Source organism: Phyllobates terribilis, unplaced genomic scaffold, assembly GCF_046119375.1.
Source record: "Phyllobates terribilis strain yellow unplaced genomic scaffold, ASM4611937v1 Scaffold_200__1_contigs__length_3551848, whole genome shotgun sequence".
Taxonomy (NCBI): domain Eukaryota; kingdom Metazoa; phylum Chordata; class Amphibia; order Anura; family Dendrobatidae; genus Phyllobates; species Phyllobates terribilis.
In genome coordinates this window covers 160,692-275,185 of record NW_027362960.1, presented here as the reverse complement: position 1 = coordinate 275,185, position 114,494 = coordinate 160,692, and the positions used below count along the sequence as shown (strand labels likewise).

At 45.8% G+C, this 114,494-nt stretch overlaps 1 pseudogene; it reads left to right on the top strand.

The window, feature by feature from the left end:
- Positions 1-39,585: 39,585 nt before the first annotated feature.
- On the top strand, positions 39,586-93,717 carry LOC141213598 (uncharacterized; annotated as a pseudogene).
- Positions 93,718-114,494: the final 20,777 nt, after the last annotated feature.

Sequence of the window (114,494 nt, the reverse complement as noted above, 5' to 3'; positions counted from 1 at the left end):
TATGGAGTTGTGTGTGTACGCTGTATACCGCTGTATACTCCCATGTTCGGGCGGAGACACCACGGCTCTTTATTAGACGGGAGAAGAACTGACACTGGACATTCAAAAAAACTGCGCTTGTGTGGCACCCTGCTATTCACAGGTACCACAGGACCCAAAAGGGGCATGGATGGACCTCTCCACAAAAGGCCCTCATTACACACAGACACCTCCACCCTTCCACCTCATACCACCAGAGGGAGCCTGTTAGGGATATATACTGGAGGGTGGAGTTAGTTAGTTAGTTAGTTAGTGAGCAGAGATTGTGCTCAGTGAAGAAGCAGCTTCTGTCAGCTGCTGTGCTGAGGGCAAGTGAAGGCCCAAAGCACGTGCTGAAGCCTGGGGCCTCGAGTGTGGCCGGAGGCAAGGAGAGAGAAGTGATAAGGGGGCAGAGGAGCATCTGAGGCTCACCCCAGAATACAAGCCAGACACTGGGTCCGTGCCTACAGGGTCCTCTACGCCCAGTAGGAACAACCGGTATGCCAGGAGGGTTCCAGACCCCTGGTCAACCTGAAGCTACAAAAATCTAAAGAACTAGGAACCACGAAGGCCCCAGCGTCCAGGGATAGTGGAGGAAAGTTCTTACCACCAAGCAGACAGGTGAAAGAGTGAACAGTACAGAAGCTAGGCCCAGTTCCAGGCGGGTCAGAAGCTTCAGAGAGAGGAAGAAACGGATCAGGAGGCCTTATACCCACTCACTGGGGAGAGTCCAGAAGTGAACCCTTCCTACCAAGTACCCTGGACCATACCTGCTGTCTACACCAGTAAAGGTACTGAAGCAAACCCCTGTGTGCGTGTCGATCATTCTCCCCTGACCTGACTGGGCCACCTCTCACCTGCATCCCTTCCATTAACCCTGTCCCGGGGGACCCGCTACGCCTGTGGGGAGCAGAAACAACTCAGCTGCCATCCCATCACCCCCGGCGGTCTGAAGCAGTGCTGGTATCCGTTACCAGGAACCACAGGTGGCGTCCCGAACTCTAAATTCCAAAAACCACCAATTCCCCTATAAATAACTTCCCCCTTTTAAAGAGTGACCCCAGGGTACGGGCCCGGGAGCCGACTGCCGTGACATCCCACAGAAGGTAAAGGCCTGGGTACCGAGTTTCCCCCATATCTTCCCCTGGGCGAGACACTTGGACGTCTCTTGTTTCTCGCACAGATATTGATAACATATGATGGAGTCAGACGAACCCTCCTACAAAACCTGATAACAAAGTCATTACTACAGGACTGGATGAGAAAGGGATTTATTGTACAAGAAACGCTGGGGCCACAAATGAGACCCCCAGCGTGTTAGGAGCAGACGGGGTCTTTGTCCCTGGAGCTTCTCTGCTCGGTATAATGAGATTCTGATCTTGTTCTTATAAAGAGGGTTGGAGTAAAATAGAAGCTGCCTGAATATGAGTACTTTGTCTGGTCTCTATGTCCTTGTGTACAGAGCTCTGGAGATAGCGCTATTCTCTGTATAATAGATTTGATGTCGCTGGAGCCCTAATATTTCCGTACAGGGGTCTCTGTAGTACAGTGTCCATTTTAGGACATGATCAGATATCAAAATCAAACCTCAGAATGATGTCAGTTTGAGGCTAAATACCCTGTCTGACAAGTGATTCTGACAAGTGATTTTGACAAGTGACTTTGACAAGTGACTTTTACAACTGTAATAATAATAAAACTCATTGGGACTTATGCACAGACTGCAAGCAAGCCAAATTCAAATGATGTTTGATTTTGATGTGTGAGTCTGATGTGTGATTTTCTTCAAATCAGAATCACAATGACTTTTTGTCACTGTGAGTATTTTCATGGTGAATCTCATAAGACAAGTAAAGCTGCCAGTTACTATCACTTGACTGGATAGCTCAATGGTAAGGCATCAGCCTCTGAAACTGCAGTATTATGGTTCAAATCCCATTAGGAATATTATTATTATTTTAAATTATGCCTGTTTAGAACACAAACTACAGGAGTGTTTTACTTTTAATATCTGACATTTTGATTGTCATCCTGACGTGTTAAGAGTTTCAGACACACTCTCTATTTGCATGGTAAATTATATAGCCAAACTAAATTGGGAGGCACTAATTTACTATATATCTACAGTACAGACCAAAAGTTTGGACACACCTCATTTAAAGATTTTTCGTTATTTTCATGACTATGAAAATTGTACATTCACACTGAAGGCATCAAAACTATGAATTAACACATGTGGAATTATATACTTAACAAAAAAGTGTGAAACAACTGAAAATATGTCTTATATTCTAGGTTCTTCAAAGTAGCCACCTTTTGCTTTGATGACTGCTTTGCACACTCTTGGCATTCTCTTGATGAGCTTCAAGAGGTAGTCACAGGAAATGGTCTTCCAACAATCTTGAAGGAGTTCCCAGAGATGCTTAGCACTTGTTGGCCCTTTTGCCTTCACTCTGCGGTCCAGCCCACCCCAAACCATCTCGATTGGGTTCAGGTCTGGTGACTGTGGAGGCCAGGTCATCTGGCGTAGCACCCCATCACTCTCTTTCTTGGTCAAATAGCCCTTACACAGCCTGGAGGTGTGTTTGGGGTCATTGTCCTGTTGAAAAATAAATGATGGTCCAACTAAACGCAAACCGGATGGAATAGCATGCCGCTGCAAGATGCTGTGGTAGCCATGCTGGTTCAGTATGCCTTCAATTATGAATAAATCCCCAATAGTGTCACCAGCAAAGCACCCCTACACCATCATACCTCCTCCTCCATGCTTCACGGTGGGAACCAGGCATGTAGAGTCCATCCGTTCACCTTTTCTGCATCGCACAAAGACACGGTGGTTGAAACCAAAGATCTCAAATTTGGACTCATCAGACCAAAGTACAGATTTCCACTGGTCTAATGTCCATTCCTTGTGTTCTTTAACCCAAACAAGTCTCTTCTGCTTGTTGCCTGTCCTTAGCAGTGGTTTCCTAGCAGCTATTTTACCATGAAGGCCTGCTTCACAAAGTCTCCTCTTAACAGTTGTTGAAGAGATGTGTCTGCTGCTAGAACTCTGTGTGGCATTGACCTGGTCTCTAATCTGAGCTGCTGTTAACCTGCGATTTCTGAGGCTGGTGACTCGGATAAACTTATCCTCAGAAGCAGAGGTGACTCTTGGTCTTCCTTTCCTGGTGCGGTCCTCATGTGAGCCAGTTTCTTTGTAGCACTTGATGGTTTTTGCAACTGCACTTGGGAACACTTTCTAAGTTTTCCCAATTTTTCGGACTGACTGACCTTTATTTCTTAAAGTAATGATGGCCACTCGTTTTTCTTTACTTAGCTGCTTTTTTCTTGCCATAATACAAATTCTAACAGTCTATTCAGTAGGACTATCAGCTGTGTATCCACCAGACTTCTGCACAACACAACTGATGGTCCCAACCCCATTTATAAGGCAAGAAATCACACTTATTAAACCTGACAGGGCACACCTGTGAAGTGAAAACCATTTCCGGTGACTACCTCTTGAATCTCATCAAGAGAATGCCAAGAGTGTGCAAAGCAGTCATCAAAGCAAAAGATGGCTACTTTGAAAAACCTAGAGGTCCCGGTCTCAGCATGGTACAGGCCCCAGTCCAGGGCCCCGGCCTCAGACTCAGCCAGAGGACTCAGCCCCTTATAGAGGCCTCAGCCCCATATAGAGGCCTCAGCCCCAGCCAGAGGCCTCAGCCCCAGCCAGAGGCCTCAGCCCCATATAGAGGCCTCAGCCCCAGCCAGAGGCATCAGCCCTAGCCAGAGGCCTCAGCCCCAGCCAGAGGCCTCAGCCACAGGCCCCAGCACAGGAACCGGCCAGGCTAAGGGCCTCAGCCAGGCACAGGCCCTGGCCCGGCACCGGCTCCACAGCATCTGACCTCTTCTGCTGCAGCCGTTGACTTCCTGAGGGACCCTGCCTCCTGTGACCCTCTCTCCACTGCCCCCCAGGTAAGATACAATACCTATTCAGACTATAAGATGGACCCCCATCTTATAAAAAATATTTTTTTCTATATTCCACCCTAAAATATGGGGTGCTTCTTATGTTCTGGTGCGTCTTATAGTCCGAAAAATACGGTAGATAGATTTAATTGTCTAAAATAATAATCAAAGCAAAGTATAAATATTTACCATAACAATACGCGGAGTGTTACACACACTGGGATTATTCACAGCACATGATACACTACACATATCTAGATATAGGGCTCAGTGTAGTGTATCACATGATGGAATTAGATACACCAGTCCGGGGCGTATCGCACACGATGACGGAATTAGATACCCCGGTCCGGGGCATAGCGCACACGATGACGAGATTAAATACACCGGTCTGGGGAGTATCGCACATTTTGTTGGTGACCGCCAGCGATACTGACAAGTACAGTGTCACTGAGGACGGCCGGCAGAGCTGATCCTGATAGATGGTGCTGCTCGCTGTATCATAAACTGGGGTTAGATATGTGGACTGCATCACATGCGCGATTAGATACGCTTAGAGTAACACATGCTGCTATTAGATACAGGACTAAGTGTAGTATATCACATTATGGGATTAGATATTGAACTCAGCAGAGTGTATCATACAGGATGGGATTAGATACACAGTTTGTAATGTATGGAGCAGGGCCACACCTTACACCACTGCTCCTATAGAAGTGGACGGAGCGGGGTCACACATTACACCACTGCTCCCATAGAAGTGGACGGAGAGGGGTCACACATTACACCACTGCTCCCATAGAAGTGGACGGAGAGGGATCACACATTACACCACTGCTCCCATAGAAGTGGACGGAGCGGGGTCACACATGACACCACTACTCCCATAGAAGTGGAGGGAGCGGGGTCACACATGACATCACTGCTCAAATAGAAGTGGACGGAGCGGGGTCACACATGACACCACTGCTCCCATAGAAGTGGACTGAGCGGGGTTACACCTTACACCACTGCTCCCATAGAAGTGGACTGAGCGGGGTCACTTCTATGGGGGGAGGAGAGTTTTTGCTAAAAAAACCCACCAAAAACCTGTTGTCCAAGTATCAAGAATTCCACATATTCACAAAGATCAAATGGAATCTACAGGATGGTGAGGAGTGTGTTTCCAAAGCATACAACCACGTGGAGGTCTGCGGAACTCAGAAAAGCCACAAAGGACCATCCATTGACGGTTGAATCAATCCAGGAGGGGAAAAGCCATTCCTTAGGTGAGAAATGGATTTTATTCTTGACTATTCTAAGAAAAGTAACATATAGTTTAAGTTTGTTCATAGTCATACAGATGCACAATTATGGTCTATTTGTATAGCCAATGTGAAGCAGAGAATCTTAGTATTGATAAAAGGTTTCTCTCTGTAAAAAAGTTAGAGAAAACTTCAAAATGTGATGCTTATGGTCCGTGTGTACAATAATTTAGTCTTCGAAAAAACAGGTGGACACACAAGAGACCAGTCATACTGAGACACAAGACGCTGACGGGGATTACTTTGATTGTCCAAATTGTTTGATTTTAGCAGAACATATTGAACAATTGGAGGATCAAATTGATACTCGGACAGAGTTATTGTCCAAATTACACCAAGACATAAAAAAGGTTTCTGTTCATACAAGATCCAATAGTAAAAGTGAAGATAATACCTCCACATCATTTGTACCAGACACACAAAATCCAGATGTTTCAGGAGAAGCTTTACAGGGAAATGAATTACAAAGGAAAAAATTACATGACAGAGTAGCACGAATCAGGCTTAAAATACACGATCCATTAATGAAAATTGTAAGACATTCCAAAGTACAATGAGAAGATGGATGATTTTGATAATGCCGACATTTTTGAATCTAATAAAGATAAATTCAATCTTAATGATGAACAAAAAAGACAAGACATTCAGAGTATGGTTACCCTCACATATGGCAAAAAGATTACAGACCACACACAGATTAAATGAGGATAATGAACTGATACATACTACAAAAGAAGACAGACTTAGACAATTGCTATTATTTACCACAGGAGACTCGCCCTCTCTTGACATTTTGCATCATTTGAGTGCGAGTATCCATGATGACCCGTTTGCTTTTTTGGTCAAATTTGAACAGGCCTATAGAATGGTGATGCCTGTTGGGTCTAATGAGGAACCAACATTGATGATCAAATTGTATGTAACAAAATTCAAGTACCTAGATCCTGTTTCAGTGCATTTGGCTAGTGTTCAGACATCATTGCAGGAGGCAACAACTTTTATCGACAAAATTAGGAGATCCATGAAGCGGAACCAGGTCAAGGCAAAAATAGCTGTAGTTCATGAGGAAAAAGATAGATAACTGACATCAGAAAAAACTCAACCAAAACCTAAACCCACATTAACATCTAGGAACAGAGATTACACTGAACATAGAGGTAAAAATATCACACAGAGGAGCAATATTAATTGTTATTTTTGTGGTATACCTGGACACTTAAAGTGTCAATGCAGAAAATTTTTGAGAGCAGAATCAGAGGCAGGTACATCGGGAACAGGTAAGCTTGGAAGGGGAAACTGACTTATTCCAAAATCATCCAACAAACCTTCCGCCCCTCCATTCCATTCTCCCACATCCCCTCACACTGACAATACACAAACACAGTCACAGTATGCTCCATTAATCAGACAGATCAGAGAAATGACAGTGAAGGAGTCAAATTGCAGGGACAGTGCTTTTAAAAGACACACTGGTCTGCTCCCATCTCCATCTCTCTGACTAGCAAAGAATGCTCCCACACCCCATCCATTGGAATTTGTGACTAGTGTTACATTGGATGAATGTGGAAGACCATTTCTCAATGTGATTTTGGCAGAACAAAGTGCTGTGTTTTTTATTGATTCAGGGGCACAATTAAGTGTTACTATCCTTGAGTTGATGGTAAAACCAGAATCTCCAAGTTGTAATATTATCGGATTCAGCTGAAAAGGAAAAACAAAAGCAAAGCTCATTCCCAATGGTATGTTGGAAATACTTTGTTCTTTCAAAACAGGAATTGACATTTGGTATTGTCGTGATTCTGAAAATATACATGCCATAGATTTTATGCAGAAATTTGGATGGGTAATTGATCTAGGGAATCAAGTGATCTGGAAAGATTCTAATGGACGTAAACCTGTAGTCATTGGCCTTAGTGAATATAGCCATGTTGGAAGTATTTGCTTGAATGATGTTGTGTCATCAGATCATTTGTGGCCTGAAACTGGTGGTGATGAGGGACTGACTGAAATTGTACAATGTTTTCCTTCTCTTTGGGCTCAGTTCAGGAATGAGGTGGGTACAAAGAAGGATTTTGTTGTGAATGTAGAAGGACGTGATCCTCCTCCACAGCGTCAGTATAAATTGCCTCCAGATTCAATTGGTTCTATGTATAAGATCATACAGGAATTGCTAGCTCAAGGTGTCATACCTAAGGCTAACTCTGTAAGTAGCAATCCTTTATGGTGTGTATTGAAATCTGATGGTAGATATCGAATGATATTGGATTTGGGGATGTTTAATAAACATACTCCCAATGTTGCTCCCATTGTCGCTGATACTCATGACATGATGGCAAGGCTAAATGCAAAGACAAAATATTTCTCTGTACTAGACATCAGTAATGTTTTTTTCAGTATACCTCTTGAAAAGAGCTGTCAGTACAAGTTTGCATTCACTTTCTTGGATGAGCAATATCTGTTTTGCAGGTTACCTCTAGGAGCACATTTGTCACCTAGTGTTTTTCATCAGGCATTGGTGAAGGTATTATCCAGATTTTCTAGGCCTGATTGCATACAGCAATATGTGGTGATATTCTGTTGTCTACTGAGGATAAGGAGTCGCATGTTTCTCTTTTGACAGAATTGTTTGAACTGTTGTATGATGCAGGGTTGAAATTTAACACTAAAAAGGTCAAATTGATGCAGACCGAGGTCAGGTTTCTGGGAGTGTTGTTGAGTCCAGGAAAAAGACAGCCATTGCAGGAAAGAATAGAGGCAATCGCTTCTCTCCCAATCCCAACCACACACAAGGCATTGTGACATTTTTTGGGTCTTGTAAACTATTCTAGGGATTTCATTGAGGATTTTGCTGAAAAGGCCAGGTCTTTGTACGATCTTTTGAAAGGTGAAAATAATGATTATTTTGGTCCTTGGGATGTTGAACAACAAACCTCATTTGAACTAATGAAAATGAATTTACAGAATGCACCTGCTTTGTCCACAGTAGATCCTTCAGCTCCATTTGCTTTGCAAGTTCACCCATCAGAGACAGCGGTGTCGGCTGTTCTGTTACAATTGTAGGGAGAAGAGTGGAGAATTTTGGGCTATTTTTCTAAGCTTCTCTCATCTGTTGAAAGAGGTTTTGAAACTTGTGCCAGACACTTGGTAGGCATCTACTTTGCAGTCAGAGCAACTGAACACATTGTTGGTTTCAACGAAATCATTCTGCAAACTCCTCATTCTACACTAAAACTTCTCTTTGAAAAAAATATCCCAGGTGTGTCACATCAGAGATTTGCCCATTGGTTACTGTCATTGTCTCCCAATCAAATGGAGGTAGATTATAAGACCAAATATGTTCTTCCTCAGTTGATGCAATATGAAGGGCAAACTCATGATTGTCTCCAGTCTTTTCAGGATCCAAGTCCATCACTTTTCAGACAGAAGGCAGAGGTAACTGATGAAGCAGTTTTTGTAGATGGTTCCCGATTCTATTCAGATGGGCACTATTATACAGGATATGCCATTTTTTAACCCACAAGAAGACAGGTGGTAAAGCACAAGTTACCGAGTAATTTTTCAGCTCAGAGGGCAGAGCTAGAAGCAGTAAAAATGGTGCTACAGCTGAATGAGGCTGACGATCAGTGTCCCATTGTAATCTACAGTGACAGCTCCTATGTTGTGAGATCACTGACAGATTACCTGCCAGTTTGGGAAAAAAGAGGCTATGTAGATTCTTCTAACAAGACTCTTGTACATAGTGACACACTGAAAACAATTTTTGAAATAGCTTCAAAAACCCCTAATGGTTTTGCTATTGTCAAAGTTCCTGCCCATAAAAAGTCTGATGATGAATTATCTGTCGGAAATGTAACCGCAGATATGTTAGCCAAAGAGGCAGCCCTAACAGGAGAAGAAGTGTTTGAACCTGAACCTCTCGAGGTTTCAGCAGTTCAAAGAACAGACACGCATATCCCTTCTTTTGCGGAAGAACAAGAAAAAGATACAACTCTTGTTGCTTCCCGGGTTGATCCAAAACCTCCCTTTGTTTGTGAAAACGGGGTTTTGTGTCATGACTTAAATGGGGACTTGAGTCCTGTTGTACCAAAACATCTACAGGATGAGTTTACAAGATACAATCATGAAAGCTTGGGTCATTTGGGCCAACAGAAATTGTTAGGCATTCTCAGAGAGAAATTTTACTGGGAAAAGATGGAAGAGACTGTACAAAGTATTGTTCAATCATGTCTCATTTGTACCCAAATTAATCCAAGACCAAAAGGACAGAAACCGCCACTACTGCGAATCGCACCTGCCGATGGTCCATGGTCTACATTACAAATCGACTACATTGGTCCATTACCATCAGGTAAAAATGGTCTCAGGTATGCATTGGTTGTAGTAGATGTTTTTTTCTAAATGGGTTGAAGTTTTACCTGTCAAGAAAAATGATGCTTTGTCTATAGCTAGAGCATTAGTTAATCGTGTCTTTTGTACTTGGGGGATCCCAAGAATGATTACCTCTGATCGAGGAAGTCACTTCACAGGAAAAATCATGCGAGCAGTTGGTACTATTCTACAAACATGTGCCTTACCATCCACAGTCTGCTGGTATTGTGGAAAGGATGAATAGGACAATAAAATGCAGAATTGCCAAAATGTTATTGGACAAAGGTAATACTTGGGTGGATGCGGTACCTTTTGTACTGTTGAGTGTTAGAGGAAAAACTTCCTCCACAACTCAGTTTACTGCTTTTGAACTAATGACAGGAAGGAAAATGCCATTGATTTTCCCACATGAACCATTTTTGTCCACACCTCAAAAAGATGCTGTTGCAAGGTCCAAATGGTTGCAATTGTTGCAGGAAAACTTGGAAACTATTCTTCCACATGCTGCATCAAGAATGCAGAGGATGGAGCCACCATATGAATCCAAATTCAAAAAAGGGGCTCTAGTCATGATTAAAACTTTCAGGAAGAGTGGACCTTGGGAAAGTAACTGGGAAGGTCCCTTTGAAATAATCGACACCATGGGACAAGTTATGATCCCAGTGCAACCAGCATCCAATGTGGTTAAAAATACCCGCAGACAACAAAAATTGTGGGTACACGTCGATCAATGCAAATTGTATATTGCAAAATAATGATACTGCATTTCTTTTAGGAAGAAATGGATTCCAATAAGAGCTGGAATACGGAATACCATGTCCTTGATGGAAGGGATTCAACACCAATCCTTCAAGAAAAGAAGACGTTTCCCAGGAAAAGCTACTATCTGATGGGAACCACATTTCTGCTACTTTGTACTGTTTCAATTCTGATCTACGCAGAAGACATTTTATATCATGGAACAAATACTAGTGAAGTGGATGGACATATCAAAGGAACTTTACATTCACGGAAACCAAGAGGATCAAGTATACAAAATCTAATAGATAATAAAACAGCAAAACAAGGGTGAGCGAAAGATTAGATTCCTGAGAACGGTTATTATAAGAAAGTTCATACCCTGGTGGTATATAATATTGTCTAATCAGAAATCCAGACTAATGTAAACCAGAGAACAGTCGGAAAAATGAAGGAAGGAAAAAGGAGAGCAGTCCGACCATAAAGTCCCAAAACGTCATGTGCAGTGGAAATCAAAATAAGTTTATTTATTACAGGTGACAACAATGGATAACAAAACAATGGCAAAAAAATATAAAATAAATACACTAAAAACAGGGGCGCATGTCCGGGAAGTATATAGAAATCATGATGGGAACAGCCAATCTCACAAACAATAAATAGCAAGATATAAACGTCACATATGCAAAAAATAATAAAATACAGTATACATATGTATTGTATGCCAAAACCATGCAAGTGGAGCAAGAAAACTAAATAAATACTAAAATTGTGTAATAGATGATATATAATAAATGATAAATGCTGCTGCAATTGAATATATACAAATAAATAGCTATAAATCTAAATTACATATTATATAGATATGAGTCCATCAATGTATATCTATAGGCATATCAATATTAATAATACAGACACAATAGAGTCTCAAGCAGGGTAAATGCAATAGAGAAGTATGTAAAGTGCTAGTGCATATATACTTCCCAAGATATGCAAAAAATACAGAATGTGTAGAAAAGGCTTTGTAGAGGCGAAATGCAGCAGCAAATTTAGTCAAATAATCATTATGGTAAAGCAATCATTAGGAACTAGACCACATCATTGGCATGTAACATAGATAATGGTAAAGACTTACAATCTAAAGGCTCTCAATCCCGGGCTGCGTCCACCCCGACGCGCGTTTCGGCAAGCGCCTTTGTCAGGTGGTCTGTCCATAAGTCTTTACCATTATTGATGTTACATTACAAAGAATGAAAAGAACTTCAACACAGGTTAGAAGTAAGAGGGGATATTAGAAGATATTTTCGGGGGATTAGGAACAGTGGGAAGTTTAATACTATGGACATTCATACACTTAAATCAGATTTGGAAAATATTGGGTATGGAGGCAAAGGAGTAAAAATTCACAAAAGTTTGAATCAACTTCTTGAAAAGATTGTTTTCAACACTGCTGCTATGCTGGGATCTTCAGTGTCACATCTACAAGAAGCTACTTTAGCTCTAATAGAAAGTGAGCAGGAATCCCAAGTGGCCAGAGCATGTCTAGAAATTCAGATTGAATATTCCACCAATCTGAAAATGATTGCACAAATGCACAGGCATTACAAAGTGGAATTACACCTTTAGGAATAATGAGAAATTTGCCTACAGAATATAATTTTGCGCTAAATCATACAGATTTGTGGGTAAATAAGTGGTTAGGATTAGTGATGACTGAGCATGTTTGCTACTGCTTGGTGCTCGCCCGAGCATCTCACTGCTCGACATGCTCGGGGTTGCTCGGCGGGAGCTTGGGTCTCCTCCCTGCATGTTTTGCGCTCTTTAGAGAGCCAATGAACATGCAGGGATTGCTTGCCACTCACTGTAATGCCGTAGCCATGTTGGTTGTGGCATTACAGTGATTGGCTGGCCACACAGCGCCATCAGGCCGCCATGCTCGTCACAGTCAATCCGGAATCAGACAGTGTAGGGAGAGCTGCTGCTGAGCTAGGGAGAGATTCGCTTGTGTCTAGTTAGTGTAGGTGTACAGACTAAATTAGAGACACATATCCACCTCAACAAACAGTCCTTCTGAAGACTAATCCATCTGCAGAGATATCAGGCAGACAGTGTATATAGCAGACTGCAGTGCATATAGCACAAGAGGCTCCATTCCAGTTCTGCCTTCTGCTGCTGTTAGATATTTCTAGACAAAGGCCCAGGTCTCAGGGGCCAGGAATATTTTTTTTGGGATCTTAATCCTCATTATTTGCTTAAAAAGCAATACAGAAAACACCGTTTTTCTGCACCATTTGCTTGTAGGCACTGCAGAATACAGCCAGGTCCTTTTCATACTACAGCACTAAAAATCCAGCTATTTAAAACTGTGTTTTCTCCGTCACACGGATCACATACACGTTTTCAGAAAATACTGCCATTTAGGATCTTCATTAAAAATTTGTTTCAGTGTGTCAGTGAAGTAATTGACACCAGATTGATGTTCAAAATAGTTACCTACAAGCCAGGTATTTAAAACTGGTTTGTCCGTCACATGGATCACATATAAGTTCGCTCCAAATTCAGTCATTTGTTTTGAGCGTGGAAGATATTGTCCTCCATTTAAAATGGGCAAGGCACATGGCAAGGGACGAGGAACTGGACCTGATGGTGATGATGGTGCATGCCGAGGCTGTGGGCAAGCTGAAATTCTGCCAAAACAAACACCCACATCTTCTCACTCGACCTTCCTGTCCCAATTAATAGGGGACCGCAGAACAGCACTATTGAACACAGAGCAGTGTCAAAAGGTTGTTGGTTGGATAGCAGATAATGCTTCCAGTCACTTAGCCACTACCCCCACCTTGTCTTCCACACGGTCAAGTCGGGTGAAGCGGGGCAAGAGGAGATCGCATGTACCGATGCCCAAATATTTGAGCAGCCAAGGTCACACCAAGGCGACTGTGGGAAAGTGTCCCAAGAGGTGGACGATGATGAGACACAATTGCCAGAAAGTCAGGAGGAGGACCAGAGTGCAGAAGTGGAAGACGAGGTGGTGGATGATATAGTAACTGACCCAACCTGGCAGGAGGACATGCAGAGCGAGGACAGCAGCACACAGGGGGAAGGAGGCAGAGCACCCCAACAGGCAGGAAGCAGAGTGGTGGCCGCAGAAAGAAGGCATTCAACCGTTCCCTGTAACACCAACACGAAGGAAGTTGCCAGTACAACTGTTAGGTCTTCCCAAGTCTGGTTGTTTTTTAAAGACTCTGCCGATAACCCCAAAAAGGCCATTTGCACCACCTGCCAGGCCAGCATCAGCGGGGGTTGCAAAACGACCAGCCTGACCACCACCCACCAGCATGATCAGGCACATGGCAGCAAAGAACCTGACTTTGTGGGCCGAACCCCAGGGTCCAGGAACAGTGTCTGCGGCTGGCACCGTTGCTTCTTCCGCTGTTGTGCATGCAAGCCAATCCCCTGTCCATGGTGCATGCGAAGATGCCTCCTGCCCTGCACCTGTCATTGCATACTCTCAAGTAGTAGCTTGAGCATGTTCACATCCCTGTGTCCCAGTTCAGCGTTCAGTTGTCCATACCCCAGTCCTTGGAACGCAAGCGCAAATACGCAGCCAACGCCCCACAGGCCACAGTACTAAATTCCCACATTTCACGACTGCTTGCACTCGAAATGTTGCCTTTAAGGCTCTTGGAGATGGAAGCATTCCGCAACCTGATGGCGGCGGCTGTCCCTCGGTACTCGGTCCCCAGCCGCCACTATTTCTCCCAGTGTGCCGTCCCTGCATTACACAAGCACGTGTCCCAAAACATTAGCCATGCCCTCAACAACACAGTTACCGGGAAAGTCCACCTAACCACGGATACGTGGACAAGTGCTTGTGGGCAGGGATGGTACATCTCGTTGACGGCACACTGGGTTAACAGTGGAAGCCGGGACCCAGTCAGACCTTGGGATGGAACACATCCTCTCGACGCCGAGGATTGCGGGCCCTAGGTCAATCAGGGTTGCCCCCACAGTCTACAGCTCCTGCATATCATCCTCCTCAGCCTTCTCCTCCTCTTCAGCCTCCATCTCCGAAATGACCACATCAGTCACAAGCTGGAAGCACTGCAGCACTGCCTCGGCCAAGCGGCAACAGGCTGTGCTGAAGATAATATGCTTAGGTGACAAACCGCACAATGCTGAGTTGTGGACCGCTCTGAAAGAGCAGGCAGATCTGTGGCTCACACCGCTGAACCTACAGCCAGGCATGGTCATGTGTGACAATGGGCGAAACCTGGTGGCGGCTCTGAGGCGAGGCGAGCTCACACACGTCCCATGCCTGGCCCATGTGCTTAACCTCGTGGTTTAGCGGTTTCTCAAATCCAACCCGGAGCTGACGGATCTGCTTGTTAAAGTACGCCGCCTGTGTGCCCATTTTAGAAACTCACCTCCAGCTTCCGCCACCTTTGCTATGTTTCAGCAGCGTTTGCAGCTTCCGTGGATTGGGTGACAATGAGGAGGAGGAGGAGGAAGAACAGGAACTAGTTTCATGTGCTATAGACGGTACTACCTGCACAACTGTCATACCGTTTGTTCAGCGTGGATGGCCAGAGGACAGAGAGGAGGAGGAGAATGAGAGCATGGTCAGTCATCCTCTTGGTGAGGACACGGAAGTCTTGCCTGTTAGCAGTCTGGCACGCATGGCTGAGTTTATGTTACGCTGCCTTTCCCATGACCCTCGCGTTCTCAACATTATGGGTGACAGTGATTACTGGTTGGTGACACTTCTAGACCCACACTACAAGGAGAACTTTATATCTTTTATTCCTGAGGCGGACAGGTGTACAAAAATGGGCAGTACCAGAAGGCCCTTGTTGCGGAACTATTAAAAAATTCCCATCTGAAAACGCTGGCGGCAGAGGTCACAGTTCGTTGGACAACCAAGGAGTACAGGCGAGAGAGACACAAATGCAATCCAGCAGAGGCAGGGGAACACTGTCAAAGTTCTGGGACAGTTTTCTCAGACCCTCCCATCGCACAGGCCCTGAGGCGCTGGGTATTCTCACAAGGAGTGCAAAGTTTGGGAAGATGCTGAGAGAGTACCTTGCCGACCATACCAACGTCCTCCGTGATTCCTCTGTGCCTTTTAATTATTGGGTATCCAAGCTGGATACGTGGAATGAACTGACTCTCTACGCCTTGGAGGTCCTGGCTGCCCTGTCGCTAGCATTTTATCAGAGCGGGTTTTTAGTGCCGCTGGTGGAATTATAACTGATAAGTGCATCCGCCTGTCACCTTAAAATGCTGTCAGGCTGACTCTTATAATAATGAACAAGGGCTGGATTGGGCCAGACTTCTCAACACCACTGAATTCTAGCAGCGTAACATAAACTCAAATCCAGTGTCTTTTTTTGGGAGGTGTATTCCTATGCACCTCTTCACACCCACACATGGGTATACGCTTCCTGATTTTGGCTATTTGCTCTTGTCTTCCTCATCCTCATCCTCCACTACCATATTACCAGGGTGACCGTGGTCCGTGATGCAACACCCACATAATTTTTTTAAAGGGTGTTTATGATGCCCGTAAAAAAAAATAATTATACAGTATGTTCATGTATACCCCCCAGGTGTAAATATTTGTCAGCCCATACATTTAGTGCATGGGCATTCCAAGTATAGGAGACCCGCTCCTTTCTAATGGAAACATTTTTTTATGAGGCCCTCTAAGTCTCTTCCAAGGACATTGGAGTGCCTCACAATTTTTGGCAGCCCTTGCATTCACTGCATAGGCCAACACTATGGGAGACCCTCTCCTTTCTAATGACAATTTGTCGTTACTGTGGCCCTGCTCTATGTGACCTAAAATTGGTCAGCCGTTGGACTCACTGCAAACCCTATAACTGTATAGCAGGCTCTCTCCTTTCTAATGGGAATTTGTCGTTACTGTGGCCCTGCTCTATGTGTCTTTAAATTCTTAGTGGGGTTTTTCCTAAAATTGGCCAGCCGTTGGACTCACTGCATACCCTATAACAGTATAGCAGACTCTCTCCTTTCTAATGGGAACATGTCATACTTGTTACTGTGGCCCTGCTCTATGTGTCTTTAAATTCTTAGTGGGGTTTTTCCTAAAATTGGTCAGCTGTTGGACTCACTACATACCCTATAACTGTATAGCAAACCCTCTCCTTTCTAATGGGAACATGTCATACTTGTTACTGTGGCCCTGCTCTATGTATCTTTAAATTGTTAGTGGGGTTTTTACTAAAATTGGTCAGCCATTGGACTCACTGCATACCCTATAACTGTAACACACAAGGACAAAGTAAAACAAACATATAAAAATACTCTGTTGGTTATAAAAAACAGGGTATTTGGTTGACACGTTTTTTGTAAAAAAATGTATACTAAGCCGCTCTATCAACGTCAATGTAACCCACATCAGAGCAGTCTCTAACTGATGTATTTAAAAACTGATCATGTGTATAGTACCTATATAGTGGGGTTTTTCCTAAAATTGGTCAGCAGTTGGACTCACTGCATACCCTATAACTGTATAGCAGACCCTCTCCTTTCTAATGGGAACATGTCGTACTTGTTATTGTGGCCCTGCTCTATGTGCCTTTAAATTCTTAGTGGCGTTTTTCCTAAAATTGGTCAGCCGTTGGACACACTGCATACCCTATAACTGTATAGCAGACTCTCTCCTTTCTAACGGGAATTTGTCGTTACTGTGGCCCTGCTCTATGAGTCTTTAAATTCTTAGTGGGGTTTTTCCCAAATTTTGGCAGCCCTTGCAGTCACAGCATGGGCATTACCACTATAGGAGACCCGCTCCTTTATAATGGGAAATTTTTTTTTACTGAGACCCTTCTCTATGTCTCTTCAAAGGGGTATTGGGTTGCGTCCAAATTTTTGGCAGCCCTTGCAATCACTGGATACGCAATAACAGTATAGGAGACCCACTTTTAAATAATGGGAACAACAAAGCATAGCCGGCTGATGGCTCTCCAACAATAGCGAGGGCCGACTGCTGGCCTTTTAAGAATTGTAAGGGCCGTCTGATAGCCCTATAAAAATAGGCTTTAAGACTTTCAGAGTCCCTCCATCATAAATAAAACAGGATGTGTCTGATGATGTGTCACACAGCACATTCATAGAATCATAGAATCATAGAATGGTAGAGTTGGAAGGGACCTCCTGGGTCATCTGGTCCAACCCCCTGCTCAAAGCAGGATTCACTAAATCATCTCAGACAGATGTCTGTCCAGCCTCTGTTTGAAGACGTCCATTGAAGGGGAACTCACCACCTCTCGTGGCAGCCTGTTCCACTCATTAGTCACCCTAACTGTCAAAAAGTTTTTTCTAATATCTAATCTGTGTCTCCTCCCATTTAGTTTCATCCCATTGCTTCTAGTCTTTCCTTGTGCAAATGAGAATAAAGATGATCCTTCTACAATGTGACAGTCCTTGACATATTTGTAGACAGCTATTAAGTCTCCTCCTCTCTTACATTGCCAGGTAAGGTTGTAAAATGTTACAATTACATTTCCCGGTGAATGCATTTGTCTTAAAAAAAATAACTTAAAAAAACCAAAACAATAGGATCTTTTTTTAGTATAAAAAACAGCGTCACCAATTTAACCTCAATGTAATCACATTGTTCAGCTCCTGCACCTCCTCCTCCATCTCCGAAATGACCACATCAGTGACAAGCTGACAGGCTGTGGTGAAGATAACATGCTTAATGCTTAGGTGACAAACCGGCCAGCGCTGCAGAGTTGTTGAAAGCTGTAACACAGCAGCCTGATCTGTGGCTCTCACCGCTGAACATACAGCCAGGCATGGTCGTGTGTGACAATGGGTGGAACCTGGTGACGGAGAAATGATAGCCGGAGTAGATACAGTTTCCCTCTATGCCTGTCCTTTCACCGAGCTAAAGGATATGACTGTGGTGAAATACAACTCCCACTGAGAAGCTCTTTCAGATTGAAAAACATTGTGCCCAGCAGAGGATTTGATTCTGAGGGCTCACCTTTCTCCCCCGCTCAAGAGCCCCATAGTTAGCGCTATCATGAACTCTCCTGAGGTAGAAGCCAAGGCACACCAGAGGATTCTCTGGTGGGACCGTCCAACCCTGCCGAGAAGCAGTCCTGGCTAAGAAAAGTATGGGGGAAGGTTCCCGGACACTCTATGGCTGCTTTTTTTAATGCAGATCAGATGTGCTTATGCATGTTATCTCTCAAATCGCATTGCAGATCAGGCCAACTCTGTAGTCATGAAATTAAATGCACAAATAAAGATGTGTGTGTGTCAAAGCACCACCGACAAGTGCGAGTTGATGTTGGACGGGCTGCCATTGCTTCTGCAACAAGCTGCATTAGAGGACTTCCTGGGAGAAATGACACCCAGAGTAGATACGGTTTCCCTCTATGCTAGTCCTTTCACCGAGCTAAATACAAATCTCAGCAAAAAAAGCTGTGGACTGGCTCCGTACCGTCCCTGGCAACATTCACTTGTCCAGTTGTTTGTGGGTAGGCGGTCCTTCCCAGTAAGTGCACGGGGGAGGGCACGGGTAATGTTGTGGGACCCGTGCTTGTGGAAGGCAGAGACGATACCGGGAAAAATAGTGGCGGCTGGGGACTGAGTATGGATATCCGGTCGCTGCCGCCATAAGATTGTGGACAGCTTCCATCTCCATGAGCCTAAAAGGCCACATTTCAAGTGCAAGCAGCTGTCAAAATTTTGGCAGTATAGTATTGCAGCCTGTGGGTGGGTGGCTGACTGCATACTTGCGCTTGCATTCCAAGGAATGCGGTAAGGACAACTGAACGCTGTATTGGGACAAAGACGTGGACGGTGATTGTTGCAAGTCTGCAATGACAGGTGCATGGCGGGAGGCATGTTCGCATCCGCCAGGGATCACTTATGATGGGCACACTTTTAGGCAGTGACCTGGGAGTCAGAGATGCTTCCAGAGGTATTCCCCATGCTGTTCCCATGTCTTTTCAGCACTGTATGCATGTGTCTGATGATGTGTCACACACCACATGGCCAGGTAAGGTTGTAAAATGTTAAAATTAGATTACCTGGTGAATGCATTTGTCTTGGTTGAAAGCAATGCAAAAGTGCAAAAACGAATCAAAAACGCTTTGTGTGAACATAGCCCAAGTTGTGGAGGAGTATTTTTGTTTTTCCTTATTTATTTTGCCTTATATACAAGTCATTACCCTGGAAAGGATGTTTCTTAACATATTTCCCAGGAAAATCCATTTTGGTTTAGTTTTTGTATGTTTTATTGTGAGTCCATAAAAGTGGCGTAATACTCTGACCACATTGCTGACAGCAGTGACCTGGGAGTCAGAAACGCTTCCAGGGGTGTTCCCCATGCTGTTCCCATGTCATTTGAGCACTGTTCCCATCAATTTGGGCAATTTTTAGGCCCTCTGCAGACCGCTGGGGGGAACCACCTGAAAAATGCTCGAGTTTCCCATAGACTTACATTGGGCTCGTTGCTCGGGTCAACCACCCGAGTATTCCAATTTGCTCGACCCGAGCAACGAGTACCCGAGCATTTTAGTGCTCGCTCATCACTAGTTGGTCACAGTCTTCAGCAAAAATGGCAGCAGGAAATGTATTAACAAATCCAATCATAATCATATTTATTTTAAAAGAAATATAAAAAAAAAATATAACCTTTTGAGTGAATTTTTATTTTTAATTTAGAAGCTTTTGGGAACTCAGATGACATTCAATACAGGTGTTGATACAAGGTTTTCAGAATAAAGAATGAATGCGATACGAATGGTGAGAGAATGGAAGACTCCATACTAAATAAGGAAGGAGTCACTGACTGTGGTGGCCCCTCCCCAGGCCGTGGCGATTGGTGACCCCCCTTCGCTGCCCCTTACTGACCAGTGATCCTGATGCCCCCGGAAGGATCCAAAGAAGTGAAAGGGGACGCTACAAGCCGTCCCATGGATACATAAACACCGGGACATCCCACGTTACTTCCTTTCTTTGCTGATCCCAGAGTGGAACGTCATGGAGAATTCAGGATCAGGTCAGATTGCTGAGGCCCTCCGGGCTGGGTTTGCACAGGGGGGCGAGCGCTGGTTACAGGCCCTCATGTTGGGGCTCAGCGATCACCCCCCTGGCCCCAGCTCTAATTCTCCGGATAACCCTTCCCCTGGCCCTCAACCCCTTAAGGGTACATCACATCCCCCAATCCCCTCACCCCTTGGGCCCACTCACTCACCACTCAACGTGCTGCAGCCGAATCCTTTGGGACGAGGGGCTGCAGTTCTGCCACTGTCTGGCCCTGTCCTCCATTCTCGTCCGGCCGCCGCAGATGCACAGCTGCAGGCCACTCATCGTGGCTCACCCCCTGTCTCGGGGGTTCGGGTAGCTGTCGCACCTCGGCGGCCACGCGACGTCGAGGCAGAGCTATCATGTGGGGCGGTTTGGCAGGCGCCCCCCGGCATTGGACGGCGATCGGCTGCGGAGCCTCTTCGTGTTCTTGCAGGAGCGAGGGAGCGGGTGGCCGGAGCAGGGCGGTGTGTTCGCGCTGGCGTTGGGTTGCGGGGGGGTTCCTTTGGCGGTTGCGCGCTGGAGCAGGGAGGCGGGCGCGCGATGTAACTAGGCTGCAGAGGCATTCTGGACTGGGGGGCGTGGCCTGCGCCTCCCCCAGCATGGAACAGGAACGGCAGCTGGTGCAGCAGAGGATCCTGCGCCGCACTCACAGCTGCACTAGTCTACGATTGTGGGTTGTCTTCTGTGTCAGCTGCGGGCACAGCGGGGATTCAGGTCTCCTGCCTGCCGCCGGTGCTGGAGACAGCACCGAGCACATCTAACCCCAAACCCCTAAACACTCCCGTCCCGCATCCTGCCGAAGGGCGCCCTGGAGAGCGGAGGTCCAGCAGGCACTCCCGCCCTCCAGAGCGCTTTAGGCACAGCACCCCGCTGCCACAGAAAAGAAGTTGCGGGTCATACATTTATCCATCACCTCCCCCTCAACACACAGCAGGCGCTGTGGTGGAGCACAGCTCTGGACAGGAATCCTCTGCCGGGGACTGTGCTCTGCCAACCGCCCAAACACCCCCCGCAGAAAAACCCCTATTAAAAATAAAATAAAAAGTTCCCAAAACAGCACACGTGACCCTACACATCCAGGGGACATGGCTGCCCCTGTAATCACCACAGCCCATCCAGCGCCCAGTCAAATGATCAATACCATATACCCCTTTGATAGCGCAGCGACTCACGCGCCTGACACCGCTATAGCATCGCCCTCTAGCTGGACACAAATTGCACCGCCTCATCCCGACAGCACACATGTATACTGCGCAGAACCCCACATACACCGTCAGGGACACAGAGACTCCAGGCATACTCGCTCCAGGCGAACTCGCTGTAGTTCCTCCTCCGACAGATCTACATCATCACACACGAATCACCGGCGAAGGAAGAGGTCGCCGCAAGCAAAGCGGAGATCGGCATCCCACAGGAGGGGTCATAGGTCGCGGTCCTCAAGGTGGCGCTCACCATCTTCCGCATCAGAGATGTCGGGACCATCGTCAAGCCACAGCCGCTTGCACTGATCCCGTCCTTCGGGGGGCAGAGATGATACAGCCTGCACGATGAAGCGAGTTCACGTAGGTCTACAAGCAGAGGCACACCGCTCACCCCGAGCGAGACTGGTGTCTCCAAACATCGGAGTCCCTCCTCCAGCCGCAGAAATGGGTGAGTGCAATATAAGTATAACTGAAATGGGAAATAATAACAGCAACTTAATAACGGCCCTTAAGGCCATAGTCGAAAAACTATCCGCGCCACCAGGCGCAATACATAATCCTACCAAAACAACTCCACCATTAGCCAGCGTACACAAGGACGCATTCTTTTGCGGGATTAGCCCATTAGGCTCACACATAGGCGAGGAAACCAGAATAAAAATATGGAATAGTGACTATATCGACATTTGGTCACTAGTAACCGCTGACCAACATACTATAGACAAAGAGAGAAGTGTAGCCGACCGACCATTCGACAGAAACAGACAAAAGGTCGCAAAGACTGGTTACAGGCGTTTTCTGTGCTGGGTTGCATCATGGGCCAAAAACATCCGGAACGCTGCTCGGAACTATTCATATACCAGGATACAGTGTATAACTCGTACAAAGCCCACGGCGGTTCAGCATGGTGGCGCTACGATGAAGAGTTCCGGAGGCGGTTGGCCCTGCAACCACAGCTAGGCTGGGGGGGTAAAAGCTACAGAAGTATGGTTGAGACTAATGCTGTCACAGAAACACCATCCCTTTTCAACAACGGCTACTGGACAACCGGCAACAGCAGGCCAAAATTCAGTGGTCGTACATAGACCAGGGGCCTGCTGGCAGTACAATGAGGGACACTGTCGCTTCTACGCCTTATTCAGATACAAACATGAATGTTCAGCCTGTGGAGGAGCCCACCCTGCAGCGAGATGTTCTCGTCCCGCAAGCAAATTATCAATTAAACTCCTACAGTCAGAATCCAAGGACCCCGGTGAGCGTAAACGCGATGGGCCCCTGGCTAGACCAATATCCTAGGAAAGACGCAGCGGGGCAGTTACGTTTTGGTTTCACATCCGTTTTTTTCATCCCTTTCAAACTTAATAAATCGCCCACCTTTGCAAATAACCTTAAATCTGCAAAAGAACACCCTGAAATACTTAGGCAAAAAATACAAAAAGAAGTATCTCTAGGCAGAGTGGCGGGTCCTTTCCCAACACCACCATTCAGTAACCTAAGAGTTTCCCCTCTAGGAATAATACCAAAAAAAGAGCCGGGTTCATTCCGGCTTATCCATCATTTATCTTACCCAAAAGGAGAGTCTGTAAATGACGGTATTACATCTGAAGACGCCTCGGTCTCCTACGCGTCATTCGACAGAGCAGTAATGTTAGTACGCGATGCGGGGCCCGGGGCGATGCTCGCTAAATCCGACATAGAATCCGCCTTTCGCCTACTACCGGTGCACCCAGATTGCTACCACCTGCTGGGATGCCAAGTGGACAATGAATACTTCTACGACACTTGCCTCCCAATGGGTTGTTCAATTTCTTGTTATTACTTTGAACTATTCAGTTCTTTCCTAGAATGGGTGTTGAGGTATGAAACCGGCAGTAGGTCCGTCACACATTACCTAGATGACTTCCTATTCGTCGGACCAAAAGACTCAAATCAATGCCAATCATTACTTAACGAATTCACAAACATCGCTCGACGGTTCGGAGTCCCATTATGCCCTACAAAAACCATAGGCCCCACAACAAAGCTATCGTTTTTAGGCATCGAAATCGACACCACAGCAGGGTTCTTCCGTGTCCCAACGGAAAAATAAAAAAACATTACACCAGATCGAGGGATTTTGCGCGGTACGGAAAGTAACTTTACAGCAAATGCAAGTGTTACTTGGCCTCCTCGTGTTTGTGAGCCGGGTGATGCCAGCCGGAAGGGTTTTTTCTCGTCGTTTATCCCTTGCAACAAAACGTGCATTACAACCGAGTCATAGAATCAGAATCACCAGGCAGCTTCGGGCGGACTTAGAGGTGTGGAAAAACTTCTTACAATCATTCAATGGTCACACGTTATTTATGTCAGCAGAACAGTCCAACATTGAACTAAGTCTTTTCACCGGGGCAGCAGAAGCGGGCGGATATGCAGCGATACTAGACAACAAATGGTGCACAGGCTTATGGCCTCCATATTGGTCTGAACAAGGATTAACAAAAAAACAGACACTCCTGGAACTCTTCCCAATAGTGGTAGCCATAGAAATATGGAGCACGTACCTAGCTAACAAAAATATACGCTTCATAACAAATAACACCAGCCTAGTGCACTGCATTAATAAGATGGCATCATCGTCTCTCCCAGTGCTAGGCCTACTACGCCGGCTAGCATTCCTGTGCCTAAAACACAATATATGGGTTTGCGCGAGCTACAATATTGAAGAGTCTAATGCTGCTGCTAACGCTTTATCACAATTCAATTGGTAGGTTTTCAGAGAGCTCCTCCCCAACGCCCACCCGTCGGGCACCAGTTGCCCACCCTCCCTACTGATATAGTGGCGAACAGCTGATGCCATTAATCAGAGCATCAGTCGCCCCGTCAACGTGGAAGGCATACGGTAAGGCATGGGAAGACTGGACACGATTAGTAGCAGGCAGACGGGTCGACCTATGTGAACAAGCCAGACTAGATGTAACCATAGAATTTCTTCACCAACTAATGATGAGGGGCATATCAGGGGCGTCAGCGCAGCGGTGGCTAACCGGAGTGGCATTTTACTTTCAATTACTGAATTGGGAAGATGTGACAAAAAGATTCATCATCAGGCAAGCCTTAAAAGGGTGGAAAAGGGGTCAGCCAAGTCAGGAGTGCAGACGTCCCGTGTCACTAAATCTGCTCTCAAAAATCATATCCCTAACACCATTAACATACCACTCACAATTTGAAGCAACACTAGGGTCTACTGCATTTGCAATCGCCTTCTTCGGGGCGCTACGCATAAGCGAATTAGTCCCTCGATTCAAAATCACCACCAGTGGAGGCTTATTACACCAGGACGTAGTCATAGCCAATAATGCAATACGCCTACGCATACGCAAATCCAAAATGGACCCAGCGGGCAGGGGCACTTGGATGCTTTTACAACCCACTAACGGTATACTGTGTCCGGTAACAATAGTAAAAACATATACAGCCATCAGGCCGCAAAGTAATTTCTTCCTATCACACATTGACGGAACTCCATTATCAAGATACCAGTTCCAAGCTATATTTAATAAATGCCTAACATCAGCAGGGAACCACCCCAAAGATTACGGGACACACTCATTCCGCATAGGCGCAGCCACGGAAGCAGCTAAAGCAGGATTGTCAGAGACGGAAGTTCAGAGGATAGGGAGATAGCGATCCTCGTGTTTTGCAAGATACATAAGACCGGACTTGTTATCCTAACGTAGTTTGTTTCTTTTACAGGTGACGATAAGCCAACAGTGTGGGTGATAGGCCACTCGTATATATATTGGGCAGAAAAAAAGGCGAAAGTCTGCCCGGGCGGGAGGAATATAGGGTTTCATAACACATATTTCAACTGGAGAGGTATTAGAGGCCTGAGAGGCCACAGGTACTAATAATCGACATAGGAAGAGAATCAACAGGTCCGGTCATCTTAGTTATACACGCCGGGGGAAATGACCTCTGTCATTACAAGAGCGCATAACTAATGGAAATAATGAAGCTAGACACTGAGCGCTTCAGAGCATTTTTTAGTAAACTAACGATAGTATGGTCAGAGATTGTGCCGAGAGCGGTATGGCGAGGTGCGCGAGACATCACGGCCATCGAATGGACAAGGAGGCTAATAAATATTCGGATGGCAAAATTTGTAAATGAAAGAGGTGGTGTAGTGATAAGACACCGAGAGCTGGAAGGAGATAAAACAGGCCTGCTAAGGCCCGATGGTGTTCATTTAACGGATATTGGACTGGATATACAGTCATGGCCAAAAGTATTGAGAATGACACCAAAATTATATTTTCACATGATCTGCTGGCCTCTGGTTTTTATTAGTGTTTGTCTGATGTTTATATCACATACAGAAATATAATTCCAATCATATTATGAGTACCAATAGGTTATATTGACAGTTAGAATGAGTTAATGCAGCAAGTCAATATTTGCAGTGTTGCCCCTTCTTCTTCAAGACCTCTGTAATTCTCCCTGGCATGCTCTCAATCAACTTTTGGACCAAATCCTGACTGATAGCAGTCCATTCTTGCATAATCAATGCTTGCATTTTGCCAGAATTTGTTGGTTTTTGTTTGTCCACCCGTCTCTTGATGATTGACCACAAGTTCTCAATGGGATTAAGATCTGGAGAGTTTCCAGGCCATGGACCCAAAATGTATGTTTTGTTCCATGAGCCATTTAGTTATCACCTTTGCTTTATGGCAAGGTGCTCCATCATGCTGGAAAAGGCATTGTTGGGCGCCAAACTGCTCTTGGACGGTTGGGAGAAGTTGCTCTTGGAGGACATTCTGGTACCATTCTTTATTCATGGCTGTGTTTTTAGGCAAGACTGTGAGTGAGCCAATTCCCTTGGCTGAGAAGCAACCCCACACATGAATGGTTTCAGGATGCTTTACAGTTGGCATGAGACAAGACTGGTGGTAGCGCTCACCTCTTCTTCTCCGAATCAGCTGTTTTCCAGATGTCCCAAACAATGTAAAAGGGGATTCATCAGAGAAAATGACTTTGCCCCAGTCCTCAGCAGTCCACTCCCTGTACCTTTTGCAGAATATCAGTCGGTCCCTGATGTTTTTTCTGGAGAGAAGTGGCTTCTTTGCTGCCCTCCTTGAAACCAGCCCTTGCTCAAAGAGTCTCCGCCTCACAGTGCGTGCAGAAGCACTCACACCAGCCTGCTGCCATTCCTGAGCAAGCTCGGCACTGCTGGTAGTCCAATCCCGCAGCTGAAACAGTTTTAAGATAAGGTCCTGGCGATTGCTGGTCTTTCTTGGGCGCCCTGGAGCCTTTTTGACAACAATGGAGGCTCTCTCCTTGAAGTTCTTGATGATGCGATAGATTGTTGACTGAGGTGCAATCTTTGTAGCTGCGATACTCTTCCCTGTTAGGCCATTTTTGTGCAGTGCAATGATGGCTGCACGTGTTTCTTTAGAGATAACCATGGTTAACTGAAGAGAAACAATGATACCAAGAACCAGCCTCCTTTTAAAGTGTCCAGTGATGTCATTCTTACTTAATCATGACTGATTGATCGCCAGCCCTGTCCTCATCAACACCCACACCTGTGTTAATGGATCAATCACTAAAACGATGTTAGCTGCTCCTTTTAAGGCAGGACTGCAATGATGTTGAAATGTGTTTTGGGGGTTAAAGTTCATTTTCTGGGCAAATATTGACTTTGCAAGTACAGTAATTGCTGCTAAGCTGATCACTCTTTGACATTCAGGAGTATATGCAAATTGCCATTACAAAAAATGAAGCAGTAAACTTTGGAAAAATTACTATTTGTCTCATTCTCAATACTTTTGGCCATGACTGTATTCCTGTCAGGACTCCAGGACGGAGTGGAACAAGCGTTAATGATGATGATGGGTGGGGGTCGGAGTCCTGCCTACGAGTATGCAGGATCCTCCGTGGCCTGAAATAGAAAGGACATGTTGGAAAGTTATTCTTGTTGGTCAACTTGCCGGTGTGGAGACACAGGGCATGCTGCAACAAGCGGAATTATTTTTGGAAATAAAATGCCTTTCTAATGGAATGAGTTAAAGTGTTAATAAAGCTGTGACTGATCCTCACCCATCCAGTTGTAAGAGTTACATTATTGTAGTGTTAAGGAAGGGGTGGCGGTAGGGGGGCTGAGCGTCTGGGTTTGGTTGGGGGTCCCCACAGTCTGAGTTTAGGATTGATTATGATATTTCTTAAATCATAATCAGGGGGGGACTGTAAAATATTAATCTCTAATGATAAAAGTATATACATAAGCTTTAAAGTTCTGGTTCGAGCCTTGCTTAGTTTCAAATATTCTAGAGAAAGATTGCAGTTATTCTGGGAACCTTGGCAGAGACACCTGTTCTGTACGTCAAACCTATAGGACTCTGGTCTATATGGGTTATTTGGAGATAACTAATGATCCTTTAAAGGTCACTAGCCATATGTTTAAAATATACCAACACAAGGTAAATGTGCACGTAGTCAAAAGGCATATTCCATGAGTTACTAGTTTTGTTCTAACATGGTAGAAGTTACTAATATACCAGAAAGTCGCGATATTGAGTTATGAAACTGTAAAAATAATCTCCAATGTATGTCTATGAGGCGAGATGGTATATAAGCAGAGGCAGACATGAATGGGCAGACGTCTCATACCTTGAGAATCTCCACCATGGACCATCTCATGCTGTATACTTAAGAACTTATGAATGTTGCTTTCTCTCTTATAACCTAATACTTCTTTCTGTGCTATGAACTATTTTTTCCGTATTTTTGTAACCACTTTTGAATGAACTTTAAACAAGATTTTGTTTTATCCACACAATTCAATATTGCTTTCCTTCCTATCCTCACTGTACTCTTACTCCAATGTAAGTGTTATATTTGTAACAGTGATGGAAAAGTATCATAGTCTTTAGTAAGTGGGCAGCTCCTCACACCTCGTACACACGCGGCTCCGCTCCGTACACACGGCTCTGCTCCATACACCTCAAACACATGGCTCCGCACACCTCGTACATGCGTGCCTCCGCTCCTCACACCTCGTACACACGCGGATCCGCTCCATACACCTTGTACACACGCAGCTCCGCTCCGGACACCTCGCACACACGGAGCTCCGCTCCATACACCTCAAACACATGGCTCCGCACACCTCATACACATACGCCTCCGCTCCGTACACCTCGTACACACGCGGCTCCGCTCCGTACACATGGCTGTGCTCAATACACCTCAAACACATGGCTCCGCACACCTCGTACATGCGTGCCACCGCTCCTCACACCTCGTACACACGCGGCTCCGCTCCATACACCTTGTACACACGCAGCTCCGCTCCGGACACCTCGGACACACGCAGCTCCGCTCCATACACCTCAAACACATGGCTCCGCACACCTCATACACATACGCCTCCGCTCCGTACACCTCGTACACATGCGGCACCGCTCCGTACACAAGGCTCTGCTCAATAAACCTCAAACACATGGCTCCGCACACCTCGTACATGCGTGCCTCCGCTCCGTACACCTCGTACACACACGGCTCTGCTCCGTACACCTTGTACACACACGGCTCCGCTTCGTACACCTCAAACACATGGCTCCTCACACCTCGTACACACGGCTCCGCTCAGTACACAAGGCTCTGCTCCATACACCTCAAACACATGGCTCCGCACACCTCGTACATGCGCGCCTCCGCTCCGTACACCTCATACACACATGGATCCGCTCCGCTCCATACACACGGCTCCGCTCCATACACTTCAAACACATGGCTCCACACACCTCGTACACCTTATACACACGGCTCCGCTCCATACACCTCGTACACACGGCTCTGCTCCGTACACCTCGTACACACGCAGCTCCGCTCCGTACACCTCGTACACATGCGGCTCCGCTCCGTACACCTCGTACACACGTGGCTCCGTACACCTCGTACACACGCGGCTCCGCTCCATACACCTCGTACACACGCGGCTCCGCTCCGTACACCTCGTACACACGCGGCTCTGCTCCGTACACCTCGTACACACGTGGCTCCGCTCTGTACACCTCGAAAACACGCGGCTCCGCTCCGTACACCTCGTACACACATGGCTCCGCTCCGTACACCTCATACACACGCGGCTCCGCTCTGTACACACGGCTCCGCTCCATACACTTCAAACACATGGCTCCACACACCTCGTACACCTTATACACACGGCTCCGCTCCATATACCTCAAACACATGGTTCCGCACACCTCGTACACGCGCGGCTCCGCTCCGTACGCCTCGTACACACACGGCTCTGCTCCGTACACCTTGTACACACACGGCTCCGCTTCGTACACCTCAAACACATGGCTCCTCACACCTCGTACACACGGCTCCGCTCAGTACACAAGGCTCTGCTCCATACACCTCAAACACATGGCTCCGCACACCTCGTACATGCGCGCCTCCGCTCCGTACACCTCATACACACATGGCTCCGCTCCGCTCCGTACACACGGCTCCGCTCCATACACTTCAAACACATGGCTCCACACACCTCGTACACCTTATACACACGGCTCTGCTCCGTACACCTCGTACACACGCAGCTCCGCTCCGTACACCTCGTACACACGCGGCTCCGCTCCGTACACCTCGTACACACGCGGCTCCGCTCCGTACACCTCGTACACACGCGGCTCCGCTCCGTACACCTCGTACACACGCGGCTCCGCTCCGTACACCTCGTACACACGCGGCTCCGCTCCGTACACCTCGTACACACGCGGCTCCGCTCTGTACACCTCGTAAACACGCGGCTCCGCTCCGTACACCTCGTACACACATGGCTCCGATCCGTACACCTCATACACACGCGGCTCCGCTCCGTACACACGGCTCCGCTCCATACACTTCAAACACATGGCTCCACACACCTCGTACACCTTATACACACGGCTCCGCTCCATATTCCTCAAACACATGGTTCCGCACACCTCGTACACGCGCGGCTCCGCTCCGTACGCCTCGTACACGCGCGGCTCCACCCCCTACGCCTCGTACACGCGCGGCTCCGCCCCATACACGCGCGGCTCCGCCCCGTACGCCTCGAACACGCGCGGCTCTGCCCCGTACACGCACGGCTCTGCCCCGTACGCCCCGTACACGCGAGGCTCCGCCCCATACGCCCCGTACACGCGAGGCTCCGCCCCATACGCCCCGTACACGCGAGGCTCCGCCCCATACGCCCCGTACACGCGAGGCTCCGCCCCGTACACGCGAGGCTCCGCCCCGTACGCCTCGTACACGCGCGGCTCCGCCCCGTACGCCTCGTACACGCGCGGCTCCGCCCCGTACGCCTCGTACACGTGCGGCTCCGCCCCGTACGCCTCATACACGCGCGGCTCCGCTCCGTACGCCTCGTACACGTGCGGCTCCGCTCCGTACGCCTCGTACACACGCGACTCCATACACACGGCTCTGCTCCGTACGCCTCGTACACACGCGGCTCTGCTCCGTACGCCTCGTACACGCGCGGCTCTGCTCCGTACGCCTCGTACACGCGCGGCTCTGCTCCGTACGCCTCGTACACGCGCGGCTCTGCCCCGTACGCCTCGAACACGCGCGGCTCCGCTCCGTACGCCTCGTACACGTGCGGCTCCGCTCCGTACGCCTCGTACACACGCGACTCCATACACACGGCTCCACTCCGTACGCTTCGTACACACGCGGCTCTGCTCCGTACGCCTCGTACACGCGCGGCTCTGCTCCGTACGCCTCGTACACGCGCGGCTCTGCTCCGTACGCCTCGTACACGCGCGGCTCTGCTCCGTGCAGCTCGTACACGCGCGGCTCTGCCCCGTACGCCTCGAACACGCGCGGCTCTGCCCCGTACGCCTCGAACACGCGCGGCTCTGCCCCGTACGCCTCGAACACGCGCAGCTCCGCTCCGTACGCCTCGTAAACGCGGTGTTCCGCTCCATACGCCTCGTACACATGCGACTCCATACACACGGCTCCGCTCCATACACCTCGTACACACGCGGCTCCGCGCCGTACACCTCGTACACATGCGGCTCCGCTCCGTACACCTCGCACACATGCGGCTCTGCTCCGTACACCTCGTACACATGCGGCTCTGCTCCGTACACCTCGTACACGCGCGGCTCTGCCCCGTACGCCTCAAACACGCGCGGCTCCGCTCCGTACGCCTCGTAAACGCGGTGTTCCGCTCCATACGCCTCGTACACATGCGACTCCATACACACGGCTCCGCTCCGTACACCTCGTACACACGCGGCTCCGCTCCGTACACCTCGTACACATGCGGCTCCGCTCCGTACACCTCGTACACATGCGGCTCTGCTCCGTACACCTCGTACACATGCGGCTCTGCTCCGTACACCTCGTACACGCGCGGCTCTGCCCCGTACGCCTCGTACACGCGCGGCTCTGCCCCGTACGCCTCAAACACGCGCGGCTCCGCTCCGTACGCCTCGTACACGCTCGGCTCCGCTCCGTACGCCTCGTACACGCGCGGCTCCGCTCCGTACGCCTCGTAAACGCGGGGCTCCGCTCCGTACGCCTCGTACACGTGCGGCTCCGCTCCGTACGCCTCGTACACGTGCGACTCCATACACACGGCTCCGCTCCGTACACCTCGTACACACGCGGCTCCGCTCCGTACACCTCGTACACACGCGGCTCCGCTCCGTACACCTCGTACACACGCGGCTCCGCTCCGTACACCTCGTACACACGCGGCTCCGCTCCGTACACCTCGTACACGCGCGGCTCCGCTCCGTACACCTCGTACACACGCGGCTCCGCTCCGTACACCTCGTACACACGCGGCTCCGCTCCGTACACCTCGTACAGACGCGGCTCCGCTCCGTACACCTCGTACACAAGCGGCTCCGCTCCGTACACCTCGTACACACGCGGCTCCGCTCCGTACACCTCGTACACACGCGGCTCCGCTCCGTACACCTCGTACACGCGCGGCTCCGCTCCGTACACCTCGTACACGCGCGGCTCTGCTCCGTACACCTTATACACGCGCGGCTCTGCTCCGTACACCTTATACACGCGCGGCTCTGCTCCGTACACCTTATACACGCGCGGCTCTGCTCCGTACACCTTATACACGCGCGGCTCTGCTCCGTACACCTTATACACGTGCGGCTCTGCTCCGTACACCTTATACACGCGCGGCTCTGCTCCGTACACCTTATACACGCGCGGCTCTGCTCCGTACACCTCGTACACACGCGGCTCCGCTCCGTACACCTCGTACATGCGCGGCTCCGCTCCGTACACCTCGTACACACGCGGCTCCGCTCCGTACACCTCGTACACACGCGGCTCCGCTCCGTACACCTCGTACAGACGCGGCTCCGCTCCGTACACCTCGTACACAAGCGGCTCCGCTCCGTACACCTCGTACACACGCGGCTCCGCTCCGTACACCTCGTACACACGCGGCTCCGCTCCGTACACCTCGTACACGCGCGGCTCCGCTCCGTACACCTCGTACACGCGCGGCTCTGCTCCGTACACCTTATACACGCGCGGCTCTGCTCCGTACACCTTATACACGTGCGGCTCTGCTCCGTACACCTTATACACGCGCGGCTCTGCTCCGTACACCTTATACACGCGCGGCTCTGCTCCGTACACCTTATACACGTGCGGCTCTGCTCTGTACACCTTATACACGCGCGGCTCTGCTCCGTACAACTTATACACGCGCGGCTCTGCTCCGTACACCTCGTACACACGCGGCTCCGCTCCGTACACCTCGTACACACGCGGCTCCGCTCCGTACACCTCTTACACATGCGGCTCTGCTCCGTACACCTCGTACACACGGCTCCGCTCCGTACACCTCGTACACATGCGGCTCTGCTCCGTACACCTCGTACACACGGCTCCGCTCCGTACACCTCGTACACACGCGGCTCTGCTCCGTACACCTCGTACACACGCGGCTCCGCTCCGTACACCTCGTACACACGCGGCTCCGCTCCGTACACCTCTTACACGAGCGGCTCCGCTCCGTACACCTCTTACACGAGCGGCTCCGCTCCGTACACCTCGTACACACGCGGCTCCGCTCCGTACACCTCGTACACACGCGGCTCTGCTCCGTACACCTCGTTCACACGCGGCTCCGCTCCGTACACCTCGTACACACACGGCTCTGCTCCGTACACCTCGTACACACGCGTGGCTCTGCTCCGTACACCTCGTACACACGCGGCTCTGCTCCGTACACCTCGTACACACGCGGCTCTGCTCCGTACACCTCGTACACACGCGGCTCCGCTCCGTACACCTCGTACACACACGGCTCCGCTCCGTACACCTCGTACACACGCGTGGCTCTGCTCCGTACACCTCGTACACACGCGGCTCTGCTCCGTACACCTCGTACACACGCGGCTCTGCTCCGTACACCTCGTACACACGCGGCTCTGCTACATCCACACTGTAAACCCCTCCTGACCCCACACATAAACTTCAGCTCATCCAGCACCATGACAACCAGCACAGCAGAGTCCTGCATCCACTGAGGCCCCTGATCATGTGACCCCTGACTCCTCCCCTCCTGTGACCTCATCACAGCTCCTGTGCGCACAGAGCAGCAATATATGTGGTGGCGGCTTTGCAGGTGGACGTATGTGGAGACCCCATTACTGGGCGCAGGGGGCATTAACCCCTTCAGCACCGAGACGCTTTTGGGGTCTTGTGTTGCCCCTTTATAAGAATCATAAGGTTTTTGTTCTGTTTCCTGTAATAGATACATACGACCCAACTATGGAGACAGGAAGGGAGAAAACGTATTGTTCTCATAGTACAGGACCCTTTACTGCCCCACAGTGTAATGCCCCCATTATGCCCCTTATGCAGGATGTATGATGCCCCCCACACAGTGCAATGCCCCCATTATGCCCCTTATGCAGGATGTATGATGCCCCCACACAGTGTAATGCCCCCATTATGCCCCTTATACAGTATGTATGATGCCCTCACACAGTGTAATGCCCCTATTATGCCCCTTATGCAGGATGTATGATGCCCCACAGTGTAATGCCCCCATTATGCCCCTTATGTAGTATGTATGATGCCCCCACACAGTGTAATGCCCCCATTATGCCCCTTATGCAGGATGTATGATGCCCCCACACAGTGTAATGCCCCCATTATGCCCCTTATGCTGTATGTATGATGCCCCCACACAGTGTAATGCCCCCATTATGCCCCTTATGCAGGATGTATGATGCCCCCACACAGTGTAATGCCCCCATTATGCCCCTTATGCTGTATGTATGATGCCCCCACACAGTGTAATGCCCCCATTATGCCCCTTATGCAGGATGTATGATGCCCCCCACAGTGTAATGCCCCCATTATGCCCCTTATGCAGGATGTATGATGCCCCCACACAGTATAATGCCCCCATTATGCCCCTTATGCAGTATGTATGATGCCTCCACAAAGTGTAATGCCCCAATTATGCCCCTTATGTAGTATGTATGATGCCTCCACACAGTGTAATGCCCCTATTATACCCCTTATGCAGTATGTATGATGCCCCCACAGTGTAATGCCCCCATTATGCCCCTTTTGCAGTATGTATGATGCCCCCACAATGTAATGCCCACATTATGCCCCTTATGCAGTATGTATGATGCCCCCTCAGTATAATGCCCCCATTATACCCCTTATGCAGGATGTATGATGCCCCCACACAGTGTAATGCCCCCATTATGCCCCTTATGCAGTATGTATGATGCCCCCATTATGCCCCTTATGCAGTATGTATGATTCCCCCACACAGTGTAATGCCCCCATTATGCCCCTTATACAGGATGTATGATGCCCCCACACAGTGTAATGCCCCCATTATGCCCCTTATGCAATATGTATGATGCCCCCACACAGTGTAATGCCCCCATTATGCCCCTTATGCAGTATGTATGATGCCCCCACACAGTATAATGTTCCCCCAGTGTCGCCTGAGGTCCTGCACTTGGAATGATTCTTCTGGAAAATGGGTTTCCTTCTGCCTGCTCCCCTACATGTAGACCCTCGAGCATGTATACAGGCATGTAGGGGAGCAGGCCTTACTAGATATCGAGGCTTTGTACAATAATCTACTGCATGATGATGGTATCAGAGGAGTAAGACATTTCTTGAAATCGAGATCGATAGAGTGTAGCAGACATAATGACTTCATGGAGGATCTTCTAAAATTCGCTATTACTCATAACTTCTTTCTTTTTGACAGGAAGTACTTCCACCAGCTCAGGGGTACTGCGATGGGGAGCCTCTGTGCCCCCTCATATGCTAACTTATCCCTAGACTTGTGGGAGGAATTCACAATATTCAGGGATGATCATAAGTGATGGCATCCATATATTGGGGTACAGTATAGATATATTGACCACATTTTTATCATCTGGTCAAGGACGAGTGAACAGTTTCTTGCATTTGTCAGGGAACTCAATATCAATAGCGATGGCCTTAGATTTACATCTGAGTTTAATTATTACCAGTTGCCTTTCTTGGATGTACTAATCTAGAAATAACGGAATGGGATCCTAGGGACACTCAACTACCATAAACCTACAAGCACTAATAAACTATTGAAGTGGGATAGCCACCACCCCATCCCACTGAAAAAGGGAATACCCAAGGGCCAATTTTTACAGTTGAGAAGGAACTGTTCTAATGTCACAGATTTTAATATACAGACAATAGACATTAACACCAGATTCATGGAAAAAGGTACCCACAGTACAGTTTAGATTCCGCACGATTGTTTGCAGAAAAACAGGAGAGACAGACAATCCTCCATACCTAACCAAGAGAACAAGAAAAAGATGGGATAACACGAGTAATAGGAACTGAGTAACGGTATCTTTAATATCCTCAGAAAACACTAGGATGTACTTGTGGCCGACGCGGACCTGAGGGTGCTGTGTGATCTACTCCCACAATAACTTTCAGAATTGGTCAGTCAGTTAGGGACCATTTAGTGCATAGTGTCTATAAAAAACCAAGGGGACTTGGCTAGATAGAAGAATCTGTGGTTTCTTTAGATGTGGAGAATATTGTACGTGTAATTGGATGAGACATGTAAATCTTGTTCCTCTACTGGTAAAACCATTGTTCAGAAGGATTATTCCAACTGTAAAACCTCGGGACTTGTATATATGGCCACATGCACCTGCCCCTAGATTATGTAGGCAAGGTCAAGAGGGAATCTAGGAGTAAGGTGGGGTAGCATCTGGGCGATATATGCCATGGTCGGGACACCCCATTAGCGAGACACATGAACAGTGTACATCGAGTTGAAACCGGAGACATCTCCTTTTGTATCATTGAGGTGGTTAAACCCAATGTGAGAGGAGGTGATCTCAATAGATGTATCCTCAAAAAGAAAAGTGAGTGGATTTCCAGATTGGATTCACTAGACCCTAAGGGACTCAATGAGCAAATTTCCTGTGCCTGTTTTGTGTGAATACAGCCCCATTCTGGATTACATTTTTGGATTTTATACTCTACCCATTGCTACTCAGTTCTCTGTGAATGAGGTTCACATATTGTTGTACTTCATCGAGATATCTGAGTTTCTATATCAGAATTATTTCTTATCAGTTATATCCCACTTATACTATTAAGTAACTAACAAGTGTGGGTTCCTTGTGTATTTCTAATTGTGTAATAGGGGTCAAATTTGACCATTTAGGAATATACTTTGGCCATCATCCCATATTTTTTGTAGTGACAAAGTAGATCTACATGTCTATTGCATGATGGGAGGATGTGCAGTACTTGTTTTTAGTCTCCCATGACGCTGACCTCAGAGACTGGACTTTTCTATATTGGTGAAATGCAATCCAAATCCATTATGCGCTTCAGCGTGGAACTCATGCTTATGGACATGCGCAGTCTCAGAATGATCCTAGATGTGCTTCAGCGTGTAACACAACTACGGGCATACGCAGTTCCGGGTACTACTGGCACGGTGGGAATCAGTTTATCTGGCGTTTCAGTGTAAACACATGCACACTAGGGGATGGACATTATCGGACTTCTAGCTCATGAGAAGTAGCGCAGACGCAGTACATTATTGTAGACCGGCTCCATTCTATATACAGTGGGTACGGAAAGTATTCAGACCCCTTTAAATTTTTCTCACTCTTTGTTTCATTGCAGCCATTTGGTAAATTCTAAACAGTTCATTTTGTTTCTCATTAAAGTACACTCTGCACCCCAGACTTTGTGGAAATTTCTCCCATCTCCCTACTGCATTTCTGGAGCTCAGTCACAGTGATTTTGGGGTTATTCTTTACCTCTCTCACCGAGGCTCTTCTCCCACATTTGGTCAGTTTGGCTGAACGGCCAGGTCTAGGAAGGCTTCTGATGGTCCCAAACCTCTTCCATTTAAGGATTATGGAGGCCACTGTGAACCTTGAGTAATGCAGAAATTCTTTTGTAACCTTGGCTAGATCTGTGCCTTGCCACAATTCTGTCTCTGAGCTCCTTGGGCAGTTCCTTTGAGCTCATGATTCTCATTTGGTCTGATGTGATCTGTGAGGTCTTATATAGACAGGTGTGTGCCTTTCCAAATGAAGTCCTATCAGGTTAATTAAACACAGTTGGACTCCTATGAAGGAGTAGAACCATCTCAAGAAGGATCACAAGGAAATGGACAGCATGTGATTTAAATATGAGTGTCTGAGCAAAGGGTCTGAATACTTATGACCTTGTGATATTTCAGTTTTTCTTTTTTAATAAATTTCAAAAAAAATCTACATTTGTTTTTTTTCAGTCAAGAAGGGGTGCAAAGTGTACATTAATGAGAAAAAAAATGAACTTTTTAGAATTTACCAAATGGCTGCAATGAAACAAAGAGTGAACAATTTAAAGGGGTCTGAATACTTTCCGTACCCACTGTAAAGCGGTGCTGCACGTAGTGGTTTAGAGGAATGCGGTGTCCACCACTAGTTCCTGGCGCTGTGTGCGTTGTTAGGGGCAGGATGATATCTAAAGGCGGGGGGCGGGATTAGTGAGGGCGCCTGACCCATAGCTGCCAATCCTACAGGGCTGTGTAGTGTGAACTCCGGAAGTGCACGTGTGATGTCACCGGAAGTGACGCGCTGCTCCCAGGAAGCTGTGCATTCCACAAGCCGGTGTAAATGCGTTTCAGTGAGCCGGAAGTTTGAGTGCCAGGGAGAGAGAACGTGCGTTCCACCAGTATAGAGCATAAGACCCCATGGGCATGAGCCAGAGCCTTTGATGGAGTGGAGAAGGATCCAGGAGAGTGGACAAGAATGTGTCAGAGAGGAATAATCTGCAATAAAGGAGACAATATATGAGTAGGATATGGAGATCAAAACATGTATATTATTGACCTATTCAAATTGAAGACCACATTTCCAAATGTAAAATTCATTTTAACATAGGGTCACGTAAGATCCCTGGGTGACAAGTTTATTTATACCAATTGTTCAATGAGAACCAAACTCCAAACATAAAAAAACCTTATATAAAGGCCAGTAGGTCATACTCCCTATTAAGGCTTTTCGGTGAAGGGCACCGTGATGGGCACCAATGTGGCCCCCCCATATGCAAATTGCTTCTTGTCAGCTTTCGAGAGTCAGGTGGTCTACTCTAATCCACTTTTTCAAGAACATTCCATTCTCTGGAAACGTTTCATAGACGACATCTTTTGCATATGGGGGGGTCCCTTAGAATCTTTAGAGGTTTTTCTCCACACTGAACTCCGCATGGCCAGATTTGAGCTTCACCATGACATATCATTCAAGCAGTGTTAGTTTCCAAGGATCAAGGATACACAGGGCCACCTAACAACTGACCTCTATTCCAAGCCCACCGATTGCTATGGCCTATTACACTTTTCTAGCAATCATCCAAGGTCGATGAAGAAATCTATACCTACATCACAATTTCAGAGGGTCAAACAGATAGTGTCCAGTGAAACTATCCGCAATCAGAGGTTACAAGAAATGATAACCAAATTCACTGAACGAGGCTATCCACCTAGCTTCTTGCATCCCCAGGCGTTGTATTCCAGAACTGATCGTCCAAACACTAAGGACAGAATCCCCTTCGTTACACGTTACCTACATCTTACATAAAACCATTAGGAAACACAGGAACATCTTACAAACTGGCTATCCCACGATCCCTGCGTTCCAACAACCCTTCCTACCGTGTTTTAAGAGAGCAACCAATATTAGAGACTCTCTGGTATGTGCCGATTTGGGCACAGCGCACCAAGGTCCTAAACAACGGTTCTTGCAGAATCCCAAAATGGGCACATTCCCATGTCTCCATTGTCGTCAATGCAGCAATGTCCTCAGGTCAACCGAAACGTTTACTTTTGTTTTTGGACTGCATTAAAAAAAATGTTTTCTATAAGAACCATTGAGTGCCGAGGTTATTCTCAATGTCAATTCCAGTGTCAGAAAATTAGACGAGAATTAGCGTTATGGAAGATGAGTCTATGAGAAACGTATTCAGCTGCTGACTCCGAGGAAGAAACTGCTTGTTGTCTGTGGCCTAAAATATAAAGGTTTTATTACTAGATGTAAAGGAAAAAAAACGAAATTCTGTAAAATAATAAATCTCCTTATATGTTTCCCCTCATTATCTCCAATAGTTGTATTATTACACAGGATTTTTATGATGTTACATCTGCTCATCCTCTTCTCTCTACAGTTTCGGATCCTCTCAGTGGAGATATTCTATATAAGAGAATTTTCCTGATTTACCTATCACAGATGGATATGGGCAGAGACAAGATGGCAGAGAGGTTATTACACCTCACCCTAGAGATCCTCTTTCGGCTTACTGGAGAGGTGAGAGATTCTGATGACGTCACATTACATCATTCTTATCTATGGGAATAACAGATGGACAGAACTGGAGAGGTGAGGACTCTGGAAATGTCTAGAGTGAGTTTTATTAATGTGTCTCTCCATAACCAGAGATTAATCACGGGGCCTCCACCTCACCCCCTGATACATGAGGACATCAATGACCAGAAGATCGTAGAACTCACCTACAAGATGATTGAGCTGCTGACTGGAGAGGTGACACTGCTGGGAATGCTGGGACATTATACAGTAACACTATGAAGAGATCGGGGAGATGACGGTATCATTGTATGTGTCAGGTTCCTATAAGGTGTCAGGATGTCGCTGTCTATTTTTCCATGGAGGAGTGGGAATATTTAGAAGGGCGCAAAGATCTGTACAAGGACGTCATGATGGAGGTTCCCCAGCCCCTCACATCACCAGTTAATAAACAGGGCTAAATACACACGGCCTATAATTATCTGTATGTAAAGAATGAATTCAGTCCTTGTATGTGTTTCCTCCAGATCTATCCAGTAAGAGGACAACACCAGAGATATGTCTCCGTCCTTTTCTTCCACATGACTGTAAACAAGAAGATCCCAATGTTCCTCAGGATCATCAGGTAGATGAAGAGAAGGTGACATGAGATTTCCCCTATGATGTGTAGACGGCTGTGAAGGTCTTGTGTTCAGTCTTGTTTTATCCACCATTATTATGTTTTATATTTGTGTAATGAGAACGGTGGAGATGGCAGGATTAGAGCTGATCATAGATGTGACTTCTCTGTCTGTTTGTGACTTTTACAATATTTGTTTCAGTGTGAAGATCTGACCGGTATTAATATTACAGAGATATATGTGAGGGGTGATGAGCAGTGTAAAGAGGAGATTCCTACATATGACTACCCAGGTGAGTAGTAACCACTAAATACAGAGAAGTCGTCACAAATTCTTCTCAGTCCCTGTCTGTGGCTGCTTTATCGGTGGTGTAGTCCGGCCGTATTATAATCGTGTGATCACCATTTTGCCGCTAGACCACAACATTCTCCTCCATCTGAAAATGTTCAAATTACTTGCGAAAATTGTGAAAGTCCTTTTCTATAGCACTTACAACCTGGAAGATCCACCTACCCCCTGGGATTAGATTATGCTGACCGTTACCTGCCCAGGTCTGTAAACTACGAAGCTAAATGACAGCGTATGTAGAATGTGCTGACAAATTAGAAAATCACTTGAAGAAAAATATTATGATGGGCCTCTTAGAGAAAGTGGAGGGTAATGATGCTGTTGGCTTCCTAGAACCCTGATATCTTATTGGATGAATCTACCTTCTCTCCCTTCTGTGCTGCTGAATGTGCTCATATGGTTCCTACAAGACCAGGTCCAGTCTTTCTGGGCAAACTTCACTTTTTTGATCAACAACATTAAATGTCCAGTGAAGGCCAAGTGTGAATTTCTGTACAATAACAACAGAGTTTCCCTTTATTCTGACTGTTCAATTTCTTTTAAAACCAACTAACTTCAAACAGGATTCTGATAAACTATACAGAAAACATTACACCTGTGCCATGATATATCTCTAAGCTGTGCGTGGTTGATGGCTGTAATATACATTTATTCACGCCTGCAGGAGATGTGTTGGCATGGCTCCAGCCCTGGTTTCATGGATTCACTCCACGTCATAAATTCCATTATGTTTTCAATCCTAATAAATTCAGATTACTGCACAATCTCTCCTGAAATGGGGGCGCTAATACTTTCTCTACTCTCCTGGTCAGAACTCATAGTAGCTCCAATGGTCCACCATAAATGAGTGTGACTCCGGTTTAGTGTTGGATTTCTCCCCTCATACATACGTTGTTGTTGGGGATGTTACATGTTTTTATATTCTTTCTTTTTTTTACAAGTTCATTCTGTATGATAGTTTCATTGTGGTGGGATCGGCCTTCCTCACTTATGTGACTCTGTAACTCCCTGGTAGTCTTTAAAAAAGATCTCCATTGCCTTTTCCAAATGCCCGAGATCTAAATTTAAGACACCTCAGCTCTGCAGTATTATAAAAAATTTCACTTTAAATGTCTAATATTTCTTCTCATCTGACAGAAACTATTGTCCCTTACGATAGTTTAGATTGCTAAGAGCCACCGAGCCCCATACTCTAATTACCCCAGAGAGGTTTCACCACTAGTTACTCATTTTACTCTGATGAAGACTGTTGAGTTTGATCATTTCAGTAGATGTTTTATTGTGTATAATCACAGTTTTTGACTTTGTAATCCTCTGATTTAACCTCTTCCTGCAGCCAGTTTTGTGTTTCTAAACAGGCCCCATTTTTCAAATCACTTTATGTGGTGATAACTTTGGAATTCTTCACAAAGGATAATAGAAAATAAATGGACCTTACAAATTATTTTCCAACTTCTCTTGAATCTGACAATCCCCTATATACGGCTGTACACTATTATCTGGGCACATGGCAGGTTAAGAAGGGAAGGAGCGCCATTTAGCTATTCTAATGCAGATCTTGCTGGGATAGTGTGCAGACACAATGTATTGGGGGCACTGTTCATGGTCACCTGGAAGCTCAAAAGATGGCCACCACGAACAGGCTTGCCTTATGTAACCCGTTTACAGATTTCACAAATTAATAATAATAATAATAATAATAATAATTTTTTTTATTTTTATAGCGCCAACATATTCCGCAGCACTTTACAAATTTTTGGGGGGACTTATACAGACAATACAGAATAAGCATATCTCATATTGAAAGGAGTGAGGGCCCTGCTCGCAAGCTTACAGTCTATGAGGAAATTGGGGAGACACAAAAGGTAGAATGTACATATATTGTATAATACTGCCTTAATATACTAAATTTGATAAATAATAATACATAGACTGGTCGCCTGCCAGTATATGTGCAGTCCTGACCGAGGCTATTATGTGCATGGTTGGTATGAACCTGAACTTGAAGAAGATTTTAATATGGGGGAAAACTGGGATGGACAACTGGGATGGACAGATAGTGTGTGGAGGCGTTATTCCAGTCTAAAGAAATAGGTTTTTAGGGTCCGCTTGAAACTGTGGCTATTGGGAATTAATTGAACTGTCCTGGGTAGTGCATTCCAAAGAATTGGCGCAGCACGCGAGAAATCTTGGAGACGGGAGTGGGAAGTTCGGATTACGGAGGATTTTAGTTTTAAGTCACTGGCAGAACGGAGGCCACGTGTAGGGTGGTAGACTGAGACAAGGGAGGAGATGTAGGGGGGTACTGAAGCATGGAGCGCTTTGTGGGTAAGCGTGGTAAGTTTAAATTGAACTCTATATTGGATGGGTAACCAATGCAATGACTGGCACAGGGAAGAGGTATCGGTGTAGCGGTTGGCGAGGAATATGATCCTGGCTGCTGCGTTAAGGACGGATTGGAGAGGGGAGAGTTTAGTAAGAGGGAGCCCAATAAGTAGAGAATTGCAGTAGTCCAGACTAGAATGAATAAGAGCTACAGTAAGAGTTTTTGCCGAGGCAAAGGTGAGAAAAGTCCTGATTCTTGAGATGTTTTTGAGGTGTAGATGATATGATCGAGCGAGTGATTTGATGTGAGGAGTGAAGGAAAGATCTGAGTCAAAAATGACCCCAAGACAGCGGGCTTGTTGCTGGGGAGTAATGGTTGAGCCACAAACGGAAATGGCAATATTGGGCACAGGTAGGTTAGTGGAGGGAGGAAATGCGAGTAGTTCAGTTTTTGACAGATTCAGTTTTAGACAGAGGGAGGGCATAAATTACTTCATAAATTTACGTCATAAACACAAATTACTTTGCTCATCATCCTTTAACCCCTCTACATGGATCTGGACTAACACAGAGACCCCTAGGCTTGGGCCACGGTGTTACTTGCTGTTCTGTGGAGTGAGATGGGAAGAAGAATAGTCAGGTAGCCGGGTCAGAACCAAAAGGATAGAGAAAATACAAACTCAGAAGACACAAGAGTAGTCAGTAAATGTGCCGGGGTCACAACAGGAAACAAATTCACAAGCCGGGAGCTGAGCTCAGAGGACTGAACCAGAGGAGAACAAGGCTGTATCTGGAAGTTTCCGGCAATATGCTTCCAGCTTTAGTAGGGTGTGGTGCTCTCCAAATGGCTGAAGCAGGGAGCAGATTACTCCAGCTGGACAGCACATACACCCATACTGCCAGACTGGATGGTACTACAGGTCCCAGGCACCCTAATCTTAGTGGCTGGACAGAGCCTTCGCCGCCCAGAGCTTCTGGTTCTGACGTCTCCTCCATCACCAGCGCCGCCTGCAGAATGAATAAGACGGTGCCTGGTGACAAAAGCAGATGTCGCAGGAGCAGATCCCAGAGGAGATGGGACACACCATTTACAGAAGCCCTAATATAACAAAATGGCAGAAAACCAGAGCAGTAGAAATCCCCATAAAGTGACTCCATTTTGGAAATTATAACCCTCAGTGAATTAATCTATAGGAGAAGTGACTATTTTGACTCCACAGTGTTTTTCTGGAAATTAGCACGCAGTGGATGTTGGAGCGTGAAAATTACAAATATGTCATTTTATTACCCAACACATAGTGCCCAGATTGTGCTCCAGGAGACACACAACATAAATAAAGTGGGTTCTTCTCATTATAGTAATGCCAAATACATGGAGGCTAAATGAGGTTTAGGCACATAAACTACTGCAAAGCTCATAAGCGAGGGTGAGATCTGACTTTGGAAGAGCGGATATTGCTGGATTGGTTTATGGAAGCCATGTTACTTTTCAAAAGCCTTTGAGCCACTAATAATGTGGAAACCTCTGTTTTTCCATTGACAGATGATGGACCTGAGTGGGGACTTGTTTTTTGTCAAATAAGTAGAAGTTTTTATTGGTATTATTTTCGCCTACATAACATCATTTGGTGGCTTTTTATTCCATATTTGGGAGGCAGAATGAAAAAACAGTTGAACACCACGCTCTACTGATCCATCCTATGAGGTTTTCTATTAGACAGTCATTGTTCTGGTGAATAAGTGATTTTTTTTTATATAACTTGCCTTTTTACGGACAAATTAAGTAGAAATGTTAAAAAATATAAAATTCAAGGATTTTTTATTAAAAATAATAATTGGTTTTATTCTTGGCAGATGACTGTACCAGGAGATCAGAGGGACAGCTGACATCTTCAATTTTCAAATCAGATAATTTTGAGATCTCACAGGATACAATTGAAGTGAATGCCATTACTCCAGATATACCATCATCCCTTCACAGCAAAGATCTGTCATCTGATCCTTTGAAACACGTCCTGTCTTCTGATTTATTACCGACTACTAAGGAAAATCATAGTCACAAAATAAGCATTAAAAAACGAACTGCTCCTAAAGCAAAGAAGACATTTTCACGTTCAGAATATAGAAATAGTTTTCCTCTCAAAAAGTCTTTTCTTAAACATCAAAAAATTCACACAGCAGAGAATAGATTTTCTTGTTCAAAGTGTGGGAGATGTTTTAATCAGATATCAGATCTTGTTAGGCACCAGAGAACTCACACAGGAGAGAAGCCATTTTCCTGTTCAAAATGTGGGAAACGTTTTACAGAGAAATCAACTCTTATCACACATCAGCGAACTCACACAGGAGAGAAGCCTTTTTCATGTTCAGAATGTGGGAAATGTTTTACAGAGAAATCAAATCTTATTGTACATCAGAGAACTCACACGGGAGAGAAGCCATTTTCCTGTTCAGAATGTGGGAAATCTTTTGCAACGAAATCAAATCTTATCAAACATCAGAGAACTCACACAGGGGAGAAGCCTTTTTCATGTTCAGATTGTGGAAAATGTTTTGGACACAAATCATATCTTAATAAACATCAGAGAACTCACACAGGGGAGAATCTTTTTTCATGTTCAGAATGTGGAAAATATTTTACAGAGAAATCAACTCTTATCAACCATCAGAGAACTCACACAGGAGAAAAGCCATTTTACTGTTCAGAATGTGGGAAATGTTTTACAGAGAAATCAACTCTTACCAAACATCACAAAACTCACATAGGGAAGAAGCCTTTTTCCTGTTCAGAACGTGGGAAATATTTTAAAAATAAATGGAATCTTATTATTCACCACAGAACTCACACAGGGGAGAAGCCTTTTTCATGTTCAGAATGTGGGAAATGTTTTAACCAGAAATCGGATCTTGATAAGCACCAGAGAACCCACACAGGGGAGAATGTCGCAACTACACCCAACTAGTCTCTGTAGAGACTAGAAAGGCCCTAGCTGCACAACTAAAAACACCACCACACACCTAACTAATAAGCCATTGAGGAGTTTCTCATACCCCCAGAGGAACCAGAGGGGAGGCTGCAACACACTGTCAACCAGGGGAAAGGAAAGTATGAAGTAAAATACGAAAACCCTGAATGAGAAACAAAAACACATTCATATAGGGCAAAGAAGGTAAGCTAAGGAGAACCAAAAATAAAAGGAACAAGTATAATCTCCCCGAAACCTAACATTGTTAGAATAAAAAGGTACTCGGAGGGAAAGCAAAGTGACCGGGAGGATAGTTTCACCTTTGTGGTGAAACTTATAAAATTCATCCTCACCAACTGTAAATGTAAAACCCGTCCATTTATAAAGACCACGGACAAGATAAAGATTCCCAACTCACATCAGGACCACAAGATCCCAGGTACTTTCAGCTGCATCACAATGAACTTAATTATATGTTCCAAATGTCCAACTGTCCAACTGGGAGTCTGTATGTAGGGGAGACAGGGCAAAAACTTAAAACAAGGATGAATTCTCATCGCCATACAATAAAAGGAAAAAAAAGAATAGATCTACCTGTGGCCAAACATTTTTACGGCCACAGCTGCTTCTCCCTCTCCCATACTGATAGTTCTGCTTCACTTCACTTGTCTTATCTTTTGCATTATTCCTGTGCCCTGTTGTGTATAAATATGTGACTCTTCAGATTTTGTATTATACTATGTCTACCGAAGAGATCTGAGTAGTCTCGAAAGCTTACTGACTAATGGCTAACTGAAAAGATGGTATCAACCACTGAGGACTTTCAAACTTTAATGTTTTTCTCCAAACAGCAATTTTAAGATCTCTCCACAGGTGTTCAATGGGATTTAGGTCTGGATTCATTGCTAGTCAGAACTGTCCAGCACTTTGTTTCCATCCATTTTCTGGGTGCTTCTTGAAGTATGTTTGGGGTCATTGTCATGCTGGAAGACCCATGACCTAGGACGCAAACCCAGCTTTCTGACACTAGGCACTACATTGTGCCCCAAAATCCTTTGCTAATCTTTCATGATGCCTTGCACATGATCAAGGTACCTGACCAAAGGCAGCAAAACAACCCAAAAACATCTTTGAAGCGCCACCATATTTGACTGTATGTGTTGTAAATTTATTGATTATGTTGCGCTCCTTGGACAGAGGAACATCCGGATCTCTAAAGATGGACTTATAACCTTGAAATTATTGATATTTTTCAACAATTTTGGTTCTCAAGTCCTCAGACAGTTCTCTTCTCCTTTTTCTGTTTTCTCCATGCTTAGTGTGCCACACATATGCACACAATGCAAAGATTGAATCAATTTCTCCCTTTTTTATCTGGCTTTAGCTGTGATTTTCATATTGCCCACACCTGTTACTTGCTACAATTGCGTTTGAACAAGCTTCACATGCTTGAAACAAAGTTGTTTAGCCACAATTTTGGCAAGGTGTCAATAATTTTGTCCGACCTATTTTATGTGGTTTTGTTTGAAATTATGTTCAATTTGCCTATTTTTTCTGTGTTTTCTTGTGTTGTTCCAATACACACAAAGGAAATAAACGTGTATAACAAAACATGTAATTGCAATAATTTTCTGGGAGAATTACTTTTCTAGAACAATTTCAAGGGAGCCAACACTATGACCATGACTTGTTTTTGTTGCCTTTTTAATTTGTTGCAGCATATCATCCTCTTCATGTTCAGCTATATTAGGAGGCTTGTAGCAAAGTCCAGTTAGCAGCTTTCCATTATTGCCACTTCCATGTACATTACCCATACTGATTTTACATCCGGGATGTAAAGCTCAAAACATGCAGAGGGCCAAAATGAAAAACTTGGACAAAGTCGTGGACCAACCAGTATACAGTATAATGGGCCCCATATAGTCCTCCATACAGAATAATGGGCCCCACATAGTCCTCCATACAGTATGATTGACCCCACATAACTTTCCATACAGTGTAATGGGCCCCACATAGCTTTCCATACAGTATAATGGACCCCACAAAGTCCTCCATGCAGAATAATGGCCTCACATGGGTGTGGTGGTTCTGGTGTTGTGGGTCAAATATAATCACCAAGAGTTGGGCATATGTGCTTTACATTGTCGAAGCTGCCCCCCATGTCGTCATTGAGCTTGAGGTCTTAAGTTGATTTTAACGAAAATACACACCCCTCTACTTATTTTTCTTTCCTATCCATTTGAATGTAGTGTAATCCTCTATGTTTGTCACCCAGTCATGGCTTTCATCCAGCCAGGTTTCTGTAATGCCCACCACATCGTAATCTGAGGCTGACCTAAGAGTCTCTGATTCATTCATTTTGTTTTCAAGACTTCTTGCATTTGCTTGCAGACATTTAATACTATTAACACATTTACTACTGCTACTCGCCTACTTACTTTCCTTGAATGTCTCACTCTCTGTCTAATCTACCCCCTTATTTGCACAGCTACCCTCGCTCCCCCCAGATCCTAGGTTGAAAGCTCCTCCATCCATCTGACCATTTTTTCCCCCAGCACATCTGCATTCTCCCCATTGAGGTGCAGCCTGTCCCTATTGTAGAGCCTGTAGCCGACAGAGAAGTCAGCGCAGTTCTCCATGAACCTAAACCCTTTCTTCCTGACAGTTATCTTCTTAAGTTCCTGCTGACTTTCTAGTGACGTAGTGGAATCAGCAGTATTTCTGAAAACACCACCTGTACTTCAGCTTCTCTCCTAATTCCCTGTAATCATTTTTAAAGACCTTTCACCTCCCTCTAACTTTGTCATTGGTACCAATGTGTACCATGACTGCTGGGTTTTCCCCAGCCCCACCCAATAATCTGTCTATCTGATATCATGAAAATCCCCGTTAGGGGCACACAAAATGTGTGTGTTCTCGTCTTAGTTGTCTGCCGCCAAATTGTATATAGGATCTATACGGTCGGAGAAATCACAAATGAACACTGAGTAGTGTCTCAAATAGGCTTTTTATAGGAAAAATCAGGAACCTTTCCACACATTACCTCATTGCCTTATCTCATAATTATGGCTGACATCTGTCGCTAATGAGTCATTATTTTAATATGTAAACAATTAAGTCAAGCTGACTCTCAATTAAATCAATTAAGTCCGTCTTGCACTTAAGGTTCAAAGGTCAATCAGAATAGTCACTTATCTTTTGTTATTCTGTAATTTCCCTAAAAGAAATAAAGATCATTAGCAAGCTCAATTTATCAGATTAATATGTTAGTCAATAATCATTAGGGATTTTCAATAATTCCATGTTCCACATAGTATGTGGATGTTTGATCATTATGAGGTTATTGGTACAATGTGGTACGAACAGGAGGAGGGCATTTTGGATTGTCTGCAATTCTTAACCCCTTTCCGACCATGTCAGTAATAGTACGTAGCTGTGCCCTGGGCCTATTGGGCCAGCTACGTATTATCACTCGATCTGCGATCGCGCCCGCACACAAGCGGTGCGGGGCATTCGCCGCCGGGTGTCAGCTGATTGTCACAGCTGACTCCCGGTGCTGGGAGTGGTCCTGCACTGCTCCCGGCACATTAACCCCCGCAATGCTGGTGGCAAGGGGGGAGGTGATCGTTACACTCACTTCTCCTGCCGGCGTCCAGCAATGTCTGTGGCGACTTCCGGATGTTGCCATGACAACCCGATGTCGTCATGACAACATCTGGGTCACCAGGAGGCAGGACGTTACTTTGGTCATGCGCAGTGCGCGACCAAAGTAATGTCTCCCCTGTGTGCAGTGCTGACAGGCTGCATGACAAAGGGAGCTGCTGCTCTCTATGCCATGCAGCCGATGAGGCTGCAAAAAGTGAAAGTCCCATAGTGGGACAATGTGTAAAAGTAAAAAAAAATGTAGAAAAGTAAAAAATAAAAAAAATTGTAAAAATATAAAAAAAAAATAAAAAAAATAATCCCCAAAAAATATATTGAACCCATAATATTTATTTATTATGAAAAAAAAAATAAACCAATAAAAGTACACATATTTGGTATCGCCGCGTCCGGAACGACCTGACCTATAAAACTGTCCCACTAGTTAACCCCTTTAGTGAACACGGTAAAAAAAAAAAAAACGAAGCAAAAAAACAATGCTTTATCATCATACCGCCAAACAAAAAATGGAATGACACGCGATCAAAAAGACGAATGTAAATAAAAATGGTACCGTTAAAAACGGCATCTTGTCCCGCAAAAAACAAGCCGCAATACAGCTCCATCAGCCGGAAAATAAAAAGTTATAGCTCTCAAAATAAAGCGATGCAAAAAAATAATTTTTTCTATAAAATCGTTTTTATTGTGTAAAAGCGCCAAAACACAAAAAAAACTATATAAATGCGATACCGCTGTAAATGCACTGACCCGAAGAATAACGCTGCATTATCAATTTTACCACATGCAGAACGGCATAAAAAAAAGCAAAAAAACCAATTCCTGAATTGTTGGTTTTTGTTTATTCTGCCTCCCAAAAATCAGAATAGAAAGCGATCAAAAAATGTCATATGCCCGAAAATGGTACCAATAAAAACGTCAACTAGTCCCGCAAAAAAAAAGCCATCACATGACTGTCGGCCAAAATATGGAAAAATTATAGCTCTCAAAATATGGTGATGCCAACACTAGTCTTTGCAAAAAAGCGTATTTTAGTGTGTGACAGCTGTCAGTCATAAAAACCCGCTATGAATCTGATATTGCTGTAATCGCACCGACCCGAAGAATAAAGTCGTCTAATCACTTATACCGCACGAGGAATGGTGTAAAAAAATAAACTCTAGGGTTACGGTTGTGCTAGGGTTAGGATGGGCTAGGGTTAGGGTTGGGGCTAGGGTTGGGGTTTTTTCAAAAGTAAAGAAAAAAAAAATGATGACAATATGGCGACCAGTGTTGAGCGCAAGTGCTCGCGGGTGTTCGAATGACATACACGAGTCTCCACCCCATATGCTTCGCGGCCAAAAAAAACGTTGCTGGGATCGCCTGCCATGCACGAGCGATCCCCGCATGTTATTTTTTGGGTGTCTAACATCCGTGAAACGTGGGGCGGCGACTCGAGCATGTCATTCGAGCACCCGCGATACATGGTGCATACCCGAGTACCCGATGCAAACTCAAGTAGCGAGCACTTGCGCTCAAAACTAATGACAACTTATTCAATATGATGACCTAATGTTATCAAATTCTGTCGTACCTTTGGGTTCAAAATGTACACTATACCCCTTGATAAAATTCTTGAGAGGCCTAGTTTCCAAAATGGAGTCACTTGTGGGGGGTTTCCACTATTTTGGCACATCAGGGGCTCCCGAAATGCAACATGGCGTCCGCCCTTGATTCCAGGCAATTTTGCGTTCAAAAAGTCACACAGTGCTCCTTCCCTTCTGAACCCCAATGTGCGCCCAAACAGTGTATTTTCCCCACATATGGGGTATTGGCATACTCAGGAGAAATTGCACAACAGTTTTTAGGTTCCATTTTCTCCTCTTACCCCTTTGAAACTAAAAAAATTGGGGCAAAAAGATAATTTTTGTGGAAAAAGTTAGACTTTTTTATTTTCACGGCTTCATGTTCTAAACTTCTGTGAAGCACCTGGGGGATAAGGGTGCTCACCACACATCTAGATAAGTTCCCTCAGGGGTCTAGTTTCCAAAATGGTGTCACTTGTGGGAGTTTTCAACTGTTTAGGCACATCATGGACACATCCACTAATTATTCAAGCAAATTTTACATTCAAAAAGTCAAATGGCGCTCCTTCCCTTCCGAACCCTGCCGTGCGCCCAAACAGTGGTTTTCCCCCACATATGGGGTATCGGCTTACTCAGGAGAGATTGCACAACAAGTTGCATGGTGCAATTTCTCCTGTTACCCTTATGAAAATGCAATACTGGGGACTGAAAAACATTTTTGTGGGAAAAATGTGAAAATTTTATTTTCACGGCTCCATGTTATAAACTTCTGTGAAGCACCTCAGGGGTTCAAGATGCTCACCACACATCTAGATAAGTTCCCTGAGGGGTCTAGTTTCCAAAATGGTGTCACTTGTTGGTGGTTTCCACTGTTTAGGCACATCAGGGGCTCTCCAAACGCAACATGGCGTCCGCTAATTATTCAAGCAAATTTTACATTCAAAAAGTCAAATGGCGCTCCTTTCCTTCCGAACCCTGCCGTGCACCCAAACAGAGGTTTTACCCCACATATGGGGTATCTGCGTACTCGGGAGAAATTGCACAACAAATTTTGGGGTCCATTTTTTCCTGTTACCCCTGCAAAAATAAAAAAATTGGGGTCTAAAGTAACATTTTTGTGAAAAAAGTTAAATGTTCATTTTTTTCTTCCCCATTCCAAAAATTCCTGAGAAGCACCTGAAGGGTTAATAAACTTCTTGAATGTGGTTTTGAGCACCTTGAGGGGTGCAGTTTTTAGAATGGTGTCACTTTTGGGTATTTTCTGTCATAAAGGCCCCTTAAAGTCACTTCAAATGTGATGTGGTCCCTAAAAAATATGGTTTTGTAAATTTTGTTGGAAAAATGAGAAATCGCTGATCAACTTTTAACCCTTATAGCACACTAACAAAAAACATTTTTAGTTCCAAAATTGTGCTAATGTAAAGTAGACATGTGGGAAATGTTATTTATTAACTATTTTGTGTGACCTATCTCTTTGATTTATTGGAATAAAAATTCAAATTTTGAAAATTGTGAAATTTTCTCCAAATTTCCAATTTTTTCACAAATAAACGCAGGTGATATTGAAGAAATTTTACCGCTATCATGAAGTACAATATGTCACAAAAAAACAGTCTCAGAATCAGCGGGATCCATTGAAGCGTTTCAGAGTAATTACCTCATAAAGTGACAGTGGTCAGAATTGTAAAAATTGGCCTGGTCATTAACATGCAAACCGCCTTGGGGGGGTAAAGGTGTTAATACATAAAAGTATGGAGTTCCATTTTCATATAACTTCCATAATAATACATATATTTATCTATAACACCCCAAATTAACTTAGGAATAATCTTAAGGACCATAATCTTTCCACTTGACGAGATAATGCAGACCTGACCCACCTGGAACCAAGAATTCGCCTTACTTCATACTCCCAATACACTTCCAAATCCGCCTCAATTATGTCTTGAGGTCCCCTCAAATTTTTTTAAAAGAGAAGAATGGAAAGAATTATTGATTTTCCAGGCAATAGGAAGTTGCAACTTAACTGTCACAGAATTTTAAATTTTAATAATTTTATAAGGACCTACAATTTTAGGTGCAAACTTTCTAGATGTGATCTTTAAGCGCAGATTTTTTGAGAACAACCACACAAAATCCCCCACCCTAAAGACAGGAGCCTTCCTAGATCTGCGGTTAGCAACTCTTTTGGCCCAATCACTATCTACCAAAAGATACATTTCGACCTCCCTCCAATCCTTAAAGAGGTTGTCCACTACTATTAACAATGCCCCCATGGATTTAAATTGTGCCAAGTTTTTTTGTAAATACCTTGCTTGTTCTTTATTGCCTGTGAGCGGCGCTATTGCTGGCCGCTCACCAGCCATCACGTGACCCCGGCTGCAGCCGACTCCGACATCCGCTGATGTCACGTCAAGTTCCGGCTGCAGTCAGGCGTGAGCAAGTGACGCACTCCCCCTTGAGTGATGGGCTGTGGTCGGGGTTTCACCGCACATCACAGCCCAGATCTACCGTGCGCTTTCCCTCTCTGCTTTAGTTGAGAAAGAGCAATAAAAAATTGAATTGCACTCGGACCAATGTTAATGAATGAATGACATCTCATCTGCAATTTTTTTTCTGAGCTGAAATCAGGCTGATTCACAGCATGCTACGATTTGCCACGTATCTCAGACGAGACTCGCCAATGCAAGTCAATGGGTGCGTGAAAAAAAACGCACGCACAGCACTCGGACCATGTGAGTGGCATCCAATTTTCATGCACCCGTCTCTTTAAAAGCTGGCAATTAATCAGCCGCATACAGTTACAATACATCGGTGCCCAACAATTTAGAATGGAAAGAATAGCTATACACATAGAATAGATAGAAAGGTGTCAGTCATGTATATAATTAGTACAGTGACTGTGTTGGTTACTGTACTTGTCATTTATTGTTAAATTAAAGGATTTATTAAAAAAAAATTGGTGTGGGATCCCCCGTAATTTTATAGTCTAGCAGAGGTTAAGCAGACAGCTTGGGCAGATTTTTGAAGCCAGGGAAAAGTGTAATACCCACGGAGCTTCCCAGGCTACTAATATCAGCCCCCCAGCTGAATACTTAGCCTTTACAGGCTATTAAAATGGGGGACCCCCAAAAAAATTGACGTTGGGTCCCCCTATTTAACAGCTAGCAAAGGCTATGCAGACAGTTGGGGACTATATTAGCCTAGGAAGGGGCCATGAATATTGGCCCCCTCCGAGGCTCGAAACAGCAGCCCTCAGCCGCCCCAGAAGTGGCGCATCCATAGGATGCACCAATTCTGGCTGGCTCTGCCCACTGCCCTGTAGTGGTGGCAGTGGGGTTATAGGGTTGGGGTTGATGTCAGCTTATAAGGCCAGCTGACATCAAGCCCGGTTAGTAATGGAGAGGCGTCTATAAGACGCCCCCATTACTAACACCGTGGTGAAAGTGATATGTGAAATAACTACAACACCATGAATAAAATATTTTATTTGAAATAAACACAGAGACCTTTTATTGTTCTTTATTAAACCCTACTTACCATAATGTCCATTCCAGCTGAAGCCAATGTCCCCTGCAACAAAAGTTAAATAATAAAGCAACCTCATCTTTACCTAACTAGAAACACTAGCGATCTTAGGCCACGGTCCTACTATCAGTATTTGGTCAGTATTCGGTCAGTATTTTTTCTCAGGAGTGGGAGCCAAAACCAGGTGAACAATCAGAGAAAAGGTATAATAGAAACAAGTCACCAATTCTGCATTTATCCCCCATTCCTGAGAAAAAATACTGACCGAATACTGATAGTGGGACTGGGGCCTTAGAATAAAAAAAATCATTGTATTGACATCAGGGGTATAGATTTGAGTAACTAACTCAAAACCAATGAGGAATAAAGTGCAGATTTTTGGGAGCACATGATACAATATATACAGTTGAAATCAGAAGTTTACATGCACTATATAAAAAGACACATATGCATGTTATTCTCAATATCTGACATGAAATCATAATAAATCTTTCCCGTTTTAGGTCAATTAGAATTACCATCATTTTTTATATTTGCCAAATGCCAGAATAATGAGAGAGAATGTTTTTAAGGCATTTTTATTACTTATTGCAAAGTCAAAAGTTTACATACATTTCATTAGTATTTGGTACCATAGACCTTAAACTGAATGACATGGGTCAAACGTTTGGTATATCCTTCCAGAAGCTTCTCACAATAGTTGGTCGGAATTTGGGCCCATTCCTCCTAACAAAACTGGTGTAACTGATCCAGGTTTGTAGGTCACCTTGATGCCACCTGCCTTTTCAGCTTTGCCCATAAATTTTCAATAGGATTGAGATCAGAGCTTTGTGATGACCACTCCAAAACATTGACTTTGTTATCCTTAAGACACTTTGTTACCATTTTGGCAGTATGCTTCGGGTTATTGTCCATTTGGAAGACCCATTTCCGCCCAAGCTTTAACTTCCTGACTTATGTCTTGAGATGTAGCTTCAGTATTTCCACATAATCTTCTTTGCTAATGATGCCATCTATTTTGTGAAGTGCACCAGTCCCTCCTTCAGCAAAACCCCACAACATGATGCTGCCCCCCTATGTTTCACAGTTGGGATAGTGTTCTTAGGCTTCCAAGCTTCTCCCTTTTTCCTCCCAATGTAACAATAGTCATTATGCCCAAAAAGTTGAATTTTAGTTTCATCAGACCACAGGACGTCTACAAAAATTAAGGTCCTTTTTCCTGTGTGCATTTGCAAACATTAATCTGGCTTTTTTATGTCTCTTTTGGAGTAATGGCCTCTTCCTGACAGAGTGGCCTTTCAGCCCATGTTGATATAGTACTCGTTTCACTGTGGATATTGACAAAATCTTACCAGCATCCGCCATCATCTTCACAAGGTCTTTTGCTTTGGTCCTTGGGTTGATATGTACATGTCGGACCAAAGCACGTTCATCTCTGGGACACAGAACCCGTCTCCTTTCTGAGCGGTATGATGGCTGGACATTCCCATCTTGTTTGTTCTTGTGTATAATTTGTAGCGTCGGCGTCCCTGCCTCCTGCTAGGCAGGGACGCTGTTCCCCTCACCTCTCCGCTCCGTGCCCGGCATCTTCCTCCCACTCTGCTGGCAGCGCGCGCTCCTTCCCGGCCACGGTGCTTAGGGCGCGGGCGCGCTCCCCCTCTCTTAAAGGGGCCACGCGCGTCGTCCTAAGGAGTCCCCGGCCAATGGCCGGAGGACTTCACCATATATAAGGCACCTCCTCCAAAATGGAGGTGCCCGAGCAATGTTGTAGCACAGTTCATCACTCTGCTTCAGCCCTCAGGTCCCGTTTCCAGTTTCCTGCCAGTTTCCTGTCTGATACCTGCCTGTCTCGTGGCTACCTGCTACTATTCCTGCGGTCCGACAGTCTGCCTACCAGCCCTGCCAGTCTGTCTATGGATCCGTCTGCCCGCTCACCTGGGAGCGCACATCTGCTACCTGCCTGCTAGCCTACCTGGAGGCTCCGCCGTCACGTGCTGTGACCACCTGCCTGTCCAGAGACTCTTGCCCGCTCACCTGGGAGCGCTCACCTGCTACCTGTCTGCTAGCCTACCTGGAGGCTCCGCCGTCACGTGCTGTGACCACCTGCCTGTCCAGAGACTCTTGCCCGCTCACCTGGGAGCGCTCATCTGTTACCTGTCTGCTAGCCTACCTGGAGGCTCCGCCGTCACGTGCTGTGACCACCTGCCTGTCCAGAGACTCTTGCCCGCTCACCTGGGAGCGCTCATCTGCTACCTGCCTGTTAGCCTACCTGGAGGCTCTGCCGTCACGTGCTGTGACCACCTGCCTGTCCAGAGACTCTTGCTCGCTCACCTGGGAGCGTCCACCTGCTACCAGCCTGCTAGCCTACCTCGAGGCTCTGCCGTCATTTGCCGTGACCACCCACCTGTCAAGAGACTGTCCCGGTCACTTGCTGTGATCCCCTGCCCGTTTACCCAGAGACTGTCCCGGTCACTTGCCGTGACCACCTGCCCGTTTACCCAGAGACTGTCCCGGTCACTTGCCGTGACCACCTGCCCGTTTACCCAGAGACTGTCCCGGTCACTTGCCGTGACCACCTGCCCGTTTACCCAGAGACTGTCCCGGTCACTTGCCGTGACTACCTGCCCGTCTTCCCTGGGCGCCACCCGCTTCCTTACAAGGGCCACCCCCTTGTATAGTAGCTCAGAGGTTCCGCGTCCCAGACCCGTTACAGTTTGCTCGGGCCATGGAACCCGGTGGCACCCAAGCTCCCTCGCTCTCGGACCTATGTCATGAACTGTCCCGTCAGAGGTCCCAACAGGAGTCCATCCTGGGTCACCTGCGGAATGTCAACTCTCGCCTGGACACTCTGACTGCTCCACCAGCAACCACCGCTAGTGTCATGACTCGCAATCCGGCAGCGCCGCTGCCCACCAATACCATGGTATCCAGTCCTGGACCCCGGCTTTCTGCACCTCCTCGCATCGGAGGAGACTCCGCTCAAACTCGGGGCTTCATAAACCAGTGCACCCTGCACTTTGAACTCTTGTCCCACCAGTTTATCTCCGACCGGTCCAAAGTGGCCTTTATCATGTCCCACCTCACGGGGGAGGCTCTGGCTTGGCTAAATCCTCTATGGGAGAGAGGAGACCCCCTGGTGTCCGACTTGCCAGCCTTTCTCACGGCTTTCCGGAAAGTCTTCGACGAACCAGGACGGAAGACCTCATCCGCATCGTCTCTGCTACGCCTCCGTCAAGGAAATCTCACCGTGGGCCAATATGCCATACGGTTCCGTACCCTTGCTTCGGAGCTGGCCTGGGATAACGACGCCCCGGTGTCTGTCTTCTGGGAGGGTCTGTCCGGCCGTATTAAAGATGAACTCGCCGGTCGGGACATTCCTACCACTCTCGACGACTTAATAACACTTGCCACCCGGATTGACATCCGGTTCCAGGAGCGCGCCAAAGAGGTCACCCCTGAGAGGAGGTTTCCACGCCTAGCCCCCACCTTCCAGAAACCCGTCACTCCCTCCGTTTCTCCCCAGGCACACTCACCTGAGCCTATGCAGGTCGACCAGACCAAGATGGTCAAAACCTGTCAAGACTTACGCCGTGCCGAGGGGAGCTGCTTCTACTGTGGCAGTAAGGAGCACCGGATCCGTACCTGCCCGGAGAGGTCGGGAAACGCCTGTGTCTAGGATCGCTCAGAGAGGTCGTCCTAGACAAGAGTAAACCCTCTCCATCTCTGCTGCTGTCGGTCTCTATCATCTGCGGGGAGAACCGTTATTTTGAACTAGCCCAACTTGACTCTGGAGCTGCCGGGAATCTCATTTCTCAGTCCCTGGTAGAAAAATACCGCATTCCCACCAAACCTCTGGCTGTACCCTTATCTGTCGCTGCCGTGGATGGGGGCCTCTTACCACGTCCCATCCAACTCATCACCGAATCCATTACTCTGCAGGTGGGAATGCTGCACTCTGAGAGCATCTTCTTTCATGTTCTGCCTGGACTCTCTCACGCCCTCTTGCTAGGCCTACCTTGGCTCCAGAAACATGCACCCGTGCTTGATTGGCAGACCGGAGAAGTCCTTCGCTGGGGACAGGACTGCCATAAGACTTGTTTGGTTCCCGTCCATCCCGTCCGTCCTTCTCCTACCCCAGCTAATCTACCTGGACTTCCGATTCCTTATTGGTCATATGCTGATGTCTTTAATAAAAAAGAGGCAGAGACATTACCCCCTCATAGACCATACGACTGCCCAATCGACTTGTTACCCGGTACTACTCCTCCCCGTGGGCATATTTACTCTTTGTCCGCTGCTGAGACCCGGTCTATGTCTGTATATATTGAGGAGAATCTGGCCCGGGGATTTATCCGGAAATCTACCTCCCCGGCAGGAGCAGGCTTCTTCTTCGTTAAAAAGAAGGACGGCTCTCTCCGTCCCTGTATAGACTATAGAGGCCTTAACCAGATCACGGTGAAGAATAAATACCCCCTTCCGCTCATTCCGGAATTATTTGACCGTCTGAGGGGGGCTAGAATCTTCACCAAACTGGACCTCCGTGGGGCGTATAACCTGGTCCGTATCCGTCAGGGGGATGAATGGAAGACGGCATTCAACACCCGGGACGGCCACTATGAATATCTGGTAATGCCCTTTGGTCTCTGTAACGCTCCCGCCGTCTTTCAAGAGTTGGTCAATGACATCTTCCGGGACCTTCTCTACTCCTGCGTAGTGGTGTACCTGGACGACATCTTGGTCTTCTCTCCGGATCTCCAGACTCACCGGAGGGATGTTCGTCAGGTCCTGCTCAGGCTCAGGCAGAACCACCTCTACGCTAAATATGAGAAGTGCCTCTTTGAGCAGACCTCGCTTCCGTTTTTGGGCTACATAATTTCTCAGACCGGCCTACGAATGGATCCCGAGAAACTATCTGCCATCGAGAAGTGGCCTCGACCAGAGGGGTTGAAGGCTATTCTGCGGTTCCTGGGCTTCACCAACTACTACCGCCTCTTCATACCGCACTTCTCTTCCCGGACTGCCCCAATTTCCGCGCTCACCCGTAAGGGCACTAATCCCAGAGAATGGCCGCCCGAAGCAGAGGAAGCCTTTCTTTCCTTAAAACAGGCTTTCTCTTCCGCCCCGGTGCTGCATCGCCCGGACGGCAACAAGCAGTTCTTCCTGGAAGTTGACGCCTCCTCCTCTGGAGCCGGAGCGGTACTTACCCAAAAATCGTCTTCCGGGAGAATGGTAACTTGCGGCTTCTTCTCCAAACTCTTCTCCTCTTCTGAGCGCAACTATTCTATAGGAGACCGAGAGTTATTGGCCATTAAGCTGGCATTGGAGGAGTGGCGTTACCTGCTCGAGGGGGCTCTTCACCCGGTAATAATTTACACTGACCACAAGAACTTGGCTTACCTCCAGAGTGCCCAGAGACTTAACCCGCGCCAAGCCCGGTGGTCCTTGTTTTTTGCTCGCTTTGATTTTGTTCTTCATTTTCGTCCGGCTGACAAAAACATCAAAGTGGACGCCTTGTCCCGATCCTTTCTGGTGTCTGATCTCGAGGAGGAACCTAAACACATCATCGATCCCGCCAGAGTAATGCAGGTGGCTCCCGTGAGTTTAAATCGTCTCCCTCCCGGTAAGACGTTCGTAACGGTACCTGATCGGGAGAAGATCCTACACTGGGGTCACTCGTCTAAACTAGCTGGCCACGCCGGTCACAAAAAGACCCTCCAGCTTATTACCCGCACTACTGGTGGCCTACCCTGCACAAGGACGTAATAGACTTTGTTTCTGCCTGTGTGTCCTGCGTCCGCAACAAGGTTCCGAGACACCTGCCAGCCGGTCGCCTCCTTCCGCTTCCTGTACCTGCTGCCCCGTGGCAGCATATTGCTATGGACTTCATAACAGATCTCCCTGTCTCTGCCGGTTGTACAGTCATTTGGGTGGTCGCTGACCGCTTTTCCAAAATGGCTCATTTCATTCCCCTGCCAGGCCTCCCATCTGCACCCGAGCTGGCTAAAGACTTTATCCGCCACATCTTTCGTCTTCATGGCCTGCCCCTCCACATCGTGTCGGATCGTGGGGTTGAGTTCACCTCACACTTCTGGAGAGCCACATGTAAACTGCTAGACGTCACCCTGGACTTCTCCTCCGCTTACCATCCACAGTCCAATGGTCAAGTGGAGCGGATCAATCAGATCCTGACCAGTTACCTCCGGCACTTCGTTAATGCCCACCATTCAGACTGGGTGGATCTCCTGCCATGGGCCGAATTCTCTTACAACAATCACGAGAGCGAATCTTCCTCCAAATCCCCGTTTTTTGTAGTCTTCGGTCAGCATCCTCGGATCCCATTTCCCGTCTCCACCTCGGTGGATAATCCGGCTGCGGAATCTCTCGTTAGCGAATTTTCCTCCATTTGGGAGAGTACCCGATCCGCACTCCTTCAGTCGTCCGAGCGGATGAAAAAACACGCCGACAAAAAACGCCTGGATCCTCCACAATTCCGTCCTGGAGATAAAGTCTGGCTCTCGTCCAAGTATGTCCGGCTCAAGGTTCCTTCCTACAAGTTAGGGCCTCGGTTCATCGGCCCACTGGAGGTTATCAATCAGATCAACCCGGTGGCCTATAAATTGAAACTCCCGGCCAACTTGCGGATCCCTAACTCCTTCCATGTATCTCTCCTCAAACCCGTGGTATTTAACTCTTTTTCCAAGTCTACAGGTACGCCTCCTGCTCCGGTTTCCGCTGAAAACGAGTTTGAGGTAGAGAACATTCTGGCCACCAAAAGGGTAAGAGGAAAGACCTTTTTTCTAGTAGATTGGAAGGGGTTTGGTCCTGAGGAGAGAACGTGGGAGCCTCGGGAGAACATCCATGCCCCTCTCATCCTTGCTAAATTTCTGTCTGGCCTAAAAAAGGGGGGGCCTAAAGGGGGGGTACTGTAGCGTCGGCGTCCCTGCCCGGCGTCTTCCTCCCGCTCTGCTGGCAGCGCGCGCTCCTTCCCGGCCACAGTGCTTAGGGCGCGCGCTCCCCCTCTCTTAAAGGGGCCGTGCGCGTCGTCCTAAGGAGTCCCCGGCCAATGGCCGGAGGACTTCACCATATATAAGGCACCTCCTCCAAAATGGAGGTGCCCGAGCAATGTTGTAGCACAGTTCATCACTCTGCTTCAGCCCTCAGGTCCCGTTTCCAGTTTCCTGCCAGTTTCCTGTCTGATACCTGCCTGTCTCGTGTCTACCTGCTACTATTCCTGCGGTCCGAGAGTCTGCCTACCAGCCCTGCCAGTCTGTCTATGGATCCGTCTGCCCGCTCACCTGGGAGCGCACATCTGCTACCTGCCTGCTAGCCTACCTGGAGGCTCCGCTGTCACGTGCTGTGACCACCTGCCTGTCCAGAGACTCTTGCCCGCTCACCTGGGAGCGCTCATCTGTTACCTGTCTGCTAGCCTACCTGGAGGCTCCGCCGTCACGTGCTGTGACCACCTGCCTGTCCAGAGACTCTTGCCCGCTCACCTGGGAGCGCTCATCTGCTACCTGCCTGTTAGCCTACCTGGAGGCTCTGCCGTAACGTGCTATGACCACCTGCCTGTCCAGAGACTCTTGCTCGCTCACCTGGGAGCGTCCACCTGCTACCAGCCTGCTAGCCTACCTGGAGGCTCTGCCGTCATTTGCCGTGACCACCCGCCTGTCAAGAGACTGTCCCGGTCACTTGCTGTGATCCCCTGCCCATTTACCCAGAGACTGTCCCGGTCACTTGCCGTGACCACCTGCCCGTTTACCCACAGACTGTCCCGGTCACTTGCCGTGACCACCTGCCCGTTTACCCAGAGACTGTCCCGGTCACTTGCCGTGACCACCTGCCCGTTTACCCAGAGACTGTCCCTGTCTGTGACTACCTGCCCGTCTTCCCTGGGCGCCACCCGCTTCCTTACAAGGGCCGCCCCCTTGTATAGTAGCTCAGAGGTTCCGCCTCCCAGACCTGTTACATAATTGTTTGTACAGATGAACGAGGCACCTTCAGGTATCTTGAAATTGTACCCAAGGATGAGCCAGACAAGTGCAAGTCCACAATTCTCTTTCTGGTATCTTGGCTAATTTCTTTAGACTTGACCATGATTGTTATGTTCTGCTACCAGAGCTAAGGAAAGAGAGGAGATCTGTCCCTACGATAGAACTCAGCTTAATCCCTACGATGTAACAGGGGACCTGATCCTGCGATCAGACCTGCTAAAGTCCTAAGCTAGTCTGTACGGAGACCTATAGATGTGGGGAAGGAATCCCTACAAGTACTAAGGACTGGGAGGAAAATGGGACACCTCCTAACAGAAATAGTAGCAGACAGACGAACAAACAAAATATATAGAACATAGAGGTCCGTAGACCAAGCAAACTAACAGAGTTAGATACAGAGCACAGGCTAGCTAGAAAGTAGTTAAACAATGAAGTCCAGCAAAGCCAGAAGGGCGGAGCAGGATTAAATAGGCCAACAAGGTCATGTGACCAGCAAAGGAAAAAACCTAAGAGCAAGGTTCTAACAGTACCCCCCCTTCTAAGAGGATCCTCCGGATCCCCTAGGACCAGGCTTATCAGGAAATCTCCTGTGAAACGCTCTGATAAGTCTGGACGCGGAAACATCATCCGACCTCACCCAAGAGTTATCCTCGGGTCCGAAACCTTTCCAGGCCACAAGATACTGCAAACTACCTCTATACCGTCTAGAGTTAAGGATGCGAGAAATTTCATATTCCCCGTCCTCCACCACCGGGGGAACAGAGGCAGAGGCGTCACAATCCGATACAACAGCTTTTTTCAACAGAGAGACATGAAATACCGGATTAAGTCTCCAGGAGGTAGGAACCCCCAACCTAACAGCAGATTGGTTGACAACCTGAAGCATCTTAAAGGGCCCTACAAACTTGGGACCCAATTTCTTAGAAGGAATCCTCAACCGCAGATTCCTAGAGGACAACCAAACCATGTCACCAACAGCGAACATAACCACCTGTCGTTTCCTATCAAAGTAGTCTTTAGATTTTCTGTTGGCCTCCTGAAGATTACCACGCACATCCGTCCAAACTCTCTCCAAATCACCGGAAAAATTCTCCTCCTCAGGCACGGCAGATCCCAACTTGGAGAACTACCCAAACGACGGATGTCTCCCAGAACAACAAAAAAAAGGCGAACAACCAGCAGAAGAAGATGTATGATTGTTCAGAGCAAATTCAGCAAGTGGCAGAAACTCAGACCACCCCTCTTGATTGTCTGCCACAAAACAACGCAAGAACTGCTCAACATCCTGGTTTTTCCTTTCTGTCTGGCCATTAGATTCAGGATGATATCCTGACGAGAACGACAAATGAACTCCCAACCTGTCACAAAAGGCACGCCAAAAACGAGCCACGAACTGAGGACCTCTATCAGAAACAATGTCAGTAGGAACGCCATGAAGTCTGACAATTTCCTTGACAAAGGCCTTAGCGAGAGTTTTAGCGCAGCGCAGTTTGACGAAGGGAACCAAGTGACACATCTTGCTAAAACGGTCCATGACCACCCAGATGACAGTAAAACCCTCAGAGGGGGGAAGGTCAGTTATAAAGTCCATAGCCAAATGTGTCCAAGGAGCACTGGGAACCTCCAAAGGACAAAGCAACCCCGCAGCAGGAGTATGTGAGGACTTAGATCTAGCACATATAGTACATTGGCGCACCCACTTAATGACTTCCTTCTGCCATCCAGGCCACCAAAAACTGCGACCCACCAGTCTCTTGGTCTCAGAGATTCCGGGATGACCTGCCAACCGAGATTCGTGACACTCAACAAACAAATCTCTCCTAAAGGTCCCAGGCACAAACAACCTCCCATGAGGAGTGTTAGATGGGGCATTCTCCTGTGCTTTAAGAATCTCATCTTCCAAAACGGAGTCTAAAGCAGCTATCACAACACCTTCTTGTAAAATGTTCTCCTCTTTCTCAGCACCGACTATGGGAGAAAAACTGCGAGACAAGGCATCCGCCTTAACATTCTTAGTACCAGGGATGTAAGTAACGGAGAAATTAAACCGCGAGAAAAACAGTGCCCACCTAGCCTGACGGGCATTCAGGCGCTTGGCAGCATCAAGATATATCAGATTTTTATGATCCGTAAGAACCTGAACGGGAAATTCCGCACCTTCCAAGAAGTGGCGCCAGTGTTCAAATGCGAGTTTAATAGCCAATAATTCCCGATTACCAATATCGTAATTCAGTTCAGTCTCCGAAAATTTTTTTGAAAAAAAGGCATAGGGATGTAATCCATCCCCGTTATCCTGAGACAATACTGCGCCAACCCCCACAGAGGAAGCATCAACCTCAACCAAAAACGGCTTAGTCACATCAGGCTGCATAAGGATGGGAGCAGAGGTGAACCTCTCCTTGAGATACACAAAAGCTTCAATGGCCTCAGAAGACCACTGAACCGCATCAGCACCTTTCCTGGTGAGATCGGTCAGAGGTTTGACAATACTAGAAAAATTTTTTATGAATTTTCTGTAATAATTGGCGAAACCCAAAAACCTCTGTATCGATTTCAAACCAATAGGCCTAGGCCATTCCTGTACAGCTTGAACTTTAACCGGGTCCATCTCAAAACCTTCGCTGGAGATAATGTAGCCCAAAAAACTAATTCTCTGTACAGCGAACTCACATTTCTCCAGTTTAGCAAAAAGCGAATTGTCCATCAATAACTGTAATACCTCACGTACGCTCCGCCTCAGATCCTCCAGATCCGGCGAATAAATCAAAATGTCATCCAAATACACAACCACATTTTTGCCGATCAAAGGTCTAAGGATGTCATTAATAAGATTCTGAAAAAATGCAGGAGCATTAGTAAGACCAAAAGGCATAACCAGATTCTCAAAATGACCCACAGGAGTGTTAAAAGCAGTCTTTCATTCGTCACCCTCCTTCATGCGCAACAGATTGTATGCCCCCTTAAGGTCGATTTTAGAGAACCACTTGGCCCCCAATTAACTGGTTAAACAGATCAGGAATCAATGGCAGTGGGTAAGGATTGCGTACAGTAATTTTGTTAATCTCACGAAAATCCAGACAAGGACGTAAACCGCCGTCCTTTTTTTTTACAAAAAAAAATCCAACCGCCACAGGAGACTTAGAGGGCCTAATGTGACCGGCGGCCAAGCTTGTCTGTATGTATTCCTCCAAAGCCTTTCTCTCAGGAATAGTAAGGTTAAATAAACGACTTTTAGGAAGAGTCGCTCCAGGGACAAATTCAATAGAACAATCATAGTCTCTATGGGGAGGCAAAACCTGCGATTCCTTCTCAGAAAAAACTCTCCAAAAATCCTGAATAGAAACAGGCAATTCTCCCCTATCCAAAGCTGCAATACGCCCGTTACAACACTTGTCATAACATTTATGGCTCCAGGATTTAATTTCACTGGTAGACCAATCCAGTACAGGATTGTGAAATTTTAACCAGGGCAATCCCAATATTACTGGAGAAGGCAAGTTATTCAACACTACCAAATCCAATTTCTCATGGTGAACACCATTAATAGTGAGAGGAAATTCACAGACCTTGAGAGTAATATTCTTCAAAGGGGAACCATCCACAGAAACCACAGCAATGGGGGATGATAAAGGTTCGGGTTTTAAATTGAGTCTTTCCAAGAATCCCCCATCAATAACATTCAGAGTAGACCCACAATCAACAAACACCCGAAATTCCATTAATTTTTCCTGAGCAATCGTGGAAGCAGCTAAAAATACACCCTTGGAATTTAAACAGGCAATACGGGCATGACTGACCATTTTTTTTTCTTTCTTGATACGAAGCTCACAGTCTTTAATTAAATGACCAGATTTTCCGCAATAGAAACACAAGCCTTCAGAAAATCTGCGATCTTTTTCTTGAGAGAGAGGTGCCATCGCTCCAATCTCCATCGATTCACCACTGTTAGTACACACATTCTCATAACCAGAAACTGACATAGCAGAGGATTTGCTCTCATTAACCCTTGCACGCAGTCTCCTATCCACCCGTATAGATAATTGCATAGCCTGTTGCAAATCTTCAGGTGTAGGATAAGCAATTAGCAGGTCTTTAACCCTTTCACTGAGCCCAGCAAGAAATAGACTTTTCAGAGCAGAATCGTTCCACCCTGTTTGAGTAGACCATCGACGGAAATGAGTACAATATTTTTCCACATTACCTGATCCCTGTTTCAAACGTCTCAACTCAGTCTCAGCTGATGCGACACGGTCAGGATCATCATATAATAGTCCCAAGGCAGAAAAAAAACTATCCACTGAACTGAAGCATGTATCACTAGGTTGCAAAGAAAAGGCCCACTCCTGAGGCTCTTTGCGCAAAAGTGACATTATAAACCCTATGCGCTGGGAATCATCCCCAGAGGACTTGGGTCTCAAACGAAAATACAATAAGCAAGCATTTTTAAATGAAAAAAATTCTCGGTGTTCACCAAAAAATAAATCCGGCAAACGTACCTTAGGCTCCAAGAAATGTGCTCCAGGACAGTTACTCACATGTTGACGGAGCTCAGTCACCTCCAAAGAGAGTCCCTGCAGGTGTTTAGCCAAATCCAGAACCGACACCATGATGGAACAGAAAAAATCTTTCCTTAGAGCATTTGCTGGGCTGGACTTACTGTTGTGTTCTGCTACCAGAGCTAAGGAAAGAGAGGAGATCTGTCCCTACAATAGAACTCAGCTTAATCCCTACGATGTAACAGGGGACCTGATCCTGCGATCAGACCTGCTAAAGTCCTAAGTTAGTCTGTACGGAGACCTATAGATGTGGGGAAGGAATCCCTACAAGTACTAAGGACTGGGAGAAAAATGGGACACCTCCTAACAGAAATAGTAGCAGACAGACGAACAAACAAAATATATAGAACATAGAGGTCCATAGACCAAGCAAACTAACAGAGTTAGATACAGAGCACAGGCTAGCTAGAAAGTAGTTAAACAATGAAGTCCAGCAAAGCCAGAAGGGCGGAGCAGGATTAAATAGGCCAACAAGGTCATGTGACCAGCAAAGGAAAAAACCTAAGAGCAAGGTTCTAACAATGATACTGCACAAATAAGCAGTGTGTTTCAGGTGTGCATTAAAATACATCCACAGGTGTGTCTCAGAAGCTTTCAAACACATGACATCATCATATAGGCAGTCCAGAATTGTTTAAAGGCATAGTAATCTTAGTGTATGTAAACTTTTGACTTTGCAGTAAGTAATAAAAATGCCTTAAAACATTCTCTCTCTCTCATTATTCTGGCATTTGGCAAATATTAAAAAATATGGTAATCCTAATTGACTTAAAACGGGAAAGGTTTATTCTAATTTCATGTCAGATATTGAGATAAACATGTATTTTTATACAGTGTATGTAAACTTCTGGTCTCAACTGTATATATTTACTTAAGTATAAGAAATGCCTAGTGGCATAAAGTAACCACACCGATCAAAGGGAAAAAATATGCGTTTCGCACCGAGCTTTGTCAATGGGTGATGGTGGACTGAACCACCAGGCTATTTACACATGTAGAAGCCAATCAAAACAGTTGTAACACAGGTGGATTGCTGCACATACAAAATGAATGGGACATCATCGAAGAAGCAGTAGTGGCTTCAGACGCTATCCTCAGATGGCCCACCCACTGAAAACAAGGTGCAGGAGACACCTGTATTCCCATAGGAGTCACCATACTGGTAAGCACAAGATAGATGTGATAGCCATGTGGTCAGTAATGTGACCAACACATGGCTAGAAGAGATCATCCCACCGCTAACATGCAAGACTAATGATGCCGTGGTCATGTGACCAGTAACTCGACCAACACATGAGCGGAAGCAGTTATCTCACCGCTGATGCACCAATACTGAAAGTGTTGATGTATTCGCCTCTTAAAAGAAATCACATGATAATGAGTAATGTGGGGGCAGAATGGGAAGTGATGTACAATCACATCATTATAATCATGGTCATGTGGCTGGGCGGAAACGATTATATGAATGGCAGTCACATGATCGGCACGTCACAATACAGATGGACAATGACACAAAACACAGTGTGAAAGGAACCCAGGAGTTTTTTACTGTAAGAAATGGAATATTCTGCAACGGCCGCGTCAGTCACCAGAACTCAACCCCATCGATCTGCATTTCACAGACTGATCACAAAACTTAAGGGAGAAAGACCCACAAACAAGCAACAACTGAAGTCACTGCAATAAAGGCGGCAAAGCCTCACAAAGGAGGAAACCCAGCGCATAGCTCCCAACCGTCCCGCATATTGTGGGACCGTCCTAATTTTAAGACTCTGTCATGCAGTCGTCCCAGCCAGGACCTTACTTCTTCCACGCAGTGAGAAGCAGACAATATCCCGACACGCACCCCCCCCCCATGTATCAGACTACACCCCTTCCATCTCCTCTTCAACCGGTGGTTCAGAGAGTGAGAGAGTGAGCACACCGCATATCCTGATTCCGGCATTCTCCTGGACTAGTCTAAGGCAATAATTTCAGCAGCAAAACTGCAATCATCTTCAGTAGCTCCATTGTGTCTGATTTCTCAGTCTCTGTGTGCCTGCAGCAACCCCACTGCATTGAAGAAGCAGGCATACACAGGGACTCCGAGAGCAGCCACAAAACGGAGCACACAGGCTGTGGCTGCTGCTGGGGGGGACCCTGAGGAGCAGACACGATGGATTGTCTCCTCTTTTGCAGGCAGCATTTTAGTACATACTAGTTCAGTTCCTGTTATCATTACCTTACCATGGGCGTGGAGAAGAGTGAATATTCAACCGTTGCTAAAAGTGTGCGCTAATAAGGAGAATGAATATTCACTCCTCTGCACGCCCATAGTCCCGGCATGGAGAAGAGTGAATATCCCCGCAGCTCACACCAGCGTCTTAGGGCACATGGCAGTGATGTCATGCGCTGCTCAGATGCTGATGTGAGCTGCTGCTGGCAGAACAGGACGCAGCGCTAGAACAGAGGGAAGGAATCTTGAGTATGAGTGTTTATTTTTTTTATGTGTGCAGTGACGGGGGAGACATGTATACCAGGATTGGGGATGAGGGGACCATGCATACCATGTGTAAACATGAAAAAAACTCTAAAAAAATAATTTTTATTCTGATTCCTTTTAAAACACACCAAAAAACCCCTGTGATATGCAAGTAAGAAGTCGACCCCCTTTGCGGGTCATCGTGGAACGCAAACGTCATTTCCGGTCTAGAAAGTGATGCGTCCTGCTCGTTGACGACGCAACCTCTAGCGTCCTGGGTACTGGGCATGCGCAGTCTCAATCTGCAGACAGGAGACAATACAGGATGGGGAGGATGGTATCAGAAGTAGGTGTACGAGATTTACGGGGCTATGATTGAGCACGATATTTAAATACAGCCGTGGCACATACTAGCATAGCCTGCCATATCCTTCATTGAGCGACATCTTCACTCATGATTTTCTGGAGTTCTGTACATTTGGCCTCCTGATGAACCTACAGGAAGGGGAAACGCGTTGGGGTGATTTCCGGAATATGAGATAAGTTTGCAATAATGCTGCATTCTCTATTTATCTATTAGCATAGTATGAAAAATGTATTAGAATAGGCAGTCACTCATTACCTGTTTATAACTCACATTATCAGGGTCTAGCAGGGAAAGTGAGGGACAGCCGCCGTTGAATGGGGGCGCCAGATTCGTATACTAGGGTGCCAACCTCCATGACAGGCAGTATCAGTTGAGGCTTTCTAAGATAGGGCAGTTTTAAGTCTATATTGTATATGAATGTTTATCATGTTTAAGACTTCACTGACCCATGTGTGATTATCTATTTCCATTTTTGACTCAATGCTAAGTAGTCCCTAAGGGATTTTTGGACGGATCTTGATATAATCATGAACCTTCTTACCTGCATATCACAGGGAGTTTTGGTGTGTTTTAAAAGGAATCAGAATAAAAATTATTTTTTAGAGGTTTTTTCATGTTTACACATATTCTAGTTACCTCTATTTCAATAGAGTTTTTTGTACGTTTAGACCATGCATACCAGGATTGGGGATGGGGGGGCCATGCATACCAGGATTGGGGATGAGGGGGCCATGCATATCAGGATTGGAAATGAGGGGGCCATGCATACCAGAATTGGAAATGAGGGGGCTATGCATACCAGGATTGGAAATGAGCGGGCCATGCATACCAGGATTGGAAATGAGGGGGCCATGAATACCAGGATTGGGGATGAGATGGCCATGCATACCAGGATTTGGGATGAGGGGGCCATGCATACCAGGATGGGGATGAGGGGTCCATGCATACCAGGATTGGGATGAGGGGACCATGCATACCAGGATTGGGGATGAGGAGGCCATGCATACCAGGATTGAGGATGAGGGGGCCATGCATACCAGGATTGAGGATGAGGGGGCCATGCATACCAGGATTGGGGTTGAGGGGGTCATGCTTACCAGGATTGAGAATGAGGGGGCCATGCATACCAGGATTGGGGATGAGGGGGCCATGCATACCAGGATTGGGACATGTGAACATGGCCTTACAGACACAAATAAGCAAGATGTATAATAGTGAAGCTACATAAAGATGAGAAAGTTCTGGCGGCTCAGACTGTGAATTAAGGAACAAAACATAATCCTCAGATCCCAACTAGAGATGAGCAGGACGCACAGATGATGTTGTGTTGCCCTGGTGATCAAAAACCGCCAGGGACACCGGAATATTAGAAATTCACGGCCTCCTGTCCAGTCGCCAGATACCGCTGATCTGGAAGCTGGACCAGAGACCCGTGAATGCATCCGCTCATCTCTAGTCCCAATGGTCCCACATACAGTGGACAGTCCTGGATTTGGGTCTGCACCCTGCGTCTGCTGAATGGCCCTCATTAGTAGCGCCCCTCTGACAACACCTCCTGCCAGAGGAGAAAGACATGGTAAATGGGCGTGGATTGGGGTGTGGCCAGGGGCATGGCCAAAGTTCCGTACACCTCGTACACGCGCGGCTCCGCTCCGCACGCCTCGTACACGCGCGGCTCCGCTCCGCACGCCTCGTACACGCGCGGCTCCGCTCCGCACGCCTCGTACACGCGCGGCTCCGCTCCGTACGCCTCGTACACGAGCGGCTCCGCTCCGTACGCCTCGTACACGAGCGGCTCCGCTCCGTACGCCTCGTACACGAGCGGCTCCGCTCCGTACGCCTCGTACACGCGCGGCTCCGCTCCGTACGCCTCGTACACGCGCGGCTCCGCTCCGTACGCCTCGTACACGCGCGGCTCCGCTCCGTACACCTCGTACACGCGCGGCTCCGCTCCGTACACCTCGTACACCCGCGGCTCCGCTCCGTACACCTCGTACACCCACGGCTCCGCTCCGTACACCTCGTACACCCACGGCTCCGCTCCGTACACCTCGTACACGCGCGACTCCGCTCCGTACGCCTCGTACACGCGCGGCTCCGCTCCGTACGCCTCGTACACGCGCGGCTCCGCACGCCTCGTACACGCGCGGCTCCGCTCCGCACGCCTCGTACACGTGCGGCTCCGCACGCCTCGTACACGCGCGGCTCCGCTCCGCACGCCTCGTACACGCGCGGCTCCGCTCCGCACGCCTCGTACACGCGCGGCTCCGCTCCGCACGCCTCGTACACGCGCGGCTCCGCTCCGTACGCCTCGTACACGAGCGGCTCCGCTCCGTACACGAGCGGCTCCGCTCCGTACGCCTCGTACACGAGCGGCTCCGCTCCGTACGCCTCGTACACGAGCGGCTCCGCTCCGTACGCCTCGTACACGAGCGGCTCCGCTCCGTACGCCTCGTACACGAGCGGCTCCGCTCCGTACGCTTCGTACACGCGCGGCTCCGCTCCGTACGCCTCGTACACGCGCGGCTCCGCTCCGTACGCCTCGTACACGCGCGGCTCCGCTCCGTACACCTCGTACACGCGCGGCTCCGCTCCGTACACCTCGTACACCCGCGGCTCCGCTCCGTACACCTCGTACACGCGCGGCTCTGCTCCGTACACCTCGTACACGCGCGGCTCTGCTCCGTACACCTCGTACACAAGCGGCTCTGCTCCGTACGCCTCGTACACACGCGGCTCTGCTCCGTACACACACGGCTCTGCTCCGTACACCTCGTACACACGCGGCTCTGCTCTGTACACCTCGTACACACGCGGCTCCGTTCCGTACACCTCGTACACGCGCGGCTCCGCTCCGTACACCTGGTACACGCGCGGCTCCGCTCCGTACACCTGGTACACGCGCGGCTCCGCTCCGTACGCCTCGTACACACACGGTTCTGCTCCGTACACCTCGTACACGCGCGGCTCTGCTCCGTACACCTCGTACACACGTGGCTCCGCTCCGTACAACTCGTACACATGCGGCTCCGCTCCGTACACCTCGTACACAAGCCGCTCTGCTCCGTACACCTCATACACACGCGGCTCTGCTCCGTACGCCTCGTACACAGGCGGCTCTGCTCCATACACCTCGTACACACACGGCTCCGCTCCGTACACCTCGTACACACGCGGCTCTGCTCCGTACACCTCGTACACACGCGGCTCTGCTCCGTACACCTCGTACACACGCGGCTCTGCTCCGTACACCTCGTACACATGCGGCTCTGCTCCGTACACCTCGTACACACGCGGCTCTGCTCCGTACACCTCGTACACACGGCTCCGCTCCGTACACCTCGTACACGCGCGGCTCTGCTCCGTACACCTCGTACACATGCGGCTCTGCTCCGTACACCTCGTACACACGCGGCTCTGCTCCGTACACCTCGTACACGCGCGGCTCCGCTCCGTACACCTCGTACACACGCTGCTCCGCTCCGTACGCCTCGTACACACGCGGCTCTGCTCCGTACACCTCGTACACGCGGCTCCGCTCCGTACACCTCGTACACACGGCTCTGCTCCGTACACCTTGTACACACGCGGCTCTGCTCCGTACACCTCGTACACACGCGGCTCTGCTACATCCACACTGTAAACCCCTCCTGACCCCACACATAAACTTCAGCTCATCCAGCACCATGACAACCAGCACAGCAGAGTCCTGCATCCACTGAGGCCCCTGATCATGTGACCCCTGACTCCTCCCCTCCTGTGACCTCATCACAGGTCCTGTGCGCACAGAGCAGCCATATATGTGGTGGCGGCTCTGCAGGTGGAGGTATGTGGAGACCCCATTACTGGGCGCAGGGGGCATTAACCCCCTCAGCACCGTGACTCTTTTGGGGTCTTGTGTTGCCCCTTTATAAGAATCATAAGGTTTTTGTTCTGTTTCCTGTAATAGATACATACGACCCAACTATGGAGACAGGAAGGGAGGAAACGTATTGTTCTCATAGTACAGGACCCCTTTACTGACCCCCATAGTGTAATGCCCCTTATGCAGGATGTCTGATGCCCCCCCACAGTGTAATGCCCCCATTATACCCCTTATACAGGATGTATGATGCCCCCCACACAGTATAATGCCCCTTAAGCAGGATGTATGATGCCCCCACAGTGTAATGCCCCCATTATACCCCTTATGCAGGATGTATGATGCCCCCACACAGTGTAATGCCCCCATTATGCCCCCTATGCAGGATGTATGATGCCCCCACACAGTGTAATGCCCCCATTATGCTCCTTATACAGTATGTATGATGCCCCCACACAGTCTAATGCCCCCATTATGCTCCTTATACAGTATGTATGATGCCCCCACACAGTATAATGCCCCCATTATGCCCCTTATGCAGTATGTATGATGCCCCCACACAGTGTAATGCCCCCATTATGCCTCTTATGCAGTATGTATGATGCCCCCACTCAGTGTAATGCCCCCATTATACCCCTTATGCAGGATGTATGATGCCCCCACGCAGTGTAATGCCCCCATTATGCCTCTTATGCAGGATGTATGATTCCACACAGTGTAATGCCCCCATTATGCCCCTTATGCTGTATGTATGATGCCCCCATTATGCCCCTATACGGTATGTATGATGCCCCCATTATGCCCCTATACAGTATGTATGATGCCCCCACACACTGTAATGCCCCCATTATGCCCCTTATGCAGGATGTATGATGCCCCCACACAGTGTAATGCCCCCATTATGCCCCTTATGCAGGATGTATGATGCCCCCACGCAGTGTAATGCCCCCATTATGCAGTATGTATGATGCCCCCACAGTGTAATGCCCGCATTATACCCCTTATGCAGGATGTGTAATTCCCCCATTATGCCCCTTTTTTAGTATGTATGATGCCCCCACACAGTGTAATGCCCCCATTATGCCCCTTATGCAGTATGTATGATGCCCCCACACAGTGTAATGCCCCCATTATGCCCCTTATGCATTATAGTAGATGAAAATCATAGGAACAATAGTAGGGAGAGCAATATTTATCATATATCAATCACAATAATATAATAATAGACTCCTACCATATATTAGGACTAAATATCATGGCCAATCGCTATAAACATAACAAACAAAAAACTGAAGAAAGACGATCTAGAGGCCGTATTGTAAAACTACAATATTCTTTATTAGTATCTGTAAAGATGTGCGGTTGTGGATTTTAATAATCACCTAGACAGGTTATCGATGCAATTATTATTTATTATTAGAGCGCCATTTATTCCATGGCGCTTTACATGTGAAAAAGGGGTATAATACAAGAACAATTACAATAACAATAATCTTGAACACAATGTGACAGCGACTGGTACAGGAGGAGCGAGGACCCTGCCCGCGAGGGCTCACAATCTACGAGGGATGGGTGAGGATACAGTAGGTGAGGGTAGAGCTGGTCGTGCAGCGGTATGGTGGAGCGGTGGTTACTGCAAGTTGTAGGCTTGTCTGAAGAGGTGGGTCTTCAGGTTCCTTTTGAAGGTTTCCACGGTAGGCGAGAGTCTGATACGTTGGGGTAGAGAGTTCCAGAGTAGGGAGGAAGCACGGGAGAAATCTTGTATACGGTTGTGGGAGGAGGAGATAAGAGGGGAGTAGAGCAGGAGATCTTGTGAGGATTGGAGGTTGCGTGCAGGTATGTAACGGGAGACTAGGTCGGAGATATATGGAGGAGACAGGTTGTGAATGGCTTTGTATGTCATGGTTAGGGTTTTGAACTGGAGTCTCTGAGCAATGGGGAGCCAGTGAAGAGATTGACAGAGAGGAGAGGCCGGGGAATAGCGAGGGGACAGGTTGATTAGTCGAGCAGCAGAGTTTAGGATAGATTGGAGGGGTGCGAGAGTGTTAGAGGGGAGGCCACAGAGCAGGAGGTTGCAGTAGTCAAGGCGGGAGATGATGAGGGCGTGCACTAGTGTTTTTGCAGATTCATGGTTTAGGAATGTGCGGATCCGGGAGATATTTTTGAGTTGGAGTCGGCAGGAAGCGGAAAGGGCTTGGATATGTGGTTTGAAGGAGAGTTCCGAGTCCAGGGTTACCCCAAGGCAGCGAGCTTGAGGGTCTGGGGAGAGTGGGCAGCCAATGACGTTGATAGATAGGTCAGTTGGGAGGGTTGAATGAGATGGTGGAAAGATGATGAATTCTGTTTTGTCCATGTTAAGTTTTAGAAATCTGGCAGAGAAGAAGGATGAAATAGCGGACAGACATTGTGGGATTTTGGTTAGTAAGGAGGTGATATCGGGTCCAGAGAGGTAGATCTGTGTGTCATCAGCATAGAGGTGATAATGAAAGCCATGAGACTCTATGAGCTGTCCCAGGCCTAAGGTGTAGATGGAGAAGAGCAGGGGTCCTAGAACTGAACCTTGGGGGACACCGACAGATAGGGGGCGAGATGAGGAGGTGGTGTGTGAGTGGGAGACACTGAATGTCCGGTCTGTTAGGTATGAGGAGATCCAGGATAGGGCCAAGTCTGTGATGCCGAGAGATGAGAGAGTCTGGAGTAAGAGGGAATGGTCCACTGTGTCAAAGGCAGATGACAGGTCTAGGAGGAGGAGGACAGAGTAGTATCGCTTAGATTTGGCGGTTAGTAGGTCGTTTGTGACTTTAGTCAGTGCAGTTTCAGTAGAATGGTGCGGTCGGAAACCAGATTGTAGGCGGTCAAAGAGGGAGCAGGAGGAGAGGTGGGAGGACAGTTCAGAATGGACGTGTTGTTCCAGTAGTTTTGAGGCATAGGGGAGAAGTGATATGGGGCGATAGCTAGACACGGAGGATGGGTCAAGGGATGGCTTTTTGAGGATGGGTGTGATTGAGGCATGTTTGAAGCATGAGGGGAAGACACCAGTTGTTGGTGACAGGTTGAAGAGGTGGGCTAGGGCTGGGATGAAGCTAGTGGTAAGGTTTGAGATGAGGTGGGACTGGATTGGGCCAAGTTTACAGGTGGTGAGATGTGATTTGGAGAGTAAGGAGGAAAGTTGATCTTCAGAAATGGTGGAGAATGTGGTTTTGGAGGAGGAGGGTTGAGTAGGTGTGTCGGGGGGGGGCTGTGGGGGCTTTAGGCAAAAACTTTGTCTGATGGTGTCAATCTTCTGCTTGAAGAATGAGGCAAAGTCTTCGGCTGAAATAAGAGGAGAGGGAGGAGGTACTGAGGGACGGAGGAGAGAATTGAAGGTGTTGAATAGTTGCTTAGGGTTGTGAGACAGGGAGGATATGAGAGATGCAAAGTATGTTTGTTTTGCTGCTGTGAGTGTGGACTTGAAGGTAGTGAGGGACTGTTTGAATGCGATGAAGTGCTCATGGCAGTGGGACCTTTTCCATCTACGTTCAGCAACCCTGGAGGCCCGTCGCAGTTCTTTAGTTAGGCTGGTGTGCCAGGGTTGTCTGTTGATTGTGCGAGCCTTGGTATGTGTGAGGGGGGCGACCGAATCGAGAGCTGCAGCTGTTGTGGTGTTGTATAAAGTGGCAGCAGCATCTGCATCATGTAAGGAACTAATGTCTGTAAGAGGGAGGAGGGATTCAGAGAGAGAGTGTAGGTCAAGGTGTTTGAGATTTCTACGAGGGTATGCAAGTTTGTGGAGTGGGGATTGTTGCCCCGGGGAGGAGAGAGAAGAGAATGTGAGTAGGTTGTGGTCAGAGAGAGGGAGAGGTGAGTTAGAGAGGTTAGATAGGGATCAGAGGCGGGTGAAGATGAGGACCAGTGTTTGGCCATCTTTGTGGGTGGGTGTGGTAGACCATTGAGTAAGACCAAAGGAGGAAGTGAGGGATAGAAGCTTAGAGGCAGCTGAGAGGGAAGTGTCAATGGGGATGTTAAAGTCGCCCATGAGGATAGTGGGGATGTCAACGGAGAGGAAATTAAGTAGCCAGGTGGTGAAGTGGTCAAAGAAAGTGGTGGTTGATCCTGGGGGGCGGTACATGACAGCCAGTTGGAGGTTGGATGGGGAGTAGATGCGTACGCAGTGCACTTCAAAAGAGGGGAGAGTAATTGCGGGCGGCAGTGGGATATGGGTGAAGGAGCACTTTTCTGAGAGGAGGAAACCTATTCCTCCACCGTGCTTGCCGGTGGGGCGGGGGGTATGGGAGAGGTGGAATCCGCCATACGCAAGTGCAGCAGGAGAGGCTGTGTCGGAGGGGGTGAGCCAGGTTTCAGTGATGCCGAGGAAGGAAAGCTTGTTAGTGATGAAGAGATCGTGAATGTAGGAAAGTTTATTGCAGACCGAACGAGCGTTCCATAGAGCTCCTGTTAGTGGAACTGGGGAAGCGGGGGCTGGGCGTATAGGTCTAAGGTTAGAAGGGTTACGAGAGTTTGGGATAGATCGTGGGTAGGAGGCGGAAGTGATTGTAGGGATGTGGTGAGGAGGGCCAGGATTTGGAGAGATGTCGCCGGCAGTAAGGAGGAGCAGAGAAAGCGTTAGTAGGTGGGAGCAAGAGAGGGCATGAGGTGGCTGTCTGTGTTTGGAGACAAAGGATTGTATATTGAGGAATAGCTCTGAGGAGAAGGTGAGATGGGTGGGGAGAATGGAGGGAGAGATGAAGAATTTAGTTTTATTCGTTCTGACCACGGTGAACAGCAATTCCAGGTAAATGTCCAACAGGCAATTCTCTTAGTCCTCGAGTTTCCAACCTGGGATCAGTAGTTCCACTGCCCCGTACCAGGTGATACCCACTGTCCCCCAACTTTTGGTTGGCCCACAGCTTTTTGTATCTCCCGCTGGTATATTGGCAGTCACAGCATATCCTCCTTCGGATGATGAATATCACGACCGCAGCCCGTGATACCACCCAGCTCTCAGTCCGACTAGCAATGAATCTTCTCTTTCTCCTGCACAGCGTTCAGCCCCCTGAATCGGCAGAAGAGCTCACCCCTCCCTCCCCCAGCTAATTGTGCCTTAGTGGAGATATTTTCTCAGGTGGAACCCATCCCCTGGGTTTGCATGTGAGACTACCTGTGGTGACTGAGAACAATGGCCCAAGGTCTCGGAGATATGGTCAGTGAATGGAATAGATACCTGAGGTTGAACTGATGAGCAAACAAATCACAAAACAAAACACAGCAAGCGAATTTCTAACAAAGCACAGAAATAAGATTGACGAAAATTGGTGCTCAGTGCTGGAAAAGTATTTAGTAAGTGGCCAGGTCCTCACAGTATCAATAATCAATCACAGGGCATGGAAGTGAACAGAGCACAGTGCATGGCTATGCACAAAGACACGCAGCAGGGAAGATACATGGTAAGAGCAATAAGTTAAAGTGTATAATTTATATATATGTGTACACCCCCTACATATCCAGGAATCAATACATATAAGAAAGAACAAGTATAAATCTGTCTTAGTATGATATGTCACTCTTAAGGGTAGTGTGGAACCACTTCAGTATGTGCAAGGCTTTATCTACCTACATACTGGCCAATCATTATAGGGTAAATTGCGGTATCAATTTGCCTTACAATCAATTTACCCTATAATGATTGGCCAGTATGTGGGTACATATAGCCTTGCACATACTGAAGTGGTTCCACACTACCCTTAAGAGTGACATATCATACTAAGACAGATTTATACTTGTTCATTCTTATATATATTGATTCCTGGATATTTAGGGGGTGTACACATATATATAAATTATACGCTTTAACTTATTGCTCTTACTATGTATCTTCCCTGCTGCGCGTCTTTGTGCATAGCCATTGCACTGTGCCCTGTCCACTTCCATGCCCTGTGATTGATTATTGATACTAATAAAGATTATTGTAGTTTTACAATACGGCCTCTAGATCATCTTTCTTCGGTTTTTTGTTTGCCCTTATGCAGTATATATGATGCCCCCACATAGTGTAATGTTCCCACAGTACCGCCATCCCCCCCACACACAGCATAATATAATTCCAGTGTCAGTAAATGAGACGAGAATTAGCAATAAGGAAGATGAGTCTATGAGAAACGTGTTCAGCTGCAGACTCCGAGGAAGAAACTGCTTGTTGTATGTGGCCTAAAATATATAGGTTTTATTAGTAGAAGTCAATGAAAATAACTGAATGTTGTAAAATAATAAAAATATCATTGCTGTTAGGGTCCCCGCCAATCTCTGTATTTTCTGGTCAGCCCCAACGAACTTGTGATTCATACAGCCAATCAGCTGCTGACGCAGTGAGTAACACAGCCAGTGATTGGGAGCATAGAGGAGATGTCCATATAAGACTAGAGAATACAACATCTACACATTCTATCTCCTGATATATTTCCCTTATTGTCTCCAGTAATTGTATTATTACACAGGATTTTTATGATGTTACGTCGGCTCATCTTCTTCTCATTCAGGTCTCTACATTATCGGATCCTCTCAGTGAAGATCTCCTATATAATACAATTTTTCAGAATTACCCATCAAAGATGGATACGGACAGCGACAAGATGGCGGAGAGGATATTACACCTCACCCTAGAGATCCTCTTCCGGCTTACTGGAGAGGTGAGAGATTCTGATGACGTCCCATTACATCATTCTTATCTATGGGAATAACAGATGGACAGAACTGGAGAGGTGAGGACTCTGGAAATGTCTGTAGTGAGATTTATTAATGTGTCTCTCCATAACCAGGATTACACAGTAGTGAAGAAGACCTCTAGTGAGCGCTGTCAGGACCCTGTGTCTGAGGGATGGGGAAGACCCCTGAGCCCAATCACAGGACCTCCACCTCACCCCCTGATACATGAGGACATCAACGACCAGAAGATCCTAGAACTCACCTACAAGATGATTGAGCTGCTGACTGGAGAGGTGACACTGCTGGGAATGCTGGGACATTATACAGTAACGCTATGAAGGGATCGGGGATGACGGTATCATTGTATGTGTCAGGTTCCTATAAGGTGTCAGGATGTCGCCGTCTATTTCTCTATGGAGGAGTTGGAGTATTTAGAAGGACACAAAGATTTGTACAAGGACGTCATGATGGAGGTTCCTCAGCCCCTCACATCACCAGGTAATAGACCGGACTAAATACACACGGCCTATAATTATCTGTATGTAAAGAATGAATTCAGTCCCTGTATGTGTTTCCTCCAGATTTATCCAGTAAGAGGACAACACCAGAGAGATGTCCCCGTCCTCTTCTTCCACTGGACTCTAAACAAGAAGATCCCAATGTTCCTCAGGATCATCAGGTAGATGGAGAGAAGGAGTCATGAGATCTCCCCTATGATATGTAGACGGCTGTGAAGGTCTTGTGTTCTGTCTTGTTTTATCCACCAGTATTATATGTTTTATACTTGTGTAATGAGAACGGTGGAGATGGCAGGATTAGAGCTGATCATAGAGGTGACTTCTCCATCTATCTGTGACTTTTACAATATTTGTTTCAGGGTGAAGATCTGACCCATATTAATACTACAGAGACATATGTGATGGGTGATGAGCGGTGTAAAGAGGAGATTCCTACATATGACTACCCAGGTGAGTAGTGACCACTAAATGCTGAGAAGTCACAGATTCTTCTCAGTCACCGGCTTTGGCTACTTTATCGGTGATGTAGATCGGCCGTATCACAATCGTGTGATCACCATTTCCCTCTAGACCACAACATATTTTAACACCCCAAACTGTCCAAATGACTTTGGGCGTTAAAAGCCCTTTTCTATAGAACTTACAGCCTGGAGGATCCACCTACCCACTGTGATTAGGAGACGTTGACCCTTACTTGCCCAGATCTGTAAACTACAAAGCCAAATGTCAGCGTATTGTGATCGACTCACTCAGCTTCTTAAAGAGGCAGACACAGGAACAGTTTCTATTTAAAGTGTGGCTGTTACCTCCAGGCCCACCCCACAAATACTCTAAAGCCTGTGAATTTTATCCTATGACCTACTCCCTCTCTACCGGTGTTCAATCATTCTAGAACTAAAGATGTCTGATTAACCCCCTCGTTTGCTGGAACCTTTTTCCTATGTTTAATTACTGGAGCTAACAATCTCAGTGCTACACATCTCTCCTCCAGTACTTTACCAGTGACTTTGTCACATTATGTAGAATGTGCTGAGAAGTTAGAAAATCACTTGAAGAAAAATATTATGATGGGCCTGTAAAAGAAAGCGGAGGGTAATGATGCTGTTGGCTTCCTAGATCCCTGATATCTTGTTGGATGAATCTACCTTCTCTCCCTTCTGTGCCGCTGAATGTGCTCATATGGTCCCTACAAGACCAGGTCCAGTCTTTCTGGAGAAACTTCACTTTTATGATCGACAACATTAAATGTGCAGTGAGGACAAGTGTGAATTTCTGTACAATAACAACAGAATTTCCCTTTATCCTGACTTTTCAATTTCTTTTAAAACCGACTAACTTCAAACAGGATCGCAATAAAATGCATAAAAAACATTACACCTGTGCCATGATATATCTCTAAGCTGTGCGTGGCTGATGGCTGTAATATACATTTATTCACGCCTGCAGGAGATGTGGTGGCATGGCTCCAGCCCTGGTTTCATGGATTCACTCCACATCATAAATTCCATTATGTTTTCAATCCTAAGGAATTCAGATTACTGCACAATCTCTCCTGAAATGGGGAGCACGAATACTTTCTCCACTCTTCTGGTCAGGACTCCTAGTAGCTCCAATGGTCCACAATAAATGAGTGCAAGTCCAGTTTAGTGTTGGAGCTCCCCCCTCATACATATATTGTTGTTGGGGGTGTAACATTTTTTTTATTCTAAGTCTATTGGTTTACAGATTTTCATTTTGTATGATTGTGGTGGGATCGGCCTGCCTCACTTATGTTACTCAGTAACTCCCTGGTCTCTTTAAAAAAAGCTTTCCATTGCCTCTTCCAAATGCCAGATATTCAAATTTAAGACACCTCAGCTCTGCACTATTATAAAAAGTTCTCTTTAAATGTCTAATATTTCTTCTTGAAACTCATCTGACAGAAAATATTGGATTTTACGATAATTTAGAGTTTGTGGCTGTTGGTAATCTATTTACTCCAGAGAAGTTTCCCCACTAGTTATTCTTCTCATTTTTTTTACTGATGAAGACTGTTCAGCCTAATCTTTTCAGTAGAAAATATGATGTGTTATTGTCTATAGTCACAGTTTTCCCCATCAACCTTTAACTTCTTTAACCCATCTACATGAATCTGGACTTACACAGAGACACCTAGGCTTGGGCCTTGGTGTGACCTGTTGTTCTGTAGAGTCAGATATGAAAAATAGTCATTTAGCCAGGTCAGAACCCGGAGGGCAGAGAAAATACAAAATCAGAAGGTAAAAGAGTAGTCAGTAGTGGTGCTTGGGTACTATTTACTCGAGCAATTTTCCAGCGGTTCCCTCTACAACCCCTCCATATCCTCCGTAGGGCTGGAGAGAGTCTAACATTTTTTCAAATCTATGGAAACAGTGCTGAAATGGCATGGGAACAGCATGGGGAAGACCCCCTGGAATCATCTCTGACTTCCAGGTTGCTGCTGTGAACAATGTTACCAGAGTAGTACTTTTACGGGCTGACAATAAAAAATACAAAAACGAAGATAAAATGGATTTTCCTGGAAAAAAATTTTAAGAAACATTTTTTCCAGGATAATGACTTCTATATAATGCAAAATAAATAACAGAAAAAATACTCCTCCACACCTTGGGCTATGTTCACACTGAGTGTTTTTGCACGTTCACATTGCTTTCAACGGTGAAAAATACATTGACCGGTAAATGTAATTTTAACATTTTACTACCTTATCTGGCCATGTGGTGTGTTGGACATGATCAGATACATCTGTTTCATTTATGAAAGAGAGACTCTGAAAGTCCCATTTTTTTTTCAGGCCTCACTATTAATAAAGCGCCATCAGGCGGCCCTTACTATTGTTAGAGTACCCTGCGGCGGCCACTAAAGCTGGACGGCCAAGTTCCGCAAGTAAGCACTTCCAGCCGACGGAAGCCACTGGCACAGATAGCAGCTGATTTGCGGGGGTGCCTGGTGCGGGACCCAGGCCAATTAGACATTGATTCCCTATCCTACGGATGGGGTATAAATGTAAAATTAGTGGACAACTTCTTTAATACTGTAAAGTTTGAAATTTGCATGGCCATATATTGCTACTGCAATATAACGTATCCATCTGAGGTGGTCAAATTTTCTTTTTCGTATACATTATGTAAAGTTTGAAACTCGGAGGTCCAGCAGGCGGCCATCATAATTTATAGGGTGCCAGCAAGTGGCCTCCACTATTTTTAGAGGGCCAGTAGGCATCTTGTGGACAGATGAGACCAAGATAGAGCTTTTTGGTAAAACACATCAATCAACTGTTTACTGTAAATGGAATGAGGCCTAAAAATAAAAGCACACAGAACTTACTGTCAAATATAGTGGAGGTTAAGGCTGTGATGCGTTTTTTAAGAGTTTCCCCAGCGGCAAAAACGCTTAAAAAATGCATGGTAGAAAGCCTGCCATGGTCCCCAATGATAATCCGCATGTGCTGCGCACATTCTGCAGAAATTTTCGCTGCGGATTATCATTGCGGAAAAAAATGCAGCACTACCAATTATTTTGCGGAAGTGCTGCATTTTTGCCGCCTTTGACTTGCATTGAAACGCATGGATTACGCATCACTGCATATGTAGATGTTCGTTCCACGCGTTTCAATGTGCGGATGGTACCCGGGTGTGGAGGACAGGAGACTCTCCTCCGGATCCGGGTACCATAGAACCTGTGAAAAAAAGAATAAAAATAAAAAATAAATGTTATATTTACCTTCTGATGGCCCCCGCTGCGCTTGTCCTCCCTTGCCGGCAGATCGCGATGGACTGAAGGACCTGCGCTGACGTTATAGTCATGTGACGGCAGGTCCTTCAGTGCTGTGTACCGCGATCTGCCGGCAGCCAGGACGGAGCGAAGCAAGACTGCGGGGGCCATCAGAAGGTAAGTATAGATTTATTTTTTATTTTTAACCATTCTTTTACGGTCACACCATATAAATCCATGCCGTTTGCATGGATTTATATAGTGTGACCAAGTTGACAATCACTTTCCAAGTGATGCTAAAGTTGCTTGGAAAGCGCTTGTCAACCCGCATGCGGAAATGCATGTGAAGAAAGCTTCACATCCGCATGTCCCTGGCAGGAAAAACGCATGTACAATCCGCATGCGTTTTTTTCTGCCAGGGATATGCAAAAACGGTCAGGAAAAATCCGGAGCATTTCTGCATCTTGGGCACATAGCCTAAAAGATATTTAGTGGTTGTTTTGCTTCCTCTGGCACTGAATGCCTTGACTGTGTGTAAGGCATCATGAAATCTCAATATTCCCAAAAGATTTTGGGTAGCAATGTAGTGCCCAGTGTCAGAAAGTTGGATTGGCGTCATGGGTCTTTCAGCAGGACAATGACCCCAAGCATAATTCAATAAGCAGCCATAAATGAAAGGAAACAAAGCACTGGAGAGTTCTGAAGTGGTAATTCCAGGTCCTGTAGCGTCAAGTATCTCACCACTCCCTCTTACATACAGAAGCTGAAGAGAAACTGACACATTAAATCAGTACATTTTGTTAAATTTATGAATTTCTGTCAACTATGATAAATTTCTGTAAACTTTGATGAATTTCTGAGTACAGATCACCGTAAAAATTTTGAATTGGTCAATGAGTGAATGGAAGAAATCAATTAAGTTATGAACTGTGGAAAAGATGTATGTGACCAGAATGAACACTCATTTCCAGCAGATGCTACCACCTAGCACCTATCCCTATACTAAATGTAGCTAACAGTGGTATTAATAAGGAATAGCATAGATTTTTTTTTCTTTTTTGCTTGCAGCAGCACTGAGTATAAGGCTATAATCCCTGACTAGATACCTGTAATACGCTATCCCTAGTGCTATAGCTCACCCGTACACAAATTGCAGATGAGAGGTAATATTGCAGAATATAAAATAGATTTTAACCCGTCCCCGAAGAGTATATTTTTGGGACATGGCAGCACCAAACTGTGAAGGAATGCAAGCAACCCTGCCTGCTTTGATGAATTTCTGAGTGCAGATTACATTAAAAAACACATCTGTCAATGAGTTTTTTGAAGAATACAATCAAGTTATAGACAGTGTATGCAAGACAATGAACACTCATTTCCAGCAGGGGTATACATGTATATTGTAAAGAATGTTAGAAGTAGGTCTCTAAAACTTATTCATGCGGGCATCCTAAATACCTTTAAAATAATTAATGGGGGTGTTGCATGATGATCACCCTGTTATGGTGGTGGAGGATGAGAAGAAGGAATAGGACAACATAAAAAAGAAGAAATCCTGAAGCATATACCCCTATCTGGGTGTGAAGATTTGCATGGGAATAGACCAGAAAAAAAAATGGATTTGAGTTTATGTTCTGTTGCTGTCATCTGGTGGTGTTGAGAAGTCTGGGCCAATCCAGGCCTTGTTTATTTTGATATGAGTCAGCCTGTCAGCATTGTTAGTTGACAGGTGGACACACCTATCAGTTATAATACCCCCGGCGCACTAAAAACCCGCTCTGACAAAACGTTAGGGGCGGACCAGGACCTTCAAGGCGTAGTGAAGACAGTTCATGCTCGTGTCTAACTTGGATACCTAATAGTTGTAAGGCACAGAGGAATCATGAAGGACCGTGGTACAGTCAGCAAGGTACTCCTTCAACATCTTCCAAAACTTTTCCCTCCTTGTCAGACTACCCTGTACATCAGGGCCTGGGCACTGGGAGGGTCTGAGAAAACTGTCCCAGACCTTTGAGAGTGTTCCCCTGCTACTACTGCATATGGCTTTGTATGTCTGTCTCCCTGTACTCATTGGTTGTCCAATGAACTTTGACCTCTATCGCCTACTTTGTCAGGTGGGAATTTTTTATATTCTTCAACTAAGGCCTTCTGGTACTGCAACATTTTATTAGACTTCTCTGCCACTTGAAGGAGAGATAGAAAGTTCTCCTTGTAGCATGGGTCTAGAAGGGTGATCAACCGGTAATTACTGTTGCCCAAAATGTGTACAACGTGAGGGTCACGGGAAAGGCAGCGGAACATAAACATAGCCATATGTAACAGACTGCAGAGAGCCAAGACTTCCCTGTCTCCACCAAGATGGATGATTGTCCATCATCTCCTCCTCATACTCCTCTTTATCCTCCTCCTCTTCAGCCACGCTGAACAGATGGGATGATGGTGGTGTGGGTTGTACCGTCTGTAGCGCAGGAAACCTGCCTGTGTTCCTCATTATCACCCAATCCACGTTGAAAAGATGATACGAGTCTGGGCTGTGTAGTATCACCCTGTATAGTTTCTTGCCCCATCTCAACTTGCTGCGCCTGCAAAGCCTCGTCTTTAATTGTGAGCAGCGAGTGTTTCAGTAGGCAGAGAAGCGGGATGGTGACGCTGATTATGGCATCACCACCGCTCACTATCTTGGTGGAGTCCTCAAAGTTTTGGAAAACCGCGCAGATGTCAGACATCCATGCCCACTCATCAGCTCTTATGTGCGGACACTGATCAGAATGTTGACGGGCGTGTTGGAGTTGGTACTCAACAACTGCCCTCTGCTGCTCACAAAGCCTTGTTAACATATGCAACGTTGAGTTCCAACACATGGTGACATCGTACAACAATCGGTGAGCTGGAAGTTGCAAACGCTGCTGAAGCACAGCCAGGGCGATGGAAGCTGTAGCTGACTTGCGGAAATGGGCACCCACAGTGTACTTTCACAAGCAGCTCAGGCAGATCATGGTAGGTTTTGAGAAACCGCTGAACCACTAAGATGAGCACGTGGGTCAGGCATGGTACATGTGCTAGGTTGCCAAGCTTCAGAGCCACTAGCAGGTTGCGGCCATTATTACACACGACCATGCCTGGTTGTAGGTTCAGTGGTGAGAGCCACAGATCTGCCTGCTCTGTTACAGCTTTCAACAACTCTGCAGGGGTGTGCAGTTTGTCACCTAAGCAGATTAGCTTCAGCAGAGCCTGTTGCTGCTTGACCAAGGCAGTGCTGAAAGTTTCCAGCTTGATGTTTTTGACGTTTCAGAGATATGGAGGATGAGGAGGCGAAAGAGGTGCAGGAACTGCTGTACAAGGTGGGGGCAACCCTGATTGAACCAGGGCCCGCAATCCTCGGCATCGGTAGCACGTTCCGCCCCAAGATCCGACTGGGTCCCGGCTTCCACAATATTCACCCAGTGTGCCGTCAGGGAAATGTAACATCCCTGGCCACAAGCACTTGTTCACATGTCTTTGGTTAGGTGGACCTTCATAGTAACTGTGTTGTGAGGGCACGGGTAATGTTAAGGGACACGTGCTTGTGTAAGGCAGGGATGGTACATCGGGAGAAATAGTGGCTGCTGGGGACTGAGTACCTAGCTTCTGTCTCCACAAGCCTAAAATGCAACATTTCCAGTGCAAGCAGTCTCGAAATGTGGCCGTTTAGTATTGTGGCCTGTGGGTGTGCGGGTGGCTGCGTATTTCCGCTTGTGTTTCAAGGGACAACTGAATGCTGCTCTTGGACAAGGACATGAATGCGGTTTCTACGACAGGTGGAGAGCAGGAGGCATCTTCACCAGCATCATGGACACGGGATTGGCATGCACATACAACAGGTGAAGAGGCAGTGGTGTCACCCACCGACACTATTTCTGGTCCTGGCGTTCGGCCCAATTAGTCGAGTGCTTTGCTATCGTGTGCCTGGGCATGCTGGTGGTGGTCAGGCTGGTAGCTGTGCTGCCCCTGCTGATGCTGGCACAGTAGATGTTGCAAATGGCCTTTTTTGGGTTAACTGGACAGTTTTTAAAAAAGCGCCAGACTCAGGAAGACCTAACCCTTGGACTGGCAACTTCCCACGTGCTGGTATTCTGGAGAACAGTTGCCCGCCTTGTCTCTGTGGTCACGTCACTACCTCTTCCTGCCTGTTGTGGTGCTATGGATCCCACCTTCTCTGCGCTGCTGTCTTTGCTCTGCTTGTCACCTTCCCAGATTGGGTCAGTAACTTCATTTTCCACTATCTCGTCTTCCCCGTCCACACCCTTGTCTTCCTCCTGACTTACAAATATTTGGGTATCGCTAAGTGTGATCTCCTCCTGCTTGAAGCGAACACAAAAATTAGCAGGATTAAGAGCCCTAATATGACAAAATGGCAGAAAACCAGAACATTAGAAATCCCCATAAAGTGACTCCATTTTGGAAATTATAACCCTCAATGAATTAATCTATAGGACTAGTAACTATTTTGACTCCACAGGCACTTTCCGGAAATTAGCACGCACTGGATTTTGGAAAGTGAAAACTGCACATTAACCATTTTATTACCCAACACATAGTGCCCAGATTGTGCTCCAGGAGACACACACCGTAAATTGACTTGGTTCTTCTCACTATAGTAATGCCAAATTCATGGATGCTAAATGTGGTTTGGCACACTGCAAGGGTCAGAAGCAAGGGGGGCATTTTTTTTTGGGGAGAGCGGATATTGCTGGATTGGTTTATGGAAGCCATGCTTCTTTTTAAGAGCCTTTGAGCCACTAATAATGTGGAAACCTGTTTTTCCACTGACAGATAATGGACCTGAGTGGGGACTTGTTTTTTTGCAGGATGAGTAGAAGTTTTTATTGGTATTATTTTCGCCTACATAACATTGTTTAGTGGCTTTTTATTCCATATTTTGGAGGCAGAATGAACAAACAATTGAACACCACACTCTACTGGTTCATGCTATGAGGTTTTCTATTAGACTGTGAACTGTCATTGTCTTGGTGAATAATAACATTTTTCTACGTAACTGCCATTGTTACTAACAGTTAACAATAAGTAGAAATGTTCAAAAATATTACATTCAAGGATATTTTATTAAAAAATTATAATTGTTTTTATTCTTGGCAGATGACTGTACCAGGAGATCAGAGGGACAGCCGACATCTTCAATTTTTAAATCCGATGATCTTGAGATCCCACAAGATGCAATTAAAGTGAATGCCATTACTCCATATATATCATCATCCCTTCACAGCAAAGATCTGTCATCTGATCCATTGAAACAGATCCTGTCTTCTGATTTGTTACCGACTACTAAGGAAAATCAAAGTCACAAAATAAGCATTAAAAATCAAACTGCTCCTAAAGCAAATAATCCATTTTCACGTTCAGATTATGGAAATAGATTTCCTCTCCAAAAGTTTATTATTAAGAATCAAGACATTCACACAGCAGAGAATATATTTTATTGTTCCAAGTGTGGGAAATGTTTTAACCTGAAATCGAAGCTTGTTCGTCACCAGAGAACTCACACAGGGGAGAAGCCATTTTCATGTTCAGAATGTGGGAAATGTTTTATGAAGAAATCATCTCTTCTTAGTCACCAGAGAACACACAAAGGGGAGAAGCCTTTTTCCTGTTCAGAATGTGGGAAATATTTTAGACATAAATGTAGTCTTGTTTTGCACCAAATAGCGCACACAGGGAAGAAGTCTTTTTCATGTTCAGAATGTGGGAAATGTTTTAACCGGAAACAGAATCTTGATAACCACCAGAGGACCCACACAGGGGAGAAGCCTTTTTCATGTTCAGAATGTGGGAAATGTTTTAACCGGAAACACAATCTTGATAACCACCAGAGAACTCACACAGGGGAGAAGCCTTTTTCATGTTCAGAATGTGGGAAATGTTTTAAATGGAAACAGGATCTTGATAACCACCAGAGAACTCACACAGGGGAGAAGCCTTTTTCATGTTCAGAATGTGGGAAATGTTTTAACCGGAAACAGAATCTTGATAACCACCAGAGAACTCACACAGGGGAGAAGCCTTTTTCATGTTCAGAATGTGGGAAATGTTTTAAATGGAAAACAGATGTTGTTATACACCAAAGAACCCACACAGGGGAGAAGCCTTTTTCATGCTCTGAATGTGGGAAATGTTTTAGCTGGAAATCACATCTTCGTAGCCACCAGAGAACCCACACAGGGGAGAAGCCTTTTTCTTGTTCAGAATGTGGGAAATGTTTTAACCGGAAACAGAATCTTGATAACCACCAGAGAACTCACACAGGGGAGAAGCCTTTTTCATGTTCAGAATGTGGGAAATGTTTTAAATGGAAATCAGATGTTTCTATACACCAAAGAACCCACACAGGAGAGAAGCCTTTTTCATGCTCAGAATGTGGGAAATGTTTTAGCTGGAAATCACATCTTCATAGCCACCAGAGAACCCACATAGGGGAGAAGCCTTTTTCATGTTCAGAATGTGGGAAATGTTTTATCCGGAAACAGAATCTTGATAACCACCAGAGAACCCACACAGGGGAGAAGCCTTTTTCATGTTCAGAATGTGGGAAATGTTTTATCCGGAAACAGAATCTTGATAACCACCAGAGAACCCACACAGGGGAGAAGCCTTTTTCATGTTCAGAATGTGGGAAATGTTTTAACCGGAAACAGAATCTTGATAACCACCAGAGAACCCACACAGAAGTGAGGCCTTTTTCCTGTTGAGAATGTGGGAAATGTTTTAACCAGAAATCAGATTTGATTAAGCCCCAGAGAATTCATACAGGGGATAAGCGGTTTTCATGTTCAGAATGTTTGACAAGTTTTAACTGAAAATTGTATCTTCCTAATGGGGTTGTCCAATACTAGGGCAACCACTTGTCATTCCTCATGTTTGGCCTCATTAAAATAAAAACACTCATACTCACCCTCTGTGTCGTCGCTGTTCCAGCCATGTCTGCACTTGTGTACCCGGGCTATTGTGAGGTTGTTACATCACACGAGCGCTGCGCCCAGTCAGCGCCAGCTTCACTGTCCCCGACTTCAGACAGATTGAACAACAACAGGAAGCCAGGGCTACAGCTGCTTTCTGACTTTCTCTTATTGTTCGATGTGTCCAAAGGTGGAGACAGTCATGCCAGGGCTGATTGGGCACAGGGCTTACATGACGTAACAACGTCATATAATCCCTGGAAATGCAAGTGCTGACACCACTAGAACGGCACAGGCATGGGAAGTTTGTATAATTGTTTTTATTTTAACAGGACCAAACATGAGAAATGAGAAGGGGTTGTCTAAGTAGTGGACAGCCCCATTTAAAGATCAAAAATCCCACACAGAGAGAAGACATTATCATACCTAGAGTGTGAGAAATGAATTTCTGGAAAATCGTATTTTGTTGACCATCAAAAATAACTCAGACAGGTAGAAACTATATATGTTATTAACATATTGTACGTACGTATTGTGTGTATGTAAATGTGAATCAGAGCTCTGTGTATATAAATATGCATATGTAGCAGAGCTGTGTGTATGTAAATGTGCGTATGTAGCAGAGCTGTGTGCATGCACTGTCCATGCAGCAGTGTTAGAAAGACCACATGAGCCAGGGTTCATCCTATTGATTGCTGTACTCCTTTCCCGTTGGTATAACAATTCTCAGACCATGCAGGGTAGGGGACCACACTCAGATAAGACTTTATTGGATCAACAACAGTTAACAGCATATACTACAATCCCATTGGCTCACTGGGGATTAGAACCTCAGCGACTTTGGGGCATTTAGGGCCAATCTGCTGCCAACTACCAGGATGATGAAGATTCCCCACGGGACCCACAGGATTTTAAGAGTGTTAGTGTGGAATAATGGGCCAAAATCACACCTGGGCAATGCATGTGACTAGTTTCTCCATACAGGAGGTATCTTGAAGCTGTCATCGCCAGCAAAGGCTTTTGTGTGAAGTATTAAATAAACTTAAGTAAGTGAGTTAAATACTTATTCCCTGTGTCATTTCTCTTTATTACAAATAACTTAATTTTTGGCCATCTTTGGTTTGATATCTTTAAATAGTTAGGTCCAGAAAATATTTGGACAGTGACACACGCGAGCACGCGATCCAGACTACGCTCTATGTAAGTATGGGTAAGCGACCAGTGAGCGTATGGCGCAACACCCTGGGTTCCACAGCCTGGAATCCGTGTTTAACGCCCTCCGTACGGTCACTGTCAGCTTCACGATAGCCCAATTATTAATAGTCTCTGCCACCACCGGCCGAGTTTGAAATATAATACAGGCCTGGCCGGATGCCTGCGTTTTGGTAGCATATGGCTTCGGGGAAGGGAACGATTACAGAACAAAAGAAACAGGACTATTAAATTTTATATTTAATCCAAAAGGGAGGCCGTGTTTAGGAAAAATATATTCAAGGATGTTACAAGGGAGACATGAAAATACATACGCAGTTACATAAAATAAACAGGGTAAAAAGAAGACAACTTACTCTATACGATCACGGAGATGATTCAATATAGGTGGAAGAGGGGCTCCCCAGATGGATTATACTGTTATTGAACAGGACCCGTTGCTTATAATTCTTATTCCCCCCTGGCAATGAGTGCTTCTGTACTGTCCATGAGTTCTCTTACACCTAAGGGGAGATCTGGCCACACGCCCCTTGTGGTGACATCATGTGGACCGGTCTCCAGCCTGAACATTTTTATTAAAAACGCTAACTTCTGCAATAACTCATCGCTCGTTGATCGCAGAAGCTTGCAAACTACGCCATTTTTTCCCTTATGATTTTAGCTTTATTTAGATATCACACATCACATAGCTGCAGTCTGCTATTCTGGTGTTTTTGTTCTTCCGCTCCCTGATTTTGGTTACAGCCCTGGAAAACTACCTATACATTCCTGGGCTGATTTGGTCACTACACAGATGGGTCCCGTTACTGTCGGACCTATGGAACTCACAAGATTTCATATTTCATATCGGAGTCAGTGCATCTACAAATTTTCCTTTGAGGCTCGGGAATTGTTTGTGAGGGCCTTTGAACGTAACGAACCATTTCCTCTTTCCTCCAAACTCTGGCCTGGGAGAAGGTGTCAATCTATCTCAGGTCTGTGTTAAGAGGAGATACATTTGCATTTTAGCTTGTAACACTTCATGGTAGGCATGTTTGTTTAAAGCCTTTTGGCTGTGGGTGATAATTTGCAGGAAGACACTGGATAATTGTCATCTCTGAACAAACACTACAGGAGAGGGCATGGGAGAAGGGGCTAATATTCTGTTATGTCCCTGACATTAATATTTTCCTGACACACATCATAATTGGATGTAGGGTTTAGGAATTACAGCTCTTTAATATGGGGCTGCATCTTTTTCAAGGGACCAAAGGTAATTGGACAATTATTTCAAAAGCTCTTTCACTGGCTGTATGGGCTCTTCCCCCATTAATCCATCATCAATTAAGAAGGTAATAGGTCTTGTGCTGATTCCAGGTGTGGCTTCTGTATTTGGAAGCTGTTACTGTGACCCCATAACACAGAAAAGAGCTCTCAATGGAAGAGAAAAGATCAAATCTACCAATGATCAGAAATATTAGGAGTTGCTAAATTAACAGCATGGTATATTTTGCAAAAAAAAGAAAGTTCATTTCTGAGCTTGGGGACTCAAAAAGGTGTGCACGCCCACTGAAGGAAACCGTGGTGGATGATTGCAGAATCCTTTCTATGGTGAAGAAAAGCCCCTTCACAATATGAACCTACGTGAAGAAAACTTTCCAGGAAAAAGGTGTTTCAGTGTTTAGGTCCACCATAAAAGAGCAGACTTCATAAGAGCAAATAAGCAAATACAGAGGGTTCACCACAAGGTGCAAAGCATTCTTTGGACAGATGAAACTAATATCAACCTGTATAAGAAAGATGGGAAGAATAAAGTTTGGAGAAGGCTTGAAACGGCTCATGATCCAAACACAGCACATCTTCTGTAACACATGGTGGAGGCTGTGTGAAGTTTCAGGCATGCTTGGTTTCCAATGGCCGATATTTTCTGCTCAGATACCACCAAATGCAGTAAGGTTGATTGGACGGCGTGTTACGATACAGGCACAGTACTGCTGGAAACCAGTGGCCAAAGGAGCATGAGCAGAAGCAGAAGTTCTTGTAGTTGGCAAAAGGAGTTGTAGGAAACAATCCGTAGATAGGTGTGAACAATCTAGGAAAGAATGTTCAGGAGCTTGGAGACTGGAAACTAGGCTAACACCTAGACACAATACTCAAGCAATGAGTGAGTCCATGCGGCTAAACAGGAAACAAGATTGATCCCACAGGATCAGAATCTGCCATAGTAAAGGGCAATTGCAGAACACAGCAACAGCCTCCAGTGGTAAGGAGCGGAATAGCAGCACAATTATTAAGGTGAACAATAGCAGCCACTAGTGGTCAAACTGTAGAAGGACAACTGGAATTCTAACATTTCTTCCCCCTTTCAACAGCGGCCTCTGGATGATGCTTGGCTTGGTTTATGTGGGTATTTTTGGGGAAACTTTAAGCAGTCGAAGATCATTGACAGGTTCCCAGGAGTTAGCTTCAGGCGCGTACCCTTGCCACTTTATTAATTACTGCAACTTGTTTCTGAATATTCTGGAATCCAGAACCTTTTCAACTGTGTAATGTTCTTGCTCATCCACTTTAATTGGATCAGGAGGGGGTAGACAACAACCTGGAAAATGATTTGGATCAAATGGCTTTAGTAAAGAGACATGGAACACTGGATGTATCTTCATTGTTGTGGTCAGTTGAAGGCGAAAAGCTACTGAGCTAACTTGTCCAATTATTTTAAAAGGATCAATACATTTTTGACCCAGTTTTGAAAATTCTGCCATAGGAAGCAAATGAACCCAGTCATCCTGGAGATGACAAATGTAGCATCTGAGATATTGCTCTAAGGTTTGGTTTGTGCGTTCAGTTTGCCCATTAGATTGGGGATGGAATGCAGAAGATATACTGACATCAATGTCCATTGCTGCATAAAAATTCTTCTAGAAGCTTGATGTAAATTGTGTTCCACGATCAGACGACTTCATCTGGAACCCCATGAAGACGAAACACATTTTGAATTACAAGATCAGCAGACTCTTTAGAAGATAGTAAACCAGTGCAGGAGACAAAATGTGCTGCTTTGGTGAGTTGGTCCACCACTACTAGGATTGAACGCTTTCCCTTTTTTTAAACTGGTAGTTCAACAATAAAGTCCATAGATGTAGAGCCCTAAGGATGAGATGGATTTTTACAGAGGCTGGAATAATCCCATTGGTGATGTGCGGGAGTATTATACATGGCACAGGTGCTATAGGAAGATACATATTGTTTAACATCTTTTTGGCAATTGGGCCACCAAAAGAAATGAGAGAGAAATTCTTGTGTTTTTTTAATTCCTTTGTGTCCTGCTAACTTGGAGTTATGGATTAGTTTTAATACTTTAAATCTCACAGATTCTGGAACATAGATGCAATGATACTTTATTTTGAAATGTAAGAGATATATCATCTGGTGGATGCAGAAGAATTGGGTCTGTCTCGTATGCTTCTCGTATATCTTCCAGCAAGTCTTTGTTATGGATCACCCCCAGGAAGTGGGACTTAGGCAGAATAGTTGGGGGGGGGGGGGTTCTGCTGTAGAAGGATCTTTGGAGAAGATCCTAGATAAAGCATAAGCCTTACTGTTATGGGAGCCAGGTCTGTAAGAGATAACAAAATCTATTATGAAAGAGACTCCCATCGACAAACATTTAGCAGACCTGATCATTTCAAGGTTACGGTGGTCAGTTAGAACAACAATTTGTTGAGCTGCTCCTTCTAGATGATGTCTATATTCCGTTAAAGCAGCAATGATAGCTAAGAGCTCTTTGTTCTCCAAATCATAATTCTTCTCTGACACAAACAACGGGAGAAATGAGCACAAGTATGTAGCAGATCTTTTGTTCCTGTTCTTTGTGATAGAATGGCCTCCACTGCACCGTCTAACGCATCCACTTCTACAATAAAGGCATTTTCAGGATTGGGATGAATTAGTATAGAAGCTGTGGTGAACTTCGTCTTCAGGCAAGAAAAGCATCTTGTGCTTGAGGAGACCAAACAAACGATATGCCTTTCTTTGTTCATTTGCTGATTGATGTAATTATACCTGAGCATTGCAAAGTCCAAATGACATGACTAAGTACTCATAGTGTCCATAACGTGATCTGAATGCTGTTTTCTATTCATGACCTGGTCTAACACGAACCAAGTTATATGCCCCTCGAAGATCTAGTTTTGTGAACAATTTTGCATGACAAACTCTGTCCAGCAACTCAGGGATCAAAGGCAGAGGGTAACTATTCTTTACAGTAATTTTATTCAATTCTTTGTAATCAACGCTGGGTCTTAAGGAACTATCTTTTTGACAAAAAATATAGGCGCACCTGCTGTTGATGAAGATGGACGAATAAACCCTTTAGCTAAATTTTCATCGATTTATACCCTTGAGTGTTTTTAATTCTTGCTCTGCCAGTGTGTAAACGCTTCCGAAGGTAATTGCTGCTCCAGGCAATAGTTCAATTGGACAATCATATGGGCGATGAGAAGGGAGTTTGTCAGAGTTTTTCTTGTCACATACATCATCAAATTCTTTATACACAGATGGTAGTTTAGAAGATTATTCAGGATTGTGAAGACCCGGGGTCTTCCGTCGGCGTAACGCTACTCAGACAGCACAGGGTGAGGGTAAAACAGCGTGGCAATACTTTGACCCACAAACTGACAATAAACACACAGAACAATCCCATCATATGCCCAAGATGGAACATTACACAGTCTCACCCTTCCTTCTTCAACTGCCTGGGATAGAACAACTGCGCCTTTGGAGACTTCCAGGGCCGACTACCTCAACCAGTGGCCCCCCCGCTTCTGGTGTGCTCCCACAGAGAGGAGGTAGCAGCAAGCTTAGGAAGCTAGCAGTCCATCAAGGTACAAGGCCAGGAGACCTGAGGGTCCCAATCTGGCCTCTCTGAGAGTTTCCATGGGGCCAGGCGACCGGTGGGTCCCTCCTGGCAACTCTAAATGTCTCCATGGGTTCTAGGCGACTGGTGGGTTCACCCTAGCAACCCCCAAACAACATATCCATGGGACCAGGTGACTTCTTTGTCCTCTCCTGGTCTCTCCAAAAGTATCCATGGTATTTCTGATGGTTAAATGGAGCAAATTCATATCTTTCCAGTCATGGAGGATACCCTTAGACTAGAATCATGTGAAATACAAATCGGTGTCTCTTTGGATGCCATGCAATCCATCTGCTGTCCTGAAGGATGTCTCTCATTCTTCTTTCATCTTTCTGATGTTCCTTGATTCTCTGTCCCAAGTCCCACAGCTACAGAAACACATGCCCCCTTCTGCTTCTCTGGGCTCAAGTCTCTTGAATGGGCAGAACTGCTTTCACCCACCCCCTCCAAAGCTAAGTGTGCATTAGTGGAGGTATCTTTCTCAGGTCGACCGCATCACCTGGGTCTACATGTGAGATTCCCTGTGGTGAAGGCTCTGCCGGATCTTCTTTCAACACTTACACAATAGGCCTAGACGACTTTTGAAAAATGGTTAGAGGCTGCTTAGATAGTAATGAAATTAGTGGAATGCTGAACACTTTACAAGTTAAATTAGTGTACATAAAATGAAGAGCAAGCAGAACATTAATAAAACACAGCCAGCAATCTCTAATAAAACCCAATAATGTATTTCTTTTGCATTACCACATCTAATCATCTGGCTAATTAAAGTATTACACTGTATCGTCACAAGAATCCTCTACAAACTCTTCATTTGGTGAAGCCTGTGGGAAGGGTACAGTAGATGGAAAAGACATTTCTTTGGTTTCCAAATTGATAGTGGGATTTTGAGTCTGTAGCCATGGAAACCCCAGGATTATTGGAAAATGTGGAGATGAGATTAGTAGGAAGGATAAAACCTCATGGTGATTAGGTTCCATAACATCTCTAAGGGTTCAGTCTCTTGATTCACTGGTTCCGAATTTTGTGGAGATCTGCCAACAGTTTCCATGATAATAGATGAAAGTCTGTTTTGAATTTTTACCCCATGTTCCTTTGCGAAAGAGATGTCCATAAAATTGCCGTTTGCTCCTGAATCATCCATGGCAGATGTGGAAATCAATTGAGAATCAACTTGAAACTTGATAAAAATAAAGCAATGAGAGTCCTTGTTTTTGTTTTTTACTGTTGGGTGCAATAGAAGAAATTGAATGGATGACCACATTCACTGGAGGCGCTGGTTCAGACAAGACTGATTCTTCTTCGGAAAAGTTGGGATCCACTGCCACTGTTTTATGTAGTCGAGAAGGACAATTGACGAGAAAGTGGTCAGTGTTGCCACAATAAAAGCACAGATTTTCCCGAAGTCTCTGTTCTTTTCTCTCAGCACTTTCACGTTTTAATAGGCGGTTAACTTGCATGGGTTCAGCTTCAGATACGAGAGGACTTTTTATAATTTTAGTCTCCACTGTAGACGACTCACTAGTGAGGAGACTAAAATGGAGTTGCTAGAGTGAGGTCCTCAAAAATCAACTCCAAACTAAGAGTTTGGGTATCAATTTGCAGGGAGAGTCATGACAGAAAACAAAATCCTCAGCATTGACAACACAAAAGTGGTGTAAATTACAGCAGAAGTGTCCTCCAGTGACCCTGGACTTTCCTGTATATATACAGGTGCTTCTCACAAAATTAGAATATCATCTAAAAGTTAATTTATTACAGTTCTTCAATACAAAAAGTGAAACTTATATATTATATAGAGTCATCACAAACAGTGATCTATTTCAAGTGTTTATTTCTGTTAATGTAGATGATTATGGCTTACAGCCAATGAAAACACAAAAGTCATTATCTCATTAAATTAAAATACTTTATAACACCAGCTTGAAAAATGATTTTAAAATCCGAAATGTTGGCATACTGAAATGTATGTTCAGTAAATGCCCTCAATACTTGGTCGGGGCTCCTTTTACATCAATTACTGCATCAATGCGGCGTGGCATGGAGGTGATCAGCCTGTGGCACTGCTGAGGTGTTATGGAAGCCCAAGTTGCTTTGATAACAGCCTTCCGCTCGTCTGCATTGTTGGGTCTGGTGTCTCTCATCTTCCTCTTGACAATACCCCATTGATTTTCTATGGGGTTAAGGTCAGGTGAGTTTGCTGGCCAATCAAGCACAGTGATACTGTTGTGTGTAAACCAGGTATTGGTACTTTAGGCAGGGTGGACAGGTGCCAAGTCCTGCTGGAGAATGAAATTTCTATCTCCAAAATGCTTGTCGGCAGAGGGAATCATGAAGTGCTGTAAAATGTCCTGGTAGACGGCTGTGCTGACTTTGGTCTTGATTATTGATGAGCGAGCACACAGTATCTTCAGAGTGCTCTGTGTTATGTTTGAATCACTCTCGTGTGCCTGATTTGCAACTGTTTGACAGCTTTAATACATGTGAGGAATGCCTAAGAAACATACATTCCTTACATTTATTAAAGATACTCGGTGTTTGCCTGAGCATGCTCGGCGAAATGATTAACAGAACATACTCGCTCATCACTAGTCTTGATAAAACGCAGTGGACCTACACCAGCAGATGACATGGCTCCTCAAACCATCACTGATTGTGGAAATTTCACACTAGACCTCAAGCAGCTTGGATTGTGACCTCTCCACTCTTCCTCCAGACTCTGGGACCTTGATTCCCAAATGAAATGCAAAATTTACTTTCATCTGAAAACAACACCTTGAACCACTGAGTAACAGTCCAGGTCTTTTTCTACTTGGCCCAGGTAAGACGCTTCTGGCGTTGTCTATTGGTCATGAGGGGCTTGACACAAGCAATGCGACACTTGTAGCTCATGTCCTGGATACGTCTGTGTGTGGTGGCTCTTAAAGCAATTACTCCAGCAGCAGTCCACTCCTTGTGAATCTCCCCCAAATTTTTGAATGGCCTTTTTTAACAATCCTTTCAAGGCTGCGGTTATCACGGTTGCTTGTGCACCTTTTCCTACCACAATCTTTCTTTGTACTCAACTTTCCCTTAACCCCTTTACCCCCGAAGGTGGTTTGCACGTTAATGACCGGGCCAATTTTTACAATTCTGACCACTGTCACTTTATGAGGTAATTACTCTGGAACGCTTCAACGATCCCACTGAATCTGAGATTGCTTTTTAATGACATATTGTTTTTCATGATAGTGATAACATTTCTTCGATATGACTTGCGTATATTTGTGAAAAAAAATGGAAATTTGGCAAAAATGTTGAAAATTTAGCAATTTTCAAAATTTTGAATTTTCATGCCCTTAAATCAGAGTGATATGTCACACAAAATAGTTAATAAATAACATTTCCCACATGTCTACTTTACATCAGCACAATTTTGGAACCCAAATTTTTTTTGTTAGGGAGCTATAAGGGTTAAAAGTTGACCAGCGATTTCCCATTTTTCCAACAAGATTTAGAAAACCATTTTTTTAATGACCACATAACATTTGAAGTGACTTTGAGGGCCCTTTATGACAAGAAATACCCCCCTTAAAAACCATCGGACCCCCGCGATGAGAATCGCAGGTCCCGATGGTTACCATGGTACCCTGAGATCATGTGATGATCCCAGGGTACGGTGGCCTGTGAGATCCAGCAACAAGCTGGCTCTCATAGGCACAGTCAGTGAATCAGACATGACTCACTGATAGGTCTCATACACTGCAGTACAGAGTTACTACAGAGTATGAGACCAGCTATCAAAGTGACAATCACACATGTTCCACAGTGGGACTTGGTAAGAAAGTAAAAAAAAAAACACAAAGTGCACACATCACTAAAATCCGTTTTGCCGCTCAAAAATAAAGGAAACATACACATAATTGGTATCACCGCATCCGGAACGACCTGCTCTATAAAACTTGCGTTATTTAGTCCGTTTGGCAAAAAAAAACACTCCAAAAATGATGCTTTTTCATTATACTGACTCCCAAAAAAGTGAATAAAAAGCGATCAAAAAGTTGAATGTAAAAAAAATTATACAAATAAAAATGCCAAATCGTCCCGCAAAAAAGCCATAATATGGCTCATTTGGCAAAAAAATAAAAAAGTTACAGCTCTCAGAATGCGACGATGCAAAATCAATTTTCTTTTTTGTAAAATACTGTTTTTAGTCTGTAAAAATTGCATAGCATAAAAAAAAATTTAAATCTGGTATCGCTATAATTGCACCGACCCAGCGGACAAATCAGTCTCATCACTTTTACCACACGGCGAATAGTGCAAAAAATAAAAACAATAACTGAATTGCTGGTTTATGTTCATTCTGTGTCTGAAAAATCTGAATAAAAAGCGATAAAAAATTACTATGTGTCCCAAAATGGTACCAAAAAATCTGCAACTCGTCCCACAAAAAAATAAGCTTTCATACAGCTCTCAGTATATGGCAACAAAAATAACTACTTTTCATAAAAAAAAGCATTTTTACTGTGTAATAGCAACAAAACCTAAAAAAAAACCCATATAAATCTGGTATCATTGTAATCGCACCGACCCGAATAATAAATCCGCCTTATCATTTATACCACATGGTGAACAGCGCAAAAACAAAAATAAGAACTATTCTGGTACAGCTGTCTATTTCTTCATTCTGCCTCCAAAAAAATCGGAATAACTCTCAGCTCACGTTTATCCTGCGCTCTCCACTGAGCGCCTACGTTGGGGTTTCCATGTAAATTCACCAAAACTGCAATTCAGACAAAAAACCCAGATGGAGCCACTCATTTATGAGGCTGATGGAGTCCATTTGGACTGGTTTCTGTTCCAGTGGTGTACCAACATTTTAGGCTTTTTTTTAGTGCACAAGTGTGGACAACCACAGATCTGTGTGCGCCTAAAAATATGGAGACCTCTGGAGCAGACGTCAAACAGGCTTCAAAGTGTCTCCATCTGCCTCTTTGTGGTAGGTGGTTCCACTGGGGGTTTCATCTGAATCGCATTTTTTTGGGATTTACATGGAAACCGTGTCGTAAGTGCTCAGCGTAGACTGGCGATCCAGTCTTATTCTGGAAGCAATCAATAATTATGTACCCCAAAATGTTACCAATAAAACCCCTAATTTATCCCACACAAAACCAGCTGCCTCTCAGGTCCGTCAACTGTCACGAGGACTATAGGGGGTCCCACGTTACTGGTAGAACAAAGTCTCTGGAAAAGTGGAAAAGCGACAGCTCCCGCCCCCTCAAATAAAATCCAATGAATTCTGATCTCCCAAATCCAAATGTCTCACTGTGCCTAAACTGCATTAAGTGGCCACATGTTTGGCATTATTGTAGCGAGGAGAGTACTTAATTTACGAGGTGTGTGAGAAATGTATGGGGGCGCTATGTATGGGCACTAAACTGGTATATTTGGAATTCTCCAGAATAAAGCCTGGCGTGGATGTTACATAATAGTCACTGCAGCAGTAGATGAATTCATTGAGATGTGCAATTTCGACAGTGGGGCCACTTTTGTGGTTTTTCTGCTGTTCTGGCACCTTTGGGGCTCCGCAAATGTTGTCCACAAACTATTCTACCAAAATCTGTGCTCCAAAAGCCAAATAGCGCTCCTTCCTTCTCAGCCCTGACGTGTGGTCTAACTGTAATTTCTGATGACATATGGGGCATTGTCGCGTTCGGGAGACATAGCATAACAAATTATGGGGTCCATTTTCAGTATGACGACCTAATGTTATCAAATTCTGTGTAGTACCTGTGGGTTCAAAATGCTCACTATACCCCTGGATAAAATCCTTGAGAGGTGTAGTTTCCATCCTTGCCGTCCGTCCAATCAATAGTTTTCCCCTACATATAGGATATGTCCGTACTCAAGAGCAATTACACAACAAATTTTGGGGTCCATTTTCTCCTGTTACCCTTGTGAAAATAAAAAAAATTGGGGCTAAATTACATTTTTGTGGAAAAAAATTAGATTTCTTAATTTCACGGCTCTACGTTATAAACTTCTGTGAAGCACCTGGGGGTTCAAGGTGCTCACCCCACATCTAGTGGTGGCAGTGCGGAACTGTCTACAGCGGAGGCCCGCGTTCCAGCAGCTCCAATCTCCTCCCCTCAGCACTGAGCGGCTACAGCGGAGGAGACAGTGAGGAAAGAGCAGCTCCGAGCTCCACACAACTCTGGTATCATGTTTGCACTGACTAGGCTCCGCCCTTTTATGGTGACACAGCCTCACATGGCGACATTGGACTGATGTCAGCAAAGGTCCTGTAGCACACTTGGCTTTAGTCTCTACCGCAGTGGAATGGAGAAGGCCCCGCCCCGTCCGGTGACGTCACCTCACACAGCCGCCTCCAATCTACACGCTGCCCTTCCCCAGGTGGCTCCTCCTTTTCCGGGGTGCGGCTCTACAGCTGGAGGTCTGTGCAGACTCCGCGTTATTCTCTATGCGGATTATTTCTTCCTTCTATATCGCCGTCACACTCCACAGCGCTGTACACATTATTAGCACACGCACTATAGTCCTTATTCACACCTGCGATTCCTATCTGTGTGTGCAGTGATTGCGGTTTCCTCTTTGCCTCCAGACAGTAATGTCCTCCCCTCTGTACCGGCCACTGTAATAATTCTCCCTTCTCCCCCTGTGACCCCACATGATAATATTCCCCTATTCACCTGCAGCGGCCAGAACTCCTTCTATGTGCCCGAAATAGTATTACTGCCCCCTGTGTGCCCCCATATATTAGTAATGTCGCCTGTGTGCCCCCCATATATTAGTAATGTCACCTGTGTGTCCCCATATATTAGTAATGTCCCCTGTGTGCCCCCATATATTAGTACTGTCCCCTGTGTGCCCCATATATTACTAATGTCGCCTGGTCCCCCCATATATTAGTAATGTTCCCTGTGTGCCCCCATATATTAGTAATGTCACCTGTGTGCCCCCATATATTAGTAACGTCACCTATGTCCCCCATATATTAGTAACGTCACCTGTGCCCCCATATATTAGTAACGTCACCTGTGTCCCCCCATATATTAGTAATGTCACCTGTGTGCCCCCATATATTACTAATGTCACCTGTGCCCCCATATATTAGTAATGTCACCTGTGCCCCCATATATTAGTAACGTCACCTGTGTCCCCCCATATAGTCATAATGTCACCTGTGCCCCCATATATCAGTAATGTCACCTGTGTGTCCCCATATATTAGTAACGTTACCTGTGTGCCCCCATATATCAGTAATGTCTCCTGCGTGCCCCCATATATTAGTAATGTCACCTGTGTGCCCCATATATCAGTAATGTCTCCTGTGTGCCCCCATATATTAGTAATGTCCCCTGTGTGCCCCCATATTTTAGTAATGTCCCCTGTGTGCCCCCATATATCAGTAATGTCTCCTGCGTGCCCCCATATATTAGTAATGTCACCTGTGTGCCCCATATATCAGTAATGTCTCCTGTGTGCCCCCATATATTAGTAATGTCCCCTGTGTGCCCCCATATTTTAGTAATGTCCCCTGTGTGCCCCCATATATCAGTAATGTCACCTGTGCCCCCATATATTAGTAATGTTACCTGTGTGCCCCCATATATCAGTAATGTCTCCTGTGTGCCCCCATATATTAGTAATGTCCCCTGTGTGCCCCCATATATCAGTAATGTCACCTGTGCCCCCATATATTAGTAATGTCCCCTGTGTGCCCCCATATATCAGTAATGTCACCTGTGTGCCCCCATATATCAGTAATGTCACTTGTGTGCCCCCATATATTAGTAATGTCACCTGTGTGCCCCATATATTAGTAATGTCACCTGTGTGCCCCCATATATTAGTAATGTCTCCTGTGTGCCCCCATATAATAGTAATGTCACCTGTGTGCTCCCATATATTAGTAATGTCACCTGTGCCCCTATATATTAGTAATGACACCTCTGTGCCCCCTATATATTAGTAATGTCACCTGTGCCCCTATATATTAGTAATGTCACCTGTGTGTCCCATATATTAGTAATGTCACCTGTGTGCCCCCATATATTAGTAATGTCACCTGTGTGCCCCATATATCAGTAATGTCTCCTGTGTGCCCCCATATTAGTAATGTCCCCTGTGTGCCCCCATATATCAGTAATGTCACCTGTGCCCCCATATATTAGTAATGTCACTTGTGTGCCCCCATATATTAGTAATGTCACTTGTGTGCCTCCATATATTAGTAATGTCACCTGTGTGGCCCCATATAATAATGTCACTTGTGTGCCCCCCATATATTAGTAATGTCACCTGTGTGCCCCATATATCAGTAATGTCTCCTGTGTGCCCCCATATATTAGTAATGTCCCCTGTGTGCCCCCATATATTAGTAATGTCACTTGTGTGCCCCCATATATTAGTAATGTCACTTGTGTGCCCCCATATATTAGTAATGTCACCTGTGTGCCCCATATATTAGTAATGTCACTTGTGTGCCCCCCATATATTAGTAATGTCACCTGTGTGCCCCATATATCAGTAATGTCTCCTGTGTGCCCCCATATATTAGTAATGTCCCCTGTGTGCCCCCATATATTAGTAATGTCACTTGTGTGCCCCCATATATTAGTAATGTCACTTGTGTGCCCCCATATATTAGTAATGTCACCTGTGTGCCCCATATATTAGTAATGTCACTTGTGTGCCCCCATATATTAGTAATGTCACCTGTGTGCTCCCATATAATAATGTCACTTGTGTGCCCCCCATATATTAGTAATGTCACCTGTGTGCCCCATATATCAGTAATGTCTCCTGTGCCCCCATATATTAGTAATGTCCCCTGTGTGCCCCCATATATTAGTAATGTCACTTGTGTGCCCCCATATATTAGTAATGTCACCTGTGTGCCCCATATATTAGTAATGTCACCTGTGCCCCCAGTTTATGTTTCCTTGTACTTGCTGTAATTTTCCCAACACCTGGACCGCATAGCTCTGTTATCAGTGTTTAGTGAGAATGATGTTTATATTAGTTAGCGATATTTGGTGAGAATATGCTGTGCTTATAGAATGGTAAGACATCAGGTACCAGGAGCATTTGACATGTTTCATCTCCGGTGATATATTTGATATATTTGTTCGGTGTGAATTGACGCCTGAAGATCCGGCCACTCTGAAGAAAGATACTATACTGAACAAATAGAACCTGTCAGGATTTGTGTAACATTTGGTTAGGCTGGCATTTGTTTTCAAACATTATATAAGCTATTGAAGTTTTCAGCTAAGACAGAAGCCTGTTGACCTGTGGACTGAAAGGGGACGCCCTGACGTCGCAGTGTGGACTCATCCCAGGACTTTTCTCTGTCTTCGCTGTTTTGCTTCTCACAGATGATGTTTCCCGGACAGATGATGTATGTTGCTCCTGGTGAAGTTTTTCCTGTACCGTGTGCGCTGTAACTACTTTACCTTTGTGATTTATATTATGTAAAAGTGTCCGCAATATCAGATTATTTCCTATTTTCTGTAATCATTTAATTATAATAACAATTAATCGCCTTCTTTAAAGCCGTATCCGAGCCCTTTAAATACTTGGCAAAACATTTGGTGTCAGAAGTGGGATGCGCAGAAGGCTTAAAATTTTAATTTTAGCTAAATTCCGATAATCCGGAATTTTGAGACCAAATTCCGATAGTCCTGAAAAGTGTGTGAAATTGCGTAAAACATGTCTCTATTAAAGAAAAAAGAGGTTGTAAATATATCTGTTGATGTTCCAGGCTGGGAGCAGGCTCCCTACTGTGTTTTGGCCAATGAGTGGTCGCAATGTGTTGGATTAAGTGAATCATAGGATAAGTGTAGGAAAGATGCTGAACCAGCGGATGTGGTGACATGTTTGCAAAGGATGAGAGTTGAAAGGAACAAGGAGCTGATTGCAGTGAGCAGAAGAGGTTGGATCTTGTTCCATGCTTATAGGAAACAGCATGAAGAGCGTATTCAGCTGTTGCAAAAAATGCAAGAATTAGCACAGCAAGTGTGTGAGATGCAAAGTGCTCTGACAGCAGCACAATGCCTGAACAGGCTGCTTAGGGATAAATGTGAAGGATATCAACATAGTAACATCGTTTTTAAGGTTGAAGGAAGTCCATATTGTTCAACCCATAGCCTAATATGTTGATCCAGAGGAAGGCAAAAAAAAACCCATGTGGCAAACACTAAGCTCCACATTGGGGAAAAAAATTCCTTCCCGACTCCATACGACAATCAGACTAGTTCCCTGGATCAACGTCCTATCAAGGAATCTAGTGTATATAACCTATAATATTATACTTATCAAGAAAGGCATCCAGGCGCTTCTTAAATTTTAGTAGTGAATCACTCATTACAACATCATGCAGCAGAGAGCTCCATAGTCTCACTGCTCTTACAGTAAAGAATCCCCGTCTGTGATTATGATTAAACCTTCTTTCCTCCAGACGTAGACGATGCCCCCTTGTCCCCGTCTCTGGCCTCAGAGTAAAAAGATCAGTAGAAAGGTCTTTGTACTGTCCCCTCATATACTTGTACATAGTAATAAGATCACCCCTAAGCCTTCTTTTTTCCAAAGTAAATAACCCCAAGTGTAATAACCTGTCTTGGTATTGCAGACCCCCCAGTCCTCTAATAACCTTGGTCGCTCTTCTCTGCACCCTCTCTAGTTCAGCTATGTCTTTCTTATACACCGGAGACCAGAACTGTACACAGTATTCTAAGTGTGGTCGCACTAATGACTTGTATAGAGGTGAAATTATGTTCTCCTCATGAGCATCTATGCCTCTTTTAATGCATCCCATTATTTTATTTGCCTTTGCAGCAGCTGCCTGACACATATGCATGATTGTATACAGTGCTTGTAAGTTACGTTGTCCAATTAATTGGTAACTGGATTTATTGATACTTTGATTGATAATATTGTCACTTCTTTTCATGTACCCATATTTGTGGACTCACATGGTTGTATCTCTGTCCTTTGTGTAGTTTTCACCTATGACCTACTATTTTATTGGTTGTGATCTATTTAGGAGTGTCCGTGGGACCTCCTTTTTATATTGTCAATACACAATAAAACTGTTTTTTTAATCTGGAATCATTATGATGTTGACCTGACTCTTTTTTGGGCTCTGTCACGCCACTCTTTTTGTAGGTTGTGCATTGTGTATAATGTAGGAACAGATTATGGGAGTAGGGAGAGAGGCCGGGTTTCATATCCAGTACCATAATATACAAAACAGCTCTTTTTTAGAGCAAAATAATATTCCTTAGTACCTGCATATACTAAACTATTTTTTCAGCTAAATAATATTCCTGGCCTATTGCTAAAATAGCGTATATTTATCTAGCAGTTGTGCGACTGGCGCAAAGCCTGCTGAGCTATGCAAACTAAACTATTTACCAGTAATTTTCCTGAGTCTGCTGTTGGCGTGTGTCATAAAGGCGATAGAACAAAAATTACTCTACTATTGGTAAAGTAAATGGCGTATATTTATCCAACAGTTGTGTGACTGGCGCAAAGCCTGCTGAGATACGCAAACGTCGCTATTTACCAGTAATTTTCCGGAGTCTGCTGTTGCTGTGTCTAATAAAGCTAAAATAAATTACCCACACATTACTACCTACAGGGAATGTATACATAACACATCTGTGAGAGTACTTGTAAAAAATAAAGCCAGGGAATTTTTTTTCATAAAGCATTCAATATCGGAAAGGGTGACGTTAAGGAACGGGGATGTCGATGTGGTGGTGCCCAAAGATCAGAAGTAGTGATGAGCGAGCGTGCTCGACACTGCTCGGTACTCGCCTGAGGATCTCACTGCTCGACATGCTTGGCGAGTATTTCTGGGATGCTTGGGCGGGAGCTCGGGTCCCTGCCCTGCATGTTTGGTGCTCTTAAGAGAGCCAGTGAACATGCAGGGATTGTCTGCCACTCACTGTAATGCCGTAGCCATCTTGGTTGTGGCATTACAGTGATTGCCAGGCCGCATATCGTCATCGGGTCTATATAAGACCTGGTGCCCCTATGCTCATCACAGTCTAACCCGGAAACAGGCAGAGTAGGGAGAGGTGCTGCTGTGTGAAGGACAGAATTGGCAGTGTAATAGTTAGGTATAGGTATTCCACACCAAGATAGATATCCATCTGAACTAACAGTCCTTCTGACGACTAATCCAGCTGCATATATTCAGTGGTGATAGCAGGAGTTAGGCAGGCAGGTTTTTGTGGACACTGTATACAGCACAATAGGGTCCATTGCACGTTCTGTCTGCTCCTGCTGTTACAGATATCTGTAGACATGGCCCCAGATAATTTTTTTTTTTTTTATCTTAATCCTGATTAGTAGCTTAAAAAGCAATACAGTACACCATTTTGCTGCTCCATATGCTTGTTAGCAGAATACAGGCATTTTTTTTTATTTTACTCACATTGCTGTATTGTAAAGCAGAGACAATTTTCCATCATCACACCTGATCCCATATTACTGCCGTAATAATAGACATTTTGTGGAGCATACCAATACTCAATTTAAAGTCAGCCAGCAGTGTGTTGTTAAACCTATTCACACTTGGTGGTTGAACAATACTATACTAAAAGGTCCCAGTCTAAAACCGTGGTCGTCACACCTGATCCCATATTACTGCCGTAATAATAGACATTTTGTGGAGCATACCAATACTCAATTTAAAGTCAGCCAGCTGTGTGTTGTTGAACTTATTCACACTTGGTCGCTGAACAATACTATAATAAAAGGCCCCAGCCTAAAACTGTGGTCATCACTAGTGTTGAGCGAATTTGTTCGGCGAATGTTCGAAAGTTTCAAATTCGGCACAAATATGGCACATTCGGATTCATGGTCACAAAGGCAAGAAAATTTTCTTAAAATCTGAAAAGTTCAAAGAATTTGCGCGGGACCACGAATACAGGGCAACCACGGCGTTTTGAATAGTTTTGCTAGCATAGTGCAAGTGTATGATGGGGGGGGGGGGTGACGTGCCAGGTGAGTGTGGGGGCTGTGGAGAGCTTAGAACAGGTCAGATCAGCGGCGCACTGTTTTTTTTTTTTTCCTGTGTGCGGTAACTTTAACTGAGGAAAGTGCGGCCAGCCAATCATAGCGCAGGAAGCATCTACACTGTCCAGACATAAGGGCTTCTGCAATTGGCTGCAGAAATCACATGTCCTCTCAATATAAAAAGTGGCCATGTTCCCTCAGGACCATTATATCCATGTCACTGCTGGAGACAGACGCAGCTCAGTGTTCTCCTGTGTAATGAGAGACATTAGCTAGATAGATGGGCGCTTGTATCGTAGTCAGATAGTGTAGATAATTCCTGGCCTGTGTACCTCTGCAACCGCTGGTGGAGCACATTTTTGGTGTTCTTACTTAGATTCTGACAGAAACAGAGGGCCCATGCCATACAATAGTGCTGTGCACCGCTGGTATAGAGCTCCATGTCTCAGTACACCTTGAATCTTTTTTTGCACTTGCTAATGTGATCAAGCAAGCGCAGTGCACCTTTTCATTTAGTGGGGTTGACATTGTGCTCTGCTATTTTTCTGTTGCTATTATGATATTGAAAGCTGTGCGCACTAAAGTTTTTTTTAGTGTCAGATACTATTTTAGTGGAGTTGAACTTCAGATGGTTTCAGAGTAAAAAAATAGATTTTTTTACTCTTGCTATGCCCAGTCCAAAAAATATTTTTTCCTGTGCCAAAAGTCATACAGTGCTATAAGCCAGCTACTACGTCAGTGGTGGTCAAATTCAGCTTGTACGCACAGTCAAACCTATATATATTTTTGGTTGGCAGGCAGAGTCCACCAAAAGTTTTTTATTGTTTAAAGTTGATCCAGTCTGCTAAAAGGCAGATCCTATTTTAGTGGCGTTGAACGTGTCCTGGTTTCACAGTAAAAAAAAACAAAAAACTTCTCTTACCTGGCCCAGTCCAAAAAATATTTTTTCCTGTGCCAAAAGTCATACAGTGCTATAAGCCAGCTACTACGTCAGTGGCGGTCAAAGTCAGCTGGACGCAGAGCTTATGCAGAGTAACCCAAAAATATTTTTTGCTCTGAGTAAAGTGATACTGCTGGCTAGATCTGAGTTTGAAATATTTAGGAGCATATATTCTATGTCATACTGGCCTCATCCACATAAAAAAAAATCTTCTGTTCCTAAAGTAATACAGCAGGGGACATCTCAGTTTGAAATTGCTTGGAGAATATCTCGTAGGTTTTATCAGCCTCATGCACACTAACAAATTTATTTTGTCAGTTAGTAATGTTATACGGCAGGCCATATCATACCTTGTCATTTAGTGTCGCTGAAATTTAGGTGTGTGCTGAGCTATTGCACAGGAAAAAAACGTATTTTTCTTTAGTTAATTGCATGCTCCTACCACTGTATCTGACCAACATGAGTGGGGAAAAAGAAAGGGCGTGGTAGAAGGGGGAATAGGCTTGGTGTTCAAGGTGTACGTGGGGTATGTGGTAATGTTAGTGAAAGCACTAGTGAACCAACACAAACAGGTCCTATCCAAAGACAACTGACAACTGTTAGTGGACGGCCTACTGCACTCCCTTTCTTTGGCAGCTGCACAGTGATACGCCTTGTTGATAAGGCCCAGAAAGAGCAGGTGCTCCAGTGGATGGCAAGCTCTGCTTCCAGTGCCCTCTCCTGTTCTTCCTCCATCTCAACATCACATGCAGTACAGTCCACAGAGGTGGCACCCCAATTACCCATGCTTCTCCCCATGTCACAACTGCCCAACTGACTGTAGCGAACCACAGATGGGCGAGTCTGTAGAACTATTCACCCATTCTACACCATGGGCATCAGAAGTGTACTCCAAACAGTCACAGAGTAAAGGGGAGGAAAGCATCTGCACCGATGCCCAAAATTTTTTTAGCTTTGATTCGGGGCAGGACGAAGTAGGGTCCGAGCAGGTTCGTGAACCTAGTCACCAGATGTTAACCACAGGGGAGGCAGTTGATCCCGATGAGACTCCTATACCTGAATCTCATGCGGACTGTACTGTGCTGTCAGGGCAGCTAGAGGAGAGGGGTCACTCTGAGGGCGAGGAATGGGATAACACATTGGATGATGACGAGGTTGAAGATCCTACTTGGTGTGAACCCAGAGTCACGCAACCGAGTAGCTCATCAGAGGAGGTGAAGGAGGAAGGCGAGGAGGTTACATTTCACCCTGCGGCGCAGACATGGAGTGATGCAAGCATGAGGAACATTGCATCCTCAGCCACAACTGTGGCTGTGGCCAGCAGCGGTTACGGTCAGCAGCCCGCAGGGGCAGCAAGGGTTGCCTTGCATGGGCCTTTTTTGTCACTGCAAAGGATGAGCCAACTCACGTTATCTGCTAACATTGCGATAAAAAACTCAGTAGAGGAAAAAACTGCAATAATTTGACTATTACATGCATGAACGTTCACATGCTCAAACAACATTCTTTACGCTGGGAATCTTACCGCGCTGAAATGCGGAACAGCGCACCTCAACAACCATCAGCTGCCCCATCAAACACATCCGCTGCTTCTTCCTCCTCCTCTGTTACTGTGCCAAGTACTGTCATGCAGATCTCCCATCGCAGAAACTCCTGTTCTTTACCCGCTCCAGTCAGGCTGAGTGACAGCTTGTCAGCTGTAACAGAAGCGGACACGCCTACTGTGTTTGTTTCACCGAGCACACCCCATGTTTCTCAATCCACC